Genomic DNA, 124,132 nt, shown 5'->3' on the forward strand with positions numbered 1-124,132 from the left:
CCCTTCCTCTAATAAAAAAAAAAATAAACGTATAATCCAATCATAATGCTGAAATTCAGAGACTGTTAGAAGATGCTATTCTTTTTATTACAGTTATCTATGTGTAGGTGGGTGCATGTATGTGTGGAGGCCAGAGGACTATTTCTTATGGCACAGAGTGTGTGTGTGGGGGTGACAGTCTGTCTCCCTCCTCCTCTCTCTGTAGACCTCCTGGCTGTCCTGGAACAACTTGATATGTAGATGCTCCCACACAAGACTCCTGCTCCTGGCGCCCTGCTCCCCCTACTGGAACGAAAGTAACAGGCCCCACAGAAAGCTGTTTTTCTACCAGGATATAGGAGGGTGGGGAAATTGTAAAACAAACAAACAAACAAACAAACTTTTAATCTCAAAATTAATCACCGAGGCTTCCTTTCCTTTTAACACGTCGCTGAGTCGGTAACAAATTTCAACCCCTAAGCCAAGAATCTGATTTTTAAAGATTTCTTTATTTTTATTTTGCGTGCAATGGCGGTTTGTCTGCAGGGATGTCTGTGAAGGTGCCAGAGCCCCCCTGGAATTGGAGGCAGGAGAGAGCTGCTGGGTGCTGGGAATTGAACCCAGGTCCTCTGGAAGGGCAGCTCAACGCTCTTGAAACAGTGAGCCACCTCTCCTGTGCCACAGAAGTCGATTTTTTTTTTTGGTTCTTTTTTTTTTTTTTTTTTGAGCTGGGGACCAAACCCATGGCCTTGCTTCCTAGGCAAGCGCTCTAACCACTGAGCTAAATCCCCAACCCCAACAGAAGTCGATTTTTAAGTAAGAATTTTAAAATTTATTTTGAGCCAGGGTTTCATATATCCCAGACTGGCCTGAGACTTAGATCCCCTGCCTCTGCCTTGGGAGTGCTGGGATCAAAAGCATGTGGACCAGCCCTAGCAGTGCGTGCGTGCGTGCGTGCGTGCGTGCGTGCGTGCGTGCGTGCGTGCGTGCGTGCGTGCGTCTATCCGTTGAGTGCAGGACCTATGGAGAACATTGGATCCTCTGTAACTGGAGTTACAGCCACCATGTAGGTGCCGAGAACCAAATCCATGGCCTCTGGAAGAGCAGTAAGTGCTCTCAACCACTGAGCCTCAAGTAAAAATTGAATTGGAGGGCTGGAGAGATGGCTCAGAGGTTAAGAGCACTGTCTGCTCTCCCAGAGGTCCTGAGTTCAATTCTCAGCAACCACATGGTGGCTCACAACCATCTGAGATGAAGTCTGGTGCCCTCTTCTGGCCTGCAGGCGTACATGCAGGCAGAAAGCTGTAAGACGTATTCATAATAAATAAATGTTTAAAAACAAAAATTGAATTGGAAAAACCAAGACAAAACTGCAAATGACCCAAGAACAACACCCTTTTGCTTTAAGGTATATCTTTTAATGTATCTACATAAGTAGTTTCTTCTTCTTCTTCTTCTTCTTCTTCTTCTTCTTCTTCTTCTTCTTCTTTCTTCTTCTTCTTCCTCCTCCTCCTCCTCCTCCCCCCCTCCTCCTCTTCTCCTCCTCCTTCTCCCCCACCCCCCCTCCTCTTCTTCCTTCTCCCTCACACTAGGCTTAAACCCATAGCTTCATTCATGCTAAGTGGCAGCTTAGCTCTACTGCTCAGCCCCTTTCCAGCCCTGGACACGTCTGTACACAGTCCCGTGCCAGGCTGCGTTGAAAGTGGTATTTAACCAGTCTGAGGCTCAGTGCCCATATGCCCCAGAGCGTGCAGCTCAGGCATCCAAATTATACACTAGTCAGGCATGCTGGCACACATCTCCGATCCCAGCACTGGGGAGGTGGAAGCGGGAGGATGTGGAGATCACTGCCATCCTCCGCTATAGAGACAGTTTTAGGCCAATGTGAGTTACCTGAGACCCAGTCTCCAGGCAGATACTAAGTACATTACTTAAGGCAAGGGAGACACTTCGTCAGAAATGGAGTGGTTGAGGCAGAACTCCCTCAAGTTCAAGGCCTACCTAGAATCCTGTCTAAAAAAAAAAAAAAAAAAAAAAATTACAAGGAGCTGGAGAGATGGCTCTGCAGTTAAGAGCTGCTCTTCCAGAGTGTTAGCTTACAGTTCCGCTAGGCTCCGCCCAATGGCTACCTAGCAACACCTTACATCATGTGATCGTTCAGAAGGCACCTCCGCAGGGTTCCTGGGCTACTCCACCCCAAGCTCCCCGCCCCCACGGCCACAATTATAGGCATTATACAGGGTAACAGAGGACAAAAGGGGTAAAGGGATCCACAGAACTCTGGTCTGGCTGGGAGGGAGTGAGTGTTACAGATCTTAGAAAGGGAATAAAGAGGGGCTGGAGAGATGGTACTGACTGCTCTTCCAGAGGTCCTGAGTTCAAATCCCAGCAACCACATGGTGGCTCACAACCATCTGTAATGAGATCTGATGCCCTCTTCTGGTGTGTCTGAAGACAGCCACAGTGTACTCATATACATTAAAGCAATCAATCAATCAATCAATCTATCTAAAAAGTCAGCACAAGTAACTAAAGAAACAGTCAAATGGAACTCAAATCAAAGCCAAAACTGTTAAGCTCAATAGAACTCCACGACTAAGTGGGAACTGTCCCTGACTCGGTTGCCTGCTTATGGGTCTTGTTCCCCTAACTAGTCTGCCTCCTCCGGCCTCAGTGGGAGAGGATGTGCCTAGTACTTGGTGTCCCAGTGTGGGTTGGTATATAGGGGGCCTCTCCCTTCTCAGAGAAGGGGACTGTTTGTGGAGGACTGTGAGGTAAGGAGGGGACCTGCAATCAGGATGTAAAGTGAATAAAGGGAAGCTCCAAGAGAGAAACAACACAGATGAATCAACGTGTGATCTGTATCCAAGTGGAATATTACTTAGCCATGAAAAAGGAGCAGACTACACATGAACACACGGATGTGACACCATGAGTGGATGTTGAAGATGCTGTGCTATGTGAAAGAACCCAGATAACTATTGTTTGATTCCACTTACATGAGCAGTGGGGGGGCTGGGAGGATGGACTTAGGAGCATGCTACATGAAAAAAGCCAGACTGGAAGGCTCCATTATATGAAATATCAAGAATAAGCAAGTCTATGAAGACAGAGAGTAGATTAGATTAGTCCAGAAGCTGGGGGGCAGGGAGGCTTATGAACAAAGGAGGAAAGCCACGGCTAAAGGCACATCTTTTGGGCTGATAACAGTGTTGTAGAATTAGATGTAGGTCATAGTTGTGAAACTGTACTTATATACTCACAACCACCAAACTTCATTATTTGAAAGGATATGATGGAGCCCGCAGTGGGGTTTAAGGCCTGCTTGGGAGACAAAATGAGCCACAGGTCAGCCTGGACTACACAGTGAGCCCAGCCTGGACTACATAGCAAGGCTGTCTCAAAAAGGACAAACCAAACCAAACCATAAAGAGAAAACCAAGCCCCACCCCTCAGTATACTACCCTTTCCCATAAAAGGTACAGTGTTGTTTACGCTTTTTCTCAAAAATGTTTTAATTCAATGTCTAACATAAGCAGCGACATTTATTACATATGAAGTACCAGCTTGAAATTCAAACCCGACACCCACCCTCCAAATTCTTGACCAAGAGCTTTCCCGGCAGACAGGCTCTCTCCTCTCGTGACACGTTAAGAACAAACACACAGGACTGTGTACACCTCAATGCGATGCTGCCCACGGTCCTCTCACTGCCCGGGCCCCGAAAGACTCTTGTTCATGAACTGTCTCTTCACAAAGCAAGTCCACCACTGTCAAAGGCACAACACAGAGCGTACTGAGGGTCAGGGCACAGTGCAGGTGTGGGGCAGGCCAGCATTCCAGTCACTTTATGACACATAACAGTGTAAACAGCGGGCGGGCACCTTCCACTAAACTCAAAGGTGACCCCCCACCCCCACCCAGAGCAGCGAAACATGTCCTCCTGGCCCTCCACAGGCGTGAGACTCGCATCCACCCGCCGGTAGGAAAGCGTGTGAGGCAGACATGGTAGCATGCCTGTGTACTGCAGAACTGGAGGCCGAGGTAGGAGGAGCTAAGGTCACTTGTGTCCCTACCCCTCCTCCCACAACCAAGGGGCCCTGGCACACACACACTGCTCCCTGTGGCTGTTCCCTACAACAACAGAGACACCATTTACATGGCATTTACAGTATCCTGCAGGTGTGGCTAACCTGGGGCATTTCAGAGCCCACAGAGGATGCATACAGGTCAAATACAAACGCAGTAGCATTTAACAGACTGGCTATATGGCTACCAAGGAAAGACTACCCATCCCATACATAAACTCTGCTCATGACTGAGAGGGAGACAGTGAACTCTGAGCTAGCCTTGTCTCCCAGGTTAAACACTCTTTTGATAGCAGACTTCAGGGGTTTAAAAGGCAATGGGGCAAAAGGCCAAGCTCTGATTAAACAGGCAGAAGGGAGCATCTCACCTTGCTGGGTTTATCATTCTGAGGGTCAAAAACTTTGTCACAAAGCCTCAGTCCGGTCTCCTGCCTCAGCTGCTGTAGGTATGCGCGCATCGTTTCTGTAATACGAGGAGATCTGTGTGTGAGGCGGGATCCTAAACGTGGGGCTGGTGTCTAGATACTGACCTCGGCAAAGTATCTGCACACATTCAGACAGCTTAGGGAAGAAAGGACCGGCTCCAGATGGTCCTCTTCTCTCTCTCTCTCTCTCTCTCTCTCTCTCTCTCTCTCTCTCTCTCTCTCTGTGTGTGTGTGTGTGTGTGTGTGTGTGTGTGACTGTCAGGCTGGCTGGGCAGTGGGGTGGCTTCACCAGCTGAACCACCTGCTGACTCAGGATGGTTTTCTTTTCTTCTTCTTTTTTTTTTTTTGTTCTTTTTTTCGGAGCTGGGGGCCGAACCCAGGGCCTTGCGCTTCCTAGGCAAGCGCTCTACCACTGAGCTAATGCCCCAACCCCTCAGGATGGTTTTCTAACTGCATCCATTTTGGTTCAACAGTCTCTGCAGGCTACACTTGTTAGCAAGCTCTCTTGTGAAAGGGAGGCAGCACACGCGTGCCAAGCACCCCGTTATACTCTGAGCTCCAGTCAGCCGGCTGGGGAGATGGTTCAGGGGAGAAAGAGGCTGCCACGCAGGAGAACCAGAGTTAGAATCGTCAGATCCACATAAAAGTAGAGCGGACTCAGTGGCTGGCCTTGCAGGACTGCCTGCAAATGGCTGCCTAAGGGGGACAGTTACAAAAGCTCAATACGTGAGCTCCAGGTTCAGTGAAGCGACGTGGACACTGATCAAAGGCCTGACATCAACCTCTGGCCTCGGAGCACACATGCACAGACGTGCACCTGCCCACAAGAGCATTCACACCCACTTGACTTGTTCATACCACAAACACACACAAAACACTAATACCAACACAGTCAAGAAAACGAGTGGGGAGAAAGTGAGTCGGAGAAACTGGACAGGACACGGTGGCAGAGCCTTGTAATCTCAGCACCTAGGGAGCTGGTGCAGGATGATCGTGAGTTCAAGACCAGTCTGGACTACAGAGAGAGAGATCATGTCTAAGAAAGGGCCAAAAAAAGCACACACCAATGCCAAGAGTAAGACAGAGAGACAGGATGGCTACACACGTGCACACATGCACACACACACTCTTGCACGCTCACAGTCCTGTTCTCACCATCCTCCTGTTTGCTGGCAGGTTTGGCGTAAATGGCATTGAGGGGAAAGCCAGGCTCGCCGGGAATGGGAAAGTTGGTGATTCCTAGCGTGTACATTTCTTTCTCGCCTTGGCTCCTGGAGTTGCACTAAAATCAAATGACACAGTTGGTAAGAAAATGTGAGCGTAATGCCGGAAATGCAATCTTTCACTGCAAGCAGCTGCCGGGAGTGTGCGGGGGATCTGTGAGCGCCCGTCTGCAGAGGGAGAACCTGCAGCCCTCTTTAGCTCTGCTCCAAGGACTAAGCCCAGACAGACTACCACAGCAGCCGGAATACAGTAGTTTAAATACTAAAAACCAAATGTCATACAGGTACACATCTCTCTTCATGAATGCACAGTGTCTTTTATTTATTTATTTTCTAGTTTTCTGAGACAGAGTCTTAGTACAGAACTTTTGCTGTCCTTGAACTGGTGATATAAACTAGGCTGGCCTCGAACTCAGAGATCTGCCTGCCTGAGGCTCCTGAGTGCTGGGATTGAAGGTGTGTGCTTCTTTTTTTTTTTTTTTTTTTCGGAGCTGGGGACCAAACCCAGGGCCTTTCGCTTCCTAGGCAAGCGCTCTACCACTGAGCTAAATCCCCAACCCAAGGTGTGTGCTTCTATCCTACAATAAGCTCTTCCTAGTTAAATTCTGAAGCTCGTGATGAGCACGGACATACATCAGAGTCAGCTCTGAAATGCCTGAGGCCTCTACATGGGGGAAGACTGGAACATGGCTGTGCTGCTGGCCACTCCACCCCCGATACAAGTGCTCGGCTGTCCTCACAGGATGAAGGAGACTCCCGTCTTCACATGTCCAACACCTCCCAGCCCTCTGCTCCATGTCAGTCTCCTCTGGGTTCAGACACCCCTAACAGAGAGACCTTTAGCTTGCCCTCAGGTCTTGGCAGACCTGGGTGGCTGCCAGGGGTAGCCTCTCGCTCTGTTGTCCTCGTATGAAAAAAGCCAAGTCTCGTTACCTTTTGGAGCTTCTTTAGACACTCAGAAATGTAGAGTGTGATGTAGATCAAGGTCCTGTCCGCTTCATTCTACAGGGAGAAGAGAACAACAGTACCCATGGGGGGTGGATCCTTCGAGCTTCTCAGCCTCCATTATCCACTGGCATCCCTAGGGTGCTCAGCTTCCCAACCCAGTCTTGTGGCTGCCCTGAGCCACAGGGGGGCTCATTTAAAAAACCCTTTCCCCTGAGTGTCTCTGAGAACAGACGCACCTCTTCCTTGGCAGAGGGAAAAGCCACTGCACATACAACAAGTTCTGGGGGAATTCAACAGGCCCAACATCATCCCCGACTGTAAGGACGGAAGACAGCCGGTGACCACTGATCACGTGTGGCCTGTTTTACAGTTACAGTCAGAAAAAGGTTACTCGTGCCTCCGCTCTCGGTTTGGTTCTGAGGTAGGGTGTCTGCTCCACAGCCTGGCTGGCCTCTCATTCTTGGACAACCTCTGGCTCCTCACAGGCGAGCCTCACATGGAGCCTGACCCTGTCACAAACACAGCACAGGCTGGCTGCAAGTGACAGAAACGCTGCTTGGCGCTGGATAGAGTGTCTGTCTCGTACCACCCGTTCCCTTTACAGCCAGGCCCTCTACTCTCCCTCCTCAGAGGGAGGGAAGGGAGGAAGCAGGCCCAGGAAGGCCCAGAGCACTCATCTTCCCTCACTTCCATCCCAGGTCCACAGCACAGCAGTGTGACCACCTGAAACGCTTGGTCCAGACGCCTGAGTGGTCTGGACGTGGGGCTATCTGCACAGACTTCACCAGCTAAACGCCCTGAATCAGAAACTCCCAAAGCCAGTCTGCAGTTTAGGACTCTGAAGGATTTCAGGTTTGTCTGACTTAAGAGTGGAGGAGGGAGGTCATTGTTTAAACTTTTCTGAAACACAATTTCAGCATGTAGCTCACAATTCTCCTGTCTCAGCTTCCCAAGTGCTGAGATGACAGCACTTCATTTCAATGTCCAACCTGCATCCAAGAAAGGAATGGGAGGCTGAGGCAGGAGATTTTCCCTAACTTCCAGACCAGCTCTGCCGATGTAACGAATTCCAGCCAGGGCTAATAGCAAAACCCTGTCTCAAATCAAACAAACAGCCCGTGAGACTTCTGATCTTCTGATCGTTTCCCCACGAACGTGGGTCTGGTTCGTCATGGTGCTTAATCAATACTGAATAAATAGAGATGCATCTAGACGGGAGCTTGGCAAACTCTGACGAGGCTGGATAATAAGCTGGTTAGGCTCTATGGCTAATGACCGGTTGTGACTGGTCGGCCACTGCTCAGTGTGAAAACAGACACTGCGAATGCGGAAACAAACAGGCACGGCTGCACTCAAAATACTGGGCACAGCTGTGCTCCAAAGAAGTTAATTTGCAAAAAGAGGCAGAGGGAGGGTCGTTCGGCGTGCATGGCAGTAAAGAGTGTAGAAGGGAAAGAATGAAAATGGACGAGGGGTGAGGTGAGGGCTCAGCAGTTCAGAGCGATTCCATTCGATGTGGACCTGGGTTTGCCCCAGAACACACATGGTAGCTTGTAGTCACTTCTAACTTGACTTACAGGGGATTTAACTCCCTCTTCTGGCCCCTAAAGGCACTGAACATAATGGAATAAACACATACATGTGCGAGAGCACACACATGCACGCACGCACGCACGCACGTACACGCACACAATACTATTTTTTTTTTCAAATTTTTTGTTTTGATTTTTGATTTTTCTAGACAGGGTTTCACTGTGTAGCCCTGGCTGTCCTGGAAATACCTCTGTAGACCAGGCTGGCCTCAAACTCACAGAGATCGACCTGCTTCTGCCTCCTGAGTGCTGGGATTAACGGTGTGTGCCACCATGCCCAGCCTACAATAAACAATATGAAATAAAGCAAGGAAGCAAGAAAGGAAGAAAGGAACGGAGAGAGGGAGTGAGGGAGGGATGAACAAGCATCCTCCTCAGGCTGTTCTCAAATTCTACACTCACCCTCACCACTTAGCCTTCACAGCAACCCTGACTCGAGGCAGATTTTTATCCCGTCTGAAAAGTAAGCACCCCCGGGAGTTACCTTAATTTCATAGTTCTTGAAGAAGACGTTGGCCTTGAAGTAATAGATGGCTTCATCTACAATATCCGTGTCTTTCGCTAAGCGGGAAACAAGAACGAAGGCAGAGACCGTTACCAAAGGTAAACTTCACACCCAGAGGCTGTGAGCATAGGTGCCCAAGCCTCATTATCACAAGATCTAGAGAGGGATAAAGGAAACCAAGGTTCTCTGCTGGGTTCAGTTCCTGGGGATCTGGCACCCTCTGCTGGGCTCCCAGGGCACCAAGCAGCACACGGTACATGCAGGCAAAACCCATATATGCTGGGCAGTGGCTGCGTGCACCTTTAATCCCAACACTCTTGAGGCGGAGGCAGGTGGGTCTCTTGGTTGGAGCCCCTGGTCTACAGAGAGAGTTCCAAGACAGCCAGAGCTACACAAGGAAACCCCGTCTTGAAAAACAAACCAAAGAGATGGAGAGATGGCTCAAGGGTTAAGGGCACTGACTGCTCTTCCACAGGTCCTGAGTTCAATTCCCAGCAACCACATGGTGGCTCACAACCATCTGTAATGGGACCCAATGCCCTCTTCTGGTGTGTCTGAAGACAGCTACAGTGTATGGTTTTTTTTTTCTTTTTTTTTTTTTTTTCTTTTTTTTTCCGGAGCTGGGGACCGAACCCAGGGCCTTGTGCTTGCTAGGCAAGTGCTCTACCACTGAGCTAAATCCCCAACCCCCAGCTACAGTGTATATGTATGTTTATATATGTGTGTGTATGTATGTATGTATGTATTTATGTATGTATGGCTTTTTTTTAAAAGGAAAACAAACCAAAACCAAACTAAACTGAAAACCCGAACCAAACGAAACCTTACACGTGTGCCACATGTGTGCAGATGCCCACAGAGGTCAGAAGAGGGCGTCAGGTCCCGTGGAGCTGGAGTTACAGGTGACTGACTGTGAGGCCGACGTAGGTGCTGAGAACAGAACTCTGTCCTCTGGAGGAGCAGGCAGTGCTCTTAGCCTCTGAGCCATTCCTTCAGCCGGAACACAGTGTAACGAAGTGTCCCATATGATGTTATTCGAACCCACACACTGTAGTTTCAGGAGAACTACTGAAGGTATTTAGGAACACTGGGGACATTTCCTTCCTTTTATGAAAACTGTGGCTTAAATCCAGCATGTTCTGAGTCGTCACAAACTGAGGGAAGCCAGAGCACTCTGTGACAGACACACAGCTCATTACATAATTTCTCTGGCAATCTGTTGTCTCTTTTTTCATTTTCAAAGGTCAGACTCCCCGGGTTTGACAAGCAGCAGCTGGCTGCATCAGCACCACCGGCATCCTTGGCTTGGGCTTCTGCCGTTCTCGCACAGCGCCCTGCACACCTCCCTTACAGCCTAGCTGGTGCCTCTGCCGAGGGTCTCCTCGGAACTTTTGACTCTAGCTTCCTGGTCTTGGCATCCTGCTCCTAAGAAAAGGAAACTTCTCCAGAGCAGCTAAGGAGATGGCAGAGGAGTGGAGACCTAGACAGAGCTTGGTACACAAGAGGCATGGAAAGATATCTGCACAGCAGAAAAGGATTCTTCTACAGCCGAGGCGTGACCCCAGGGCCTCACGCATGCTATACACAACTGTATCCTATCACACGGCGGTGCCTCTGTCAGACTTCAGCTCAGCTCAGCTCAGCTCAGCTCAGGACACAGGTATCTACTCCAACTGTTCCAGCCCCTGCGGGAAGAGAACAGTCACCCTCACGTGCTCAGTTTCTCACGGTCTCATTCTTCCTTGAGGACTCAGGAGTTTTTTGAAGGTGGTTAGGGTGTTCTCCACTCTGGGTTGGCTGGCTGTGTCTTCTAGTGCAATGTGTTATCTGTAGCCATGTGACAGAGGGCTCCGTGGCCAATGCTCTTTGTCTTTGGCCTGTAACTTTTTTTTTTTTTTTTTTCCCGGAGCTGGGGACCGAACCCAGGGCCTTGCGTTTGCTAGGCAAGCGGTCTACCAATGAGCCAAATCCCCAACCCCTGGCCTGTAACTCGTAAGCACTGCTGTTCTCCTCAAGGCTGCCGTTCCCCACCTGCTCCCTTTCCTCAGGATCAGGTGAGCACTGGGGCAACTTGCCAAATCCATTGAATTTACTTATATTTCAACCAGTGGTGCAGACAAGTCCGTTTAAGAGGAAGTCAAGGGGTTGGGGATTTAGCTCAGTGGTAGAGCGCTTGTCCCCAGCTCCGAAAAAAAGAAAAAAAAAAGTTAAGAGGAAGTCAAGTCAAATACTCTGGCAGAGGAAGGAAGGGCAACGGAGAAGAGGACACAGGTGGGAATTGTAACTGTGGGCTTGGAAACCGTGAACGGAACTCGGGCCAGACATTTGCAGGGTCAGGAACAACAGAAAGGACGTTGTTGGCGGAACATCTCAAGACATGTCAGCTTCGGGAACAGTGAAGTTACCTCAGGAACTGAATGGGGAATCCAGAGTGCAGCTGAGGGCGGAGTGGACATTGCCCACCCTGATGACTGCAAACATTTAACAACAGGTGGTAAAAGTGGGTAACCCCAAAATTCTCAGACCAGACTGGGAAACAAAGCTGTGATCTGCTGGAGGCAGAGGCAGGCAGTTTCTCTGTGGTTTGAGGGCAACCTGGTACAGTGTGAGTTCTAGGACAGTGAGGACTATACAGAGAAGCTCTGTCTTAAAACACACATACACAGGGTTGGGGATTTAGCTCAGTGGTAGAGCGCTTGCCTAGCAAGTGCAAGGCCCTGAGTTCGGTCCCCAGCTCCGAAAAAAAGAAAAGAAACACACACACACAACCAAAATGGACCAGTAAACAGACACTTTTCAAACTAAAACATGAATGGCCAGTAACTATCTTGAAAAGTGTTCAACACCCCTGGTCTCAGGGGTACACAAATTTAAACTGCTCTGAGTGAGACACTACCTCACCCCAGCCAGAAGCCGATCATTAGGAACTCTGACACCATGAGGTGCAGTGGCCAGCCATGGCAACACAGCAAGACCTTGTCTTTAAAAAAACAACAAAGTTGGGGCTCAAGACCCCATATGAACAACAATGCCAACCAACCAGAGCTTCCAGGGACTAAGCCACTATCCAAAGACTATACATGGATTGACCCTGGGCTCCAACCTCATAGGTAGCAATGAATAGCCTAGTAAGGGCACCAGTGGAAGGGGAAGCCCTTGGTCCTGCCAAGACTGAACCCCCAGTGAATGGGATTGTTGGGGGGATGGCGGTAATGGGGGGAGGATGGGGAGGGGAACACCCATATAGAAGGGGAGAGGGAGAGGTTAGGGGGATATTGGCCCGGAAACTGGGAAATGGAATAACAATTGAAATATAAATAAATACTCAAGTTAATAAAGATAAAAAAAAAGAAAACAAACAAACAAACAAACAAAAAAACCAAAGTTATGGGCTGGAGAGATGGCTCAGCGGTTAAAGGCACTGATTGCTTTTCAGAGGACCTGGGTTCTGTTCCCAGCAACCACATGATGGCTCACAACCATCTGTAATGGGATCTGATGCCCTCTTCTGGTGTATCTGAAAATAGCAACAGTGTACTCATATAAATAAAACAAATAAGTCTTAAAGGAAAAAAAAAGGCTGAAGTACGGGAGCACATGCCTGTTACCCCAGACCCGGGGAAGAAGGCAGGAGGGGACCACACGCCTGTTACCCCCGCCCCGATGAATCAGGCAGCAGGACCACCACAACTGAGGCTGGCTTGTTTGCCCTCCAGGCCCACCAGGGTTTCAGAGAGAGATTTTTCTTCTCACATATCCAAGCAAGGCTTAACACTGGGGTATGGTAAGAAACTGACAGAGGGCTGCAGAGATGGCTCAGTGGGTAAGAGGGCTTGCAGAGAAAGCTCGATCACCCGAGTTCGAATCCCCAGGACTCAGTGTAAAGTCAGACGTGGTTTTATTATCTTCTCACCTCCAGTTGTGGGCGGTGGCTCTCATGGGCCCTCACATACAAATCAGAATGAAAAGAAAATGACTACTTTTTTGTTTTTAAAGTTGACCAAAGAAATAATAGCTTTGGTGGAGAAAGGTTCATTTCCCTTCCATTTTTTGTAAATTTTATTTATTATTATTATTATTATTTTATTTTATATATATGTGGGCAGCCAAAGGAAGGCAAAGGAAACAAGTATTCCTGTTCACCAGAGACCTTGGGCATGCCTGGCTTTCTTCCAAGTTGCTACATCCCTGAGAGGGGCACACGGTCAGCCCTTTGGAGAGGGAATCACCTTGGACTTCCTTCCATTTTTGGAGACAGGTTTCGCCCTTGCTTAGGCAGGTCTTGAACTACCAGACTCCAACCACCTCCAACCTCAGCCTCCTAGGTACTGCCCATGCCCACGTAACGCTGTCTGTTGCTTATTTTGTCCAGCATGGTGACAGAAGAAGGCTGGGGACCTGCCATTCAGTCAGTCTGAAATGACTGACAGTGCCTGTGGGGACTGTGGCCAGAATTCAACACATTTCCTCTCTCTCTTTTTTTTTTTTTTTTTTTTTTGAGACAGAGTTTCACGTACCCCAAGTTGGCCTAGAACTTGCTGAGAACGACTTTGAACTTCTGATCTTCCTGCCGCCTCCTCCCAAGTGCTAGGATTATAGGTGTACGCCCCAACACCTGGCTCTCAGTGTACCGTAGACGGAACCCAGGCTCTCCTCCATGCCAAGCAAGGTCTCTACCAACCCGGCCACATTTCCTTTAAGCTCACGCAAACATTTTGAGATTTTGAGAAAGCAGCTTCCTGTGGAGTGGGTAAATGTGATGCCGCCCCGTAAAGTGTAACAGGAAGCTGAGTACAAGTGAATCAAACTAAGCTCGTTCCTGTTCTCAAGTGAGCAGTTCTGTCTTGACCCCAAACAAAAGGACAGCGAGACTTACTCTCTCGAGGGGCGGGTCCTTTGAACTGGCTTCGGATGGGCAACAGTGCCATGTTGCCAATGAGCTTGGTGTCGGGGTCCATGAGAGAAGAGTGGTAAGCCTGCGGAGGGAAGCCAGCAGGGGAGAAAGAGAGCAAGTGTCACTAGGAGACAAGGCTAGTCCTCCAAAGGAAAACACCCTCAGGACCAACTGTGGGAGGAGAGGGCTGGCGGCAGCTACGGGGAGCCAGCTCCTGACTTAAGAGAACGAACTGGTGGATTCTGAGACGTTCTGTCAGCTGGTTAGTGAGCATAGCCGTTCCCTAGACATGAAAACAAAGGTAGGTGGTCCTAAATCCTCATCGTTTAAAAGCAGATTACGCTTTACCACTGTCTTTTACTAGGTTTTACTAATGTTCTTGTTTTGTTTTGTCAAGATAGGGTCTCACTGTGCAGCCCTGGCTGTCCTGGAACTCACTCTGTAGACCAGGCTGGCCTGGATTTTGAGAGATCTACCTGCCTTTGCCTCCTGAGCGCCTCAATTAAAGGGATATGGCACTATGCATGTCTTTATTATTAATGTTCTTTTTAAATAATAATTTATTTGTTGTTTTGCTTGCACGCATGTCTGTGTTGAGGGTGTGGGATCCCTTGGAACACGGTGCTGGGAATTGAACCAAGGATCTCTGAAAGAGCAGCCAGTGCTCTTAACTGCTGTGCCGAGCCATCTCTCTAGTCTGTCTGTCTGTCTCTCTCTCTCTCTTTCACACACACACACACACACACACACACACACACACACACTTTGTGTTGTTGTTTTTTTGTGACCAGGCTCTTTTTTTCCTATGACTATCGTGTCTCTCTCTCTTTCTCTGTGTGTGTGTGTGTGTGTGTGTGTGTGTGTGTGTGTGTTCATGAATCTGGGTGCTCATGTGAAAATGTCAGAAGTCATCGTCAGGTGACTTCCTCAATTACTTCCCCACCATTATATTTAGGACAGGGGCTGTCATTGAACCTGAAGACAGACAGACGGCCAGCAAGCCCCAGAGATCCTCCTGTCTTTGCTTCCTCAGTACCAGGCTTACAGAAAGGCGCCACCAGCCCTGGCTACTTTTCCGAAGTCTGGGACTGAACTCGAGTCCTCAGGCTTGAGTGGCAAGTGTTCCCCCGACTGAACCTTCTCCCCGGCACCAGCCCTTTTTGAGACAGGGTCTCACTACGCAGCCCTGGCTGGCCTGGGACTCCCTAGGTAGACCGAGCTTACAGAGATCTGCCTGCCTGTGCCTCCTGGGGTTATAGTACCCTCAGGCGAGAGATGCAGGAAGAAGGGATGTGTTTCCCGTGACGTGACGTGACGAAAGCAGCTGGCAGGCACATTCCACTGCAGAGACCACACAAAACAGGCTTCCCACCCGCCAGCTAGCCAGGACCCAAGCCCTAGTTTTGAAATCTGCCACTTCCTGCCTTATGACCACAACATGACTCTTCCTTGAACTTGTTTTCCCACCCCCAGCCCCTTCAACCACGACACGTAGCCCAGGCTGGTGGTCTCTCACTCTCACTTATTATGTAGGTGAGGATGACTTTGAACGCCTTTAAAATTTATTTTATTTATATATTATATATATTATGTTAGTTATCTTCAGACACACCGGAAGAGGGCATCAGATCTCATTACGGATGATTGTAAGCTGCCATGTAGTTGCTGGGATTTGAACTCAGGACCTCTGGAAGAGCAGCCAGTGCTCCTAACCACTGAGCCATCTCTCCAGCCCTTAGGTGGTTTTTCATCTCACCACCTGGTAACACTTCTGTTATCCCGAGATGTGTCTGCATTGCTGCAACTCCAGGGCCTGAGGGGCCCACCCTTTCGCCCCGCCCTTCACGTCCTACGTGAAGATTCTCTTAAAACTTGCCGGCCATGAAAGACTGTGAGGCTAGACCCCAGCTAATGGAGAAGAGACAAGAACCGCACCGATTCCCAGGTCAGTGTGCTTGCGAGCCCAGTTTGGGTCCAGGTCATGGCGCCTTGTGCATGTGTTTCCAATAGCAGCAAGCTGAACCGTCTGTCCTGATATGAAGCTATATATACGATGTTTCCAGCTAACAGAGAAAGCAGACCAAATAAGCAATCACAGACTAAGTCTATTCGTTCTGTGCCCACCTGGCTTGCACACAGAGCTTTTCAGTTCTAGCTTTAACTTTGGCTTCACTACTCATGAGCAACACTGCTAGGTTGGGCGGGAGAGATGGCTCAGTGGTTAAGAGCACTGACTGCTCTTCCTGAGGTCCTGAGTTCAAATCCCGGCTACCACATGGTGGCTCACAACCATCTGTCATGGGGTCTGATGCCCTCTTTGGCATGTCTGAAGATAGCCACACTGTACCCATACAAATAAGTAAATAAGTAAATAAATAAATAAATCTTAAAAAAAAAACAAAAAACAAAAAACCCACAAAACATTGCCCAAGTCATTGAATTTTGCTGAGCCCCAAGTCCTTCAGCAGGATATTAATGCCATGGACATCTCTTTTACACTGTCATCCTGAGAGTTGGGGGCTCTTTGGACAATAACTCTGAGTTTTCACATGTACCTCAATAGTCAGAAACCGTAAAAATCATAAATCTTCCAAGGCTAAACATGGTGATGCCAGGCAGGCTTGTGATCCTAGCTGCATGGAAAACTGAGGCAGGAGGATGACAAATTCAAGGCCAGCCTGGGCAACTTTATGAGACCCCTTTACAAAAATAAGAAAGACATGGGAATCTAGCTCGGTGGTAGAGCATCTGTGTATGTAGCATGCCATGGGGCCCTGGGTTCAGTTCCCCACTGCTGCCCAAACACACACACACAGCTCAAAGTTATGCTTGCTCTAAGAAGCCTTACCTATCTATGCCATCCTCTTGCCCACATCCCCAGGTCCCTTGTTCCCCCAACCCGTCACCAGGCACTGGTTTGGTTTTACTTCTTGCACATGATCATGCATGCCCCTGTGTGTGTGTGGGTGTGTGTGTGTGTGTGTGTGCGCACGCGCGCGAGCATGCTGGTACGTATGTGTATGTCCACAGCTGGAGGCCACAGGTATCTTTCTTCACTGCTTTCCACTTTATTTTTGAGACTGGGAGCCTCAGGGATCTCTATACATCCCCAGCTCTGGAACTGCCCACAGGAGTTGCCTCCCCTGGCTGTTTTACTTGGGTGCTAGGCATCCAAACTCAGTCTTCACACTTGTGCCACTGAGACACCTCCTCAGTCCTACTATGTATTTTTGTGTGTGTGACAGTGTCTCTTACTGAACCCAGAACTTGCTGATTTTTGGCTAGGCTGGCTGGCCAATGAACTCGGAGGATCTGACTGTCCTTTGCCTCCACAGAGCTGGGGTCAGAAGCATGATCTGCTATACTCTGTACCCCACCTCCCGCACAACAAGCTCTTTCCCCAGCCTTTTTTTTTTTTTTTTTTTTTTTTTGCCTCTCTCCATTTCTTACAGCTATGTAACCCAGGCTGACCTAGAACTCACTACACAGTCCACTCTGATCTGAGATTTGCTATTCTCCTGCCTCTGCCTTCAAGTTTTTGGATGAAATATTTGCCACCATGGGAAGACTCGTTGCCATCTATCTATTTTCTTCACAGCGTTTGTTAAGATCTGAAGCTACTTCCTATTTATATTTACGCAGTTACTGTCTCCCTGTTAATGTATCCGCTCCCCGAGAGGGCCTTAGCCGCTGCTGTTAACAGTGCTGGCTTCCCAGTTAGAGTTCAGTAGTAACACTTGTCCAATGAAGGTAGACCTTATTCAAGCGTCCCTTTATAATGTGCAATCGGCATCAATTTCCTCCCACTCAGATGCACACGGAAAAGGAAACTCCTGGAAACTAGCGCTGACTCAGTGGTGGTCTGGGAGTTGGGTGGGAGTTACAGCAGGGAGGACGATGGAAGGGGTCCATCAGGGAAGTGAAGTCTGACAGGTGATTAGCAGCAGGCCGACTCACTCCCTGGGGCGGAGGAGGAAGTGGACATGACAAGAGGGGGGTAAAAAAGAGAAGCTGGACCCTAGGTTTAAAAATAAAAGCCATGGGGTTGGGGATTTAGCTCAGTGGTAGAGCGCTTGCCTAGCAAGCGCAAGGCCCTGGGTTCGGTCCCCAGCTCCGAAAAAAAAGAAAAAAGAAAAAAAAAAGCCATCATTTTTAGGTTTGAGGTTCTAGAGTGGGACCTGGGAACACTGCAGGACTGGGGGTTGGGGGTGGAAGCAGCGGGGCGAGAGAGCCGGTGCTGGAGGCAAAGGGCCGGGGTTAGAGAGCAGGGCGGTTTCCTCTCCCTCAGGCCTTTTGACGCAGGTTTCCCGCCTCCCCTCAGGCCCTCGCCCCGCTCGGCTCCCCGACCTTGGGGCTCGAAGACTTACCGGCATTTTGTCGATGTCCGGATTCGATCTAGAGATGCTGAACCCAGGTAAAGCGGAGCAGCGTTTCCGGCAAACTAGACTGGGTGGAGTGGGCGGAAGTAAGCCGGAAGAGGCGGGCGAAGCGAATAAACGCACTTCCGGACCCGCTTCCGCTGTTTGCTACGGCTGCACTGATCGCAATGAATGCCAGGGGGCGCGCCAGCATTAAGTTCTGAGTGTGGCGCATGCGTAAAACGCACTCAGAAAAAATGGATGGGCTTTAGAATTGAAGAATCCCTCTCAAGTGGTTAATAATCAACTCCCGCTTTTTCCTTATTCCCTGGCTTCAGCTTCAAAGCCAATTACACTCAGTTCCCCGATTTACCCTTCTGCCATGTCTACTTTTTTTTTTTTTTTTTTATTTAACCACAGTGCAAGTGGGGGAAATGGGGGAAGTGAGATCTGACTTCCCATTATGAGACTCTCGGGATAAACTGTTTTCAGAAACTCTTGCACACTAAGCAGACTTGGCGGCCATTATTTTTATTTTTCAATGTTTATGTTGTTAAGAGTCACAAGAAGTCGAGGCTGGCATATACATATATATGAACATGAACTTATCTGTCTCCACTTGTGTTCAGGAATTACAGATGTGTGCTCCACTACTCCTGTTATTTTATTTTGCTGTTTTATAATGCCTACGGTGGTATCTCTGTCTCCCTACCCCTTGACCTGCCATCCACAAAATGTGTATCATATATCATCCCTACTTTTTTTAAAAAAATATTTATCTATTTATTTCATGTATGAATACCCTGTAGCTATCTTCAGACACAGCAGAAGAGGGCATCAGATCCCATGACAGATGGTTGTGAGTCCCCATGTGGTTGCTGGGAATTGAACTCAGACCTCTAGAAGAGCAGTCAGTGCTCTTAAACACTGAGCCATCTCTCCTGCCCCATCCCTACTCTTTCAACACGGTATGGTGTTAGGTCTTTCCTGATCGCGGTAAGGACTAGGTGGGCAAGAAACCAAGTATTATAAGGGCCCAGGTGATGCCACATGTCTGAAAGGGTGGAAACAGACCTACCACTGACCCCATCATATATACATCTAAGTATTTTGAGAGTCTCGCTGTGTAGCCCTGGCTAGCCTAGAACTTGCTTTGTAGTCAGTTACATTTTAAATCCCTTGTTGTGTGCAAACTTGTCCTGAGGTCAGAAGGCAACTTTTGTGAATGGGCTTTCCTTCCACCACACAGGCCCCAGGGATGGAGTTTGGGTTATCAGGCGTGGCAACAGGACCTGACCAGCCATCTTGCCCACCATATACCTGGAACATAATGAACTCATTATTACCAAGCACCTTCCTCAGAACGCAGTGCATTGCTGTCTCCTAGTCCTTTCTTACGGCAGTCCCTCAGACTGGAATACCCATGTCTGCTTCCTCAGAACGCAGTGCATTGCTATCTCCCTCAGACTGGAATACCCATGTCTGCTTCTAGACCCACAGCACCTTTCAGACGTTTGCTCTGATCGAGACTAAGGCAGCCCCCACTTTGTCACTCCTGCACTTCCTTTGCAGTGTGGCCAGCGTGTGTGTGAGGACCTCTGCTCTACAGAAGCCATCTGTATGGTTATGTCCGCCTCCAGTGAGGTGGACAAATCTCTGAAGTCAAGTTCTTTAGAGGCCAGAGGTCCAACGAGGACACCAGCCCCTAGCACACACACTTCTGAGACTGAAACCAAGGAGATGGGAATTACAAACCCTGACAACCCTCCCTCCCACAGGGGATGGACAGGTCCTGAGAACCTGTTCAATGGGAGTCCAGAGACCAGGATGTTTTCAATCCTCTCACACTCCTAGGCCAAATAAAGCCACTGGCAGCTCAGCCCATTCGCATACCAGGGCCCTGCACACAGCCAAACCAGTCAAGATACAGACACTTGCCTCTTCCCAAGCCTTGGCCTCCAGGCGCAGGCGACTGATTCAGAGAGTCTGGCTTGGCTTTACTGACAATGGATCAAATGCAGCACTGCAGGCCGACAGGACAACATCTGACTTGAGTTACACTTCTATGAGGGCTGAATTAGGGTCACCAGGTAGAATGGTCACCAAATAACTTGAGGGGCCTTAGTGCATGGGTTCAGTGAAAGAAATCATGGGAAATGCTCTGGGAATGTCACGTCTAACTGGACTGATGAGATCCGGCCTCACTGTGCCAGAGCCTGGCCTTTGAGGGATGCGGGAGCCTTCAGCTGGCTGCCTGCTCCCCAACACCTGCACACACACCTGCTCCCCAACACCTGCACACACACCTGCTCCCCATGACCTGCACACACACCTGCTCCCCAACACCTGCACACACACCTGCTCCCCAACACCTGCACACACACCTGCTCCCCATGACCTGCACACACACCTGCTCCCCATGACCTGCACACACACCTGCTCCCCATGACCTGCACACACACCTGCTCCCCAACACCTGCACACACACCTGCTCCCCAACACCTGCACACACACACCTGCTGCCACTGGACTCTGAAGAGCTGAACTCATTCAGTGTAAGTGAAAACTCTTTCTTCTGCTTTAGGGTATGCAGTATTCCAGGAAAATCTAAGCTTTTAAATTCTCAGAGACTACAAACAAGCCAATTTTTTTTTTTTTGCTTGTTTTTCTCATTTTTGAAATATGGACTCACTCTGTAGCCCAGACTGGCATTGGTCTCATGATAATCCTACCTCAACCGCCCAAAACCTGGGACTACAGTCACGAGTCACCGTACTCACACAGACACACACTAGATTTCTAAACAGTCACTGCCAACATTTCGACCCCTGGGGAAAGTAGCCTGTTTTAAGAGGTTTTCTGGAATGTGTAATTCACAGTCTGCTGGAAACCAAGAATGTAAAGAGGACCTGTTTCTTTCCTATACATACATCCATATATGCAAATCTCAAACACCGTTTTCATTTTTAATTATATAAATAATACATGTTTCATTTTGGAAAATAAGATTTATGTATAGCCTTCCAATTTTTTTGGTTTGATGTAGATCTATAATTTTTGTCACAATAATTTGAACCTCTCCAGAAACAAACAAGTAAATCAAAAGAAGACCCCCTCAAAAAATAAAAATCCAATTGTAATAATGATTTTACATCGGGTATAATTGTGCACACAAGTGCACACGCCTTTTCGCACACACGCACACACACACACACACACACACACACACACACACACACACACACACACACACACACACGCACACATGGGCGATGTATATCTGTGACTAGGTTGATTTATATCATATACAAGTCTTTGTGCATTAATTTCTAATTTGACTTTTTGACTCCTGAAGGAGCAGCAGCTGCAGAGCTCATGCACAGGCCAGACTCGCTCACTCAGTCGCTTACTCACTGGCTCACCCCCAGAGCCCAGCGTTCCTTACAGACACCGGCAGCAGCCTCCCATGTTACATCCTCCAGGGGAAGAGCACTTCGTGACGCGGCCACAACAGGATAGGAGCTTCGTGGTCAACCTCACTCATTCTGCCGTTCTTGAAAATACTCATCAAACATGGAGGAAGACTCTTCTTCATGCTCCTGACACAAAGGAAACACAGAAGAGACAATGCATTCCCTGCGCTCGGGACACCTCATCAGAGTCCACGCATTGAAGCCTAGGTTACCTTGGGCTCCTTAAACTCCAAGTCCTCCCCATACTGAATGGCGAAGTCGATGTGCTGGAGCACGATGTTCATGCTCTCCTCATCTGACTGATCGTACGGCAGAAACCGAACCATGCTGTAGTCATCAACCTACGGGCGCGGGTGTGGAGAAAGCAGGCGCTCTGACAGTGCAGAGTTTGATTCCCTGGCAGGTCTGTTTTATAATCATTTATACTTCTCCTTAAAGGTTCATATGCCAGCCGGCAGGCAGGATGGCTGGGGGTAAGGTGTTTGCTGCCAAGCCTGACAACCTGGGTCTGCTCCTCAAAATGCACATGATAGACAGAGAGTCAACTCCTGCAGACTGTCTTCCTGGCACACGTGCACACATGCATACCTGCACGCATGCACAGTTGCATGCTTGCACACACACACACACACACACACACACACACACACACACACACACACACACACAAATAAACATTCACATGCACTGGGCTGGGAAAAGGAGCCCTGGAGACAGACAGCACTAATGGCTGACCTTTCTGACTCTGACCTGCTAGCACTGAGCTGTCCCACTGCTACCTGTCTAACTGCCTGAACTAACCATCACGTCCTGGTTCCCCCAACACTCCCTTAAGGGGTAGCACTGGGCTGTGCTGCCCACACAGGTGGACACTGACTGGCCAGGGGCATCACTAGAGGAGGCCTAAAGGTACCACTGCAAGGCTTACCAGACCACACACGGCCTTTGTCAACTTCTTGAATTTCTGGCTTCTTAAGTCACCTGTTGAATCTTCTAGCAGAGAGTACATGTCTGGATCTAGAAACCTTTAAAGTGAGAGGGAGACAGGGAAGGAGGAGTACACGAGGGAAGAGACCACGCCAGAGCCTGTCTCAGGGCAGAAGGCTCATCACCCCCACAGAGCTCTGCTGGGGACAGAGGGCCCTGAACTCACTTCTCAATTTCCTTCTTGGCTTTCTTGCTCAGCAGGTCCATCTTCGTCATGATGTTAACCTGAGGGATTTCCAGGGAGATCATGGCACTCAAGGCTGCCAGGATGCCAGAGATAAACTGGGGAAGGAGAGAGAACAGACAGACCAGTTACTGCCAACGAGGGCCTCCTGCTCAGTGGAAGGGAACCCAAGACACTGATCTCACAGGGAAAGACACTGGCTCAGAAGGTGGCGGAGGCCTGGCCTTGAAGGAGAGGAGAGGGGACATCATCTATGTGAGCAGAGGTGTGGCAGGCCTTTACCCCAGCTGTGCAGATGAAGATCCAGTTCTGGGCCAGTCTTTGCTACACAAAAGACTGTCCCAAACCCATCAATGAGTCACTGGATCTACCTTGATTTCTTCTCTGGATTTTGACCGGGATATTGGCCTTCTTTCTCACTGACACCCCTCACGACTACTAATGAGAACATGGAGTCTATATTTTCTAAATGGGGCTAAAGGTCCTTAGAAATTAAAAGCAGGGGTTGGGGATTTAGCTCAGTGGTAGAGTGCTTGCCTAGGAAGCGCAAGGCCCGGGGTTAGATCCCAAGCCCCGAAAAAAAAAACCAAAAAAAAAAAAAAAAAAAAAAAAGAAATTAAAAGCAGATTTTTCAGCTTGTCTCACTCTGTAGCCCAGGCTAGCCTTGAACTTGCAGCAACACTCTTGCCTCAGGCTCCTGAGTGCTATGATTGCAGGCATGAACCACACACCCAGCTCAGTATTTTTAAACACACTCTCTAACGATGCCCATCTGCCTCAGTTCTTATTTCTTAAGCAGGTCCCCAATCTATTTTCCTTCTTATTTTCTTGAGGCAGGGAACTCTGGCTAGCTTGAAACTTGATTTGTAGACAAGGCCGGTCCTGAACTCAGATTCTTCTGAGTCTGCCTCCTGAGTGCTAGGAATAAAGTCCCCACACCCAGCTAAATCTATCTTAGGTAAACATACATTCACATAGTCATTTGACAACGGGAGACACTAAATAAATGGAAGAGCCAATGAAACGTGGAGACTCACATAGAATGGGCAGAGCAGTCAGTAGCTTTCTACCCAGGACTGAAAAATCTACAAGAGATTCACCCTCAGACCTTGAACGACTCCACCATGAACTGAGAATCAACCAGGAACACCCCGCACACTCGGAACTCCCACTGTTCAAGCTGCTGGACCAGCTGCTTCATGACGGGCAGGTGGGTGTAGAGCTCAATCTGACCTGCAGGGGGAGCACAGGACAGCAGTCAGATCAGGTCACAGTCAGCACCTGCACACAGATGCTACAGAGATGGAGGAAAAGCGGGAAGGGCACAGCGGCCGCATGCCTACAGTGTGTGCAGCCCTCGGTTCAAGCCCCGGTACTGAAAGAGAAGGACGCCAGATCCTGCTACACATCCAGGTGTTTCGCTTTGTCGTCTGTGGTGCTGCGGACTGAACTGCAGCTTGTACCTGCTCGGCAAGTCTGCGTGACTCTCCATTCCCTCAGACTGTGCAGTGTGCAGCTCTTCCTCATTTCTGTGGGGATTTGCATTGTTCCTGAGCTTCGTTGTTTTGATTTATGTATCTGTATGTCATGTGTTTGCAGGTGCCGATGGAGACCAGAACAGGGTGGCAGAGCTGAAGTTACAGAAGTTGCTGGGATTTGAACTCGGGTCCTCTGGAAGAGCAGCAGTGCTCTTAACCTCTGAGCCACCACCACATGTACTCAGCTGTCACGGGGACATTACGGGCTCCCAGGACAATCATGGAACCTGAGGAACAGCTACCACAGGGACATCACAGGCTCTCAGGACAATCACAGAACCTGAGGAAAAGCCACCACAGGGACAGCAAGCCGACTTTATATTTTTCCCCAGTGCTGGGGCTGGGATGTGACCCTGTGGCAGACTGCCTCCCTGACATGAACTAGCCCAGGACTCAACCCTCAGCACAGAAAGACAGTAACCCGCACAAAGAGGCAGCTTGGGAATATTCACACCCATAACGCATGCATGAACGAACGAACCCATGCACACACTTGAGCATGCTTGCTTCTGAGGGAGTTCACTAATTACGAGTAAGAGAAAGAAAGCAAGTGAAGCCCCCCACACACATACATACAAGTGAGGTTGGCTAGGCTCCAGTCCACAGCTCACACGTCACCTGTCCCTTCCCAGTTTCATCTCACAGCACCTCTGCTCACCCAGTCATCCCCATAGCTTCCTGTCTGAGGCCCTTTGCCTGCACAGCTGTCTCTATTTTGTCCTATGGCCTAGTTTAAAGGACAATTGCCCAGTTGCCTCTGGAACCCTTCTCCTGTAGGACAGTTTGTGTTCCTTCTGTGGGTCACCTGACAAAGACATTAATCATGGGGTGACTGTTCATCCCGCTTGCTTGCCACTGGACCCTGAGCTCCACAGCCCTGGCCCTGGCTCTGGCTCCTTCGCTCTTCCAGTTGTCTCCAGTAAGCACCTGATAAACCCAAGGGATAAACTGGGGCCAACTGGGTTCTGCAGTGTAGCTGCTCACCACTGTCCCCAGGAGGACACAATGTCACAGCTTCAGGGCAGACTGTACATTCAAGCTGGGGATGTACCTGGACAGTCAAATAGGATGTAGTCGTCCTCGACGTGGCCCAGACAGTTCTCCAGCCAGTCAAAGTTATTGGCAAAGTACTCCATGCAGAACACCAACCCTCCGTTGGGACCAAACCGCAGAGAATCGTCCTCCATCACGTCGTCCACCTCAATCAGTTCCCGGATGTCTGGAGAGTCAGGCAGGGACCACAGTGAGTGTCCACTTGGAGAACTTAAATCAACAGACATATAAGAAACTCACACTCAGGGCTGGGATGACGGCTCAGTGCTTGGTGCACGAGCGTGAGGACCAGAGTGTGAGCCTCGGGCACCCATGTAAGAAGCTGGGCATAGGGGTTGGGGATTTAGCTCAGTGGTAGAGCACTTGCCTAGCAAGCACAAGGCCCTGGGTTGGTCCCCAGCTCAAAAAAAAAAAAAAAAAAAAAAAAAAAAAAAAAAGAAGCTGGGCATAGCTGCACATCTGTAACTGCAGTGCTGTGGGCAGAGACAGGAGTGTTGCTGGGGATTGTGTCCAAGGTCAGTTAGAGATCATGCCTCAAAGGTGGAGAGCGAGAGAGACCAAGCCAGCTGACTGAACACACTGCAGGGATAGCACACAGTAAAACTTATGTAGCCATAAGAGGGGCGCTGTTTTGTGTGTTTGGTTTTTTGTTGTTGTTGTTGTTGTTTTGTGTGTTTGGTTTGTTTGTGTTTTTGAGACAAGGTATTAGACCAGGCTGTCCTAGAACTCACAGAGATAGATCTGCCTGTCCCTGCCTCATGAGTGCTGGGATTAAAGGCGTTCACTGCCACACCCGGCTTGGAGGAGAAGCTCTTTAAGCTCTGCTACAGAATAAACTCCCAGGAGTATCAGTAAGTGAAAAACTTAAGGCACAGAACTTCCTGTAAGAATTGATCGGGTGTACTGAGAGAAAAACTGGCTGTGATGGCCCCACACCTCCAGTCTCAGCTCTTGGGAGAGAGAGGAGGGAGGTCTAGAGAGCTGGGTCCTGTTTCAAGGCAAAAACCAAAACCAAACACAACAAAATACACAAGTCCACTGCACACACTTTATAAACCCTCAGGCTGGACTTCAGAGGCACAAGTTGCTTATGGAGGAACACATCAGAAACCGGCAACACTGGCTATGGAGCAGGCTTGACTGCTGGGCCACACACGACTCAGGATTTTTCCCGTGTGGCTTACAGTTTGGACCATTTGGCTATGTAGTACCTACATCAAGAAGTAAGCTAAAATGAGGCCAACTGCTACCTCTTAACTTGATGACCAAGAAGCCAGTTAACTCCTAAGCCTGTGTGACTGACCTCTAGAAAGGTATCAATCTAAATAGAACAGGAAGTCGCCCTCTGTGAGGTCCCCAGGTCCTTCAAACATCTTTCTGCTTAAGGAAGCTGAGTGCCTTTGCTGACAGGATCCCAAGCAACAGCCTGCCTTTCTCTCTCAAGAGAAAGACAAGAAGATGGTTTCCACTTCCTCTTCAGCCTGCTCCCCCACTCCCCCTGCTACAGGGCTACACTATCAAGAACACACTCCTGCCTCACATCTGTGATCCCAGCCGTCACAGGTAAAGGCAGGAAGTTTAAAAGTACACGGCCATCCTTGGCTACAAAAGGTGTCTGAGGACAGCTCTGGCTACGTGAGACTATTTCAAAACTCGGAATAAATAAAAACATTCTGTGGCAGCGTCCACACTGCAGAACCTTCTCCCCCACCCTCCATCCCCTCCTGCTAGCTGTCAGCCCCACCGTCCCACTGCTAACTCTGGTCAAAGCTGCCAATGTCACTATGGTCCCACATCTGTGGCCATTTTACAGCTCAGGTGGACCTATGTAGTCTTTCTTGAAAAATTCCCTCTTGTTCTTTCTGAAGCTTACTGATACACCGCCTCTAAGAGCCTCCAGAGAACATACAGCTTCAGGACTCAGATTCTGTCCCTCTTCTATAAGGAAACTCCCTCTGAACATGAGGTCATCCATCCTGGAACTCAATGTGCTGAGATTTTATTTATTTTGCTGCTGGCTCAAATATTTGCACCTTCCATCTATCTAAGTGAGCAGCTTCTGTTTAATTGAGGTCTACTGTTTTTAAGTTTTTTTTAATTGCTTTGTTTTGTTTCACTGAGCGCCGAGGTTACCAGCATGCACCTCACTTGGTGTTATGGGGTGCTGAGGGTAAAACCCAGGGCTTCATGGACCGTAGGGAAGCACTCCAGTACCAGGCCACACCCCAGCCCTGAGCCTCACCTTTCTAAGCCAGCACAGGTGCTGTTTACTGCAGACAAACCATCTTACCAAAGTAAGCAACAAAGGAACAAGACAGAAAGACAGGGAGGCAGGAACCCAATCACCTTGGAGTCTTCCAGCAAAGACCAGAAAAGGAGGCCATTGTCCCCACACCCACAAACACCACCACCACCAAATGCCCTTGGCCTCACCTCGCTCACCATGAAACCAGGGGTGAGTACGTGAGTTGACTGAGCATCAGTTTCTGGGCTGAGCAGTCAGCTCCCAGTGCCTTCTGAGCTTTACTGTGCCTGAAGAAGGCGGCCCTGCCAGGACTTACCAGCCATCACGGGATAGTTGAAGTGTTCTGCCGCTGGGTCCAGGTTGACCACCTGGACAGATCGGTTGAGGGCTTCGCAGTGCTGAACCATGGTGGAACAGTAGGTGCTCTGTAAGGTTACAAGGTAGGGAGTTAGCACCCAAGGCAGTATGGTGCCACCCTTCACACTGTCAGACACCTCTCCCCTCTCTGAGCCAGTGTCCACCCAGACCAAACTACATCTCCAGGGAAAACCCTAGGAAGGGGCAAAATCAGAGCTGCAGATCAAGATGCAGGGCTTGGGCTCAGCAAACTTTTTAAACACAGTGCACAAATTAACTTAGATTATAGACATGACCTCTGCCTTGCACACCTTTAATCCCGGCAGGCGGATCTTTGTGAGTTTGAGGCCAGCCTGGTCTACAGAGTGAGTTCCAGGACAGCCAGGACTACATAGAGAGAAACCTTGTCTCAAAGAGGGGAAAAAAGCAGAATCTAGTGGAGCACACCTTTAATCCCAGCACTTGAGGAGACAGAGGTGGGCAGATGACAGGCTAGATAGCACCATGTACACAGTGAGTACCAGGCCACTTAAGAACTAGTTAAGACTCTGCTTCACAAAGAACAATGAGGGGTTGGGGATTTAGCTCAGTGGTAGAGCGCTTGCCTAGCAAGTGCAAGGCCCTGGGTTCGGTCCCCAGCTCCGGGAAAAAAAAAAAGAAAAAAAAAGAAGAACACAAAGAACAATGAAAAGACCAAACCTAACCCCTCAGCCTTCCACACACACACACACAAGGAAAGAAAGTCTGCTATAATCATTCTTTGGGAACTGGAGAGATGGCTGAAAACTTAAGAGCACTTGCTGCTCTTACAGAAGACCTGGGTTTTCTGCAAGTGACTGCCTCTTCTGGTCTCTTTGGGCAGTGCCCACAAATGGTGCATATATACACACATATACACGTATCAGAAACCCATACCCCAACTTTACCCCCAGCTCCTGGTGTTGGAATGGAATCCAAGGTCTAAACTTCTGAGAAACAGAGAAGACGAGACCCCATTCTGGGTGTGTGGCAGAAGGCCTGTTCTGGAGTTAAGACAAAAACAGACTCTGATTCTGGACATAACTAAGCGTATGATTCTGGGGGGAAAAAAAAACCCTTTCTGTGTCTGGGTATTCTACAGATTACAGATCAAGCACATGGAGACGTTATGAAAACCTGGAACGACAGTGTCTGGAGCAAAAGTATCCTACTACCATTATTTTAAAGGTATGTGTCCTGCGTTAGTACGTGACCATGTGTGCACTCTGTTCGAGGAGGCCTGAGGTTACAGCTCTGTATGGATGCTGGGATTGAACTCAGGTCTTCTGGAAGGTCAGAACAAGCTCTTAAGCGCTCAGCCACCTCTCCATCCGCCCCATAGCTATTAAAGATGCTATTACTCCCAAACAAAAACCAAGGTACGAGCAGAAAGCGGAAGCGAATTACCCAGGGTTCCCCGCGGCCCAACCGCCCACGAGCCGCAGGTCCTCCAGCCTCACCTTCCCGCTGCCCGCGGGGCCCATGACAAGCTGCGCATACCGAGGCATGCCGGCTCTCCGGGTTCTCACAGCGATCTGCCACACTCCCTTCAGCCTTCGCGCGACGGCCACTGAGTTCCGGGAGCGTGGGTAGAAGCCAATCGCAACCCAGATCTCTTGTCCATCACTGGTATTTACTACACCTAGGACTACGGAGCGTCCCAAGGGCCAAGTGCCCTGTGAAACGCGTACCGAGGAAAACGAAGAGGCGGAGACAGGAGTTCACGCGTGCGCAGAGAAGAGAAAGCGCTGCGAGCCGTTGTCGGTTGGCCAACAGGCGAAGACGGTTGCCTGGGTGATAGCGGATCGTGAATAACGCTCCGCGCCCCGGGGCCGGAGCACTGATTCCTTGGCTTTGACTCCTAGGGTGACAACCCAAGGTTTGCAGATCCTCTGAGGGTCTAGAATACTGAGGTGGAAGACACCTTTTGCTTTAGGGTGCGTGTGTATGGATTTGCCCTGACGCGTCCTGGTCACGGAGAGATGTCAAGGCGCAGGAGCCTGGTTACCTGAGGTCTCCTCCGCCTCGGGTCTAGTTTCAGGATCTCGGGTCGTCCTCCGCACCATCCGGGAGTCGTTTGAGCAGGGTCGGAGGGTAGAGCCGGAGGCCGCAGGCTCACCGCGGAGTGACGCACGCGTGTGGACAGGATGCCGAGCCGTTGTCCCGGGGTCGCGGGGCCGCCTGCCTTGGCCCGGACGGAAGGCAGCGAAGGGTGAGGCCTGGGAACCCCTGCTGAGGAGGCGCGAGCCGGGGAGAAGGCTCTAGTGAGGCCAGGGGCTGGCGAGGCGGCCTCGAAGCCGGACAGAGACTGCGGCGCGCTCGCGTTTTCTGCCCCTAACCTAGGGGCGAGTCTAGGGCCCAGCCGCCCTGGACCTGGGAAGGTTTTAACTATTCCCTAAGATGATTGAGGACAGTTGACTTCTGATGTCACAGCTCCCCTGTTCCCCCCCTTTTCCCCTTTCCTTAAAATCAAGAGCAGGATGACTGGGATCCAAACAGGCCCACGACCATGGCTCTTGTTGAATCTGAATCCATGGCCATGAAATAAATATATATTTATGTTTATTAAATATATACTATTATTAAATGTACATTTTATTGTACATATATATTTGGTACTAAGACTTATTAAACATGCGACGGGGTTCCCGTTTGCTTCCCTGTTTCATAATGCTTGTCAGGGTGCTGGCTCAGTGGTCCCACAGTCACTGAGAAACTGCAGGAAGCAATTTAACTTTTTGGGAAAAGTAAAAAGAACGGATACAAGATTGGAAACACTACAAACCGACGAACTAGTTACAGCACAACATAATTACTCGTTTCAGTACAGCAATTACTTTTATTAAAGAACAAGGAAGATACCATGTGAATATACGTACAGGAACCAAACTCACTACACGCTTGATCTCACTGTAGAATTAGACTAGGAAGCTATGAAACCAAATTTAACCAAGTCCTTTCTGGTAAAGTAAGAATTGGACTGGGGATACAGCTCAGTGTTAATAGAGCACTTGTGTAGTGTTGGTTAGCCCTGGGTTCTATCTCCTAGTGGCACATACACTCAGACTTTCATCCTAGTAAGATAAAAATCTGACAGCTCACTTAGAAAAAGCTTTATTCATTCATTTCTGTAGCCTAATTAGAGGGAAAAATTTGCAAGACATTGATGAAAACAGGAGAAAGTAAGGAGCACGTGAATCTGTCATTAGACATTGAGTGACTGTCAGGCTGCCTGATTACGTATAATATGTGTTCTTTCCTGACAGGTCAGCTGGACAGTCTTATCACCAGAATTCCAAAGGCACTGGTGAGCAGCATAAAGCAGGTAATACATGTGGATTACAGATTTGAGAGAAACCAGGTTACCTGTAACTAAGTACACAATGGAGGGTTTTTTGTTGTTGTTGTTTTGTTTTAAAGATTTATTTACTTATTTATTATGAGTACACTGTAGCTGTCTCCAGACACACCAGAAGAGGGCATCGAATCTCATTACAGGTGGTTGTGAGCCACTATGTGGTTGGTTGGAATTTGAACTCAGGACCTCTGGAAGAGCAGTCAATGTTCTTAACTGCTGAGCCATCTCTCCAGCCCCACAATGGAGTTTTAACAATAGGCTCAAAGGGCTGTCAAGATGGTGGGAGCAGCTGCTAAGGGCACTTGCAGTCAAGCTGGACTACTGAGTTTACTTCCCCCAGAACCCACAGGGAGGGGAGAACTTTTTTTTTTTTTTTGAGTTGTACTCTTAAAAAGAGTTTCAAAGATGAGAGATGAGCTCTTTACCTTTTGTTACTGTATAACACTTTTTTAAAAATACCAGTGACAGGGGTTGGGGATTTAGCTCAGTGGTAAAGTGCTTGAGGCCCTGGGTTCGGTCCTCAGCTCAGGGGAAAAAAAAAACCAAAAACCAATGACTTGTAAAATATGTTGAGAATTAGCAATGGTTGGAACGCACAGGGCAGACCTGTTGTTTACATGTGGACGAAAGGGAAGAATCCTGCATGAGCAGCTTCAAAAACCATAAACTATTTCACAGGGAGCTCTTTCAAAATACCTCTTTTTCTGATGAAGTTAAGAGAAAAAAAAAAGTCCCTAAAGGCCTTTTGCAAGTTAAGGGATAGGGGGGTTAGAGTGCCCTGGCCTTGGAGACATAGGTGTGTGTGCAGGGGATGTTCGAGGACAACTCTGTAGAGTCATTCTCTCCTTCTGTTTGACAGTCCAGGGACTGACCTCAGACAGCCAGACATGCTGGGCAAATCCTTTACCATCGTCAGGCCTGTACCTCATGTTACTTGCACTGAACTGGGGTGATGCCGAGCATCTTTTTATGTGAGACACATGGATTCCAGATGTTTGTGTGTTCTAAAAATAAAGGGCATATTATATATTGTCTCAATATTTAACTCTGCTTCACGGTAATCGTTGGTAGTCATAAATAAGTATTATTAATAATCTTTGCCTCAGGAAGTCATACGATGTCTTTGCCCACAGAGAGAATCAAGGAGGGACACAGAATGTCCTCACACACTGCCAAACTGCAGGAGTTATGGAGAACTACTCAAATCCAAACAATTCACATCCCTAAATCAATGACAGATGCGTCTTTTCTAAAGGTAAGACAGATTTCTAAGTGTTAACTACGGTGTGTGTGGAGGTCAGAGGAAAACTCATGAGAACCAGTTCTCTCCTTCCACCCTGTGCGTGCAGAGGTCAGACTCAGGCTGCCAGGCTTGGCAGCAAGCGCTTTTGCCAGCCCTGAGATGTTTCTGGGGGACGCCTACTACTAGGCCCAGGGCCTCCCACATCCTAACAAGCTCAGCTCCTGAGCTATAAGGCCAGAACTTGGGTCTGAAGATAAACTGCTCAGGTAGAATCTAAGGTACTACAGACCACATGGTACACACCTAACAGACCGTCAGTGAGTCCGTGAAGGGAGCTTTCTGCAGAGATGTGGTAATCTAACACTGGGGAGCCTGTCTGCTTCCTTTTTTCTTCTAGCTCTTTCCTTTGGATGCTGGCCAAAGCTAAGCATGCTTCCGCTGCCACTCTAGTTCCTCACTGCATCTCTGACCTTCATACCTAGCTTGAAAGGCATGGCTTTTTCTCCACTTCTCTCCTCCTGGCAGCTGCGGGCATTTTCAGTTTGCCTGGCTTATTATATTTCCTCTCAAAATTAAAAAAAAAATTGTCCTCAGTCTTCAAAAACCAAACAAAAAAGAGTAGGACTAGGCCTTACCCCAGCACTGGAAAAACAGAAACAAGCGGATCTCTCTAAGTCTAAGGTCAGCCTGGTCTACATAGGAAGTTTGAAGCCAGCCAGGACTACATAGTGAAATCCTGTTTCAAAAAACAAATAAAAAACCCAAAACTAAAACCCACCCACCCCCAAAACAGAATCATTCATTAAATATGTTGGATAAATTCATGAGTGACTTCAAGGATTATAAGTTAAGAGTCGGGTTGGGGATTTAGCTCAGTGGTAGAGCGCTTGCCTAGCAAGCGCAAGGCCCTGGGTTGGTCCCCAGCTCCGAAAAAAAAAAAAAAAAAAAAAAAAAAAAGAAAATAAGTTAAGAGTCACAAGGGTTCTTTGCAGGAACTTCAGAGCTAATACGTTTCTATTAGGAAGATCCAAGTGCCATTCACCAAGACACTCCAGCGATAAAGCCCAAATTCAGAGCCTTCACTCAAGGACTACAAAATTAGAAGCAAGCAGTAGAGAAAATGGCAACGAGGGTTTTACAGCTATGGACGTGTGTTCTCCCTGGGTCACAGTGGAGAGCTAAGCATGGTGGCATGGACCCGTACGTAGCTCCTGCTACTGGGGAGGCTGAGGCAGAAGGGTGGCTCAAGCCCAGAAGTCAAGACAAGCCACAGTAACACAGTGACACCTTGTTCAAACAAATAGATCAAAAATCTAAGGAGTAATGGCTCAGCTCATGGCTGTCATCCCAGCCCTTGGAAGGTACACAAGAAGATGGGGAGTTGAGGCCAGCCTAGGCATTAGAAGACTTTGTCTCATATAAACAAGAAAACTTCCCATAGCTGGTTAGAGTCTCATTTCTAAAGTATTGTAGTTAGTAAAGAGTTATTTAGACTAGTAGTTTCTTTTGCCCAAAATTCCTACTCTAGGTGAACGACCTATTCAATAATGTACATTTTATGCCTACATATACATACATGAGTCTTGCATCTCTCTTTTTTTTTTCTTTTCTTTTCTTTTTTTCGGAGCTGGGGACCAAACCCAGGGCCTTGCGCTTGCTAGGCAAGTGCTCTACCACTGAGCTAAATCCCCAACCCCTGAGTCTTGCATCTTAAGGAAGGAAATATTTTTTTAAAAAAAGGACGTACAGGGGCTGGGGATTTAGCTCAGCGGTAGAGCGCTTACCTAGGAAGCGCAAGGCCCTGGGTTCGGTCCCCAGCTCAAAAAAAAGAACCAAAAAAAAAAAAAAAAAAAAGGGCGTACATTCAGTCACAATTTGATTAAAGAAACCTAGTATGGGACACACACTTATATTCCCAGTGTTCAGATGGAGGCAGGAGGACCAGAAGTTCAAGGTATATAGCAAATTCAAGGCCAGCCTGGGCTATATAAGAGCCTGCTTCAGGGGCTGAGGAGATGGCTCAGTGGTTAGAGCACTGACTGCTCTTCCAGAGGCCCTGAGTTCAATTCCCAGCAACCACATGGTGGCTCACAGCTGCCTTGAACTCCAGCTCCAGGGGTTGGTTGGACACCCTGTGCATCATCTGTACTTGTGTACATACCCACAGATAGACACACAAGTTTTTAAAATGTAGGTTGGAAACTGACAGTATGTTTCACAGACACTAGCAGGTATTTTTCTGCTCTGGAAAAGGTGTTTCTTTAGTTGAGACAGTAAACTAAGGTGCTTTCAGGTACCACCATCCTATACCTTAAACATCAGAGTGAAAGGCAGGGGCAGGGCAGATGGCTCTCAGCTGGGGAAGCTGTTGGACACCAAGCCTGAACCTGCATTGGATCCCTGAGATCACACAGTGGAAGAAGACAACCAAAAGCTGCAAGTTAGGCATACCCAGACACACACACACACGCTCACACACACATACATGCTCACACACATACATGCACACACACAACATGCTCACACACACATACATGCACACACACAACATGCTCACACACATGCTCACGAACACATGCACACACATGTTCACACACATACACACACATGCTCACACGCTCACACACACACATACACATGCTCACACGCTCACACACACACGCTCACACACACACACTCACACATAGCTCACACACACATGCACACAAAGTAAATCAAGCAAGATGTCCAACTTGAGAAGGTAGATGGGAGCTAAAGCTTGTGGACAGAGAGCTGAGCCCCTCTTTGGTTCTCAAAGCTCAAAAGATAACATGAATTATTGTAGGTGGCAGCTACAGCCATTTGCATGTTTTAATAAACTGTCATTTCCTTTTCCTCTGGGCAAGTTGAGATAACTGAATTTGCTTGTGAGAACCATAAAGATGAGGTGGGACAGCCCTCAACATCCATCCTTTTAGTAAGAAGACTACTGCCTTGTGTTGTACAGTGTCATGGGTCTTCGCAACCACCAAGGGCAGCATTATGTCACTCTGTGAAAGATAAGGCCATTCAGCTCACCACAACTCAGTAGTTGGTGTTGGCTCAACTTGAGTCTTACCTCCAGTAGCTTATTTCAGGCATCTGTAAGCACAGCCCAATTTGGGAAAAGGTTTCCTGGTGATAAAGAATCCAACCCCATGTACATAGCAAAGTTTAAGACATGGCCACATGAAGACTCTTGGTAAAGTAGACAATAGGTACTGTAGATTACCTGAGGAGAGAGGCTCACAGGTCTTTCTTTGACAAGGGTGTGGAGGAGCAACACAGGTAACCCAGTGATCTCTAGGCTATTAAACGCAGGTTAAATATCCACATCTCTCCCTTAGAAGAGAGGACCCTTTATATTTGACATTCCCAGCTCTCCCAGTGTCTCTCTGTGAACGTAGGACCTACATGCCTCCTACACTCTAGCAGTCAAGAGCCCCCATTCTGTCTTTCAGCATCCAGAACTCACCTCGGGCCAGAAGCGCTACCTGTGCAGCATTGCTAAGATCTGCAACTCCAGCTACCTGAGGACCTTAATGAAGAGGCAGTACATGCATCTGTTTCATCACGGGTTACAAAAGCCAGGCAGGTGTCCCCCACTTGGTTTCTTGTCAGTTTAGAAGTGAGAGCATCTTCTAAGAGGTGATTTGTGTTCCAGGTGTCCTCACTCATCATAGAAGCCATATCAGCTCTCGATACTCACAGAAACAGCATTCCCCCTGCACTACATGGAGACACCATCTGGAGAGAGAAGACTCTCTGGGCATTGCAGCGGAAGCACCTGAAATGATCATACATTCCCTTTGGAGACCCCTGAGACACAAAGAAGGGTCTGTCTGGTTCTTGAGTTTAAGAAAGAAAAACCACCCAGTTCTGTGTACAGAATCTGGGGAGCCTCCCGAGATTAAAACTCCCATTTCCTACAATCACTCCCCTAAACTCAGATGAGGGAGGCCACTTCCTCTTCCTTGAAGTGAGTGGGATATGACATTAAGGGCGTCTGAGTTTCGGTGACAGGATGTATAGCCCAGGTATACCTCAAATGCAGGGTAATCTCTTGCCTCAGCTTCCCACATGCTAGCATTGTGGGCGTGCCACCACACCAGGTGTTCCACTTTCCCACACGTATAATCCGGATGTATAAGCATTTCTTGATCAGGACAAGAAGGTTCAGCAAGTAAAAGTATTTGCTATGCACGCCCAACAACCTGTGTTTGATCCCTAGAACCCAGGGTAGAATCTGGTAGAGCAGATTCCCCAAAACTATCCTCTAACCTCCATACATGAATCACATGAACCATAGCACATCCACCCGTATTTAAACACAGAATAAATAATAATAAAAAAAAATTCGGGGTTGGGGATTTAGCTCAGCGGTAGAGCGCTTGCCTAGCGAGCGCAAGGCCCTGGGTTTGGTCCCCAGCTCCGAAAAAAAAAAAGAAAAAAAAAAATTCTGGATCACCTAGAGCTAGACTGCACTTCCCATTCAAATTCCAAATAATACAGATTCCTCCAGAAACATGTAGTGCTCCTGCAGAGGGGAGTACTATACGGCCAGGAGGAGGAACAACAGCAGCTCTCAGCAGGTGTGGTGGCATAAGCCTGTAGGCTCAGTACTTGGGGGGATCAGAAGGTTACTTAATGAGTTTGAGGCATGTTTGGATTACATGAGATTGTGGTTCAGAAAATAACCCACAGCTTACACCACAAACGTGTCAGTCTCCAAACTGTGATGGCAGTGCTGTACTTCAGGGTTAGCGGATCACAGGATAATCTGGGGGATGGGGGTCTTTGGTAATCCCAGCAGCTAGTAAAAAGAACCTTATTTTATGTTTGAGACTGACAGCACTGTTCACTTTACTGTCTCCAATTAAAATATTTCCCTTTTCACAGGTTAAAAATTGGATATGCATCTAAAACAAGATGCAAGTCCCTGAAGATTTTTAGAAGACCAGGCAGACTGTTCTTGCTACCAGGTAACACACCACACACACACACACACACACACACACACACACACACACACACACACAGAATTAGGGATTTTTGTTTTTGAAACAAGGTCTCAGAACCAATCCTCCTGTCCCTACTTCTGAGCACTAAGATTATAGGTGAGCAGGGTTGCCATGTCTGCCTTGCACTTTTGAACACTTTGCTTAAAAAACACTAAACCAAATACAGTCGTTCTAATTAAGTCTTGACTAAATATTTTAAGTGTGATGAGTTCTGACCATGGTGGCACATGACATAGGTCCCAGGGCAGAAGCAGTGAATCTGAGCTCCAAAGCAGCTTGACAAGTCCAATCAGAGCTGCTCAAGAATACCCTATGTCAAACCCAAAACTAAACATGAAGCAGCTTATGCCTCCATTCAGAATTCACTACTCAAGGGAGTGAGATTCAGTCTTTTTCTCCTGTGCTAGGCGTGTGCTCTGCACACAGACTTTCACCCCAAGTCCTTCAGGGTCTGTTGTTGTTGGTTTTGTTTTAGGCAGGGTCTCTCTCTGTCTCTGTCTCTGTCTCTGTCTCTGTCTCTCTCTCTAGCACAGAGTGACTGATAACCAAGTGCTGGGACTATAGACTTTGCCAGTATACCCAGTATCACATGTATTTTGTAGGTGCTGGCTAAGCATGTGCAGTCCTGTCCCAAGAGTCCAGTCCAAAAAGGCCAAGGATAGATACCCTGGCAGAGGACACATTGCCAAGGTCCTCAAACCATGAAAGAAAAACTAAAGGATATGGAGACACTGAAAACATAACTGAGTGCTACGAGTTCTAATTCTCTCACTGAAAGGCTTTGAAAATCAGTGGGAATAGTGTATACTATACTATGCGTAGCACACTTAGGGTGCTGTGACTACCGTAAAAGAGATTGGAGGAAGTGAAAGGTAACTAAGTTGAAAACAGTAGGGGATTTGTTTTTGCAAAAGCTTTGTAAGCCGGGCCACTTGAAGTGGTGTTTAGAAGTTCATTCCCAGGCTTGTGTGTTGGTGCACACCTTTAAAAGCAGGTGGCCCTCTTGTGCAGTCTGTGGGCACCAGGCACACACACAGTACATAGACAAACATGCAGGCAAAATACCGATACACATAAAATGACAGTAATAAAACTGGAGAACTTTATTTCAGAACACATTATAAACGCTTATCTTCCCTTTAGTTTCTTCTAAGGATTATCAGCCATGCATGAACGATGAGACAAAGGAAGAGGATCTACTGAATGAGTGCATGCAGTCCATGTCCATTCAGGAACAAGGCTCATCTCATGCCAGCCTGACAGTCTCGTGTCCCACACCAAGTTCAGCCATCCCCTAATACCCACATGTTGAGCCTGAGGGGACAGTGAAGAGTTGGAACCATGTATGGGATAGTGCTAGTAGCTGCTGGTATGTTATTTTGGTTATTGAGAAATTTATAATAGCCTTCTTCGTCTAATATATTTCCGTGTTATATCTGTAATGTATGCTTGTTTCTAGCTAGAACAATTAAAATTTTACTTGCCAAATAAAACTGAATTTTAAATTATGTTTATTTTCTGTGCATTGGTGTTTTGCCTGTCTGTGTGAAGGTGTTGGAACTCATGAAGCTGGAGTTCTAGACAGTGTAGGCTGCCCTGTGGTTGCTGGGAATTGAACCCCAGTCCTGGAAGAGCAGCCAGTGCTCTTAAACTGCCACTGAGCCATCTCTCCAGCCCCCTGAATTTTTTCAATCTGACAAATGTTATTTTTTTCTTTTAGTTTATAAATTTGTAGTTTATAAGTTTATAAATGTGTGTGTGTGTGTGTGTGTGTGTGTGTGTGTGTGTAATTGTTGGTTATTCCATAAAGCTTTTCTTGATTAAACAAAAATATTGACACAGAACAGTATTTGCAGACCTCACCTTGAAAAGCAGATTGGTCAAATAAAATTCAATAACCTATGGATAAGACAGCCATGGTGATGTATACCTTTAATCCTAGTGCTTGGGAGGCAGACAGACACAGATTTCTGTGAGTTCCAGGCCAGCCTAATCTACACTGATTCCAGTAAGCCAAGGCTATATGGTGACTCTCTCAAAAACAAACTGTTAAGTCCAGATAAACACTCGTGCAACAAGGCTTAAGAATCACTGTAGAGAGGGTTGGGGATTTAGCTCAGTGGTAGAGCGCTTGCCTAGGAAGCGCAAGGCCCTGGGTTCGGTCCCCAGCTCAAAAAAAAAAAAAAAAAAAGAATCACTGTAGAGCTGGGCAGGGGTAGCCACACCTTTAATCCAGCACTTAGGAGCAGAGGTTTTTAGTGTAGCCCTGGCCGGAACTTACTCTGTAGACCAGGCTGGCTTTGAGCTCAATAGATCTACCTGCCTCTGCCTCCCTAGTACTGGGATTAAAGGATGTGCCACCACCGCCCGACTAATAGCTGTTCTCTAATGGTCTCAGGTGACCCCTAAAAAAGGGTCATTAGACCCCAAAAGGGTCTTGACCCACAGGTTCAAAACTGCTCTAACACATCCGCAGCTGTGTGTTCCTTCACTCTAGCACATCGGCAGCTGTGTGCCCTCCACTCTAGCACATCTGCTGTTGTGTGTTTCTTCAGTCTAGCACATCTGCTGTTGTGTGTTTCTTCAGTCTAGAGCATGCAGTTGTATTTGGCTTCTCATTTTTATGTTCTTGTGTTTTTGGTTTTATTTTTTAAAGATTTATTTATTGTATTTACCTGAGTACACTGTAGCTGTCTTCAGACCCACCAGAAGACAGCATTGGATCCTGTCACAGATGGTTGTGGGCCACCATGTGGTTGCTGGGAATTGAACTCAGCACCTTCGGAAGACTCCTGTTTTGGTTTTCTTGAGACAGGGTCTCCTGTGTAGTTTTGGCTGGCCTAGCATTAACAATGTAGACCAAACTGGCAAAAAATGCTGAAGAGATCCAACCGCCTCTGCCTCTTGAGTGCTGAGATTTCACGTTTGCTTTTTAAATTAAACACAGGCTTTCAAGAACGTCTAAATGGAAGGTACACATTTATTACCAGAGAAGAGAAAACACACACAAAGCCTGGATCCTTTCTCCTCATGCACTAGTTTTCTATGCAGTCCAAAACCAACTGGGAAGCTATTTACAAGGACAAACTTCCTAATATGGTCCTGGACTGTGGGGTGGGCTGCTTCTTATAGAAGCCATATACTGCAAACTAAATATATTCTTAGAGTTTACAAGAAGCTTTAGAGCAACTGTATCAACAGAGAAGACTTTTTAGTGCAAAATATTATAAAAGTGATACAACTGTGTGCCTCTTAAGTGTTTAATTATCTGATTTGAACAAGGAAATGAGAAAAAAATAAGTGGTGGAGACCGGCCTGGCTTTATGACTTTTTATACTCAATCCGTTCTACTTTCACGTCATCTCCGATTAGCTGATAGACGTAAGTGACCACGGTAGAAGCCTGGATGTCCATCAGCACAAATGATGGAATAATATTTCTGGAAGAAAAATAAACAACGTCAGAGTTTTATACTAAAGCAGCAGCACTGTAAATTTCAATTCAAGGTACTGAACACAGGAGGAGTCTGACTGTTACCTGCACACTGAAAAGAATTAATAGGTGGGCAGTGGGTGGCACACGGGAGGCAGAGGCAAGATTTATGTGAGTTCAAGGCCAGCCTGGTCCACATAATGAGCTCCAGGAGAGCCAGGGCTACACAGAGAAACCCTGTCTCCAAAAGGAAAGAAAAAAGGTTGATAAGAACTTATTTACCTTTACCCTTTTTTTTTTCAGAGCTGGGGACCGAACCCAGGGCCTTGCGCTCGCTAGGCAAGTGCTCTACCGCTGAGCTAAATCCCCAACCCCTTCCTTTACCCTTTCAGTGTGTTATTTGAGACAGGACCTCACTATGTTGCTCTGGCTGGCATTGAACACAAAGAGATCTGCCTGCCTCTACCTCTGGATGGCTGGGACTGAATTTGTGCACCACCATACCAGCTTTTTTTTTAGCTGGGGACCGAATCCAGGGCCTTGCGCTTGCTAGGCAAGCGCTCTACCACTGAGCTAAATAAATCCCCAACCCCACCACACCAGCTCTTACTTAATCCCATTTCTCTCTATGAAACGTCATCCATGTAAAGGTCCCCACGTAATCACTCCCTTTTCTAAAGCTCTGAATGCCTACGTTGTGGTACTTACGTTTCCAAGGCATTATAGGCCCCAGTGGCAGAACCTGGGTTAATGTAGAATTTATTTTCATGCTCAAATGCTTCGAATTTGTGTGTGTGTCCTGAGATAAGAATGTCCACATCAAACTGCCTCTGCAGCAGGGCTAAGCTAGCCATGTCTCCCCACGGAATAACCTGGTGGCCGTGGATCAGACCGATCTTGAACTGCCCCACAGTCACAACCTTCTGTTCTGGGTAATTCAGACTCTAATACAGAAAAGAGACATAAAACACAAGGAAACTTACTCGGTTTGTTTAAATATTCAACCTCACGTAGGTATCTTAAGACAGCACCCTATAAAAAATACACTTGGGGTTGGGGATTTAGCTCAGTGGTAGAGCGCTTGCCTAGCAAGCGCAAGGCCCTGGGTTTGGTGTCCAGCTCCAAAAAAAAAGAAAAGGAAAAAAAAATACACTTAAAGTTTCTCATCAACCCGTGATACTGCAATGGTCCTTAGAACAACTCAGCTGACACTGGAAGCTGTCACACTGCTTTACCGAGTTATCTCTATAAGGGTTCTTTAGGGCAAGCTTTAAACAAGTAATTAACCCTAGGCTGGTGAGATGGCTCATCAGGTAAAGGTGCTTACCAACAAGCCTGGAATCTATCACTGGATCCCACATCATGGAAAGAGGGAACCTATTTCCACAAGCTGTTGTCCTTTGACCTTCACACAAGCACTGTGGCACACGTGGACAAGGATGTACAAATTCTGTAATAATCCCCTACACTTGTGATTTTTACAACTTAAGGTACACAATCTATAAGCTGGGGTTTATTTAAATTTTCTTCCAGGCTTTAATAGTCATGATACCCATTTTATGGATGTGGAAACTAAGACACAAAGAAGCTGATATAACTTGCCCAAGGTTATATGCCAATATGTGGTTGAGGTGAGATCCAAACCCTCGTCACATGGCTCTAGAGATTATGTATTTAGCAAACTAGAAATGAATTTTAGCCTGTTAAACTGTTTTTTTTTTTTTAAAACACAAATAGCCTTAATGTATTTTTTTAATAAACTAAACCTACATTCTAATTAACAAGTAGTTTGTCAATGGGCAGTGGTGGTGCATGCCTTTAATCCCAACACTCAGGAGGCAAAGGCAGGTGGATCTGGGACTTCTAGGCCAGCCTGCTCTACAGTGAGTTCCAGGACAGCCAAGAGTAGACAAAGAAACTCTCAAAAAACACAAAGAACAAAACCAAGTAGGCTGTCCTTTTCTGTCTCCCTAGTCTTCCATCACTGTACTTTACCCCAAATCTTCTGTATCTGCTAAAGAAGAACACTGCATGTTCATTTTGTGTGGTATAAAGAAACTCTGGGGTTTTTTTTTGTTTTAGTTTTTAATTTTTATTTTGTGTGTCAGCTGATGTGTGCGCCTGTGCCAATGTACACACCTGGTGGTCACAGGACAACCCGGTGTCAGTTCTCCTCTTCTGCCATGTGGGTTGTGTGATCAGGCCATCAGGCTTGGGGGGAAGCCCTTTACCCACTAAGATGCCTCAATGGCTCTAACCCGGTTGAAAGCAGCAACCAAATTAAATAATTTTTTTTTTTTTTTTTTTTTTTGGAGCTGGGGACCGAACCCAGGGCCTTGCGCTTCCTAGGCAAGCGCTCTACCACTGAGCTAAATCCCCAACCCCTTAAATAATTTTTGAAAAGCTTAAGATCCCTAGAGGACAAAGTAATTTTTTCATGTTGGAATCAGGTTTATTCTTGTGAATTATGCAATTCCAATCATATTTGTTGAGGGTCAGAAGAAACTTGTCAAGAATCGCATTTAGAAACTAATGGGCAAAACTTAAATTTAAGAACTATTTCTTGGGCTGGAGAGGTGGCTCAGTGGTTAAGAACACTGACTGCTCTTCCAGAGGTCCTGAGTTCAATTCCCAGCAACCCCATGGTGGCTCACAACCATCTGAAATAAAGTCTGATACCCTCCTCTGGTGTGTCTGAAGACAGCTACAGTGTATCCATATACGTTAAATAAATAAGTCTTAAAAAAAAAAAAACTATTTCTTTCCCCATATCTTATTTCACAGACCCAGCTTGACTGGAATCCATGGTGTACCTTCGGGCTATGCATATGAGGTATATAGGAATGAAACAAAAATGAATTTAATGTTCAGATCTGGCTCTTATCCCCAATAACTCATTACATGTGTGCCCAAGTCTGAGAACACCCGAGTCCAGAACACTTCTCACTGCAAACTAATGGATAATTCACCCTAATTCTATACTTGAGAGACATAATTGTGATGCTGAGGACTGAGCCCAGGCACTGCGTATGCTTCGACAAGTGTTCCGCATCCTAGTTCCTAGGATGAGTTTTCAAGGGGCGGGGGAGGAAGAATGGAAAAGCTCAAGTCTAAAGGATAAAGTTTACACAAAGGGAAGAAAGGGGCACAGACGGAAGGGGAAGGAACACGGCACCTCATCGAAGTCTCCTCTTACGATGTGGACATCACCAGCCAGAGTCTTGAGATAGTCATAGCTCTCCTTGGTGCAAAGGTTTCCAGTGCAGAGAATGTGCTGGATTTTTCCTGGCACCAGGAGTTTTTTAAATTTGGCCGGCAGGCTGTTGCACCGGTGTGGAATGTGCAGATCTCCTAATACCAACACCAACTTTCAGGGGTCAGAGTGAGAAAACACAATTAGACACGATGCCAACCGGCACGATCCTCCCATCACCACCCCTTTAAACAGAGATCCAGAACAGAGCAGAAGTCATTCCTACAGGTCCTACTGTGGGTCAACAAACACTTGGTACCATATCTGGTCTAAGCAAATATCATCTTAGATATCAAAATTTATATTATTTACCAATAAAAAACAGGATAAAATCAAGTATTCTAAAATGATTCATTAGCCAGGTTTGAAAGCAAGCATCTATAATCCTAGTAAAGAGAGAGAGGGAGGAAGGGAGGGGTGGAGGGAGAGAGAGGGGGAGAGAGAGGGGGGGGAGGGGGGGCAAAAGGACCACTGCAAGTTCAAGGCCTTCCTCTCTCAGAAAAGTAAAAAATAACAAAAAAACTTGATTTAGAAACCTATAAATTATATTGAAGAAAATGAAAACTGCAAGATGAATAACATACTGCTGGAATCTATAACATTTGGTAGTTTTGAAGAATGACAGTAATTCTTGTTTCTGCAACTATATAATATAAAACCTATTTAATGGATTATTGGAAATGAAATAATGTGGGCCTAGAGAGATGGTTCAGATGTTAAGAGACCTGGCTGCTCTTCCTGAGGTCCCAGGTTCGGTTCCCAGGACCCACAAGGCAGCTCCGGAACCATAGGGCTGGGGGTGGTGGCTCAAGCCTTTCGTCCCACACTCAGGAAGCAGAGGCAGGCCGACCTCATGAATTAATGACAACTTAGTCTATAAAGAACTGCAGGCTAGCTATAGATAACACAGTGAGACCCTGTCTCAAAAAGGAGGAAGAGGGAGAGAGAGGAAGAGAGGAGAGGGGAAACGAGGGGAGAGGAACGGGAAGTGTGTGTGTGTGTGGGGGGGGGATTGATTATGTAGGGTATGACGGTTCATGCTTGTAAAGCCAACACTCAGGAAGCTAAGTCAGGAAGATTACTACTGCAAGGCCAACCTGGGCCACATTGCAAGCAAGTTCTTGTTCTAGGCCAGCCAATGCTGCAAAGTGAATCTATCACACACACAAAATATATACATATACATATGTGTGTGTGTATAAATAATACAAATGAAATAGAAAGAAATGAAATAGTAGGGAAAAGGTTAATTTTATAGTTTATGCTAAGAACTCCTTGGAGAACATTAGCCAAAAATAACTCAATTTGTTACTTCAAACTCTCAGCAGTGTGTTACAGGGCACCAATGCCTACGCTTAGAGTGGATTAGATGCATATGTACGTCTGACTTTAAGTTTTACTGTCTTTGCTTTCTTTCACTGTCATATTTGTATAACTTGGATAGAACAGCTTCTTCCGCCCACTCAGTATAGCGGTAACTTAAAAACAACACTCTCACAGTCACCTATGTGCATCAGAGAGGTAAAACAAATGGAGTGAGGAGTGTAGCAGGTGGCAGTGGGGAGCTGCCACAAATATTATCTGCTCTGCATATCAAAAATTAGAAAGCCAACCCCAAGACAAGCATGGTGGTATACACCTTTGACCCCAGCACTAAGGGGGAAGAACCAGGCAGATCTCTGTGAGTTCAGGACCAGCCCAGGCTTCAAAGCAAGTTCCAGGCAAGCCAAAGCTACACAGTGTCCAAAGGGGGCACGGGGGACAGTCCTATGAAACTTTAAAAAACTTCAAGATTGAACAAAACAGACAGAGAAATGTTTAAAAATTCACCTAAGGATAAGACACGTCTCCCTGAGAGGGACAGAAACCTTTCCCTGTGGATTAGTATGAGCACCCCTTCCAGGACTTCCTCATACAGACTTTGCAGGCCTTAATTCACATATTCTTTCTTTGCTGTTCAAGGCATGGCTATCTTTGAACGGTATCAAAGAAAGCATTACATGTTTAATAGTTTTGCCACCAGAATGTTAAAATTAATCTAAAATAGTTAATGTGGCAGCTGGGGAGTGGTTCTATGGTTAAAAGAGCTGACTGCTCTTCCAGAGAATCCAGATTCCCAGCACATGGTGGCTCACAACTGTCTGTAACTCCAGTTCCAAGGGACCTGACACCTTCTTAGCTGGCCTTGGAGGGTACCAGGCACACAGACAGGCATGCAGGCAAACACAGCCAACATAAAATAACTAAATACAATTTTTAATTAATTAAAATTTTAATTCAATCAAAAACTGGGCAATGGTGGTATACACTTTTAATCCCAGCACTCAAGAGGCAGAGGCAGGTGGATCTGAGTTCCAGAATAGCCAGGAAAGGGGTACACAGAGAAACCGTGTCTTGAAAAACCAAAAACCAAAAACCAAAACAAACAAAACAAAAAATGTGTGAAATGAGAATGATAACAAAAGCAAACTTGATTCCTCTCACAACAAAACCAAAAGGAACAGTTATCAGGACACAGAGTAGCTGAAGTATCAGGTGGGAGATCACAAAATGAGCAAGCCTTTGAAAGCTGAATCTACCAGAAAGTATCCACCTTCAATCAAGAGACATGTGCCTTGACAGACACCATCTTCATTTGGGGGGGAGGGGGAGGCTTCAGATTTGGATTGAAGGACAGAGTTACTGTGGGATGCTGACATTTGAGGAAAAGTGGAAGGGAAAAAAAAAATCTGTATTTAAAAGAATTCTGAACTCATAAGAAGGTGTATGTCTAAAATAGTTCAAAATCTCCAGAACTAAAAATGAATTGTTCAGTTAGAATGTACCAGAAAGAACATAGGTGAGACACACACTGTTATCCTGACTGAAGATGTCAACTCTCTAAGGTGCCACAGTATCCTTGGCAATTAGTGTGAAAACTGGATGAAGGGCCATCCAGGCAGCACCCGGGATCCACAGGAAGATAGAATCCTAGGGTTTTCTGCTGGTGACCAAGCTATGGGAAACAGTTACAAGACACATGTCAATAGTGCCCTTGCCTAAATCCCACAATGACAAATCAGGTCAGACAGACAGTAGAGGCAGGAAAGGATCTGGAAACCAAAGACTTGTCAAGTCCATATACAAGAAACACCGGAAACAGAACATGGGGATGTGGTGACTCCCTATTTGACAGAGCCGAAAAGGGTGAGAAGCCCAGTCAATTATCAGCCACCCAACCACCATTGTTAGTAGGAGCGGAGAAAAACTTACTCTGTGCCCAGCCTTAGTGGAATGAAGAAGTTGATTGCAGACAGGGGAATGGAAAAAAAAAGGGGGGGTGAAACATGACCAATGTTAAAAGAAAGCAACAAAAGCTAAAAGAAAAAAACAAAAGATAAAAAAGCAAAAACCCATACCAAATATGCAAAAATTGTTAATGATTTCTGAATGTTATAGAAGGAAATGTTAAAAAATCAGCTGTGCTGGAAATAATTCTGAAAGAACTACTCATTTTCTTTTTAAACATAGAACAAACACCCACACGCGGCAAACTGTCGATGTCGTTCTGTATTTCCTAATCCTGCTTTCCACACTGACTCCTGTCCCTTTATTTCTCATTCTGTCTACTCTTTATAAGATTCCATAGTTATAATTTGAAGAATTCATCAGGAAGAGGTTAAGGTTAGTATTTTCTTGTTCCTGGAATCTTGTTATCTCTAGATATACTGGAGATATATATATATATCATATATAATATATATGTGTGTTTTTTTGAGGTTCTAGTACTGAAAAAAACATGTTCCAGGGTAAGTTGATTGCTACTAGCATGAGTTCTTTATCGTGTGACGAAACTGTCAAGGAAAGATCAAGACAATAAAAACAAACACACGTCAGTGTGGTGGCACACTCCTTTGGTGCCCGCACTCGGGAGACAGAGGCAGGCAGATCTCTGAATTCCAGGCCAGCCAGGGCTACATCATAATAACAGGACTTAGGCTGGAAGAGATAGCTCAGAAATTAAAAGCACTTGCTAATCTTACAAAGGACATGGATTGGGTTCCCATTACCCTCACGGCACCTCACAACTGCCTGTAACTCCAGTTCCAGGGGACCCCAAGCCCTCTGGTCTCCAGCGGCACTTGTTTGGCTCTCATAAACTCGTATAGACACATACACAAAAATTAAAAATAAAATTTTAAAACAAACGTGATGGACAGCAGAGCAACCGCCTTAAAACGTAAGCATTCACCTCTCAAAATGACTTCAGAGACATGAACCATCCCAGCAAATTCTTCTTCCTTGCAAGTGTCTCCAGACTGCTAACAATGAACTTATCTACTTTAAACTGAAGACTAAAGCAAAAAATTCGCTTTGTAGAAGCCAAAATCCAGCGATTTTAAACATATTTTTGGAGCGCTGATAAAGCCACCCTTTTAAAGGTTGTCTGCCCAAGAATAATCTGTGAAAACGCAACGCGTGCCATCAGCCTGAGAGGTGCCTTCACTTTAACCTACATCAGCACAAACAGTAAACCCCCCCCCCCAAACTTTAGAGAGTGCCTTCGAAAATCTGGTTACAGGGACGTGTCTGCTCCCCAGATTTCACCCAGAAACGTCGTAAGGGCTGCAATCTATTGGGGGTAAAGGCTTGATGCAGACTGGGGAAGCTACTGCTCTCCAAATAACACGCGCATCTCTGCAGACCTCAAACGATCCCCACGAGTTCGCTCTATGGGGTTGCAGGGGCCACAAGAGACCAGCAGCCCCTTTCCGGGTCCCCGTCCGGAGTGGCCAGTGCAGCGGCTACTTCGCGCTCTGCACCGAGGCCGGCTGACCCCAAGCCGGGGCAGCACAGGAAGGAGACGTGTGGCCACACCGAAGGCGGGAGGCCTCCCGCGGCCGCAGCAAGCCGATCTCGTGACAGGACGGGCGGCCGGGTCCGCCTCGCACGCCCTCTGGCCGCTGGGGCGAGGGGGGACGCCAGGCCGAGCCACACCCTCGGCCAGCCGCAGTCCTCCCGTTCCTCCTCCGCGGCCTCCCAGATCCCCCTCGCCCCCCAACCGGACGCCGCAGCATCCCAGCCCGACCCGGGTCGCCACCACCGCGGGGCTCACCATCCTGTCACCCGGGTTCCGTTCAGTCACCACGAACGCCGCCGCCCTCTTCCTCAGGCACCTCGCTGACCCGCCCACTTCTTCCACCGCCAATGAAACGCCGAGTTTGCGAGAGACTGTCCTACGGCGGCCCGTAAGGGTCCTTCCCCGTCAGAAAAAAAAAAAAACCGGTGCTGTGAGAAATTCCTCGCGGGTGGGGCAAGGTAGAAGCCGAGCGGGCGGAAAGTGAGAGCAACATCCGGGCACCTGCGTCTGGAGCGCTTCTGCCCGCCATGCCTCCTTTTCCCGTAGCCATGCTGAAGTGCGGGATGACGGGTGGTCAGGTGAAAGGTGGAGCGGCCGTTCTTGCTTTGCTACTTAGAAGAAGGAAAGTCTAATGCCTGTGAAGGGTCTCCATCGTCCTCTTAGGCTTCCTCTGCCATTCTTCGCCACGACTGACACCGCGAAGCCGGGCCTTAGCGCGCCCCTCACGAGGGCTCTGTTGGGCTTCGAATAGCATGCCAGTCCTGTTCCTTTTATTTATGCATAGTATTTAATTTGGCGTCCAAGAAACGAATTGTGCCATTGGGCCTTAAGCTCGGATTGCCGAGGGCTAATGTGGGGAGATGTGGAGGGGAAAAATAATACTTGACCAGCGAAAGTAGTTTTGAGCTGAGGGAAAAAAAACTTGCTCTTTATCTGAGATTCTTTATCCGAAGACATTTTTTAATATATGGTCCCGAACAAGCCTCTATGTCACTCTGTCGAAGAATGAGACTAATATTAACACCTTCGTTGATAAAGGTTGTTAGAGGAATGAACTAAAAGTCCATGTAATGAATGAGCTGAACAATTAGGACTATGTGGAGAACTCTTGGACTGGGAACGGGGTTTGTGGGTAGACAGACAATTTGCTTGGCCCTGTCTTCCATCCCTCTGCAGAGGTTAGGAGAACTCAAAAGAGCAAAATAAATGAGAGTATTAGCATGGAAATTGGCTGGCAGGAAAAATAATTTTGTTGAATTTTATATCGATTCATATTTTATTTGAGTTCTTGCTATGTATGTAGGTAAGGGTATACAGTGTTTCCTAATGTAAATTAGTCCATAAAATGCTGTGTGGATCGGCTGAATAATTTAACTCTCAGGCGTATCTTGAGCTCGTTCTACCCTAAGAGTTAAATGTAATCATTTAACGGGAAATTGCTGAGATATATTCAGGAAAAGGGATTTCAAACCACTGTTTCCAGCTCTGTGGCACAACAAACATTTGGACACTCTGTGGTGAATTCCTGTCGTGGTAATTCCTCTCATGGTGATGAACTTGATGCTGGGACTTGACATGGCATGTTGGAAGGCAAGATGCTGAAGGTTGTTATAGTGTATAGAGCCCATGAATCAAAGGAAGTGGTAACCAGTTAGTTTCCAGCCTTTAGCTCAGAGTGATTGGTAGAGCCAAGATGAAGTGGGTTAGTCAGAATAGTTGAAGGATGGTTGCCAACAATTCCAGATAACTAGTGTTTTGGTTGAGGAGTAGTCTCGTCTCTGCAATACCAGAATCCCCCGTTTCCATCTCTGGCATTCTGACCTTCGGGTCAGTTATAGAGCTCAACAGAAGACTCAGTTGGTTTTGACAGGCATGATTAAGTTAGTCAGTTGACCCCACCGCCCTTTCCAGTTTTCACTTGAGTCCTGTGAGAGCAGAAGTAGTCTTGTGATTTGTCTTTACTGCTTGGGAAGAATGTGAACGGCGCCTTTCTCTTCCTCCATAGTGTTTGGGAAAGCAATTCAAACTCTATCACGAGTGAGCGATGAACTGTGGCTAGACCCGTCTGAAAAAGGTGTAAGTAAGTCAAGTTAAAAAGCCAGGAGTGTGGTGACTAGAGAGGTGGTTCAGCAGTTAAGAGCAGTGACTGCTCTTACAGAGGTCCTGAGTTCAATTCCCAGCAACCGCATGGTGGCTCACAACCATCTGTAATGGAATCCAATGCCCTCTGGTGTCTGAAGACAGCAACAGTGTACTCATATACATAAAATAAATAAATCTTTTAAAAAAAACAACAACCCCAGGTGTGCCTCAAATCCCAGCACTCATGAGGGAGGCAGAGGCAGGGGGATCTCTGTGTTTGAGGCCAACCTGGTTTACAGAGTGTGTCTCAGGACAGCCAAGGCCACACAGAGAAACACTCCCCTCCCCATAAAAACAAAAAGCCTAGGTATGATGGCACAGGCCTATAATCCCAGCACCAGGGAGGCAGGGGTCAGCAAGATATATATGAACTGTGAGACCAGTTTGAACTATGAGAACCTATCTTGCAAGCCAAAATAAATCAAATTTAAAAGAATGTTAAGCGATCAATCATACATAGCAAGAGAAAATGTTTTAAAAGTGCTAAGTCCAAGCAAGGTGTGGTGGGTACAATCTCCAGCACTTAAAAATTCCGAAACCTGACAGTTGCAAGCATGCATTCCCAGGACGGCTGAATTAGGTGACAGCTTCTCCCCTAGGGCCAGGTCTGAGGTCAGACAATCAGGGCTCTTCCCTGTCACTCTCTGCCGCTCCCATGCATTAGCATTCTGGTCACTGTGGACATTTACAGTTTATATATATAGATTTTGTATATGTAAGTCCAATATGGATGCATACATACCTGTAGGAACCATATGCAAATTCAGTGCACACAGTTTTATTTGAATGTATTTGTGACGTCATGCTCACAATAGGATGGCCTAGGGAGAGGAGTTGTTTTCCTCTGAAATAGTTAACTTCTTTTTTTTTCCAGCTTGCTCTGAGATCTGTGAATTCTTGTCATTCCACATATGGCTACGTCCTGTTCTCGTCCGTGTTTTTTCAACATTATCAATGGTCCCCCTCAGCCACGATGACAGACAGTGACATACCACTGAATTTAAATTGCAAACTGGCAATAAAGGTAAAAACAGTTGGTTTTCTCTTATATGGGAGAAAGAGTCCTTTTGCAGGACTTAACTGTTATGTTAGAATCGCACCTGGCTTCCAGACAGACCGCACCAGGCCAGTGCAGTTCCACGTGACAGAGGTTTATTGGGGGGGGGGGGGGGACAGAGGGCTGCGGAGACAAAGGGGAAAAAGAGAAGGGGCGAAGGTCAAGAAGGGTCTGCCTTTTATTTAGGCTGTGAAGTAACCACTCACAGGTAAGGGTGGGAGGTAAACCAAATGGACGCTGGGAGTTATGGCCATTGCCATGGCAACAGATGTGTGAGTTCCTGTCGCCTATGGGTAACATCACCATCATCACTGGCTTCGGAGGCATAAAGCCGGTTCCTGATACCAACATTAACAGCTTAATAGACTTAATCACTTTGTTACCATTTACGAATACACAGCCTTTCATCTGCTGGCTTTTAAAAAGTTGGTGGGACAGTCATACTAAGTGCTTGTTTGATGTTTACAATGTATCTGTGTTGCAGTCAATCCTGCCAATCTTTAGATGTCTGAATTACCTTGAAAGAAGCATAGAGAAGTGTACAATGGTCGCCAGATCGGACAGATGCAGAGTCGTCATCCAGTTCTTCGGCAGGCATGGTAGGTGGGGCGGAGAGCAGTGCACTTCTTAGAGTTCCTGTACACACAATCTGCAGACTGCTGTGAAGTGGGCTGTCTACAGGGGTGGAGTGTGGCAGGTGCGGCACCTGTCTTTGCCCGTGAAGAGTAAGGTGGCCACCATCATTTCCTCAGGACTAAGTGGCACAAGCTCTTCTGCATGCACAAACAACAACAACAACAACAACCCAGCTTTTTCAAATGTCCAACCCGGGAGGCGTGGATCAGTCAGTCTAGCAAGCAAATGATCTGAAATCACGATCAGAACCATGTAAAAAATGTAGGTGTGGTGGCACGTGCTGGTGGTCCTGTGCTACAGAGGCAGAGGCAGGCAGGTTCCTGGGGCTCACTGTCCCGTTAGCCTAGCTTGCTTTGATAAGCTTCAGAGCAGTGAGGGGCACCATTAAGGAATAATGATCCTAAATGGTAGACAGGTCCCAATGATACCTGAGACTGACCTCTGGTCTTAAGTCTCTCTTACACACACACACACAGGCACACACACACTACACATGCTCCCTACACACATGTTCAATTGAACCTGAACTGGTTTTTCTAGCTGGACACAAGGGCACACATCTCTGAACCTAGCACTGAAGTGGCTAAGGTAATAGGGTCATGGGTTTGAGGCCAGCATAGCAATATCGCTAGTTGTAGGCTCTCACCTATGGAGTGAAATCCTGACTCAGAGAAATAATTCATACTTACAGCATTGGTCCAAATCTTCTGTGTTCAGGATTGGTCGTTTGGAAGGTGGTGACCTTCTATTCACCCCCATACAACTGTAAGAATCATATTTCTTCATTTTGACTTACACTTATCTTAATATATTTTTACTTCAGTGTGTGTTTATAGCCCTTAGATTTTTCTCTCTATACTAATGGTGTAGTAATATTTCTCCCTTCTTTGAATCTAAATCCATGTAGTAGCCAACCACATAAGGAGTGTACGTAAAAATATGCAAGGCTGATTTTCACACAATGTAGCTGTGAGTTCTGTTCCACGGCTTGTTAGCTTTGTGCGAGCACATAAGCTTCAGGAGCCCTCCCTTTCTGCTGTGTACACTGGGGGTAGCTTTGCCCCCATGCCACAGGCCGGGTGGGGAGAAAGCGAGGTCTTACAGGGACAGGCCTGGGCACAGAACCTTTGCAGAGTGAGTGTTTATCAGCCGTGACTCCCAGGTGGAGTTCAGAGAGCCATTGTTCAGTATCTGAATTGTCTCAAACGTGGCACTGTGAGAACTAGTCCCAGAAAATATTTCTGTCCTGGGCCTAGTGGTAATAACATTGCTCAGGTGGGGGTGAAAGTTTGAAGTTACACTACAGGCACGGTTCTGTCCCTGCTGCCCCTGCTGCTGCTGCTTCTGTTTCTCATGCCTTCTCTCCCTTCTCTCCCCTCTTCTTTTTTTTCTTCCTCCTTTCCTTCTCATTCTTTCCTTCCTTTTCTTCCTCCCTCCTCCTCTCCTTGCTCCTCCTCTCATCCCTTCTCTTCTTCTTCCTCTTCTTCCTTCTTGTCCTTCCATTCCTCCCTCCCTCACCGTATTTTTCACTCATAGGGTTTGGTTCACAGCACACAACACCAGTAAACCCACAACAAAACTCAGAACAAAGTGACTTCCTCGGCATCAGGGACTAGATGCTTCTTCCACACCAAGAGCTTCCTAAAATTTACCTTGTACATCCCCTGACACAATGCTTGACTCTGCTGTGACTAGACCAACCTGGACTCCACCTGGTCACCTGGGGGCAGTGTTGCATCCATTTGGCTAATTGCTGTCTGTATCTGGACCACTTTCTACTATAAGGTTTTGCCATGGAGTCCTGGAGCTGGAAGGGAGGGAGGACCAAAGGCAGGACTGTGGCATAGATGCTGCCGGGTCCGGGGCTAGTTCTGTCCAGGGCTGCAGATGTTTGCAGTGTATGCTTGCAGCCTTATGTCAGTCAGCTGGTGGACAAGCACTCACCAGGGTCAGCTGAGTCGAGTCTCCTGAGAAGATACTCAGCTGGCTGCTAGAAATACAGATTGGGACTTTGGGGGGAAATTAACAGTCAGTGAAGTCAGCTTAGTTCTTTTGCTAGTAGAAAACAACTGCCCAGACCTGAGCTGCCACAGTAAACGAGTCACCTTGACTCAAACCGTAAACAGCCTGCAGAAGGGCAGTTGCCAGACATCTGCTGAAGGAAAAGACGGAAGTCTCCTAAAGATCCGTCCACCTGTTCAAGCTCCTCCCTTTGCACTGGCCACAGAGTCGCTCTGTGCCGATTCTGCAGAGTCCCTGAAGAGTGTGCTCATCACGTAAGTTCTGGACTAGCTCGAGAGACAGGCCTGCACAGAGGGGCTTCTAAAATGCTCTGTGAGTCTGGACAGAATGAAGCTCTGATTCACGCACATGTAGCCAGGAAAGTGGATTGGAGTTGGTGAGGTTTTGTTGCAACCTATAGGTATGCTAATGATTTCCTGTTGGCTTTAAAAAAGAACACTGAAAAGCCAAGCCACTTCTGAAGGTGTCCCTGCCTTTGAAAGCACAGCTCCGCAGATAAAGTAGCTGTGTAAAAACTCAGCTCCTTAGCTTAACTGTTTTGGTGTCTGAAGAGTTCTCTGGAGCCTCTGAGAGACGGTCTGAACTTTGTGGAGACGAACCTGAGCACAGCTCCCAAGGACCATAACAAGAGCAGCGGCTCCTATGGAATTCTTCCCCCATTGCACCAGGACTTAGCTCAGCACAAGTGACACAGGTGTATTTTTATAGCAGGGATTTGTCAACTTTTGAACTTAGTGTTTTCCCAAAACAGCAGCCCTGGTGCTTTCTTTAAAATAGGTGAAATGAGGCATGGTGTCTTTAACGCGAGCTCTCAGGAGGAGAGGCAGGTGGGACTCTGAATTGTAGGTTAGCCTGATCTACATAATGAGTTCCAGTTCCAGGATAGTCAGGGCTACATAGTGAGGGCTTGTCTCAAAAAGAAAAACAAACAAACAAACAAAAAAAAACCCAAAAAACCCAAGTCCTACTGTTGAGTGCAGGTGATGGCACATACAGTTAGCCCTTAAAAGGCTGAAGCAGAGGACTTTAAGTTTGAGGCAGCCTGGCCTACATAGTGAGTACTAGGGAAGCCAAGGCTAAATATCAAAAACCCTGTCACACTCAGAGAGAAAGAGTCAAAGGACAGATTACATCATCCCAGAGCTCAAAACTCTGAAACATCTTCTCATTTACCCAGAGACACGGGAGTGACCCGCAAATGCCCTGTACCCTCATCCAGGGGCCCGGAGGTATAGATGTTTCCTAGTATGAATGCTCAGCGCCACAGACCATTGCTTTACAAAACAGAACAACAACAGAACATCTGTCTGTTCTGTAAGGCGTGAAGGGCCAGTGTGGCTTAGCAAGGAAAGGTTCTTGCTGCCAAGTCTGATAACCTGAGTTCAGTCTCTGGAACTACATGGTGGAAGGAGTGAACTGACTCTAAAAGTTATCACTTGACCCCCACACACATGCCATAGCATGTGTACTTCCCCTCATACAAAACAAACAAGAACAAATACTGAGGAAGATTTAGCAGCCACAGAGATGGCATAGTGGTTAAGAGCATTGGCTGGTTTTGCAGTGGGTTAGAGTCCACATCCCTGCACCCACACTGGGCAGCGCAACACCTGTTAGAGAAGCTCCAGGCCATCTAATGCCCTCTTCTAACCTTGGGCACCTCCTTGGACATGCACATACATATGCATACATACAAACATACATATATACATACACACATGCATATAAATAACTATTTTTTAAATAAAAAAGGTCTGAGAACACAGATTTTATCTGATTTGCTCTCTGCTGGTGTTACAGATTAACTTGCCTTCCCAGTGAGAAATCATGTCAGCACTTGATAAAGGAAAAATCTTAATAATAGCAGGCGACTGGTTCTGGCTGATATACAAAAGGGAACAAGCACTGAACAGAAATCCCATCAGCTTACGCAGTTTCATGGTCCCAAGTTACACTTTGCACAATAAACATGGTTCTCATAGCTATTAGGACAAATGGAGAGGCTTAGACTTACAATGTAAAATATTGTCATAGCTATCTTGGGGCAAACCAGGGCTGCTCTTCCAGGGCTGTAGTTACCCAAGGCCATCCTGCCTGGGTGGTATGAATTATGCTATTTCGGCTAAAAGAACCTGGACTTAATGAAGGGTCAGGACTTAATGGCAGCCCTGACCCACAGCTGCCCACTTTGAACTGCTCTATAGAAACATGCTCTTTGATACGGGAGTGAGTCTAATGGCCAGCGGTGTCCTAGGATGAGTGTCTCCTTTTGTTATGGGTATAGGACCTAATTGAAGGCAATCTTAGTGAACACATCTTAATAAAAACACTCAGCAAACCTACCCTTCTTCAAGACCAACTCTTTCTTCCCTGCAGTTTCTACAGAGCATCCTTGAGCACTGCTTTAACTAAATTCTACTTTGTGTAACTTAGTATTTCCCCAACAACCTTACTAGATCCCCTATAACCTCAACTTACCATCCAGTTTCTGCTATATCACAAGGTCAAGATCCTAAAACCATCCCACTGTGGTCGCCATCAAAAGTTGCTCTATCATCTGTAGCCCCTCACTTCACAGTCGGAGTCTGTCTCCCCACTTTGAATCTCAGTGGGCTTTTTTGTTTGTTTGTTTTTGTTACTGTTTTGTTTTAATGTATACAGACATTTTGCTTACATAGATGTCTGTGTACCATATATCTATGCAGTGCTTGAGGAGACCAGAAGAAGGCATCAGCCATCTATCTGGAACTGGAATTGTGAATGGTTGTTGGCATCAAGTGGATTCAACCCCTGTCCTCCGGGAGTCCAGTCAGTGCTCTCAGTGACTGAGCTGCCTCTCCCGCTCCAGCTTACTGTGGTCTCATTTGATGCCAGCAGTGGTTTGCCTAGGTTCCTAGCCTGGGCCTCCCAAGGCTGTCATCATCAACGCTGCCCTGGAGCTCCTCTATCAGCCAGAGGAGAAGCCAGGGATACACATCTGGGATAGACCCTGTCTCAGTTAGGGTTTCCTGCTGTGAAGAGACACCATGACCAAGGCAACTCTTTTTTTTTTTTTTTTTTGGTTCTTTTTTTCGGAGCTGGGGACCGAACCCAGGGCCTTGCGCTTCCCTAGGTAAGCGCTCTACCGCTGAGCTAAATCCCCAGCCCAAGGCAACTCTTATAAGGACAACGTTTAACTGGGGCTGGCTTACAGGTTCAGAGGTTCAGTCCATTATTATCAAGGTGGGAGCATGGCAGCATCCAGGCAGGCATGGTGCAGGAGGAGCTGAGAGTCCTACATCTTCATCTGAAGGCTGCTAGGGTGAGGGTCTTAAAGCCACACCTACTCCAATGGGACCACACCTTCTAACAGTGCCACTCCCTGGGCTGAGCATATACAAACCATCACACAATATGTCCTCAGCCACCCTTGTTGCTCCCACTGAGGCCAGAGACAGACCGTGAACTCACCCCAGATGATCCTACATTAGACCTCAAGAACCACGTGGTAAAATCATGAGAGCTAAATAACAGGTGCTTGCTGTTCCAAGAAACTCGATTCCAGAGTGGTTGGCTATGCAGCCAAGTGAACAAAATTTGATAATACATAAATGTGCATGTTTATTAAGTTGGTAATTGTTGGGTTCAGTAGTGCACACTCAGCACTCAGGCAAAGGCAGGTTTACTAATGCTTGAGGCCAGCCTGGTCTACATAGTGAGTTTCTGGCCACATCAGTCAGTCAGTCCTGTTATTCAGCAAAACAAAAGAGCAAAGAATTTCACCAAACGTATAACCTGAGAAATGTGTCATTTTATTTACTTGAGACCAGGCCTGATTAGCTCTGCTGGCCCTAGAACACACTCTGTAGATCTGTAGACCAGGCCAGGCTGGTCTTGAACTCACAGAGACCTGTCTCCTGAGTGCTGGGATTAAAGGTGTGTGCCATGGCGTCTGGCATTGTCTTTTTAAAGAATTTTTAAACTTAAAAAAATAGTGTGTGTGTGTGTGTGTGAAAGAGAGAGAGAGAGAGAGAGAGAGAGAGAGAGAGAGAACATGCGGTGTGGTTTAAAGTCATCAGTCTTCTCAGTATTGGTGGCATCTTCTCATCCTGGTTAGGTCTTCAGTTTGCCCTGCAGCACTGTGCTGCCGCAGTCTAGCTGTACGATTAGTCCCTCCCTCCCCTGAAGGGCTGCAGGGAGGAGAGAAGATACACGTAAAATGCATACAAGTGTCTGGCACACAGAGCAAGCACCCTGATCTGAAAGTGTGAATCTAACCCCCCCACACACACAATCTGATTTTCAGATTAGGGATATTCAACTCATAAAGTCTTTAGAAATATTCCCCCAACCCTTTCAAGTCAGAACACTTTTAAAAATACTTTGATTTCATTTTATGTATGTGACTATTGCCTTTATTTATGTCTGTGCACTGCCTGTGTGCCCAGTGCTCTCGGAGGCAGGAAGACACCCCGGAACTGGAGTTACAAACAGTTGTCAGCTCTGTGAGGGTACTGGGAACTGAATCTTAGTCTAGCAACTGCTCTTAACCATAGTTCCAGCTCTCCAGCCCCTGAAACACCAAGCATTTAGGACAGGAACACTCCACCTGTATTGCTGATTCTCCTACAGTAAAAAGAAATCACTGACCAGATTTAGAGGTCTAACTGCCGGTAGTCCTATAAAGAAAGACTAGTCCTGAATAAAATATTCAAAAAGAGCCTTATGGATCCATGACCTGTAGTACAGTTACTGACTTATGTATGTTCAAGACGTCTCTTTTCAGGGCTGAGTTTTCTGAGTGCTTGCTTATCATGCAAGAAGGCCTGGGCTTGACTTGCAGTCCTTGAGCATGATGGTACGTGCCTGTTACCCCAGCACTTGGGAAGTAAAGGCAGGAGCTTCAGGAGTTCAAGGTTATCCTTGGCTACCTATCAAGTTTGAGACCACTGGGCTGGGTGAGACCTAATTTGCTGAGATGTGACATGTTGCTCCCTGTCCACTAGGGGGCGACAATACGTTTCTTAATTAGGGCCACATTCCATGGCAGGCCGTGTGCGCCTGCCACGTGAGACATTAATTTTTATTGCTTTAGTTTAGCTGTGAAAGGCAGGCTTTTAAAGCCTGTTCATTTTGCACTTAGAGTTATTAAGAGGCTGCTTTGTTCTCTTTAAGGTATTAAAAGAACTCACAATGTGTATTTCCAAGACTGCCAGCCCTTGAAAATTCTCTTTGAAAAGAGCTTGTGTGCGAACATCCTGATGATTAAACCAAGGTAAAGGGTCTCCTGACGGCTCTTTCTCTTCTGAACACAGCGTCCCCGTGCACTAACAACTCACCCTGGAGCGTTCCTTTCCTTTTGAGATTATTTTTAAGTCAGCACACAAAAATGTCGGGGTTCTGTGTGACATTTCATGCTGTGTACATTGTACTTTGGCCACACTTACCCCGGTACCCTGCCTTACCCCACTTCCTCCTAGAGCTTCCTAGCCAGTTACACTTTTAAAAAGGCTAACACGTGACTTAGAACAATCACTGACACTGTCAGGAAGAGACTTTAGAAAGGCAGGTGACAAGCCGCTTAAAAGCAGCAGGTTAGTAGCCAGGAGCTCTGAAATACCCCACCCATGCCTGGCTTCACACTTCAGTGCAGCCAAAGAGGCTGTGATCCTTCACCACTACAAGCTTCCCTTTGAGCCCCAGGACACACAGCCTGAGGACTTTGGAACATTTTTATGCAAATTTATTTTCTCATTCTATTGTTTTCTAAGTAATGGAGTGAGCCATATTGTCCAGGAAAGGACGTCATTCATTCAATTGTCCAGGAAAGGACATCATTCATTCAGTTCAGTTGCAGCATTGACTGTTAATTATCATTCAGTTCAGTTGTCCAGGAAAGGACGTTATTCATTCAGTTCTGTTGACCAGAAAGGACGTCATTCATTCAGTTCTGTTGACCAGAAAGGACGTCATTCAGTTCAGTTGTCCAGGAAAGGACATCATTCAGTTCAGTTGCAGCACTGACTGTTAATTATCATGAGTCTCGAGGAAAGCACATTCTATCCCACTGCTTTTCTAAATTACAAAAGCAACCCTTGTTACCTGCAGCACTCACACTGAAGAATGCAAGGAACCGTGAGCCTCGCTCCTCTGCCGTCCTCTGTAGCTCACGTGGCGGGGTAGCTCGTTAGCAGCCTGGTGACTCTCCCTACCACCCAGGTTGTGTGCGAATGCACATGCTACTGTGCACATGTGGAGGTCAGAGGACGACGTGCAGGAGTCAGTTCTCTCCTGCACACGGGTCCTGGGTCATCAGGCTTGGGAAGCAAGTGCCTGGACCTGCTGGGCTACGTCTCTGACCCTAGACTTGCCTTTGAGACTTAAGCTATGGGAGCAGCTTGGCACCAGTTCACTTACACCGATCTTATTCTTCTTTACGTTGCGTGTCTGAGCTACACTTTCCTGCTGATGACCTTACAGGGGAACATTTTTGGTATCAGAAACGATATAGTATACAGATTAGTATCTGTTATCTATTCCCCCAAATCAGGCATTTATTGATCTGTTGAAATAGCTGGGTCTCGCCGGTTGTGGTGGCGCACGCTGGTAGGATTTGCTGAAGGAGGCAGAGGCAGGAGGATCACGAAATAGCTGGGTCTCACCCGGATGTTCCTGAATCAAGGTCTCCTGAGTTTGAGGAAGGGCCACTTGGATTACAGTGTCACTTGCCATGGGGAGGCACTGCTGAACTCACTGCCTGGCTCTGGAAGCGCAGGAAAATCCATTCCAAACTTGCGGATTGCTACTGAGAGTCCTCACAAACACCAGACAATGAGTGAGCTCCCAGGACAGGGTCTCAGGGCTCCTCCACTCTCCTGTCGGAACTGCTACCCCGAAGCTCCTGCTGTTTTCCTCTGAGTGAGTTTAGGTCCAGCTCACACTCCAGGGAAGGGAGGGACCAAGGACAGGGAAGTGAGGCTCCTTAGGGCCCTGGTACAGGGTGCCCAACAGAGTCGTTAAATGGAGTTAGTGGGTCAAAGGCTGATAAACTTTAAACTCCTGTGTGCTCTGACAACTGTCACCATCTGAACAGTTTGTCACTTCACACTCTGACCAGTGCAGAGTCCTTCTAAGTGGAGGACATAACAAATCTTTACAATTTCTGACAGCCTGATAGGTAAAATTGATGCATTTTCATTCTTTTCTTTAAAGGTTTATTTATTTATTTATTTATTTATTTATTTATTTATTTATTTATTTATTTGTTTGTTGATTTATTTATTCATTCATTATATATAAGCACACTGTCACCGTCTTCAGACACACCAGAAGAAGGCATCGGATCTCATTACAGATGGTTGTGAGCCACCATGTGGTTGCTGGAACTGAACTCAGGACCTCTGGAAGAGCAGTCAGTGCTCTTAACCCCTGAGCCATCCCTCCAGCCCAGCATTTCCATTGTTAATAGTCTGAAAACTATATATTTATTCACAGTTTATATTTTCTGGATTTTTCAAAAAGGCGCTTGAGACAGGGTCTCCTACCTGAAATGAGCCCAGAACTTAAAAGTCCTTATGCTTCTGCTTCCAAGTGTTAGGACTCTAGGTGTGTACCGCCATGCTTGGCGATTTCTTCTCCTTTTAAAGTCAGGTTTGTTTGGTGTCATGTTGTCTGGGCGTAACAAAGCAGTAGAGCAAACCCTTGCTTGACGTGTGGTGTACAAGTCTCTTCTTTTTTTGTTCCTTAAACACAAAAGGAAAAAGTGGCTTGAGCCCCAGTGGGGGAAAGCTGAGGCAAAAGAAGCATCTGCTCAAGTCCAGCCTGGGCTACAAAGCTCAAGTCCAGCCTGGGCTACAAAGCCGGGCTCAGGCTCAGAACAGACGTATTTAGCATTTGTTTAACACCTCCCGGTTAAACAAGGGAGAAGTCCCCAGATGAGCCTGAGGTTGCTCCTGGCTTTCTGGCCTGGATACACTGCTAACTAATGTCTAGCATCAGCCTAACAACTCAGACTGCATAAATCCTAAGAACGTGCTTTTATCCCACCACACCTCAAGTTGGAGAGGACGACAGAACTTGCAGTTCCTATTTGTCCTGTTAAAATGCAACTTTATTTTATTTTAATTTAAAACATGCTATTTTTATACATGGATGTTTTGTCTGTGTGTATGTCTGTACACCATGTGCATATCTGCCCTCAGAGGACAGAAGAGGGTATTGATCCCCTGAAACTGGAGTTACAGATGGTTGTGAGCAGAGATGTGGAGGTTAGGACTAGAACTTGGGTCCTCCACAAGATCAGGCAGTGCTCTTAACTGCTGAGCTGTGTCTCCAGCAGTCCAACTAGGAATGGTCAGAGAAGACCTGAGCGTGCACAGAGAGCACAGGAAGGTGCTCAATGTCATGGTCACTAGGAGAGCAAAAGGCCAACCTCAAGCCTGTGGGTCCCACCTTGAGTTCTCCCTAAATGCATGTGTTATTCAAAAGGGAGCATAATTAAACCAGGCATGGCAGCTCTCACCTGCAACCCCCTCAGGAGGCTGAGGCAAGAGGATCACCTTGAGTGCCAGACCAGACTAGACCACAGTGAGGAGACCTTGTCTCAGAAGAAAACAAAAGAAGAAAACAACCCAAAGAGGATCTATAATAAAAGGGCATTTGGATGTCAGGAGAACCCTGAAGTGACTAATTAGTCTAGGAGAGTAACAGAAGTCCAGGCCACAGGCCGAGTGAGAACCTCTGCCTGTCATGTGGATTAGTCACTTTGCAGTTCTTGGGACAAAGCACCATGACCAGAGCAGTTTATCAAAGAAGGTTGCACTGGGCATGGTGGCACACACCTTGAATCCCAGCACTCAGGAGGCAGAAGCAGGAGGATCTCGGTGAGTTCCAAGCTAGGGTTGTCAACACAATGAGTTAAGTTCCAGGACTCCATAGGTATACCCTGTCTCAAATAAATAAACAAAAATAAAACGTAACTGGGCATACACATTCAGAGGGGCAGAGTCCACTGTGGCAGCAGGACAGCTGAGATCTCATACATGAGAACTGTAAGTAGGAGGCGGAGAGAACCAAGTGCCTGTGGCACTGTCTTTTGAAACCTTATAGCCCACCCCCAGTGTCACACCTCCTCCTGCAAGGCCACACCTCCTATCCCTTCCCAAACAGTTCCATCAACTGGGACCAAGTATTCAGACACCCAAGACTTACAGGGACCATCTCATTTCAAACCACCACACGGGTGTCTGGCTTAGTTTACCTCAGCTGTATTTGAGCAGCTCCATCTGCTGCTGTCCCCTTTATGGCATGGAACCAGAATGGAGGGTGCCGTCCCTGCATTCTGCTCACACAGCAGCCTCTGCATGCTCTCCCAAGGTAGTACCAACATCTCACATGCCCAGGTTTCTAAGCTCTCTTAGTTGGCCTGCAAACGAAGGTCCAATTTAAAACATACAGTAAGAAGGTAGACCTTTGTAGGAAGTCTCCTAAATAACCAGCAGGCCTGTTTATTTCCAGATTCAAGACTTGAATTCCAGTAAGGTCTTAGCTGTTGCTCAAATGACATCGATACTTTTCATCACATTTTACAGACTGCTGGCTGAGGCCATTGCTCTTCTAACATCGAATCAAGAGGAAGTCACCTTCTCCGTTACCCCAGAGAATTTCTGCCTCAAGAGCTCGAGTGGGGAATCACTGGGTAAGGCTGATGTCTGCGATGGGATAGGATGGGATGGGATGGGATGGGATGGGATGGGATGGGATGGGATGGGATGGGATGGGATGGGATGGGACGGGACGTATGGATGTACTTCCTGGCTCCACACCGAGTGCTGTCGCTAGTGTGGTAGTAGCTGCCGTCTGAGAAGCAGCTAGAGAGAGAAAAGTGGAAAACTGATGGGCGGTCTGGGAGATTTACAATTCACAAAGTATATGGCTTTGAATTTTCAGGTTACTTTAAAGTGAAGAGTGGTTATTAAAATCATATATTTTCATGTCAGAAATAACTTCCTGTTGTTCTCCCTCCTAACTAGCTCAGGTTGGCTTGGAACTTGCACTTTTGCCTCAGCCTCCCAAGTAGCTGGGATTGCAGGCTCTTTCCTTCTTTCTTTCTTTTTTTTTATTAACTTGAGTATTTCTTATTTACATTTCGAATGTTATTCCCTTTCCCGGTTTCCGGGCCAACATCCCCCTAACCCTGCTCCCTCCCCTTCTATATGGGTGTTCCCCTCCCCATCATCCCCCCATTATCGCCCTGCCCCCAACAGTCACGTTCACTGGGGGTTCAGTCTTAGCAGGACCAAGGGCTTCCCTTTCCACTGGTGATCTTACTAGGCTATTCATTGCTACCTATGAGGTCAGAGTCCAGGGTCAGTCCATGCATAGTCTTTGGGTAGTGGCTTAGTCCCTGGAAGCTCTGGTTGCAGGCTCTTTCTAACATGCCCAGTTTTGGTCAAGGTTTCTAGGCCTGTGTCTCATGGTTTACTGCCCTAAGAGCCAGCAATCTAACTGAGACTACACACTGAGAGAAAGAGTTAGAACCTTACAGTATCTCAGACGGCAAGCACACAGGGCAACATGTGCACTCCCTAAGTCTAAGTCAGTCCCCCCAAGACCGTGTAGAAGGGAATTCTGGTGATGAGCCTGGACTTGCTCTATGCAGTGCCTGCTCTAGGGATCTTCCGTTCCTCACGGCTTTGGGAGAAGTGGAAGGAAAAGCCGTGTGCTTAGCTTGCTGCATTGCAGAATTGTTATGGGCCTCACGCCCATGCCTCTGTGCACGCACACTAGGTGGGCGTTCCGCTGCTGAGGCACGTGCTAAGTCAGGAGCTGTGGTATTTAAGGTGAAGGGCTTACAGTGGGTCCAGCCATGGTTGTGTGTACGTAGTGTACGTCAGGGGTCATTTGGTCTGTGAGGTAGGTGTAGTTACTGATATGAATAAAGGAAGCAAAAAGAGCCATGTGGCCTGCCTGGGTCACGCTCCATAGGTAGTCACCGTGAGCCTACCGTGTAGATAGGTGAGCTTCAGGGGATGGCTCCTGACCTGTGACTTTGTAATGGCTTCCCTGCATGGCTCGTAAGGATCTTCCTGAGTGGAGGTGGCTGCTCAGCAGCTCTAAGCCCTGCCCCAGAGGAGCTTTCTAATGAGTGACTGCAGCTATTGTTGCCTGACCACTGTCTGACTTGTTACTGAGATTCTCTGCTACAACACTAACTGTGGAATGAGCCTTTGCTGAGGGAGCCGTAAGGCACCTTCCATACTTGAGACTGCAGTGCATTGCAGCCCTAAGCCATGTTAAAAGGAGTCTCCTCTGTGTGAATCTGCTTCTCTCCCCAGAGCCTCTGTTATGTGTATTGACCAGTCTTTTCCTTTCTTTGAGACAGGGCCTGTCTGGCCTAGAAGTTTCTGAGTAGACCAGGCTAGCCTTGAACTCACAGAGATCCACCAGCTTCTGCCTCCCAAGGGCTGGGGATTAAAGGTTGAGCCACCACATTCAGCCAACCAAAGCAGCTTTGTAAAGAAAAGCTCAAAACACCAACATATATACAAATTATTATAAAAGAAATGTATTGCTACAGGCAATGTTGTCAGGAACTGACAACAAATGTTAGCAGGGATGTGGAGAAAGAGAAACCTTATTCTCTGCTGGTGGGAGTGCTCACCAGTATGGCCATACAGAGACCAGCTTAATTTATTTTTTAAAAAATTTTTGAGAGGTTTTAAAGTTTTAGTATTTTAAAACAGCATAGGACATATAGTTCATCAGTAAAGCATAACATAATTTCACGTGTAAACTGTAAATAGTCCCTTTTAGCATTAGTTAGCTTTAGCTGTGTGTGATGACCCAGGCCTGTAATGTCAGCAACTGGGAGGCAGAGACTAGGGGATTAGGAATGCAAGGCCACCTTTGGCTACATAGCAATTGTGAGGTGAATCTGAGCTACATGAGACCCTGTTTCACTAAAAACTTGACAGATAGACAGACAGACACATGCGTGCGCACACATACATACAAATAAATAAGTAAATAAGTGTTGTTGTAAAAATATAAAAAATAGGGGTTGGGGATTTGGCTCAGTGGTAGAGCGCTTGCCTAGGAAGCGCAAGGTCCTGGGTTCGGTCCCCAGCCCCGAAAAAAAGAGAAAAAAAAAATATATATATATATAAAAAATAAAATGCCGTCTTTTACCCACTCTAGGTAGGTCTGGCACTTCAGCATCCCAAGAATATCTGCTTGATATCGTAGTTCTCAGTCAGCAAAGCCTCTCACCCGCTTTGCTCTATCCCATATCACACTGCCGAAGGCCTCTCTCTGAGCCTGGCAGCAATCTCTCTGCCTACCTAGTTCCCAAGGCAGGCTGCCACCATGCCAGAAACACACATCCCAATTCCATGACCCAGTGTCTCCAGCCACCACACACTTTCCTACACTCAAACCGTCACATAAAAGAACACACAACACAATAACCTTTGGCCCAATTGATAAGATATAATTGCCCACCTAAACATACAAAGCCCAGTACACATCCATCCCTTAAGAACATTAATAACAACCTGTAAATACACAGAGTGGAATCTTAACATCAGCTTCCATTTTCTCTCTGCCATGGCTACCCTCTCTGTCCCTCCTGTCTCTTCTTCTTTCCGTTCTTGTCTCCTCCTCTTCCTTCAAACTTCTCTCCCACCCATCCTTCCTTCTCCTCCAATGACAGGCCTGCTTCTATCCTGTACCTGCCCTCACCTGTACTTTACAAAATCAATGGGGAGGTGGTTCTGGTGAAGTCACCTGAGTCCTGAGTACAAGACTAGGCAACCATCCTTAGGGCAGTGGAATTAGCATCAAAATACAGATAACTCCAGGGCAAACCACAACAGATAAGTCATTCCAAAAACAAAGTAGCTGGGGCGGTCCTTTGTACCCCTCCGGACTCTGCAGTCTCCCCACTCCGATGGGGTGGTTGTCACTTGGAGTCTCACCAGCTGTGGTCAGGCAATGATGACCTAGAAGCACCAAAGGTCGGAAGGCAGTACCTGGGGCATGCTGGCCGCTGAGACAAGTTGGGCACGGTCGTGGCCTTGCTTAGCCTTTTCCTGCTGATTAGAGCCATCACAGGGCTACCCAGCTCAAGGGGTGGAGCGTCCCTTAAACCCCACCTTCAAGGCTCTCCTCTATGATTAACTCATGGTTACATGCTTGTGCTGAATGCTAGCACATGCCTCATTTTAATCTTCATTTTCCTACATGGAACAGATTTAACCAGCTCTGTGTACAGTGAGATGTCTTTTGGCCCGGAAGAGTTTGACTTCTTTCAGGTTGGATTTGATACCGAGATAACCTTTTGCTTTAAAGAACTGAAGGTAAGCAAATACCAGTGTCAGAGTCGAAGTCACTTTCCTGAGTGCTTTTAAAGCAATGATCTCCACCTTCTGCTCCTCTCCCTGCAGGGGATCCTCACCTTCTCAGAAGTGATGCATGCACCCATTGCCATCTACTTTGACTTTCCTGGAAAGTATGTCCCTGAGAACTCTGGGTTGGTCTCTTCCCTTTTGTTCCCATAACTAAACCCTTGGGAGGTTGGTGAAGTTGATGTTATACTCCAGGACCTTTTAACTTTATTAGCAACATTTATCAAACTGAAAGTTTGAAAGATGCCATAGCATGGTGCTTTAGAATTGGTCATTTGGGGAAAGAGAGATGGCTCGGTGGTTAAGAGCACTGACTGCTCTTCCAGAGGTCCTGAGTTCAAATCCCAACAATCACATGATAGTTATAACCATATTTAATAAGATCTGGTGCCCTTTTCTGGTGAAGACAGCTACAGCATACTCATAAAATAAATCTTAAAAAAAAAAACAAGAAGAGGGGATTGGGGATTTAGCTCAGTGGTAGAGTGCTTGCCTAGCAAACGCAAGGCCCCGGGGTCGGGCCTCAGCTCCCAAAAAAAAAAAAAAAAAAAAAAAAAAAAAAAGCAAGAAGAATTGGTCATTTGGCCAAACGTGACAGCACATGTCTGCAGTCCTGGCACATGGGGTTGAGGCAGCAGGTTCAGAAGTTCAAAGCTAGCTTTGGCCGCACAGTGTGTTTGAGGTGAGCAAGTGCTACTAGACCTTGTCTCAAAAACGCAAAAGCAGTCGTGTGCCCCAGGCAGTGGTGCTGCACACCTTTAATCCCAGTACTCGGGAGCCAGAGGCAGGCAGATCTCTGAGTTCTTGGCCGGCCTGCTCGATAGGGCGAGTTTCAGGATAGCCAAGATGGCACAGAGAAAAGTTGTTTTGAAAAGAAATAATAATAGTAGTAGTAATAATAACGATAAATAATTTGGTACTTTGACTAAGAAAGATAATTCTTCTGCAATGGAAACATTTGACTGGCTCCTGACACAATTGTCTAATCAGGGATTGTCTAGTTATGCCTGGCCTAAGCATGGAGACTCTGTGTGTGTGAACCTTTAATGTGCTTTAGAACTACAGCTGAATCAGATGGGCTTCCCGTGGTTGCTAAGGGCTTCCCAGCTCTTAGGACTGTCAACCTGAGGAATTACTGAAGGAGCACCTGCTGACGCTGTTTCTTCGTTGCTGAGTTGGTGGTACTTGCTGATGTGTTCCTCACACGGGACAGAAATGAGCATGGTTTGTGCTGATTGTCCTCCTAGACCCGTTGTTCTGAGTGTGGAAGACATGCTGTTGGAGGCGAGCTTTATCCTGGCCACCTTAGTGGACTATCCAAGTAGAACATCTTCACCACAGTCACTGCGCCTTTCCCAGGCACGAAGGTGAGTCTTTTTCCTTAACACTGGGGGATGGCACGGGCTGCCATCCATCCGTGAGGTCAAAGGACAGCCCCAGGTATTAGTTCTTGCCTTCTGCCTTGCTTGACAGACGGTATCCTGCCCTTCACAGTTGCACATGGCTAGTTAGTCTGTGAACTGGGAATTCTCCTGTCTCTGAACACTGAGATCATCGATGCGCATTACTGAATCCAGCTTTAAATAGATGCACGTTCAGGTCCTCATGTGTGTATAGTGAGTGCTTTCCCCTCTGTGTTGAAGCAACTGAATGAGATACTAGATCAGTGCTACCACAACTGGCTCACACTTATCTTCTTAAAGATCAGGGTCATGGGGTTGGGGATTTAGCTCAGTGGTAGAGCGCTTGCCTAGGAAGCGCAAGGCCCTGGGTTCGGTCCCCAGCTCCGAAAAAAAAAACAAAAAAAAAAAAAAAAAAAAATCAGGGTCATGTTATATTCTGCTCTCTCCATGACGTACATATTGCAGGCATGTTCTAATGTCATGATTTATGACTTGAAAACATGCATTCTCATGACCTCATAACACTTGATCCATAGGCCAGCACATGGGACAGTGGGTAAAGACACTGCCACTGGGGTTGGGGATTTAGCTCAGTGGTAGAGTGCTTGCCTAGGAAGCGCAAGTCCCTGGGTTCGGTCCCCAGCTCCGAAAAAAAGAAAAAAAAAAAAAAAAAAAAAGACACTGCCACTAAGCTTGATACTTGGGACTCACATGATGGAAGGAAAAAAATCCACTCTTGAAAGTTGTCCTCTGATGTCCACACACAATATGTCTGAGTATGTGTGTGTGTGCATGCCTGCTATGGCACACATGCAGTCAGGATCACAGGGTCAAATTCAGGTCACAGGGTTGGCAGCAAGTGCTGTCCCCTACTGAGCCCTCTTGTGGGTCCACAGCTGGACTTGTTTCATGAGATCCTATCTTAGTTACTTTTCTATTGCTGTGTAAAACAACATGGCTAAGACAACTCATAACAGAAAGTTTAATTGGGCTCATGGTTCCAGAGGGTCAGAGTCCATGATGGCGGAGCAAAGGCACAGCAGCAGGAGCAGCTAAGAGCTCACATGCTGGTCCACAGACAGGAACAGAGAGCACACTGGGGACGTGGGAGGCTTCTGAAGTCTCCAAGTCCATCACTTTGACACACTCCCCCAACAGGGCCACACCTTCTGATCCTTCCCAAACAGTTCCACCAACTGAGGACCAAGCACTCAAACACATGAGCCTATGGGGCTGTTGTCATTCAAACCAGCAGGGATCCTGTGGACATAATCCATGTCTGATGGGTGCTGGGCTGCTGAGCCCAAGTCTGTCTGGGCGTTTCCAGATGGCCGTGTGCATTCATTCATCTTAACTCTCGGCAAGTACTTCTGTTCACCGACTTCTCAGTCCACAGCTCTCATCGCCGTCACACCGCTCTCTGAGTTACAGGAAAGGTATTTCCCAGTAAAGAGCTCTATCTAATCCCTCTTAATGCGCCAGGTCAGACCCCACACAGTCCGGTGCCCAGGAGGGTAAAAGCCGAGTCAGCCAGACCCCAGAGAGCATCTCTCGAGCAGCGCCCAAAAGGCTGTTTCCCAAGGATCCTCCTGACAGCAGCTCTGCAGCAGAGACCAGGAGAGCCAGCGCCAGCCAGGATGACATCTCCGAGGTGCCTGAGAGTGTTGTCAGTGACATGGAGGAAGGGCCAAGTCCTTCACCCCTCAGAAAGGTAGGAGAGCTGTGCTGAGGTTGGCCAGGGCAGCCCAGCTCGTAAGCATCCACCTTGCTGTAGGCCTGGCCAGGCCACCGTGTTTCACGATGCCTACTCTCTTCAAGTATAGTACATCCTATGAGCAAATTCATCCCTGCCCCTTCGCTTCCTCCGCCGTCCTCTTCCTCCCCCTCCTCCCTGCTCCCTCCTGCTGGCCTCCTTTCTTCCACCCTCTGCCTTCACGCTTGTCTACATGTGTGTCATATGTATTGTTATGTGTCGATGTATGATCCACGAGTGAGTGAAAACATGCCACGCTTAGTTTACCAAGAAGGCCTCCATTTATACTCAGTCTAGCAAATGACAGCGTTCAGTTTTCTTTATGACTAGATAGAATTCCCTTTTTAATAATTTGTTAGTTGTAAGCATCAGTGTTTTGTTTGCATGTATGTCTGTGGGAGTGTCAGGTCTTGGAGTTACAGGCAGTCGTGAGCATGTGGTTGCTGGGAACTGGACCCAGATCCTCCAGAAGGGCATTCAGTGCTCTTAACCACTGAGCCACCCCTCCCAGTCCCCCAGATAAGATCCCATTGCACAGATACACATAGGTTCTTTGTCCACTTACCTGTTGATGGACAGATAGTGCGGCTACGGCGAGAGTGCTATGACAGTGGGCGTGCAGGCCTCTCGGGTTTGGTAAAAGTCCTGTAGCTGTACAGTCACAAGTATCCCGAAGCGATACAGCAGGGCACTGATAGGGTGAGAGACATTTCTAGGGCTTGTTTTTTTGGAGAGTCTCACGTAGCCCAGGTTGTAACCAAGGATGGGCTTACATTCACCATACTTTTGTCTCTCCCTCCCAAGTGCTGGGATTACAGGCATGTGCCACCACACCTGACTGTTTTTGTGTTCAGACAGCATCTCTTGTAGTCCACACTGGCCTTGAACTATGCAGCCAAAGATGACCTTGAAGTCCTGATCCTCCTCACTTGCTTCCCAAGTGCTAATCGCAAGTGTGCCACCATGCTAGCATATATTCATACTTCTGAGAAGCACGGTGCTGATCACCACGGGGCCTGGATTACTTCACGTTCCTACCAGCAGTGTACAGTGGTTCCTATTTCTCACCACCATTGCTGGCGTTTGTTGTGAGTTTTCTTTTTGTTTTAGGGGTGTGGGGGGGGGGGCATGTGCAGGCTTGGCAGAAAGCACCATTACCTGATGGACCATCCTGCCAGTCCCCTTGATTGGGTTTTGGATATTTTTTTGAGTTTATACATTGTATATTGATCCTGTCTGATGCAGATCTGTAGGCTACCCTAATCTACAGGCTGTCTGTTCATTGAGTCTTGCTTGCTTCGCTATGCAAAGGTTTCCCATTCACACAATGCCAGCAGTCAGCTCTTACCTGAACTGCTGGAGTCCCTTCTACAAAGCCCTTGGCTGTTCCTGTAATTGAAGTGTTTATCTGTATTCTCTTCCAATTTCGGCTTCTGTTGATATTAAAGTCTTAAAGTTTGTGTGTGTGCACATGCCACGGCACAGAGTAGTGGTCTGGGAGCAAGTTGCTGAAATCAGTTCTCTCCTCTCACTCTGTGGGTCCCTGGGATTGAGTCTGGGTCATCAGCTTGACACAAGTGAGCTTACCAATTATAAAAAATGGTATTGTGTACGTATGGCATCATATGTGTTGTGTGATATACACACCTGTGCTTGTGCTTACACATGTGGGCACATGGAGGCTCCAGGTCAATTCTGGGTGGCTTTTTTTTTTAATTTAAAATATATTTGTGGGGCGGAAGAGATGGCTAAGTGGTTACATAAGCTTGATGCTCTTGTGAAGAACCAGAGTTCGCTTCCAAGCACTCAAGTTGGGCAGCTCACAATCGCCTGAAACTCCAACTCCAGGGGATGCTACACTGTCTTCTGGCCCCTGCATGAATGAGAACTTTTATCTGCTCTCTCTCTCTCTCTCTCTCTCTCTCTCTCTCTCTCTCTCTCTCTCTCTCTCTCTCTCTCTCTCTCTCTCTCTCAGGAGAGTCAGGAACTTTGGAGTTAATTTGTGTGTGTGCAGGCCCATGCTGAGGCCTGGGATCCAGGCTTGGCCTGCTAAGCTGTTTCACTGCCCTCCATCTTTACTTTTTGAGACAGGGTCTCAGTGAACCTGAAGTTCATTCCTTCAGTTAGGTTGGCTGACCAGTGAGCTCCAGGGTTTGGCCTGTCTCCACCCCAGCCCTCGGTAACAGACAGACAGTGCCCAGATTCCTACCCAGAGTGGGATCCAGACTCAGTTCTCAGGCTTGCACACTACACATTTCTCCCTTGATCATTCCCGTGGCAAATGAGCAGCTGCACACATCCTCACACGGACTGTCTTCCGCTGCTCTCCGCACTTGCACAGGCTGGGAAACACTGCCTTCCACACTCCGAGTGACTGTCTGTGTCCACAGTCTCTGCAATTACTAAAGTGTCACAAGCACTCGGGAGGCAAAGGCGGGAGGATCTCTGAGTTCAGGGCCAGCCTGGTCTATGTAGTGAGTTCCAGGACAACAGAAGTGTTTTGTGAAACCTTGTCTTAAAACTATTAAAAGCTCCAAGTACAAACTGGGTCACACATGCATCTCCAACAGTTAGAAGTGTGCCCATAAGGTAGATTCCTCCTAAGAGTGTGAGAGCTGAGCCAAGTGTGTGCACACAGAGGTCCTGCCAGTGTGTGCTCACCGCAGCCGTGAAGGGGAGAGACAAGTTTCCCAAGTCTGCAACCAGTAGGAGCCTACTGCCAAACTCGCAAAAACAACCACTGCCAAATTTATTTTTGGAGAAATTTTGTTTCCTTTTAAAATATTTTTATTTTATGTATATGTGTTTGCCTTCGTGTGTGTGTGTGTGTGTGACGTGTGACGTGTGTACCTGATGCACACAAAGGTAAGAGTTAGATGTCTTTGAGCTGGAGTCACTGATGGTTCTAAGCCCCTATGTAATTGCTGGGAACCAAACCTGGATCCTCTGTGAGAGCAGCCCTTGCTCTCAACTACAGAGTGGGCTGTCCTAGAACTCACTGTGTAGTCCAGGCTGGCCTCAAACTCACAGATCCACCTGCTCTCCTTAGTTTTTGGATTCAGAGTATTTTGCTTTTATGTGTGTATGTCTGCCACATGTATGCAGTACCCAGAAATCAGGAGGCAGATCTCCTGGAACTGGAGTTACAGGCGATGGTGAGCCATCCATCTTGGGCAGTGGGAACCAAACTCAGGTTGCAAGAGCTTGTAACTGCTGGGGCTTGTCTCCTCTCTCCTCATCATGGCCTTAATCTGCACTCTCTGATTGTGAGTGAAGTGGAATAGCTTCTGGGAGGCAAACTTGGGCCTTATGGACCAACAAGCACCTGCCCAGCTGCAGTCTACAGCCCTGGCCCTGCATGGCTCACTGGGTACAGGCTTCTTAGCCACTGTCTGTGATGCTTGAGGACCTGACCACATAGCTTATATTGCACTTCTTTTGTTGTTGGGTTTTTTGTTTGTTTTGTATTTTTTGTTTTTTGTTGTTGTTTTTTTGTTTTCTTTTTGCCACACAGCCCTTTTCCTTAAAAAATAGTTAATTTTTTTAAAAATTTCAAATGACTTTTGAGCTAATTAGAAAGCTTTTCCTACTCGGGTTAAGAAATCCACGCCTCTCCTCTTGTTTACTCGCTGTGCCATCTGGAGTCTCTCCATGCGTGCTGTAAATTACGGGTCTAACTTTGTCTTTGCAGCTTCCCCAGAAGCCTTTAAAACTACAGTCTGCCTTTGCCCAGGGCTCTGGCGTCTCCTTTGCATGTTATACACTGGTGCACTTGTGCCAGTCTCTGGACTTGCTGTGCTTGACCCGTTAGTGCCTTCCTTATCCTCTGCCCCTTCATCAGTGGCTTTTAGTTTGGTGGAATAGTGGCTTTTGGCAGCCTTCTCTTTCTGCTGGGAACACTGACTGGTAACCAGACTTTAGTAGCTCACCCATCTCCCTAAAGTGTCTGCTGGGATCTGAGGAACACTTCCCTTCACTTACTCAGAGCGCTGCTATTCTGTCCGCCATCCACCTGTAACCAGGCGACGTTTCTCTTTAAGCCCATTTGTGCCTTTCAGGACTGTTTTAGAATTCTGACTTAAAACATTGTTAAGCCAGGGTCTCATGTTGACCAGGTTTATCTCAAAGTCCCTTTGCAGTTGAAGATGGACCCATGGCCTCTGTCTCTCAGGGGCTGGAATGCATCACCACACCCAGCTTTTCCGTGTGGGAGGTGGGGCAGTGAAGACATCTGTGTAGCCCAGATGGAAACTCCCAGTCCTGCCTCAGCCGTCCGAGTGCCAGGACTGAAGCAGGCAGCACCACATTAGCTTCTTCATAGGGGTCTGAGTGTCTCTGTCAAGTGTGTCCCTGGCTGGGCTGGGGCACATGCTAGGAATTACAGCACTTGTGAGGGTGAGGCCAGATCATGGGTTCCAGGACAACTCGCCAACTTTAGAGATTCTGTCTCTAAATAAAAAGTAAAGAGGCTTGGGAGGCTGGGGCTTTATCTTAGTTGACAGAAGGCTTGCCTGGGATGCCCAGGGCTCTGGGTTGAGTCCCCAGGACTTCATGATCAGGTGCAGTGGCACACGTAGTGAGTCTGAGGCCAGCTTGGCTACAAGTCCGTTCCTGCTGTAGATACTTGTCTCCATCCTCTGTGTGCACAGCTGTTCTGTGTGTAGATGTATGTCTCTCTGCTGAATTGTCTGTCCTTTTTTCTTTCTTTCTTTGAGACAGGGTTTCTCTCTGTAGATCAGGCTGGACTGAAACTCAAGAGATCCACCTGCCTCTGCCTCCAGAGGGCTGGGACTGAAGGTTGTGCCACCACTGCCCGGCTGCCGAGTTGTCTTGGTCTTGGTGGGTTCCCCCAGCACAGTCACCCCTGTGTAGAAGTGTGCAGAGGTCGTCTGCTTTCTCCCTCAGTGCCAGTAACTGAGTTCCCATGTCCACTGATCCTAAGTTACAGCCGGAGTCGGGTGTCCTGCTTCACCCTTGTCTTAGCAGGAAGGTGTGGTGACATATTGCTTTCTAATGTGTGTGTCTGTGAGTACTGCACCCACGGAGGCCAGGGTCCTGCATAGCAGCAGCCAGAGTCCATAGGTAGCTGTGAGTGCATCCACATAGGTTCTAGGAACTGAATTCAGGTCCTACAGAAGAACATCAAACACTTGACGGTTTGGGCAACTCAGCCTCTTGTGTTGTTTTGTTCTTGCTGAGCCTCACAGCTCTGTGATCGGGGCCAGCATCTACCTTCCTTTGCCTTGTGCTGCTGGAGACAGCAGCCGGCTCTCGGGCACATTAGCGGAGTGCGCCACATTGCGCTCCAGCTCAGCGTTCTTCCCTTGCGTGTGTGCATGGCTCCTGCTTTAGCATAGGAAGGGCTGTTAGCCAGCCACACATTTTAAGTTCAGGTAGACAACAGGAACAAGGGTAGGTGGCAAATAGCACTCACCCCAAAGTCAGGCAATGCTCAAATACCAAAATATTTTAGCCTGAATGCTGCAGCTTCCGAGGATGCCGTGAAAATTAATTCCCGAGAGCGACTGCTCGGCCAGACGCCTGGACAGAGGGGGCTGCGCAGTCGTCTCAGCTTCAGGACCCTGACCTTGCTCAAGGCCAGACTTAAGAAGCAAGGGACTGATTCCAGGTGACCGGGCTGGAGAGATGGCTCAGAGGTTAGGAGCACCGACTGCTCTTCCAGAGTTCCTGAGTTCAAATCCCAGCAACCACATGGTGGCTCACAACCATCTGTAATGGGATCCAATGCCCTCTTCTGGTGTGTCTGAAGGCAGCTGCAGTGTGCTCATATACATTAACTTATTAAACTTATTAAAAACAAACAAACAAACAAAACAACAGGTGACCACAGATTTTACTGCAGGAATAGCACAAATGTGCTCTCTGGTTGCAGAGGTCAGAGTATGAAATGCCTCTCAGGGCTATCAGAGTGCCACTTAGCCTGTGCCTTTCAGTTTACTCCATGGCCAAAAGAAGAAACCGGATCCCATCACTACCTACCTGTGTATGTGACGGGGGTTCTAGGGTTCCGTCCATGTGGTGGCTGTCATTCGCCTTACTGCAGCTAAGCTGGGGTCAACTGCAGTAAGGGATCAGCCGCTGCACAAGGTATCTTCTCTCCAACCTAGACCATGTCTTCTGCTACAGGAGACTGCTTCAGGCACAGGCAAGTGCTGCTGAGGTCAAAAGCTTAAGGCAGGGTAGGAAGGAGGATGAGAAGAGTCTCTCAGTACAGTTACTTCTCTGTGACAGAGAAGAGGCAGCAGCTGGAGAGGGCGGAGGATGGGACATCTAAGCGCCAGCAACACTAAGGCTCCCCCAAAACACAGCAGCAGGTTGGGATTGGGGGTTGTTGATTAGCTTCAGCCTCCGAGGACAGGTACGGGCCCTCTGCCTCTGTCAGTCCTGGTGGACATTTCTGAAGCTCCAGGAGAGGTCACAGTACACTACCATTCACAAAGGTCCTGTCTTGGGCTGGTGATGGCCGAAGAGGCTCTGGCCCTAGATGTGTTCAGCAGGTAATGGTGTCCACGATTCATCACCATCAAAGACAGTGGCAGTACATGGGTGGCCACATTCTTTTTTTTTTTTTTTTTTTTTTCCTTTTTTTTTTTTCGGAGCTTTTTTTCGAACCCAGGGCCTTTTTTTTTTTTTTTTTTTTCTGCTTCTGCTGCTGAGCTAAATCCCTAACCTCTCCTTTTTTTTTCTTAAGATGTATTTATTTCATGTATGTGAGTACACTGTAGCTGTCCTCAGACACAGCAGAAGAGGGCATCAGATCCCATTACAGATGGCTGTGAGCCACCATGTGGTTGCTGGGGATTGAACTCGGGACTCAGGAAGAGCAGTCAGTGCCCTTAACCGCTGAGCCATCCCTCCAGCCCACATGGCCATTCTGAAACATACCAGCTGGAGCCTTGCGTGTGCAGGCTCTGTCTGCAGAATGAACTAGAGTCTTCTGTTTTCCTTTCTAGTTTTCCTGCATGTTCTTTGGAGCAGTATCTTGTGAACAGCAAGAGCATGCCAACCACCCCTTGGGCAGTCTGGCAGTAGCAAGTGACAGTGAACAGGACTCGAGTGGATGAACGTCCACGCTAAGGCTCAGTGATAGCCACACCGGGCGCTTGGCTCCCTGAAGGCCAAGGGGAAACTGAGCAAACTGTCCCAGGATGCCCTGGAGACAGTGTCTCTGCTCTTGCCAGGATCACTGTGCACTAAAATCTGTGCCACTTGGGGCACAGGGCTGGCCGCACAAGGATGAGCCATCGGGGTTAGATGCCACTGTTTACCCTGCAGCCTTGGCACGTCCCCTGTGGGTCCCTAAGGCAGACTTCCCTCAGCATCGGGGTGAGGTGGAGCTTCTGTACCTGACAGCAGCCTTCCAGCTTATGTGAGACCTGACAGGCTTTGTTCAGTGTTGTTTTTCAGAGTAGAGAAAAGGTGGTGAATAAAAGACATACAGTTAACTTCACTTTGTGGTCATTTTATATATTACACGATTTTATTTCCCGGCCCTCAGCTGCTCTGGTTCCTGTCTGCTATGCAGTGGGATGCAGAGAGCATGCAGTGAAGTCGGTGTGAGTCACCGGCACACACAGCGGCCGCTGAGCTCAGCCTGGAGTGGAACAAGGTAAGGGGGCGGGGGACAAATGCCTGTCCACTGCTCCTCTCAGGTCTAGCACAGATTAAAAACCTGGCACAAAACACACTGATGTAACTTATGATGCTGTAGGACTCTCTCCCAAACCAGTGTACAGTGGTTGCAGGCTACAGGAGCCTTCGGAACATCTTATTGCTAAGTCCTTGGAAACCATCAGACCGTAAGGAAATGTCAAGCAGCAGGCCACCGTACTTCACACTCCGTGCTGCCTACGTGGATCAGATGCTGCAGAAGTGTGAGCAGAGCTGTAGCTGAAACAGTGACTGGGTTCTTGTAGCTTAGCAATGACTCACAGCTGCCCACAGTAACCTAATAAAAACCCAACTTCACCAACTTCATCCCAAAATGTCCCTCTGTGAATGAAAATGGGCTTTCAAGAAGCTTTTTGTGGAAACTGGCAGTGCCCACCTATCTCAGCCTTGTCCTCTGTTGTAGGCTGAAGGTTTATGAATCTCATGTTTACACTGATCACTGGATTGCAGACATTCCTGCCCAGCACAGATGCCTGCAGAGCAGCTCTGTGGGTCTCCTGCTGAGAACGGCCTGGGCGCACCCTGATGCAGCTTCCCAAGCACCTTGGCCAGCGCAGCCTGGCTATGGCACTAATCTGCACAAGATGGTGACACTGTGACACTGTGCGTGTGTGTTCATGTGATGGAATCTAGGCCCTTGCACATCCCAGGTCAGTGCTCTGCTACCGAGCTCCCCGCCCCTCACAGCAGCCTTTCTGGTGGCTCTGTCACTCAGTACTGTCTGGTGGCTCCGTCACCCAGTACTGTCTGGAAGGACACTGATGGCTCCAGCTGTAAACCCTCTGTTTTACACTCAACTGTCGTCCATTTTGGTGAACTTCTGAGGACGGTAAGGAGCTGCTGATGACAGGCCATGCCGCTCTGGCTCAGATGGTAAAGCACGAAGGACACAGCTCTGCGGTGCTGGCTACTGTCAGGCAGACCAAGAAGCTTGGATTGGGATGTGACGGAGACAATCTGAGCGTCGGTGCTTTAGCCCCTGACCTTCACACCAAAGGAGTGGCACGTAGTATAAATACTGTATTTATTAAATATCCTTACAGTTTATTTAAATGTATTTACAGAACTATTCCTGCATAAGTTATATTTCAGACATCGATCAGGTCATTGCCTCTGGTAGGACACACATAGTCTCGACAGAACACGCAGCTCATTAGCACAGACTCAGATTTGCTCGTCCTTACTATATTTGCCACCAACTTCCTGCTAACAGTCACATTTTGACATGGACACTGCTCTATCGAGAAGTTCAATTTTGTGATAATTTACTTTTTTCAAAGAAATAGAATCCAAATTCTTGTTTCATATTTTGTTTTATAAGCAGATTTTTGCAAATTTTTTAAATGTAAAACTGTGACAGTCTCCAGAGAAACTGAGTGTTACAACTTGGCCAGAGAGAGCTGCTGTACAGTGACAAGAAGCCATGAACCTACTCTAAAGTACAAACACGCACAGCCTCAGCCAGCCTGCCAGTGCCTCCAAGACACTCCTGGGGCGGGCAGCGCTGGGACGCTTCCGTCTGCTGGCTACTCTACCCAGAGCAAGGGCACTCTCCTGCCTCGGAACGCTGGTGCCAGTCTCTGCCGCAGACACACACCTGGAATGGACTCTGAGCGAGTAGCCTGTCGACCAAGCACACAGCGACTCAGGATACAGAACTTGTCCCCTCCTTTCTCTCCGCTGTTAGAGCCTAGGGACGCCAGCTACTTCATCTCCACTTGATAATTTAATATTTTTTGTGCGCAGGCAGCTTAAGTTCATAGGAAGAAATAAGGTTCTGATATGTTTAGAGTGCACATTTTTAAAACAGAACAAAATAAAAATTTCAAGCATGTGATAAAAATAGTGATTTTTATAATACAGTATTGCTTTATAAATATAGATGGAAAAGCTATAAACTTTACTGGTCTTTGGTGCATCCAGAGGGATAAATAATTTGCCATTTGTAAATTAAAACCCAAATTTTCTCTTTTGTTATAAAAGTTCACTCTGTGAGACAAACATGAGTGCTTACACTGCTTGATTTAAAATACAGTGCATGTGCACACCAGGTTGCAGAGCAGCCCTGGCGAGGGGTGCGTGACAGAGCCCTGGCCACAGTGCGTGTGAGCAGGGCTTGCTCTGCCTGACCTCGGACAGTTAGAAAACCGAGTGTGTGACAAACGGACAGGGAGAAGCAGATGGAACACGCGATGTCACTAGTCCATGCGCCAGGCCCCAAGTAATTTCACTGAAGCCTGACGCCTGCCCTATGGCTTTCTGTTTACTAGAACAGCCCTATTGCCTGTCCATTTCTAACGATGACTGCTCAGAAAAGTGAGTTGACTAAAAAGAAGTTGTCTACAACAAACCAATCCACTTTTACAAACATTGGTTGATGGGCTAAAATGAGAGCAGAAAAAAAAGCCAGCGACTTGACCAGCTCTGCTCTTAGCAGGAATTAAATGTCGGCATTGGAAAATTAATGCAAAATATATCCAGATTGTAAGGCTACAACACCTCTGACCAAAAACTAATGACAAACCACACGGAAGAGCTGAAGCTCAGTCCTAGAGTCACACACCCCATCTGGATGCAACCTCACCGTTTTACACACAGACACTGCAAAGAGTTTGTGCAAAATAAATACCCACCACGTGCCCCTCGTGCCCCGGGATCAACAGAACGCGGCGCGTCTCCTTAGTCCAGTCTCCCTGCATCCCGGCCGCTGTATCTCCTCACCAGAGAGCTCAGTGTTGTCAGGTTAGGGTAGTTAAGGCATTCTGACGTGTAATTAAAGGTGATTCAATACAGGAATCTAACATTATGCCAATTTAGGAATAGTAGATAAATTACTGAACAGCTTACAAATGAGTAACTCATTCTTATAAATGAAATGCCTGTTACAAGCATGATGCACTGAGAGCACTGACATGTACATGGTACATGGTAAACAATTTAAATAAAACGAGACAGCTACTCAAATATACAGACACACAGACAAAACCTTTAAAAACAAGTTGAGGTAACCTCACACACAAGTTCAATGCAATACCCGGGGAGCCAGTGTCTCCTGCAGAGGACGGGCTGTGCAGCTGCTCACACCATCTTCGCGCCAGCATCATCTGACTCGCACAGAAAACACGGCTTTAACTTAAGGGTTTCTAAGTATATATGGTTTTTCTACCACCACGTTAATGAAGGAAAAGAACGGACCCAAAAATATATATATATATATCTTTACAGCAGTCAATTGTACATAAACCTTAAAAACAAGTCTGCGCTCGCAGGTACTGGGGAATTCTGGGAAGGAGCGTCACCTACTGCGATGGCTATTGGGACTGTAAACAGTAAGCCGGACTCAGGGCCCCACACTCAGCTGTGATGTCACTGTGAATGTCAGGTACCACTGGCTTTCCTGTGGGCTCTGGGAGATGCAGCCACCGGCCACCAGGCCATCATCACCTTGAGGACACAACGCAGGTGGGGCATGGGAGGGTGGGCGGCTCCTGAGGGGAGGAGCAAGGCTGTCCACAGCCAGCCCCATTCCGAGCTGCAGCTGCGTACTCTACCCTAGGAAAGCCCGGGGCATCCTTACAGGCAGCGCGGACAACCTCAGCTACAGCATTGATTCCCAGGCTTTGAGGAGTTCTGAAATTTTGCGTAGTATTTCCTTTACTAGATTTCCCTGTCCCTCTCCTGCCTCTAGCCTGTGACCTGGACAAATCAACAGACTGCCACAGCTGCAGTCACAGGAGCACAATTAAGCATCTTTTAAAAAGCACAAAACATCTGCATCCACAGAACAAAAATTTCCTTCCAATTTGTAACCCAAGCCATCCGCCCCTGGGGTTGAGCGCCCAGCACAGGGTTAGGGCAGGGCTGTGGGCTCCTGAAATCAGGAGTTTATACAGAAGACACAAACCACACCGGTCCTAGCAGAGACTGCACCTGTGGGACACAGGGCTGGTTCTCCTGGGACGACCATGTGTGCTCTGTAGAGCTGTCACTATTCACTATTTGTCAACTGTTAACATCCCTTTAACACACTGAAATTCTGAGTTCACTTTACCAACATTACTTATTTTCAAAACTTCAACTGCTTTTGAAAAGTAAAAGGCTTTGAAAACCTCCGGGAGAAGGGAGAGGTGGCCTCGCTTCTCTCAGAGGGTCGCCAGCAGGTCCGGGCTAGCGGATGACAGTAGTGGTTCTCAGCAAGGATCTCCATGGGTCTCAAACGTGGGCCAGAGCATCCATCCGTGGCCACAGATCAGTGGCAAAGAAATGTGGTCCTGCCAGCAGGATCAGCACACGTGGCAGGGAAACGTTGGGGACAAGGGAAAGGCAGGAGTCACCAGTGTGGCCAGTCAGTCCGTGTACTCAGCCACTATTGAGAGGAGCACGGTGATGTCATCTGGTTTTCCACCTGAAACACAGATGAAGTTTATCAGTGTGCCTGAAGGAACAGTCAACTGAAGACATGGCTCCTGTAAGCACTGGAGACAGTGCTCTGTCTGTGGGTCTGATCTGCCGACGCCCCAGACTGGAGAGTCAGAGCCACAAGCTCCAGTTTTGGGGAGGTCAGGAGTTCAAACCCACCTATGTCACCCGATGCCTCTCCCACAGCTACAGCAAACGAGGCAGTTATGCAGCACCCAGGCCGGGGCACAGGGGTGCACCCTATAATCTTCGTACTTGATGGGCTGAGGCAGGAGGATCACCACATACTAGAGGCCAGCTTGAGCTGTCTACGACCTTGTTTCAGAGGCGCACAAACACAGCGGTGGCTTGACTGAAGCCTGAACCCACCCCGCTGCTCTCCCGCTCGCCCACAGCATCACATGAGTGCAGCGGGGGTTGACAGGACAGCTGCAGCCCAGCACTCACATACCACGCTGCCCTAATTTGGACAAACATGTCCAGTGTTTGGAGACTCGGAATAGCCTGTGTTCTAATCTGCCGAGTAGCTGCGGCATGTGCTTTTCTCTAGTTTAACGTTTCCTCAGCTCAGATGTGCTTTAGCACGTCACAGTATCACACCAGCAAAAGCTGGGCAGCTCCACACAGCTCTGACACCAACGTCATCCAGCTAGGACTGGCCTAATTCCCGGTCGGCAGCATCACGATGTAGATAAAAGACAGGACAATCAAGAGCAGTGTCGTGCAGCTCCCCTCTGCAGACTGCTGCAGCGGTCTGGAGTCAGCTACTCGGGAGGCCGGACGTTAAGCTGCCGGGAATGTGGCCCGGGGTAAGCAGGGCAGTGGTGGATGAAGGCTTCAGGTTCCACCGCTCTCTCCTCCAGTCAAGGTCGGTTCTCAAGGGCACCTCAGGGAAATGAGCTGCCACCCTCCCGACCTTGCAGAGAGAGGACGCACACCTACACATCCCGCCCAGAGCTCAGAACCTTCCAGAGAACGCTTACCTCTCACATTTAATCCGTTGTCACATGCGAACTGTGCGAAAGGTGACATGTAATTTGGGTCATAGGCCAGCTCGTGGGCTTGCTCAGCGATGCTCCTTGCAGTCCGCTGTATGCTCTCATAATTTGAATTCTAAAGTGAAGGACAGAGTTATTTTTACACGCGGCCTCGTGTGAGTTCTGCATGAGAACACTGTGTGCAGAGAGCTCACCTGCACATTCCCCCAGCACCTATGTTTACTCCGGTTAGACAAGACATGGAGACAGGGCCACAGGGAACAAGCCTCAGAAGTCCCCGTGTTTGGGACTAGCTGGCCGTATTTGCTTTTTACAAGGAAGAGGTGCCCGGGTGCTGGCCCTGCTGAGAATGGCTTCCAGTCTTTGCACCCTGTAGAAGACTCTAGCTTTGCTGTGAGCTCTTTGGCCATGCCCTGTCCTAGCCGCTTCCACTTCCTCATCTACGAAGTGAGTGCGAGGACAAGCGTCCCCTCAGCCCTGACTTCGAAGGCTCTAAACTGTTCAGTCTAAATGTCACCCAGCGAGGGCTAGGGCAGCTGGAGACATGGCTGCAGAGATTAACATACTGGCTGCTCTCGCAGAGGACCCAGGTTTGGTTCCTAGCCCACATGACCATTCACATGGGTTCTGGATCCAAAACTCTTCTCCTTGTTACTCAGATGCATAAGATTTAAAAAAAAAACAACCCAAAGTTCATAAAGAAAACGAAAGCCAGCAGGTCTGTAAGGCCACCTCCTTACAGGAGCCTTCCCTAGCCAATGTAAGACAGGGGTCCCCTTTATTTCCAACCCTTTTCGCTTGCCACCGGCCTATACCGTGTACCCATCTCCTTCCAGCCACTCCTCTGGACTGGAAGCCCCGGAGGGCAGGCCCGAGTGCTTCCTGCTGTCAGCACACAGTGCTCCAGTACAGGACACCACAGGGCAGGCCCGGTGTTAGGACTCCCTTGCCACCCTGAAGGATAAGACTTTCCTTCTTCCCAAATCACAGACAAGGAGGTACTGCTTGGACAGTAGAAGAAACCCTAAGCCGGAATGGAGAGGAGCTAGACAAGGCCAGTGTCTGCCAGCCAGTACTTTCACTGGGCTAAGAGAATACAGAGAGCCCAGCTACTGGCCCTGCCACTTTTGTGGGAGAAGGCAGACTCTCCCTCAGCGGCAGCTCTGCTCAACACCCACACTCTTGCTGCCCGGTCTCACTCCTGACCTCCCAGCCTCAGCAGCTGCAGGGTGTGTGGTAACAGTGAAAGGAGGAGGGAGAAGCAAGTGCATAAAACACGAGAAAGACACAAATCCCTCCCCGACTCCCCCTGAACCACCCTACGGAGGAGGGGCTTAGCCCAGGGCTTCCCCCCAGTCCTCCTCTAATGTCCCCATTTATAACCGCCTGGAATATTACATCCATTATTTCCTGAAGCTCAAAAATAGTCCTTCCCCACCAACAAAGGGACGGTGTGATGGGCTCAATAAAACTCTGGCTGTGCAGAGAACATGGCTCCAAGGGCCTCCCTGCTCGCCAGCCTCCGGTCTGTTACCTTCAGTTTTTTCAGCTCCTGAAGGATCATATAATCAGGCATGTTGTCAAAGAGCCCATCTGTCGCTGTCAGGATGATGTCTCCTAACTGGACATCGAAAGACGTGCTATCAGCAGCATCGGGGCTGTGGCAAGGACAGAGAGGAACAGCAAGGTGACGGCAGGTATGTGTCAGAGGTCCTGCTACCCACGCTTTACAGCTGATGAGGCTCCCAGTACGGCGTCAGCTAAAGAAGCGGGGCTGGAGAGACGGGCCGCAGGCAAGGGCGAAGGCCTTCAAGTCTGCTGACTTCAGTTCTCCATCCTAAGAGCCCACATGTCCAAGCGAGAGAACTGATGCCACCGGTGTCCGGTGACCTCTACACCTCCACTGGGGCATTAACCTCGCTCACAACACAAAGCCATACTCACATGTCAATCCTGAGAGAACAACATACAACAGCAGCATCTGTATGTTTCAGAGGCTTAACCAAAGCCGCCATGTAAATTGAGTCCAGGCCGTGAGACCAGTCACGGCTCAAGAGGACAGCTCTCTCCTGAGGCAGGTCTAACCTCCGCTATGTGGAAGGGAGTGTTCCTGTCCAGTCTGCAGCCTCAGATCCCAGCCTCTCCCATCCACACCACTGCACCCCTTCCAGCTCTCGGGAGGCTAGTCACCCACAGACGACGTGTCCCCTGTAGGATGACAGCTCGGGGACACCCAGAGAGGCCTGAGCACATACTGTGTGCCTCCTACCTTCACGTGTGCCTGACATGTAAAAAGTCAAGAAACATGTTAAACGACATACTGCATACACTGAATAACCCTGAGTTGAGAGAAGATCTTTAATGTTAAATAGAAAGGGTGGAAGTCTGTGCTAGATACGACTACTTCTGTGAGGAGGAGGGACACTCAGAGACTAAGCTTAGAGCGTCAGTCTGGACAGGAGCCAGCCCCACAGCCTCCCGGAGAATGTGTGGCCGCACCAGGGGCAGGAGGGCGATTGCTTGTCTTGGGGGTCTTGGCACAGCTTTTCCGTTTGATTTGGAGGGAAGGTCTCGACCTGTAGCTCAGTTTCGCCTTGAACTCAATTCTCCTGCCTCAGCCTCCGAGGTGCAGGAATGATATTATGCCTGAGCTAATAGATCTGACGCTGGGGGACAGGCAGGCAGAGCCCCCTGGGTTGGCTATCAGTCTCTCCTGAAGGCCGCCTTTACTATTCCCAGCCTCAAAGGTCACCTTTCTCACCGTGGCGAGAAATAACAGAAGGAAGACTTAGACACTGACCAAGAGTGGGGCCATGGCCAAAGCGCCCCAGGCTTAATAGAAACCCCACACTTGTCTAGTAAGAGCGGAGACAGGAAACCCATGGAGAGAAAACACCGAGTAGGCCTTGTACATGCCTGAGGACCAATCCACACAGTGCCCAGAGCAGACCCCAAGCGGGGCAGGAGGCTGCACACAGCTGAAGATAAGAGGGACGACCAAGGACGGCAGCAGGAAGTTCCTGTCGTACTGGTGGGAACTGGGTTAGCTCCTTCTGCAAGTCAGGTCGGCGAGCCAGTCTCTGGCCTGCTGTCTCTGGAGCGCACCGGGCTCTCCAAGTGCAGATTAATGACCAGGTTGGCACCGGGGCTCTGTTTTATGCTGAGGTTTTGCTTTCCCCACGAGCGGCCTTTGCCATTCTGCTTGTGAGAGCCTCCCTCCCATTGGACAGTCTGTGCTCTGCTAACACTCCCACCCACGAGCTTGGTGTTCCGCCAGCTGCAGCTCTGTCCATTCTGACTGGACACACTGTGCCACTGGAAACTCTCACCACACGGAAACACGAGCCGCAGTCACATGCTGCTGAGCCGGGCTCCACGGGCGGCTGCCTCCACCTCCCTTCAGGGCAGCGACCTCTGCTGCTAAGCCTGCCTGTCCCAAATCTTGCTTGGGGATCTGGTACTCGGAGGCCAAAACAGCCCGTGAGGAAAAGGAAGTACGGTGGCCCAGAAGCTGTCATCTGAGGCCTTTACTCCAAATGGCTATGTCTACAGCCATTACATACATGTATTACAGCACACTCAGTGACACAAGCGAGCTGGGTCACTGAGATGCTCAGGGATGGCACCTATGGCCAACCTGACACCTGAGACTGATCCGGGAACACACATGCTGGGAGAGAACTGACCTGCATACCTGTGCCATGACACACACACTACCTCTCCCAAATACACAAAATAAATAAGCATTTTAACAACACAGTAAGTGTCTAATCAGATGCCCTTCCGTCAGAGCAATCAGCAGACCCGAAAGCTCAAAGTACTTCCCTCTCTCAGCAGCAACGCTCTTGAGTGTTTTAAGACTGGGTCTTGCTATATATAGCCCAGGCTGGCCTCAAACTGGTAATCCTCCTGCCTTAGCCTCCCGAATACCAGGATTACAGGTGCAACCCCCATGCCTACCTAGCGAGCAGATTATTTGAGTGGACAACACCAAATACCTAATTATATAATGTCCTTGGTCCAGAACCAAAGTTGTTTTGTGTTAGTCTGGCCTTGCGATCTGGTTCACGGGGAGGTAATAGGTAGAAAAGCAGAAGCAGAAAGAGCATTTGCTCGGAGCCTCTTAACGAAGAGCCCCACTCGGGGGCTGCCAGTCAGCACGTGCAGCCCCTGCAAGGTGACTGAAGAAAGGGTGGTGCGAGCCCGAACCTTACCACCGTCTAAGAAAAGAACAAACTAGAAATGAAGTTTAAAGTGTCCCACTTGTTTTGAAAGGTTCCTGGAAGTTTAAAAATAAACTAAGAGGCATTAGCAATCATCAAGAAAAAGAGAACACCCCAGTGACCCCATTAGGGACGGAGGCAGGCCTGGCCACTTCTCCTCCGTTGGGTGTGTGTGTGGGGAGGACGTCTGAGTAGGAAGTTATTCTGACAGGTAAGACGGCGTCTCCCAATGTGCTGCTACATGAAAATGTGACTGCCGAAGTGCGGCTGGCCTGTTCACCGCGTGCAGTGAGGGTGTTCAGAGCACCTTGGCTTGCCTGGGATGCCCACTCTAAAGCAAACCCCTTGCCAAGGCCCCACCACCTGGTCCTGTGGACGGGAGTTCTCGGGAAGGAGGACGGGAGGGCAGTGTGGGCAGCCTGATTACCTGTCGCTCAGGACGACTCCCTCAGCTTCCGGGGGAGCGATGGAGAGCTGGAATGGAGTGTTGAAGTAATGCTGCTGCTCATCAGACCGGTGCACGACCTCGCCGCCCCGGACCACCAGGAAGCCCGAGTCACCCAGGTTCGCTGTGTGCAGACGGTGGCTACTTCTGTCCAGCACCACGATGCAGGCTGTGCTGCTACCTAAAACAACACGGATGTCCACTCACGGTCTCCCCGGGCTGCTGCCCATCAGCACAGGGGCAGCTGTGATGGCAATCTCTGTTTACATAGGACCTTCCCCGTGTGCCCCACCCCAGAGAACCCTGAGGGGGGCTGAGGTGCTGCAGACAAGGGGTGTGGTGGACACTCTTCCTCCTGTAGACTTGGGGGGCGGGGAGGTCCCATAGCAAGCTACTGTGTTTTAATACTTAATTGCTGGAACAAGGTAACTGCAGCTAGCCCTTCTTTAGTTATGGCAGCGTAACTTCACTAAACTTACTGACGTTTAAGACAGGGACATAACCAGCCTCCTAACCCAGGCTGCCCTCCGCTGAGGTTCCGAAGCACTTTCTGGAGACTGATGACTCACTGAGGTCACAGGACCAATTTTCCCAAGTGGCTTGAAGATCAACCTGTTCACTTTCCAGAGGCTGGTGCCCAGGAGGACAAGCCCCACCTCGCCAGCAGCCAGCAGGCACCCGTGCAACCACTGCTGAACAAGGCCCAGGCTCTGGCCTGGCTGCCTGCAGCAAAAACTGTACCTGTCTCCACCAGAAGATAATGCAGCTCGCCAAGAAACAAATGGAGCACGCCTGTGTGGGTGGGCTGCTGGCAGCCAGTTCTCTGAGAATAACACAAGGGGCTGGAGAGATGGCTCAGTGGTTAGAGCACTGACTGCTCTTCCAGAGGTCTTGAGTTCAAATCCCAGCAACCACATGGTGGCTCACAACCATCTGTAATGGGATCTGATGCCCTCTTCTGGTGTGTCTGAAGACAGCCACAGTGTACTCACATATATGAAATAAATGTTTAGAAAAGAAGAAGAAGGAGGAGGAGGAGGAGGAAGAGGAGGAAGAAGAGGAAGAAGAGGAGGAAGAGGAAGCACAGGGCTGGGCAGAGTGCAGGGAGCCTGCTCACTCTCAGTCTGGGGAGGCACTGGGTAACTAATCTTTCTGAGAGTCACAGAGCCCTGAAAGCACGCATGTCCTTCATGCAGCAGGGCTCCCTGAAAGCACGCATTTCCTTCCTGCAGCAGGGCTCCCTGAGAGAAGCCATGGAAGGGGACCCTGAGAGACGAGAGTCGCACTGAAAGGTAAAAGCACTGGTCAGGAGCCAGAGACCCCGGAGAGCTACGCCTCTCCTCCTGCGCCACTGGAGCAGGCTGGCAGCCGTGTGGCAGACGCTTTCTAGCACGAGCCCGGTCCTGCCTCACACACTCAGCAGCGTGACCTGAACCGCAGGGGCTCCGCCACTTCCAAGCTCTACTGTCAGCTCTGGGCTCAGCTTCCTCAGTCACAGAAACAGGGCTGCGAGTAAATCCCTGGGGGGGCGGGCATGAGGACAAACCAGTTACGTTGTGGCAAACACCTACAGTGGGCTATCCAGTGAGAGCCACTAGGGAAGTGTGTCAGAGAATCCACTAGGAAAGGGAAGATGAATGAATTAAGAGATTAAAGCTAGTCCTGGGGGACTGGAGAGGTGGCTCAGTGGTTAAGAACACTAGCTGCTCTTCCAGAGGACCCAAGTTCAATTCCTACTGACCACATGGTGGCTCACAACCATCTCTAACTCCAGTTCCAGGGGACCCATCCCATACCCTCTTCTGGCCTCTGTGGACATACACACACTCAGGCACACATGAATATGCATAGGGTAAATAGATCGATTTAATTTTATAAAAGTGTTGACTTGAGACGTCCGTCATTGAGCTGCCCGAGTGCCCTCTGAGCATGCACCACGTCCTGCGCTCATTCATCAGATCACAACTGTGACCCCAGGCCTCAGGCCATGAAGGCAGGAGGCTGAGACACTCAAGGTCATCCTCAGCCACACTGAGTCCGAGGCCAGCCTGGGCTGTCTGAGCAGACTGTGGACACCCAGTTAGCCCCAGGGCACTGCTGTCCAGTTGCGCACGGCGAGCAGGCCCCTCGGCCTCTCTAGGCCTGTTCCTTCTAGCCAGCTGTGGAGAGCGCTCTGTGCACCGGCCTCGCCCTGTGTGTAAGCAGAGCACACTCAAAACCACAAGGGACAAGCAGAAGCTCAGCAACTACAGCCATCTGCTTCTCCGTGGGATTCCGATAGTTGTCCCAGTGCAAAGACCTAATTTAATGTATGCATCTTCCATCATTAATGTCCAGCAATTCGGCTCCCTTGTACTCTGCAGTAGACTGACTAAAAGTGACTTTGACACCCCTTTGGTGCCTACGAAAGGGACAATGTGGGCGCTGTGCCAGCCAGGGTGCTGTCAGAACCTGCTCTATGGCTTGCGGTGCCGTCAGCTTTCCTTCCTAAAAACCTCCAGCTACTCAACGTTACAAAACGGCCACACAGAACATCTGGGAGCTGATGAAATTAAATCGAGAGAGTGAGAAACGACCGCCTTGGAGCTGCTCCTTAGGAAACACCCGATGACTCACTGTGAAAACCTCAAGCCACCATTTCATGCCCCTGTGGAATCAAAATGGTCCTTGTGAGTCTTGGGGCTTTCACAGCCAGAGCAGGAACAATGAAGGAAGGCCCACACTGCCTGGCAGCTCACTCTCCTCCCCTCCTCAAGTGACCCAGCTCGCATGTGAAGATGAGGGTTGGATGCTCAGAGACTGACCCACATCGGCAGGTGCCCGGGCAAATCTCTCAGGTTAAAGTGGAATTATTTTTAGCACTCGGCCAACAACCGTATTAGGTCTGACACCTCAGCTTTCTTTCTTGTGTGGCGCTGGCGACTGAAGGGCGGCGTTGTGCATGCTGGATCCCTGCTCTAAACCGTGCTGGAGCGCTGGTCTCAAACTCAGATCCCCCTGCCTCCACTGCCCAAAGGCTGGGATTAAAGGTTCCACGGCAGCAACTCCTTGGACTCCTAAGAACTTAGGATTCGTCTCCAGCACCCACGCAGTGGCTCCCAACACCTGTGCAACTCTGGTTCCGAGGGACCCAGCACCCTCCCAGCCTCCACGAGCACGCACATATGACATTCACTAAAGGTAAGAAAGACTCTTCAAATAAAAGCACGCTCTAAGCACTACGTGTAGTTACACCCAGCACGGCTCTGCAGATTCACAGTCCTATTTAGCTGCCAACGCTGTGGAGGTGTGTGGGTTAGGTCAGGGAGCTGTGTGTGTGACAAACATGGCCACAAAGGATCATCTCAGTGGGTTTCAGAAGCGACAGTAATCCCAGCATTCTAAGTAAACCTCGGTTATGTCCTTAAACTTACTATCTCTAAGTTACCTTGGGAGAAGGTAAGAAAATGTACAGAAAACACACACACACACACACACACACACACACACACACACACACACGCACACGCACCCACCCCTCAAATCTTTTAGGCAGCAAAAAAAGGGACATTCTGTGCGGTAACTGGCCGCTCTAGGCCCAAGTAAACGCTGAGTGAGGTAGGAGAACTGGTGCCCACAGAAGGTGCTGGAAACTGTCTGGGAGACCGCTTTCCACTCACAGGTTAAGTGATTTGCCCACAGTCACAGCTCTGACAGAGGTACTAGGGCAGAACCTAGGATGTCCCACTGACCCGAGATGTCCTCTCACTACATTTAGAGAAGCAGGGAGCTGGCCCATCAGCCTGCACCCTACCTCCAGGACCAAGTACTGCAGAGACAGCCTACGCCGGGACGCTGCCCTCTGGCCTCCACACTGTGCGGTAGCACACGTGACCCCACACACAAAATAAACAAATGAAATATATTAATAAAAAGCGGCCAGGGGACTGCGAGCTGGCTCAGCAGGTAAAGTGTTTGGTGCCAAGGTGTGACCACCTGAGTCTGATGTACGACGGAAAGGAAATGATGGACTCCCGCCCGAGTCCTCCTCTGACCTCCATATCCACGCATTCATGCACAGACACGACTACTTCTAACAGGAAGAAAGGCAGTACCAAGCTGGATTCCAGGGGAGCTCTCAGTGGGAGGAAGACAGAAGTAGGCAGTAAGAAAAGAGCCTTTGCAGAGAAGAACTCAAGGGACACCTCATGTCACTGAGGAGAAGCTCACTTTAAACAGAGGTATGGGCCAGGGAGGCCCTTGTAACCAGAGAGGTTCTGGCGATTAGGACCCTGGGCAGGATGGCGCACACCTTTAGTCCTAGCACTCAGGAGGCAGACGGCAGCTCTCTGAGTTCGGGGCTAGCCTGGACTACGGGTAAAATCTGGCTTGTGTAGCTATCAGTGGGTGCTGTAAGGAGGGACACAGACGTCTACTCACCCAGCAAGGGTACTTTGTTTTGCAGCAACTCACAGTAGCTCGTGGTGAGAATCCCAACAGGATTGCTGGGGACAAAGCGTCCTTCTTTTACTAACCGCTCACATGTTCGCATTAAAGTCCCTGAGAACTGAGACGGGTCCACTCCATAGTCTCTCCACCCTCCAACGCCATCCGCAACTCCTGAAAGAGAAAAAGGGCTCTTAAGACCTTGATCATTGACTGAGAACTCGGCTCGGCGACAGAGCTCCTCCCTCCCACGCGCAAGGCCCTACGTTCAGTCCCTAGTGTTGCCCAAAAACAAGAAACCACAGTCATTTACTTCCCAGAAACCTTACCCCGCCCCTCCCTACCAGCTCACCGGTGCACACTGGTGTTTGTACTCGCGCAGCCTCAGTTAGGAGCATCACCGCACAAACTAACATCTTTGTTCACGCCGCCAAATCAAATGCTTACGACGTGGTCTTTTGACTATTCATGGATAAACGGTAGCACTTGGGAGGCAGAGTCAGGTGGATCTCTGTGAGCTTGAGGCCTGCCTGGTCTACAGAGCGAGCTCCAGCAATAACTACAAAATAACGAGACCCGGGGATAGAAAGCGCTGGGGATTACTTATGTGAGGGTTGTACTGACATCATGGGCCTGCTGCCTGGAGAGGGCAGAAGACGACATTGGCTCCTCCCCAAGCTGCTATGTGGACGCCAGGCACTGAATTCAGATCCTCCACAAGAACGGCCAGTGCTCTTGACTACCGAGCCACCTCTCCGGGCCCTCCCTTTTTTTTTTTCTTAAGTACCGATGTTACTGATGATAACTTTTGGGCCAGGGCTGGCAATCGGTACAAGAAAGAAGGGCAGAGCCGGGACATGTACTCACGCACACGGAATCAGATCCCAGAAGCAAGAAACACACACAGAGATAACGAAATGTCAAGAAATGAACAAAATGGAAACCAGATTCCATCCCTTTCCTCTTCCTTCAGAAAACAACGCTGCCCTGCCGAGCCGGCCAGCCCATGTGTGCTGAGGGGCCCTGGGAAAGGCTGCTTCACACTGAGCTTTGCTGAGTGGACTGTGAAAACTTAGAAGGGAGGCGGGAGAGTGTTCTCACTGTTTTACACTGACTAGAGATTCCGAGAGCACTTTGGGAGCTAGGCCTGGTAGGATAGGGCCATAATCCAAGCTACCCAGGAAGACTGTAAGTGTAGGCCAGGCCGGACAATTTCCTGATTCTGTCTCAGTAAGTCAGAAAGGGGCTAGGACATAGCTCAGGGGTAGGGCTCCTGCCTGACATTCACAAGACGCAGTGCCTCAAACCAATAGCATTTTGGTAGAAATCACTAGAGAGATTGGTTTCAGATTTTCCTTTTTCTTTCTTTCCCTTCTTTTCTTTTCTTTTTGAGACAAGGTATCTCTGTATAGCCCTAGCTGTCCTGGAACTTATGCTGCAGAGTGGGTTGGCCTCGAACGCAGAGATCTACACGCCTCTGACTCACGAATATTGGGACTAAAGGTGTCGCTACCAGTGCCTGGCTTCGCTTTTTCGTAAGGTATTTAAAATCACGTGTGTGGCTCATGGTCTGTTCTGCTGGGTGATACCAGTGCACGCTTCCACAGGTCCATGGGGCTGCCGGTGAGTGCAGAATCTGCTCTACGCTCCCTTTAGCAACAGGAAGGAGTGTTCAGTCAATAGACCCTGGACGTCACTGTTGTACTGTCTCCCATCGCACCCCTTGCAAAACAACGTGCTTTTCAACTCTTTCCAAAGTTAAAATCAATTCCTGCCTACTGGCTTTAAAGAAACAGAGAAGTGCCACACACATACACATTAGTAAGGCTTTCTACGGCTTTCCTGGAAGGATCTATAAGAAATGCGAACAATGGTTGTTTTAGAAATAAGGGACTGATTCTAAATGTCTAGGGCAGTGGTTCTCAACCTGTGGGCTGTGACCCCCTTTTGGGGTCAAACAACCCTTTCACAGGGGTCACCTGAGACCACCAGAAAAGATACTTACATTATGAGTCATGATAGTAGCAAAATTTCAGTTCTGAAGTAGCAAGAGAAGGATTTTACAATTGGGGGTCACCATAGCACAAAGAACTGTATTAAAAGGCCCACAGCATTACGAAGGTTGAAAACCACTGCTCTAGGGTTGACTGGAGTTACAGCCCAGCGGGACAAATACATGCCTGGAATGTGTGAACACTGTAACATATCATTTGGTTTTATTTTTATCTTTACCAAAAGCATGTGCCACGGCTTGGTCTTTGTGTGTGTGTGTGTGTGTGTGTGTGTGTGTGTGTGTGTGTGTGTACATGCCGTGTGAGGTCAAGGAACACACTCGCTGGGGTGAGCTTCTCCATCCACCTTGTGTGGCTCCTGGGACTTCAGGTCACCAGGCTTGCACAGGAAGCAGCTTGCCTGACCCACTGAGCCACCTTGCTGGCCTCCATACCTCATCTTCTGAGGCGATGTCTCCCTGAACCTTGAGCTCGCTGACTGGGTAGAGCAGCCCTCCTCGCCAGCGCTGTGATTACGGTACACGCTGCTACCTTGTCCTTTTATGTCATCATGCTCATGCAGTGGGCACTCTGCCGACAATCAATGCACTCATCTCCCTATTCCCCAGATTTTGTTTTTAAATTTGGGGGGAGGAGTGGACAAGAAGGCTGAGTTATAATAGCCAAGCAGAATTTATTTTTAATTAATTAAGTAAACAACTAAATGTGGGAATAAAAAGGCGGAGTATGGTGGCTGATGCCAGTAATCCCAACACTCGGGAGGTGGAAGCCAAGAGCTCAAGGCCAACTGTGCCGAGTTAGCAAGTTGGAGGCCAGGCTGAGCCACACACAGGTGTACATGCACACACACACACACACACACACACACACACACACACACACACAGGTGCACATACACACAGATGCACACCCATAGGCACAGACACATGCACATACATCAAAAATAAGAAAAACATAGGTCTGCTTGTTTTATGCTTTATTTATTTATTTGTATTGTAAGGCTCAAGCACTACCTAGCTACGTCCCTGAGTCAAATCTAGCACCTTCTGAGTATGAGACAGCCCTCCCATACAACATTTTTTTTTTCTTTTTCTATTTTTCGGAGCTGGGGACCGAACCCAGGGCCTTGTGCTTGCTAGGCAAGCGCTCTACCACTGAGCTAAATCCCCAACTCCCCCATACAACATTTATATTTGTGTTCATTCATCTGTCACAGGCATCTTCAAAGAACGTATGTGACAGCACTGGCTTGACATGATGAACACAGGAAACTCTCTGGTGAGCTCATAAGAAACAGAAGGAAGACAATGGAGGAGGAGACAATAGCAGCAGCTTCCTCCGTGTTATGTGACCACCAGCAAGCCAGGCCTCCCTTTGGAGCAATTCCAAACCAGCTGATGGGATGGGATGAAGCCTGGCGTCTGTTTCAAAATAACTGGGGGTGGAGGAGGGGGCGACAGAGGAGAGCCGGGTCAAGCCTGGTCGTGAATGGAGTGTTATTGAAACTGAATGAGAGCTGTGCTCGCCTCTACCTTGACCGACTGGAAACTTCCCACAATACCGAGTTTAAGTACAATGATGGCGACACTAACAATGTCAAAGAAAAATCACTCTTGTGCCTGCTTCGTGAGCTGCCAGGTGAGGTTTGCAGTCATGGGGGCCTATGAACTTAGCAGCAGGCTGGGGGTACAGGCAAGAGCCACAGGAGACACCCCACAGGAGCCAATAGCGAATTCTACCCTAATCTTCAAGCAGGTGTAGACAGGGCAGAACAAAGAAGGGGCGAATGCTTACTGTCATGCTTCTGAGGAACCCTTACTTCACAGGGCTTATGTAACGATTTATGTTAAAACACAGAATCAGAGATTCCAGTCCTGGGCACACCATCTGATGATGAATCACGCATTCTCTACTGCATGCACAGGGAAAGAATTTGCTCTTAAGCAGGCCCTGGTCCAACAGCCACATTAACTTAAATTACAAATCAGGGGGCTGAGTGGCTGGACAGTCCTTCTGACCAGCCATCTCGTGGAGCAGCACCACCTTTCAGATACCTGTTGCCTTTAGCAGACGAATCCTGGGCAAAATGCCACGGGCTCAATCATTGAGGGGAAAAAGAAACTCAACATTACTTCAGCTTTCCAAAAAAGCTAAAAAGGGAAATTTACATCTGGAGAGTGCTTACTAATCTACCAGGGAAAGAGGTGGGCGGAGCCAGACTCAAGCAAGGGCCAGAGTAACCTACGCCACATGAGTTTATGACACGCAGACCACAAGGAAGAGGCGAACCAAGCCTGAATAAAGCTGTTAGTCAAAATGCATATGTAAAGGACAAAACCCCCAAACTGCTGAAACTGTGACCGGGAAGATTCCTAAAGACACCACAGAAGTCAGCACAGTGTTTCCCAGCAGCAGCAGCCGGGGTCACCGTGTGTAGCAGTGCCGTGTGCCTGCATTAGGAACTCAAGTCCTAGCATGAATGGAAAATGTTTACAGGCCACTGAGGGAAGAAAGCAGACCTTCTTTGCAATGGCATTTGGCTGTCCCTAGGGGGTCCTCTAATTTTCAGACAGAGAAGGGCACGGGAAGGGACCTGTCTAACGGGGAGCTGATCCTCCATGTGACTACCAAGTGTGCACAGATCTGCTTGCTATGAAACGTAAGACGGCCTGGATTACAAAACACTCAGTGCCAGCAACAAGAACACGGCCTAGCAGCCTTCAGAGTTTGCTACTGAACACACAGAAAGAAAAGGTCTTTGGGTCTAATGTATTAATTAAATGTATTAAATAAAATTAACTGCATTCCATTGATCTAAATTTTATTACATTTTTAATTGGGGGTGGGGGGGTCATGGCATGTTAAAGTACATGTGTGTCAGTCACAGGATATTATGTGGGAGTCCAGAGTTCTCCTTGCCTGCTGTGTCCCAGGGATCAAGCTCAGGCCATCAGACTTGATGGTAGTGCCTCTGCCTTCTGAACTGTTTTTCTGGCTCCCTGTCTCCACTGTTTTCCCCCAAGGCCTGATCATGCATTTGTGACTTTACTTATTTTGGACTGGACTCAGTAGAAGCGCTCGGCAAACACGGCCTACATCTCCTGGTAATCGGTTCCTGGCGGTTTTCCTTGGCTTCCTTCATTCTCTTGGCCAAACGTTTACTCTGCAGTCTCCTCCTTTTCCTTACTGCGTCGGTCTTCAGGGCAATAGGTCTATGCTGTGGAACCCGTGTAATAAGATGCTCGATCCCGGGGGCGCTGCTCCTGGCCTCTGGGCTTCTTTATATAAGGGCGTCTGATGACACTTGGTGGAAATGATCTCCTTGAGAGATTAAAAAGCTTCTGGATTCTGCTGGCTCTTTTGGGCTCCAACTGCTAGGAAACAGTATCTGTCCGTCCAGGAAGAGACTGCTAGGAAACAGTAGTATCTGTCCGTCCAGGAAGATCCTCCTCCCTGTCTTCGGTTTTACAGTGGCCAAGCTGAGAACACTCAGCTTGGCTCCCACAGTGCATCTGCAAACAGATTCATGCTTCCTCTCTCTAGTTCTCCTTGGTCCATAACAAAAACCTCCCCTCACTGAACAGCACGAGCACTCACCCCTGGGTCAGGACAGCTTGCTTCGTGGGAAAACTGTCACCCCCACCCCGCAGCCCCCCATCCCCACCATTGCTTTGGACCACAAGGCCTTCCACTCTTCACCCAGAGTATCAGCGGCGATTGGCGGCGACTTCCTGGCTACGTCCATGTGGAACTTGGGTAGCTTCTCCCCTTGTAGATTAGTGACCGATGTAGATGTACGCTAAGCGTTTTCCCTCTGTGGCTTTACTGGAAAGCTGAAGTGCTGTTTGAGGTTTTTTCCTCCTCAAGAGATTGAGCTGGTGGCATTTTGCTTGGGATCCTCGTTCGATAAAGGCATCAGGTACCTAAAAGGTGGTGAGCCGCCTGGCTGATGTGGAAGGGCTGTCACCTCAGACCGCACTCTCTCTCCTGCATGAAGCTTCTGTCACATCAGTGAGTTTCTGACAGCAGTGTCTGGGAAGGAGATGTTCAGCTTCATCTTGACACAGCCGATGGCCTAGGAGGTGTCCAGCCCACCCCAGCCCATCCTGCCCCAGCTCACCCCCAGACCTGGTTTCTCTATGCAGCCCTGGCTGTCCTGGAATTCACTCTGTAGCCGAGGCTGGTCTTGAACTCACAAAGACCCGCCCACTTGCCTCTTCTGGGATTAAAGGCTTGGCCACCACAGCCTAGTGACCTCCCTGTTTTTGAAACAGATTTATACCAGTTGCCAGGCCAGTCTCAAAATCCCCAGCTCAAGCCATACTCCTGCCTCAGGCTCGGCAGCGGGTGGGGCTATAGTCCCTTAACTCTGAATGTCAAGAACTCCAGACTGCACAACAGAGGCCGCCAAGGCTCCCGAGGAGGAAAGACAGAAGCAGAGCTACAGTTTGTAAGAACGGTCCTCGGAGCAGGTGCAAAGAATGGTCTGGCGGCAGAAGAAAGGGAGGGCTGAGTAGGAAAGGTAAGGCCTGGGGCTAGAACAGGCAATTGCTGAAATAACTAGAAAGGGACTCCTGTTTCTGAGACAGGGTCTCTCTGTAGTCCCCGCTGTCCTAGCACTTGCTATGTAGGCCAAGGCCAACAGGCGCCATTGCACAAGTGTCTGCATGAAACCAGGAACTGAGCTGGATGGGACCTGACACCACAGTGGTGGGTGAGAGGCTAAGGGAAGAGTAAGGAATTGCAGGGTATGTGCTCGAAGTGATTTGACTTTGAATGAGAATCCTGGCAAACAGCCAACCTGTTTTACATCTTATGTACTGTCTTACATCAGACAACAAGTGACTGAGATCCAGGAAGACCCATGTGCCCAGCCTGTGATCAGCAGGTTATAGTGAACTGGCCCTTCCTGCCACCTGAGGCAGCTGCAGAAGCTACCGTTAACTCACTGTGGCTATCTTATGTCTCCAGGAGTAATGTTACAGGAACACTGCATACATACAGTAGCTCAAACCCAATTACAACTCTTATTAGATTAAGATAGCGGTTACGGATCCGAAGGGCTGAGCAAAAGCCTGAGAGGAGACCAGAGAGCACGAAGCCCTCTAGTTCTACCAATATGTCCTGAGTAGGAAATGATCAACTACAAACTACTTACATCATTAGACTTGTGTTTTGGCTTTTGAGACAAGGTCTCTCTGTCACCTGAGGCTGTCCTTGAACCAGAAGCAATCCTCCTTTCTGGCCTGACCTCCTGAATGCCAGAGATTGCAGGCAGGAGCCATTTATAAGATGCAGATCTTAGGATGCAGAGTTTTAAAAAACACAGTGTTAAGTTTTTCATGCACTGATTTCCTAAGCAAAGAAATGCAAATGAAGCAAAGCCAGCTCTGCCGGCCTCCCTTTACCTGACGGTGTCCGCTGCCAACACTGTCTCCCTGGAGCCCCTCCTGCCCTCATGGCTTTCTTTCTCACCTTTCCTTAACAAATTATTCTTCGTTCTGTTCTAATTACTTTTTAAAAAAGATTTATTTATTTATACATGTACACTGTAGCTGTCTTCAGACACACCAGAACAGGGCACCGGATCCCATGACAGATGGTTGTGAGCCACCATGTGGTTGCTGGGAATTGAACTCAGGACCTCTGGAAGAGCAGTAGAGCAGTCAGTGCTCTAACCACTGAGCCATCGCTCCAGCCCCTCTAATTACTTTATAAATAGAATTCTAAGTAACGATTTCTCATTTTTAAAATTAGAATCCTTTTACCTTTACCAGTTACAACCATACAAAAATGGCGCTGCAGGGCTGGGCTGGAGTCTGGGCAGCGAAGCTTCAGCACGCCTTTGCCCTGGGCTCAATCCTCTGCTCCACTGACAGACGACGCTTTGCACTAACTTCCCGTGATAGTTTTGTTCCACTGGGCAAAAGCCCATGGAATATATGTTTGGTCAATAAACTCAAACTATGGATGGCACCTTAAAACTCTATCTCCCCAGCTGCCTGCTGTGACCCTGCAGGAAGCAGAGGGACCCGGGAAGCCTCTCAACTAAGCTGCCATTAGCATAGATGCCTCCAATGGCCCACTACACTCCCAGCCACAGTGGGTCCATGCTGAGACTGCTTTTCTTTTAAGGTGTGTGTGTGTGTGTGTGTGTGTGTGTGTGTGTGTGTGTGAGTGTGTGTACAATGCTACATGTGTACAGGTCCTGAAAAGTGCAGAAGAGGGTGTAGGTTCCCTTGGAGCTAGAGTTATAGGTGGTGGTAAGAAACTCAACTTGGTGCTGGGAACCAAACACGGGCCTCTTGCAAGAGTGACGCTCGATTTTAACGGCAGAGCGGTCTCTGCAGCCTCTTCTGTATCCCCACTCACACACACCTCCCAGACTGACCTTCGATTATTCATAAGATCACTCTGGACAATGACACCTAGAGAACACTGCATTCCACTTCTAATATAAACACCAGTGAAGGACACATGGCAGGTCACCTTTTATTACAACATACTTAACACAGACGGAGGCAAAACTGCAAATAGTCCGTAGCATCACCCAAGGGAGCGTGTCTCATCGACACGGGAGCCTTAGGCTCCAGCAAAGCAAGCTGCTTCTCAGGGGTTGGTTTTCTGTCAGAAAAACACCTCTCATGTGGCTTGGATGGGAGTATCTGCTGTGAAGGGAAACTCCAGGACAGAAACCTATGACTCAAGCTGGAGCTAAGAGTAACAGATGAGCCACTCACAGCCAGGGCACAGCCACTGAGACAGCGCTCAGCTGTTTCTCCACCCCTGTAGAGATGGAGTCTCTCAGCCAAGCCAGGGCTTCCCTGCAACCCTGGCATCACAACAGGAAGACCAGGATCAGATGAAAATGAGATGAGCACCCAGCTGCCTCGGTATCAATAGGAACAGGTCATATTTACACCAACATTTCTGAAGCTTCAACTCTGGGACATCGGGGAACACTCCCCTGTGACTCAGGACTGAGAAATGTGTCTGCAAAGGAATGAAAGGGGCAAGGTACTGAAGAGTACACTTGCCCACCACGCGGCTGCACAGTCCTCAGTCCTCTGGAGGAGAAATCACAGGGGCCGCAATGTTCCGCTGGCCTTAACAGGCCAGGAATTCCCTCTGCACAAAGCTTCCTCAAAGCAACCTCTGCATCAAGCACAGAGACCTGCGCCTTTCCACTCCAGAGACTGAGTTTCCATCAAACGCTAGATCTCTAAGGAGAACAGCTAAGATCAGGCTCAAGGACAGAGGGGAAGAAAGGGTCCACCCTGTAGAAACCCAGACTCTGTCAAAGAAATGGACGCCCAGGACAACAGTCAAGAGACCCAAGCAGGAGCAAATGGCCTATTTTAGAGGTTTCAGAATTAGAGCAAAACAAAAACAGCCACTTATTCCTTAGCTCAATAAGCAAGAAGACTACTCAGTAATCAAACTAAAAGAGTGTGCACACAGACACACACACACCCCTACACACACACACCCACACTACACACACATAGGCACAACACACACACAGGCACACCACACACACACACACACACACACCACACACACACACACACAGGCACACCACACACACACAGGCACACCACACACACACACACACACACACACACACACACACACACCCCACACACACACACACACACACACACACACACACCACACACACACACACACACACACACACACACACACACACACACCCAACCCATCTTCGTTGTCTTGATCAGTTGCTTTGTCTTTAAAAGCAGTAAGAAGCCCTGGAATGAGGGAGGGTAAGGAAGCAAGAGAGTGAAGAGAAACTTGAAATAACATGTGTGTGTGGGTAAGGGCTTGAGATTGATGTAGCGTGCGCCTTCCTCTGAACTCTCTGCCTTAGTTCTTGTCACAGGGCGTCACGTTTGTTCTCTAACTTTAGCTCCCCATAACCAACAACTCAAGCTCCAGCAGGATCTGACTTCTCTGGCCTCAGAGAGCACCTGTACTCTCTCATGCACGCGCTCTCTCCTCACCCACTCTGCTACACACACAGACACACAGACACACACACAGACACACACAGACACACAGACACAGACACAGACACACACACACACACACACACACACACACACACACACACACACCAAAATAAAGAAACAAATCTTCAAAGAAAAAAGAAAAAGCACCTAGGTGCGGTGGTGCACACCCTTAATCCCAGTACTTGCGAGACAGAGATAGGTGGGTCTCTGTGACCAGACCTGGATGGAGGCCAGCCTGGTCTACACAGTAAGTTCCAGGATAGCCAGAGTTACAGAGTAAAGCCCCCTGTCTTTTTTGTTTGTTTGTTTGTTTTAAAGGCAAACACTGAGGAATCATCTACTCTAGCTCAACTGCCAACTGCCATTTGGGGAACTGGCTGGTAACTTACAGATTTAATATGAATCTCTGGCCAGTCAGACTCCCTCCGGACACTACAGAGAGGCAGGCTGTCTCTCTGAAGCCACTTCATTCCTTTCTGACCTCCAACACCATCTTCCCCAAATGTCGAGTGTTGTTAGCTCTGCTCTCTGGTCTGGGAGACGCAGCCAACAGATCACCACCTGGGAGGAGAGGTCTCTGCCTGGATCATGCCTATGGCCAGTGCTGGAACTGAGTGTGCAGAGTTGAGGGCCTCTGCAGGAGCTGTCCATTGGGTACTTCTCTGTGTGGCATTTGTTGGTCTACACTGGCCCCTTAGGATGAGAGAAGGGTTGTTCTCCTCTTTTTAATTGATAAGATTAGATCTAGGGCTGGGGAGATAGCTCAGCGGTTAAGAGCACTGACTGCTCTTCCAGAGGTCCTGAGTTCAAATCCCAGCAACCACATAGTGGCTCACAACCATCTGTAATGAGATCTGATGCCCTCTTCTGGTGTGTCTGAAGAGAGCAACAGTGTCCTCACATATATAAAATAAATAAATCTTTTTAAAAAAAAGAAAAAGAAAGAAAGATTAGATCTAGACCATTGGCCCTAAGGGTTAACCTAATATTTCTAACAACTGAGTGCACCCTTCCCTCCTTTCTACCCCTTCCACCAAAGTCTGACAGTCTGGCCCTAAATTCCTAAGCTCATTCAATCCTCCTGCCTCACCTCTCCAATATAATAAGTGGAAAACGGGATACCTCAAAAAGACTATGTATGTTTAACCTGATCCCGGTATTGCCCGCTTTTTTCACCCCTCTGTAAAGTAAACAGCAACCCCTGAGAGAGGCTGGGTGCCCCGGTCAGGCCTTGTAGTGCTCCCCTCAAAGACCCGTCCTCTGGGCTGGAGACACGGACCAGCAGTTAAGAGCACTGGCTGCTCTTCCAGAGGTCCTAAGTTCAATTCCCATTAACCACATGGTGGCTCACAGCCATCTGTAATCAGATCTAGTGCCCTATTCTAGCCCGTGGGCATATATGCAGGCAGAATACTGTATACATAATAAATAAATAAATCTTTACCAAGAAAAAAAAGAAAATGCTTCCACAGAAGCCAAACATGCAGGGGTGCTCAGGGAGCAGAGGCAGGCAGATCTCTGAGTTTGAGGTTAACCTGGTCTACAGAGTGAGTTCCAGGACAGCCAGGGATACACAGAGAAACCCTATCTAAAAAAAAGAAAAGAAAAAAGAAAAAGAAAGAAAAGAGAAGACCTCCATAAGATCTAGTCATAGGGCATTTTTGAAAATGAGTGATTGATGTGGGAGGGTTGCAGGCAGCTATTGTGGGTGGAGCCATCCCTGGGCTGGTGGTCTTGGATGGTATAAGAAAGCAGGCTGAGCAAGCCATGGGGATCAAGCCAGTAAGCAGCACCCTCCATGGCCTCTGCCTCAGCCTCTGCCTCCAGGTTCCTGCCCTGCCTGAGTTCCTGTCCTGACTCCCTTCAGTGATGAACAGTGGGGAAGTGTAAGCCGAATAAACCCTTTCCTCCCCAAGTGGTTTTGGCCAGGGTGTTTATCACAGCCACAGTAACCCAATTAAGACACCATCTCACGGATCCAGGTCAGTTTATTAATTCACTCTGTGTGTTGTGTGCATGTGTGGGGGAGAATGCCACAGCTCCATGGAGGCCAGAGGACAAGGCGTGGGACTCAGTGCTCCCCTTCCACCTCTACGTGAAGTCCGAGGATAGGACTCAGGCTGTCAGGCTTGGCAGCAAGCTCCCTGCTTGCTGAGCCCTGGCGAATTCATTTTTATCCTTTATGTCCTATACTTTCAAGATTTTTTTTCTTTTTTTTTTTTTTTTTTTTTTTTTTTTCCGGGGGTGGGGACCGCACCCAGGGCCTTGCGCTTGCTAGGCAAGCGCTCTACCCGTGGGCTAAATCCCCAACCCCACTTTCAAGATTTTTAATAAGAATACCAATACATTTTGATAACAAAAAACGATGTAGACCCAGTTAAAGTGCATCCAGCACTTATCCTCAACATTGGAGCCATTCAGCACGGTTATTAGCATCCACTACCTGCAAGGCACTGCTGCAAAAGACAGCCACAGGGATTCAGACTTCTAAGCGTTCCTGCCCATGGGACGCACGGTGAGGCAATTACAGTTACGGTGGAGAGCAAAGAGGTTTTGGATAAGTTACTATGATACGACAAAGTAGACATAAACCAGTACGACATTATAAGGTAATCTAAACGGTAACTCCGCCAGCAGGAGGCAGCACTAGAGGCGCACGGAGTGAGTGGAAGTAGGAAGAGCTAAGGCTAACCTGGGCTACGTGAGAACCTGTCTGTCCCTTTTTGAAGGAAACATAAAAAGCAAAACTAAAACTAAATCCTAAACAGATTGAGTATCCACAGGAAGGGATGGGAAAGTGTCGGAACGGTGAGCAGGAAGGAGAATGACGCCTTCCTGCCATTTTCACCAAGAAGGATAAAGTACAAGTTAGGAAGGCTCAGGGAGAAGGAGTCCCATGTGGAGAAACCTGGCCTCGGGTAAATACCTCCTGAACCCAGGCCAAGAACCTCACACCATTAGCAGTCCCAACAGTGCAGCACGGGAGCCAGGGCACTCAGGAGATCCCCTGGAGGGAAAGGCAGACCAGGCGCCACCAAAGTCAACACTGGGCTCCTATTTGCCTCAGTGAAGGGCTTTGTCTTACTATTGGCTTAGGGAGAGCTGACACCTGCGCGGTATTCTGACTCAGCAAAAACGGCCTCCAGGAGAGAAGTAGCACCAGTCTCCCTTACGCGGCAGTGCACTGGACCAGGGTCCGCTCTGAGGCAGATCTGGGCGACTCCAGCTAAGTCTTAGACTAAGACGAGTGTCTGCTTCACGCATGTGTGAGAGGCTCATACCATGACCCTCTGAGGACAGCAGTGTAACTCCACTCACCTGTGAGAGTGCAGGTGCATGGAAGCCTGTGTACAGGTCACAGTGTGCTGCCCACAACTGGCTGTGAGAAAAGCCAGCTGCTGCGAACCATGGTGCACACTAGTAATCCGAGCACTTGAGGGGAAAGAGGAAGAAGGACCATGCACTCAAGGTCATTCTTGGCTTCATAGAGTTCAAGACCAGCCTGGAATATGTCAGATCCTATCTCAAGCAAGCACAGGCGCGCGCGCGCACACACACACACACACACACACACACACACACAAATCACAGAGGTAGGGAATGGATGAAGCTCAGAGGTAGATCACCGTGAAGCGTGCCAAGGCTTGGGGCCCACAGCACAGACAAAATAAAAGGTTTTTAAAAAGGAACAGACAGAGGGTTGGGGATTTAGCTCAGTGGTAGAGTGCTTGCCTAGGAAGCGCAAGGCCCTGGGTTCGGTCCCCAGCTCCGGAAAAAAAAACAAAAAACAAAAAAAAAACCTGTGCCGACCAAAAAGGAACAGACAAGACTCTTCCAGAGAACCAGATTTGATCTACAGCCTCCACATGGGGCTCACGACTCTAAATCCAGCCCCCGAGGATCTCCTGGCCTCAAGGGCAGCAGATACAGGCGTACACACAGGAAATATCCACATACGTAAATTAGGAATAAAGATTTTTTTTAAGGGAGCAGTACAGAGGCTGTGCAGTCTACAGCGAGCAGGGGAGTGCTTGGGGCTTCTCTGATTCCCATTCAGAAGTCGCCAGCTCTCCAGACACTGGTCTGCGGTCACAACCAAAAGACCATGTCCACTTACAGATAATGTATAAAAGATGAGTGAGAGGATCTTTCGGGTCTCCAGTCAACTCCCCAAGCCTGTCATTCAATAGCTCATTAAATATTCAACAGTGACATTTGCAAGTACTAAGGAAGAAGCATTTATTTGTCTGTAAAAAAACACAAAGGAACAGAAAGATGCACCTGCACTCTGAAGCAACGTCATTTACCAAGCATCTCTGGCACACGCTGCCTGCTGGAGGGCCTGCTTTAAGTGGGAATTCTAGACAATGAGCACTACACAAAGGGCTACCCATTTTCTTCAGTCATTGTGATAACCTCACTGGCTGCCAACATCTTCTCACCCCCAGCCTGGCCAACACCTGGCCCAGCAGCTCCCAAGCCCTCACTACAGGCTGAGATGTCCCTCCGAGCCCTGGCCCTCGAGGTCTGCAAAGCACAGGTGACTCTCATAGGTGTTACTGTCCCAGCACTCAGCAAGCCACAGGCCCAGAGATTCTGCCTCCAAAAGCCACTAAGCAATCCTTCCTTTCACCCCCAAACTTGGTCAGTCCTCTTGCTGGTCCCAGCCTGTCACAAGCAGCCCTTTAGCCTGCACTTCCAGGGTAGAAATCCTGAGAATCTGCTGGGTGCAAACCCAGTTCCCAACCCTCCCTCCCTCCCGTGTCCTGTGTCACTAAGTTCTCCTGACCCTGTCTGCACTGCCTAGAGCCCAGCTCCTTTCAACTGCCCTGGACGCAGCCCCGTGGAGCTCAGCTCTTCAGCAGCTGCTGTTTTATTCCAAAGCATCTGTCTGTCCGCTGTTAGCTCACCGCCATGTCCGCATGCCCCTTCCGTGTATAGGCCGCCCTTGCTTGCTCGTAGATGGGAAAAGTATTCTTTAGGACACAAGGCACTAATGATGCTGCTTGCCTCTGGAGAGAGGGGCTTCCAAGAGGAGGCGGGAAGAGGGGCTGACTCTGGCTCCAAATCACGCTGCCTGGATAAGGAGTCCGTTTGGAAACTCCTGAGAAGGCGAGAGGTGAGCGCGCCCGGCCATCTGTCTCACACACAGCTTTACATTTACTGCACGAACTAGTCTGAGGCGAAGGCTCCGTTTTCAGCTCCCTTTCTCTTGGCCTTGTCACAGGGCCATGTGCGTATTTTCAGAGAAGTGTCAACAAAGACTCAAGAGAGTAAAAACTTTTTGGTGACTTAGCTAAAATGTTGAAAAGCTTTTTTTTACAATGATCAGTTTTGAATTTGAAGTCACACAGTACCTCGTGAAGAAAGACTCAGGACCCTGGAGGACATCCCCCATGAGATCTCATTTCACAGGAAAACTCGGAGACCTATTCCCCACTAGTGGCCAAAGCTCAGGTCCAGCTCTCAGGGAACAGCTCGAGCCTGACCTGGCCGGGAGCTGCTGTCCAACACTGAAGTGAGAATACAAGCGCTTTTGTTTGCCTCATTCTGTGCAGCCAACCTTTGGCAGCTCTGATTCTGAGAAGCCAGAAAACAAAAACGTGCTAGGTGATGGTAGTCTTGAAAGGTCAAAACAGGCGGTCAATAAAACAGTCTGCACATCCCCGGACCTGCCACAGCACATTTGTGGGAAGTCATTTTGTGGACCCTGGCAAAACGGCAGTCTCTTAGTGGTCTGTGATTCACACCAAGAGCAGATATAAACTGTGGACAGCCTGCTAAGTACACACGTGTTAAATGTGACACTCCAGGGGCTGACAAGAAGCTTACTGGAGAAACTGATCCACAGCGTCTGGATCAGCATCAAGCTTGAAACCTTTCTGGAGAGTTCTGGGGTGCTATGTGCAACAGGGCCTTGTGCAGAGTTCCTCAGTCAGCCCTAAGGAGCTATTCCAAGGGAAGAGAGGCTCGCCTCACCGTGACTTTAGGCAGGGAACTGAGTACAGCCTAAATAATAAACGTAGAGGGCCAACTGCAGGAGATGTGATGAACTCTGCTCCTCAGTAGAGACACATCCACACTAAGACATGTATGTGGAATGTAAGCTAGCACACTGCTCGATAGTGTGGAAAGTCCAGTGCTGATTACAGCCAAGGTATGTGCCACAGGAGTCTTACTCACGACCCGTTATGAGCAGGTGCTCTTTTATAAGCACAAAGCTGAGCACTAGAAAATGCAATGGAATCCTAGGTTCGAGTCTCACTTCAACATTAACTGCACCAAAACTGCCCACTCCTAAACTTTACGGATGAAGAAACACAGCAGGTGACAGGTCGGGTGCAGCTGTGTCTGGAGCTGCACGGTTTTCAAGAGCCACAGAACTGTTCTGCTGTCTTCAGTGCTGCTGTCAGGGGAGGCGGCTGACTCCTGGAGTCAGGTATGCAACATGGCTTAGAGGAAAGAAAGGGAGGTCTTCCCTCCTTTCACAGAGGACCTGTCTGCTCCTCCAGTCCACCCCCCAGTCGCCACTTGGTATCTTATCGAAGCACCTGGCCCCTCTTTTCTTCCCTAACGATCTAAAACTAAACTGAAAGAGCTGTGCCAAAGGCCAGCTCAAGTCCTAATGACCAGTGACTGCCTGTTAGCAGCGCCACCCTCTGTGGCCTTTGCTGGGGCTCTGGCCTTAGGGTTGATTTTATGAACTTTTAGCAACAGCAAGAATACGAAGCTCGCATTCATAAGTGTTCGTAACAGCAGCCGTGCACTAGAGGCCAAACTCCGATTCTCAAAGGGATGGGAGTTAACACGTATTTTGAGAGATAAACTCACAGGCATATTATTTTCAATGGGCTAAATAAAGTATAATTTCTTTAGAAATAAGATTCAAAAAATACAAAACATTTTCCTGAGAAGTCTGAGGGCCTAGGCAGAACCGTAGAAAAGACACGGGGAACTACATAAAGGAAGTTGACATTTAGCCTCCAGTTGACGAGTGTTTGATCTGCCAGAGGACGTGGTTGTAGGTCACATTCTGACCTGGTGTAGTGTTCCTGGAGCCACACACCAGCACCAAGTCCACCTGGATGCTGCTGCAGCCATTCAGCTTACATGCCGCCTGCCCAGTTTAGTGATACCTCAGCACCCCAAATCCCTCCCCAGCCGGAGCCCATCTGCACCCTACCTTCCCCAGAGATTGAACAAGTCTTTTATCTAAAGTATAAGCACTGTGCTTCTAAAATCCAATGGCTTACTCTACAGAAAGATCCACCCAGAGCCCTCTAGAGATTATTAACGCCTTGAGGGAAAAGCTGAAAGTCAGGACAATGTCAAGTTGAGCCCAAAGTCTCCAAATTATGATCTGGTGGCCAGGAAAGGTCGATGAAGGTAATGGGTGAAAGTGAAGGTGTCTCATCAGCACCTCACAGTCTAACTCGCCCACACAGCAGGGCGGGGAGCTGCAGAGCTCAACAGCAGACACCCTCCCCACCAGCCCTGTCAGCGGCCAACGGGATCTGAAAGCCACACAGTCCTCAGCAGCCCTGTCCGTAAGTCCAGACTTCTCCCCTTTCTCAATAGTGCATCTTTTCTTATTTTCTTTTTCCTTTTGTCTTTTCTTTTGTTGAGGTAGGGTCTCACTATGTAGCCCTGGCTATCCTAAAACTCACTATGTAGCCTAGGCTGGCCTCAGACTAACAGAGGTAGGCCTGCCTCTACCTCTCGAGTGCTGGGATTAGAGGCCTATATTACTAAGCCTGGTGACACTGAAAACACATATATCTATTATGTGACATCAGGCAAATTTAAGGAACTGATTAATCTCAGAACTTACATATTTAATTACTGCAAATTAAAAGTTAATTTACTATACCAATTTACCAGATGTCCAAGTAATTCCACTCCCAGTTTTACACCTGAAAAGGTTAAAATTACATGTGCATAGCTGAGTGTGGTGGCATGTGCCTACAATCCCAGCACTTAAAGGAGAACTGCTGAGATTCAAAGCCAGCCTATGTAGTGAATGCCCATACACACTCCAAAATAATATACACTCCTGTGCACACGAAAGCTTATATACAAATATGCCAAACATTACTCACAATAAGATGTGAAAATACAGACTGATACCAATGGATGAGCACATCAACAGAATGCAGTATATACCCCTGAAACGGAATATTATGTGGCCATGATAAAGGACGAAGGGTTGACACTCTCCAACCTCAACTTCGAAAACAGGTAAAGCTAAAGAAAACAGCATGGAAGACTACATGTTCTAGGATTCCAATTACACACACTGCCCAGAACAGGGAAACTCAGAGAACCGAGCTGCTACCAAGGTTGGGAAACACCCACAAGTGGCGAACAACTACAAGTAGACAGAAGGCTTGGGGTTTTGTTGGGTTTTTTTTTGGGGGGGGGTGGCAGATTCTGGACTCAGGAAAACTGTACAACCTTGTGAATACTGAATATTCATTTTTAAAAGGTGCCGTGTCATCTCATGTGACTTTGCAATTCAGTTTTGACATATTTTTTTTTTTTGACCTGTATTGTGGGGCTAATGGTCAGAGGGCAGAGGTCAGAGGGCAGCTTGAGGGAGGCGGTTTTCTCCTCTGGCCACACAGGTCCTGGGGCTCAAACTCAGGTCATTAGGCCTGGTGGCACCCTCACCAGCTGAGCCATGATCCAAGCACTGCAGCTCAGCTTAAAACAACAAAGACTCAAGGTCATCAACAGATAGGCTTGACTTTAAAAAAATCCTCACTACGAGAAGAGGCCAGTGTTCTGACAGGACCTGAGATTCCAGAGAGGGCTTCTTGAAATGCCAGTGTCAGTGCACTGTCTGGTGACGACATATGTAAAAGTGCAGTGCAGATACAAGTGTTTATCAAGACTGGAAATATCAAACTGGACCTACCCTATGTACCCAATGCGGCTCCACATGTCCCTTACCTGAGCCTGATACATCAACCTTCAGAAGCTGGGCATGGTGGTGCTCGCCTTTAATCTGACCACTCAGAAGGCAGAGGCTGGCAGATCTGTTAGGAATCTGAGGCCAGCCTGGTCTACACAGTGAGTTCTAGGTCAGCTTCAGCTGCATATAGTGAGGCTGTCTCACAAACAAAACCGGAGCTAGAAAGATCATGATTCCGCAGCCAAGTGCACTGGAGGCCCTTCCAGAGGACCTGGGTTTGACTCCCAGTATTCACATGGCAGTGCACAGCCATTCAGAATCACAGTTCCAGGGAAGCCAGTGTCCACCAAGGACAGTCATGCATATGGTACACACACACAGGCAAAACACCCACACACACAAAACAAATATTCTTAAAAATTAAAACACCCACACACACAGAACACCACCACCACCACCACCCCCAACCACAACCACCCCCACCCCCACCAAAGCGTATTTTTAAGATTGGCAAGACTCACAGAAACACTTCAGAATCTTGGCCCAGTAAAAACTCAAAACCGAAGGCTGAGTAGAGAACTGTTTTATTTTCATGTTTAGGTTCCAAGCTAAACCAAGCTTAAACAAACACCCCTCGGCTTTTAAGAGCGGCTTCACAGCTCAGTCTTTAGAGGCCAGAATTTATACTGCACAGCCCATGCCTGCCATTTTCAAATAAGTGGTTTTCTGTAAGCTGTTCATCATGCAGGAGAGTTCTGTTGCTTTTCAGTTATGAGTCAGAGAGAATAAAGTGGTTACATTATAAACACATCCATATGCCCTCCCTCCCTCCCTCCCTCTCTGACTCTTCCCCTCCCTTCACCCCTCCAAGTGTGACAGAGAAAGACCCCTCTGCCGAGAACTAGCAGTGCTTTGGAGTTACCTAAGCATTTGAAAGCCTCTGCCACTCATCATCAAAACACGGAAGAAATGAACCTCAAGGCTGTGAAGTGTTAAGTGCTCAACAGCCTTGTGGTGCTGCTGTGGCTGGGGACATCAGGTGGCCTCAGGGTTCTGTGTACCTAGGCACAGCATGTAAAGTACCAGAGCTCAGGGCTAAGCTATAGGGAAGGAACAAGAGAAGCCCACAGAACTTGTGCCATGTGGGCTTACTCCTGCTGGCCCAACCAAGAGTGAGCCCCTGCCAATTTTCCATGGGATGGGAGTGGTGCTCGGTCTCACCACACCCTCTACAGCCAATTTTTCCTAAAAGAAATCCAATGGGGACAATACAGTGTGAGGTATCTCTTCATCATGACTAATAGGATAATTCAGTCCCAATTTTATTCAGCCAGCCAGCCAGCCATCATCCATCTATGTATCTAACTATGTATGTCTCTAACTATCGACAGATTCTCTGTGTAGCCCTGGCTGTCCTGGAATTCACTGTGTAGACCAGGCTGGCCTTCAACTCAGAGACCTGCCTGCCTCTGCCTCCCAAGTGATGGAATTAAAGACATGAGCCACTGTGACCTGTCAATTTCAATTTTTAAAAAATTAAAATAATAATTTATTGGGCTGGAGAGATGTCTCAGGGGTTAAGAGAATTGACTGTTCTTCCAGAGGTCCTGAGTTCAATTCCCAGCACCCACATGGTGGCTCACAACCACCTGTAATGGGATCTGATGTCCTCTTCTGGTGAGTCTGAAGACAATGACAGTGTACTCATATAAATAAAATAAATCTCTAACTAAAAACATTAATTTCGTACTCTAGTTTTCACTCCTACAGTTGAGGAGAAGCCCACAGTGAGTGACCAAACTGCTGAGATACTTAGTGAGAAAGTCTCAACTGAGAGACAAGTTCTCTTTATGCAGACCAAGCTAGCCTTGAACTCACATAGATTACCTTCCCGTGATTCATCAGCTTATAACTCCTATCAGTTCAGCCTGTGATAGATGGTGTCAATAAAGTGGAAGGCACCATCTGGTGAACTGGTTCATGGCTGCCAAGGATCAAATGACGCCAACTTAGAAAGTTGTTTCAGGTGACTCCCAGGATGGCTTTCCGGAAGAGCTCCTCCACAACAGGACGGTCCTGGAGAACCTGTTCCTCACTGTTCCCATGCCCACTCCCCCATTTGCAGGTGTGTGTGTGTGTGTGTGTGTGTGTGTGTGTGTGTGTGTGTGTGTGTGTGTGTGTGTGTGTGTGTGTGTACGCAAGATCTTTGTCAAATCTGACTGGCTCCTTCTATAAGCAGCCATGTGTGTGGCTCTTCTGTGGCACTCCTTCCAAGACAAAGAGCTGGGGATCTCCAGGACACTCAAGCAGGTGCCTTCAGTGTCACAGGGGAGGCTACCTGCAAGAGTGCAGGCTGGAGAGTCTGCCAGCCTGCCTCTGTGCTCTCCTCTCCAGAGTGGTCCCTTCCACAGCCAAGGATCCTTCAGCCAGGAAACCAATGTAATTTAAGATCTGAGTGCTCAATGCTAGATACAAAAGAGAACAAAGGTGTCTGTGGCTGTTCAAGGGACAACAGGAAAATGTGACTGTCTAGCCAGAGCCTCCACATTAAGTCTGACAGCCCACTCCTTTCATCTTCTCCAGATAAGGAAGGGCAGACTCAGAGAATCCACCCAAGACCACAAATCACAGAGCTATTAAGTTGCGAAGCTTAACCTCAAACTAGGCATGGTTTCTGACGGAATGCCAGAGCGTGAAATTACCTTTGTGCCTTTTTAGAAGGGGCCTGACCAGTACCTGCCATATCCTTGTAAACATGCATGGCAGCATGTTAAAACTCAGCATAGGGACTTCATACACTCAGATACAGCAGTCCCCTTTCCTCTTGAGGGATACATTCAAGGCCCTACTGGATGCCTTAACCTCAGAGAGTACTGAACCCTCTAAGTACTTTTCCAAATACATATACAGCTATGGTAAAGAATAGTTTATAAATTTATAAAGTATAACTTATAAATTAGGCACACTAATATAGTAATAATATTTGTTAATATTAAAACATATTTCAGGGCTGGAGAGATGGCTCAGTGGTTAAGAGCACTGACTGCTCTTCCAGAAGTCCTGAGTTCAATTCCCAGCAAACACATGGTGGCTCGCAACCATCTGTAATGGGATCTGATGCCTTCTTCTAGTGTGTCTGAAGACAGCTACAGTATATTCATATAAAGAAAGCTTCTAAAAAAATATTTCAGTAAAAATTATACAAATTAGTACCCTACATCTTCAGGTGATCTGTTAACAAGATGGCTTCTTGGTGACTAGTGGAGGAAGGAGAGTGGACACAACTAATAATGAAAATACCTCGCCTGTAGACCTAACACTACTAGGACTCAGGAGACCTAGGCAAGACGGTTTCTTGAAGCCAGGAGTTCATGACCATCCTGGGCAATATAGCAAGAACCTGTCTCAAAACAAAACAGTAACAAGACTTCTGGGTAGATGTGCAAGATTCTGTCTCACTATTCAGAATGGCATGCAATTTAAAACCTAAGAGTGATTTACTCCTGGTACTTTTCAATTTAATACTCTCAGACCTCAGGTCTAGAAAGTACTATTCTGCCAATCAATCAGACCACAGGTTTCTCACAAAAATAAAAACAAACCAGAAAAACTATGCTATGGTCAGCGTTATAACATGAACTTTACCGGCTCCACTGTTTGCATGACTGCAGCTCCTGACACCCCTTTGGTGGTGTTGAGCCTTCAACAAAGGCCTCATGCATGGGTGGCAAGGGAGCAGCCTACATTGGCCTACCCACTGTAGGGTAACTTCAGAAGCAGCACAGATCCTAAGCTCCCTAAGAGAAGGGCTGCTTTGGTGACTTGCAGAAGCAGTTCCTGGCAGCCTCTCAAAAATGACCCTGAGTCTAGACAGACTTCATGGTGAAATTGCATACTTCCAAACCTAGGGAAGCTCTCTCTGAAAGCTTGGTGTCCTAGTGCTGTCTAAATACTAAAAGATTTTTCTCAAAAATGGATAATGGGGTTATTCATCAATAAAAATAAAGGAGGCTGGCGAGACGGCTCAGTGGTTGAGAGCACCCACTGCTCTTCCAGAGGTCCTGAGTTCAAATCCCAGCAACCACATGGTGGCTCACGACCATCTGTAAGGGGATCTGATGCCTTCTTCTGGTGTGTCTGAAGACAGCTACAGTGTACGTGTATACATTAAATAAGTAATATTTAAAAATTGAAAAAAGAAAAATGAGAACCACCTTCTCAGTATCATGCTCACAAACACTGCAGGTGACAAAACCAAAACTTACAAGGTTACTCTGGTATCTGATTTTAAAATGTCATGAGCTGGGAGTTACGGTCCACACCTGTATCCTCAGCACTTGGGAGGTGGAAGCAGGAGCTGAAGGTCAGCCTCCCTGAACAGCAAGTGGGCTACAAAACACTGTTCTCAAGGAAAAAAAAAAGGAAAAAAAGAAAGAAAACCCACCAAACAATTACTGTCACAAAAACGATTATTTGCTCCAATGCTATATTTTGTCTAAGCGTATGAAGCTTCAAGTAACCAAAAAACTCAGTGTCACTGGAGAAGTGAAACCAAGCGTGTGACATTTGAACCTAGGAGCCAATGACAGTATGTCCTTCAATATCAAAGGAAGAGCTTCAGGATCTGAAAGACCTTTAGAGGCATGCACAAACTCTCCAAGGGCATACACTAGGTAAAGTTTCTGACAGCTTGTGCATTGTTGGGCTTGGGACAGCTCTCTGTCTTCTCTTCCCAAAGGAGTAACTGGGATAGATCTTAGGAAGCACCTGTGGCCTAAAAAGCTGTGACCGAGTGAGTCTCAAAGCCTTTTTGGCTGCAGTCTACAAGCAGGTCCAGCCATTCTATTTTGGGTCAAGGAGACCTTCTGCCACCCCAAGTGACCTCAAGTACACAAGTTTCGTTTGAGAGAAAGCACTGCTAGAATTTCTAACCCCATGGCCCTTCCTGAAAAGGGTGGAAATCCGGGGACGGTCCAGGCAGCGGGAAGGGGAAAACCCACGACGGGGCTGTGGGCTCCCGCCGGCCGTCTTCGGATCTGCTCTGGATCCCGCAGCTAGGGCCGGGCCGTGGAGTCATGAGCACGCAAAGAAGCAGGGATTCCCGGGGCGCGCAGAGGGAGGAGGGAGCGAGGCAAAGCGAGGTTAGCAGCCTGCAGGTGTCGCCGAGCGAGGAGGACGAGGTCGCGTGGGGGCTGTGACTAAGAAGAGTGCGGTTCTGCACCGGGACAGACTGGACACATTCCCAAGGCGGTGGTGACCTTGGGCACATGGCTCCACCGCTCTGCCCCTCAGTTTCCCCATTTCTAAAGTGTGGGGGGGATGGTGAGGCAGAAAACGCGTCTCGGGGTGCTTGGCAGGGCGCTGCGCTCAGCGGAGGAAGCAGGGAAGCCTCGCACTCCGGAGTCCCCAGGAGGCGGACCTGGGGCCGGGGGACTCACCCAGCACGTCGGCCGAGCGGTGGCGGGCCACGAAACACGCGTCGTCCCCGTAGCACGCGCCCTTCTTGAGCAGGCCCTTACGGAAGTCCTTGCCGAAGCCGCAGCCCGCCGTCACCAGCCCGTAGTCGCCGCTGCCGCCGCCTCCGCCGCCGCCCGCCCTGGGGTCGGTCTGCGACAGGCCGCCGAGCACAGCGCGGGCCACCAGCCGCCCGTACGACAAGACCGAGAACATCGCCGCCGCCGCCCCCCCGAGGAGGCGCGGGGCCCAGGGCGCCGGAGGACGCCGAGGCCCGGAGCCCGCTCTCTCCTCAGCCGCAGCAGCGCCGCCGGGGCGTTCCTCAGGGCGGCGCGCACTGGCCACTGCCGCCCCTGCCCGCCGCACGGGGCCTCGCACACGCTCTACCGCACGCACTGGAGCCAGAGCGAGGTCAGAGCCGGCGGCTCCTCCGCCTCAACCAAACTGGGGTCCCGGCTGCAGCCGCCGCCGCCGCCGCCATCTTCCGCTCCACTAGCGTGTTCCGGGCCGCGCCGGCAGCGCCGCCCCTTCTTCAGCACCGCCCCGGCCCCGCCCCTATTCGCGGCTCAGGTCCAAGCCCCGCCCCTTCGGACTCGCAGCCCTCTGTAGTCACTGGAATCGAGCGTGCGCAAAGGGTGTGGGCGCAGTTTCTCTTGGAAGTCGTAGTTCAGCAGTTGTAGTCGCTTTGGACTTGGCTACCTGTGATCCAGGAGTTAGATTTCCCAGAGGACTGTAAATTATTGAAAATGACGGCTAGCTTGGGTTTTTTGGGGAGGGGTGTTTTTCTATTTTTTCCCTCTCACCGTGTCTCTGTTTTTTTTTTTCCACTTTTCTGATTTTTTTGAGATAGAGTTTCATAGAACACAGGCTGACCTCAGACTCACTCTGTTACCAAGGGGTTGGCCTTGAATTCCTTCTGATCTTGCCTACTGCTTCCCAAGTTCAAGGATTACAAATTATGTGCCACTATATCCTGTTTAACTCTTTCTTTCATACACACACACCACACATAACAATAACACCACACACACACACACACACCCCACATACACACACACACACACACACACACACACACACACACACACACACACACACTATTCCTTTACATAACTGTAAGAAACCAAGATTGGGATTCTACACCGTCTAGTATACTCAGTGAGAAACGTCAATCCTAACAATCCTAACATATCCATAATTCATGTATCTTGAAAGCCCCAGGTCTAAAAACGGTCTATGAGGAAGAGAGCATGAGAGAAGGAAGAAGGAAGGAAGGAGGGGCACTTCCATTTTATTTTTTCTAAAGCTCTTGGCCTACCTTGAACAAAGATATCAAACAAACAGCCTTCCCCAAATATTAACTATTGTAAGTTATTTCCTTCGAAAATTATTTCAGTTGAATAACAGCTAATAGCTAGGATTATTATTATTATTATTATTATTATTATTATTATTATTATTATTATTCAGGGAACCTTTAGTACTTATTTTTATTTTATACATTTTGTCTACATGTGTGTCCCGTGTCATGTGTGCAGTGCCCAGGGGGGGCAGAAGAGAGCATTAGATCTCTCAAAACTGCAGTTGCAGACAGTTGTGAACAGCCTTGTAGGGAATGGGAATCTAACCCAGTCCTCTAGAGCAGTCAGTGCTCTTAACTCTAGTAATTTTAAAGCCAGGATCTCCTATAACTTAGGCTGACCTTGAACTCACTCCCATTCTTCCTCCTCCTGTAGGCAGGCACTTCCTTAGAGGCACACATTAGCATGCCCAGTTTAGCTCATATATAACGTTGGTATGTATGCATGAATAATACACATTTTTTTTCTTTTCTTTTTTTCGGAGCTGGGGACCGAACCCAGGGCCTTGCGCTTGCTAGGCAAGCGCTCTACCACTGAGCTAAATCCCCAACCCCAATAATACACATTTAAGTTCCACACCCTAACCAGTGGGGGTGGCATATACATGATCCAGGATCCAAATACTTTTCCTACCTATTTGGTGTTTCGTTGCTGACTGGCCTCCTGCCAAGCACACGGCTGACCCAATACCTTTGTCCGTATTCTTCCTTCTACCAGTTAGGATGGAATTCCATATCTGAGAGTCCTGCGTTTTCTGTTGTGTTCTCAGACCAGGGGGATTTCACGGTAGTCCGGGTTCCTCAAGGGTGGGGGTAAACTGGTATCATATTGTCAGGGTTTAATCTAAAGCCTGGCACACAGGCGGAGAGTTTGCAAATGTCTGTTCCGTTTGGTAAGAGGAAGAACGGTGGACTGGGGTGGGAGGAAATGTTTGGAAAGGTGGAATTCACAAGCAATAGAATTGGCCTCCAGGGATCCAGTGTGAAATAATTTTTAGTTTAATTTATTATTGTGTACAAGTGCACAAGTGTGTGTGTGTGTGTGTGTGTACATGCACACTTGCATATCCAACGTATAGGGATTGGGGACATGCCATATATAGGCAAGACAGAGGTCAAAGGGCACCTATCGGGAGGCAGTTATCTGTTTCCACCTTTACACGGGTTCTAGGGATCAAACTCAGGTTTCCAGGGCTGCACCACCGTAAGTACCTGAGCCTGTGGAGGAGCTCTCTCACACCCCATAAAACTGTAACATAAAAAAAAAAAAAAAAAAAAAAGGGGGGGGGGGGGGGAAGAAAAAGGGGCAAGCGCTGGGTAGGGACACCAAAAAAAAAAAAAAAAAAAAAAAAAAAACCTCATCCAGGAGTATTTGCTTTTTTCTAGATTCCCTTCAAACAGGACTCCAGCTACTCTGGAGATTCCCATTTAATGTTCCTTTTTTTTTTTTTTTAATGTTTTGTTTTTTTTTTTTTTTTTTTTTCTTTTTTTCTTTTTTTTTTTCCACGGCAAAAATAACTTCCCTAACAGCACCCAAAGAGACATCTGTAAAGCAACCAAGGAATCAAATGGATGAAATGATTCACAAGGCATGCACCCCATTCATTCCTTTACGTCCTATTCCCCCCCCCTTCCCTGTTTTTTTTTTTTTTTAAATACACCTCAAGTCCTGCCAACCAAACACACATGACTAGGTTACCTAATTACTCTCGTCCTTAAACACTTGTGCAGTTCACAGTGTGCCTAGACCAAGCTTCTGTAACTCAGAGGTTTCCATCAGAGTTGAGCCCGATAAATCCCTTCCTATGACGAATGGCATGTGGCCGGATATACAAATAAAACAGAAGTTCACTTTTGGGATAAAAAAGAAAGCATTCACGCCTTGCTTTGTGTGTGTGTGTGTGTGTTTGTGTGTGTGTGTGTGTGTGTGTGTGTGTGTGTGTGTATTACAAAATATATGTGTGTGTATTACAACATATATATATGTGTGTGTGCGTGTGTGTGTGTTACAATACAACAATTGGCACATGGCCAAAAGAGGGGGCAGCGCCTCTCTGGAATCTTCTGCTTGGCATTTCAGTCTCTGCCAACTGAGCTAAAGGTTGCTCTTTAAACCACACGCGCCACCAGCCAGTCCCAACCAGACTGTCAGGTAATCCTACCCCAAGGACAAGCTTTTTTTAAGATGGTATGCCAATCCGTTCCTTGCCCTGTCCGACTCCCGCAGACCAATCAAACTGATTTCCAAGGCATGTATAATTACCCAATTCCCGTGCCAGTCATGAGAACCAGTTGGATCGGGCCAGTGGGAACGCAGGTGGTTCACTTGCCTGGCATTTGCCACGACCCCTGACCCCAGAAAGTCTGCTCCGGTGACTTTGGGTGTCACGTGCCTTGAGTTTCCAGCCGCTGAGATTTCTGCCGACTGGTTGCTCTCTGGGGCATGTGGCAAACAGTCCTTTCTCAAGGCGCCTGCGTGCTCCCCCGCCCCTGCATTTGTGTGTGGGGTGGGGGACACAGGTTGAGGGGCGTGTGTGCGAGAAGAGGTTCCCTGGAATCATTGGTTCCAGAGCCAACTCTGAAGTTTCATCAGAGAAGCCAGGGGAAAGGACTTTGCAAAACACCTCTCGCTGCCCTCCTCTAGGGGGACAACTCAGATTTGACATTTTGCTGGACTGGAGAAACCTTGAGTTTTCCTCCTTAGGCGAGTTCGTTACATTCCTAGCACTTCAAGGATTCCTGGGAGGTCAGTTGCTGCTCTCAGAGGCCAAGACGTGGAGGAAATACCATCCAGGCTCTTGGAGCACCTCTGTGGCAATAGGAAAGAGCTTTGCACAGGGATTGCCACGGCCTCAGCTACTAAAGGAAGAGAGAGAAAAGAGGCATGTATTTTCTAAGGATGACTTCCGGTCAGGCCAACGATCTCTTCTGACTTCTTTTTCGCTAGCTTAAGGAAAAGGGACACTGGCTGTTCATTAGTGGTAGGCTTTCTCAACACTGATACTGTTGACATTTGGGACAGGGTATGCCCTTGACAGAGAGGCTATCCTCCCCACCAGAGGGGACTTGGTAGCATCCCTGCCTTCCACCCACTAGATGCTGGTAGCACCCTGCTGCTCGCTCCCAAAGGGATAAGTAGAAAATGTCTGAGCTGTTTTCAGCTATCCCCCCGGAGGGTACAATCACTGCTGGTTTAGCACTAGCAAGTTATGGCTACACAAGGCAAGTGAACAGGCAATTGTCAAGCACTCATTCGGTTTAAAAACCGGTCACCAAGTCTAGAATGGGAAGAGGTTAACACTGAGCGAGTGGAGAGAGAAAGGAACTGCTGCCAAGTACAGGAAGTGGAGTTAGGAAGGGGAAGTGTGCCCAAAGGGTGGGGAACGCCAGGTCAGATGAAGAGGTGGCATTCTAGGGGCTGGGGCTCGGCAGATAGACAGGGTGCTCACCTACTGCACACAAGCCCCTGGTTTGATTCTGAGCACCGCATAAATCAAGTATAGATAAACACTCGGAACTCAGGAGGTGGGACCCGGAGCATCAGGAGTTCAAGGCCATCCCCTGGTATAGAATGAGTTCCGGATCAGCATGGGCTGCTTAAGACCCTTTCAGAAAGAAGAAGAAAGCAAGAGGACAAACTGATGTCCCAAAAGGAAGGCAGAATGTACCTGAGGAAGGACAAGCAGTCTAGCCTGGCTTCAAATTAAGCACAGGTTTTAAAAAGAGGACCAGTGACCTAGACTGACATAGTCAGGATGTACCCCATAGTCATGAATACATACATACATACCACACATACATACATACATACATACATACATACATACATACATACAACGAGGATGAACTTCAGAAACCATGTAGTGAAAGAAGCCAAGGGCTTTCAAGATGGCTCCGTGGGTAAAGGTGCTTGTGGCTATTCCAGACCATGTTTCAGTCCCTGGAATCCAAATGGTAGAGTGAAGGAATCCATTCCTGAAGGTGGTCTTCCAACTTCTACATGTGTGCCAAGGCACACTCCCATTCATACACACCATAGACAAGTAATAAACAGAAACCTTAAGAAAAGAAAGACAAGAACTAGAGAGATGGCTCAGGGGGTTAAGAGCACTGACTGCTCTTCCAGAGGTCCTGAGTTCAAATCCCAGCAACCACATGGTGGTTCACAACCATCCGTAATGGGATCCGGTGCCCTCTTCTGGTGTGTCCGAAGACAGCTATAGAGTAAATAAAATATAAATATATAAATAAAATAAATCTTTATAAAAAGAGAAAGGTGAAGACTCATAGAGGGTGGTCCTTGCCTTTAATTCTAGCACTCAGGAGGCAGAGGCAGATCTGAGTTCCAGGACAGCCAGGGCTACCTAGAGAAACCCTGTCTCTCAGAGAGAGAGAGAGAGAGAGAGAGAGAGAGAGAGAGAGAGAGAGAGAGAGAGACTGACCAAAGGGCGGCATGTCCCTTATCATGTTCAGAACGGGCCTGTCCATCCAGTGAGAAAGTGTTTTAGTGTTGTCAAAACGGAGAGGAAGACTGCAAGTAATGGGTATGAGGTTGCTCTGGGGGACTTCAGAGTCAGGATCCACACAGGGACAATGTGGCACAGTCTTACACAGTCTATAACAGCCACTGACTACTAGACTGTAAAGAGGAGAATTTTATGGAGTGTGAATCATGTCTCAATTAAAAAAGCCCTACAGAGGGTGCCACCCATTCCAGTCGGGGTGGG

At 48.2% G+C, this 124,132-nt stretch overlaps 6 protein-coding genes and 1 non-coding gene across 9 annotated transcripts; 2 read left to right on the top strand and 5 right to left on the bottom strand.

Moving 5' to 3' along the window:
• Window positions 1–3,469: 3,469 nt before the first annotated feature.
• On the bottom strand, window positions 3,470–18,153 carry Arpc3 (actin related protein 2/3 complex subunit 3). The gene is made up of 7 exons (XM_032886822.1): window positions 18,022–18,153; window positions 13,637–13,736; window positions 8,740–8,816; window positions 6,649–6,717; window positions 5,648–5,774; window positions 4,436–4,530; window positions 3,470–3,749 (listed from the first exon to the last, which is right to left on the bottom strand). Exons 1-7 carry the CDS (start codon window positions 18,025–18,027, stop codon window positions 3,687–3,689), a joined length of 537 nt encoding a protein of 178 aa, XP_032742713.1. The 5' UTR covers window positions 18,028–18,153; the 3' UTR covers window positions 3,470–3,686.
• Window positions 12,855–12,996, bottom strand: LOC116885996. The gene has a single exon (XR_004386068.1). It is a non-coding gene; the product is annotated as a small nucleolar RNA SNORA67 (small nucleolar RNA).
• A 2,806-nt stretch (window positions 18,154–20,959) lies between the features above and the next one.
• On the bottom strand, window positions 20,960–29,524 carry Gpn3 (GPN-loop GTPase 3). 2 transcript variants are annotated; one of them, XM_032886678.1, is made up of 8 exons: window positions 29,328–29,524; window positions 27,809–27,917; window positions 25,246–25,413; window positions 23,765–23,889; window positions 22,639–22,754; window positions 22,414–22,510; window positions 21,698–21,826; window positions 20,960–21,611 (listed from the first exon to the last, which is right to left on the bottom strand). In XM_032886678.1, exons 1-8 carry the CDS (start codon window positions 29,373–29,375, stop codon window positions 21,549–21,551), a joined length of 855 nt encoding a protein of 284 aa, XP_032742569.1. In that variant the 5' UTR covers window positions 29,376–29,524; the 3' UTR covers window positions 20,960–21,548. The 2 variants fall into 2 exon arrangements, with proteins under 2 accessions (XP_032742569.1, XP_032742570.1); XM_032886679.1 differs by having other exon boundaries at window positions 29,368–29,509.
• Window positions 29,525–29,610: 86 nt separating this feature from the next.
• On the top strand, window positions 29,611–39,015 carry Fam216a (family with sequence similarity 216 member A). The gene is made up of 7 exons (XM_032886680.1): window positions 29,611–30,079; window positions 31,134–31,192; window positions 32,359–32,480; window positions 35,948–36,077; window positions 36,151–36,322; window positions 37,386–37,468; window positions 38,651–39,015. Exons 1-7 carry the CDS (start codon window positions 30,015–30,017, stop codon window positions 38,803–38,805), a joined length of 786 nt encoding a protein of 261 aa, XP_032742571.1. The 5' UTR covers window positions 29,611–30,014; the 3' UTR covers window positions 38,806–39,015.
• A 1,452-nt stretch (window positions 39,016–40,467) lies between these two features.
• Vps29 (VPS29 retromer complex component) lies at window positions 40,468–49,369 on the bottom strand. Of its 2 annotated transcripts, XM_032887140.1 has the most exons (5): window positions 49,288–49,369; window positions 47,445–47,456; window positions 44,115–44,306; window positions 41,648–41,883; window positions 40,468–40,946 (listed from the first exon to the last, which is right to left on the bottom strand). In XM_032887140.1, exons 1-5 carry the CDS (start codon window positions 49,288–49,290, stop codon window positions 40,829–40,831), a joined length of 561 nt encoding a protein of 186 aa, XP_032743031.1. In that variant the 5' UTR covers window positions 49,291–49,369; the 3' UTR covers window positions 40,468–40,828. The 2 variants fall into 2 exon arrangements, with proteins under 2 accessions (XP_032743031.1, XP_032743032.1); XM_032887141.1 differs by lacking the exon at window positions 47,445–47,456 and having other exon boundaries at window positions 49,288–49,366.
• A 70-nt stretch (window positions 49,370–49,439) lies between these two features.
• Rad9b (RAD9 checkpoint clamp component B) lies at window positions 49,440–78,901 on the top strand. The gene is made up of 11 exons (XM_032887142.1): window positions 49,440–49,617; window positions 51,038–51,108; window positions 52,049–52,198; window positions 52,716–52,830; window positions 60,044–60,143; window positions 64,459–64,565; window positions 68,120–68,226; window positions 68,314–68,378; window positions 69,522–69,641; window positions 71,160–71,388; window positions 78,405–78,901. Exons 1-11 carry the CDS (start codon window positions 49,560–49,562, stop codon window positions 78,513–78,515), a joined length of 1,233 nt encoding a protein of 410 aa, XP_032743033.1. The 5' UTR covers window positions 49,440–49,559; the 3' UTR covers window positions 78,516–78,901.
• Window positions 78,902–80,129: 1,228 nt separating this feature from the next.
• Pptc7 (protein phosphatase targeting COQ7) lies at window positions 80,130–118,571 on the bottom strand. The gene is made up of 6 exons (XM_032887139.1): window positions 118,030–118,571; window positions 93,627–93,806; window positions 89,190–89,388; window positions 86,074–86,197; window positions 84,525–84,654; window positions 80,130–83,527 (listed from the first exon to the last, which is right to left on the bottom strand). Exons 1-6 carry the CDS (start codon window positions 118,259–118,261, stop codon window positions 83,469–83,471), a joined length of 924 nt encoding a protein of 307 aa, XP_032743030.1. The 5' UTR covers window positions 118,262–118,571; the 3' UTR covers window positions 80,130–83,468.
• Window positions 118,572–124,132: the final 5,561 nt, after the last annotated feature.

This window comes from Rattus rattus, chromosome 16, assembly GCF_011064425.1.
Source record: "Rattus rattus isolate New Zealand chromosome 16, Rrattus_CSIRO_v1, whole genome shotgun sequence".
Lineage (NCBI taxonomy): Eukaryota > Metazoa > Chordata > Mammalia > Rodentia > Muridae > Rattus > Rattus rattus.

Coding starts and splice junctions, on each gene's coding strand:
- Arpc3 (XM_032886822.1), bottom strand. Junction 8,817..13,636: donor AGGACCCGCCCCTCGAGAGA/GTAAGTCTCGCT, acceptor TTTCCCGCTTAG/CGAAAGACACGGATATTGTA. Junction 3,750..4,435: donor AGAATGATAAACCCAGCAAG/GTGAGATGCTCC, acceptor TGCCTTTGACAG/TGGTGGACTTGCTTTGTGAA.
- Gpn3 (XM_032886678.1), bottom strand. CDS start 29,375: ATGCCTCGGTATGCGCAGCTTGTCATGGGCCCCGCGGGCAGCGGGAAG. Junction 22,755..23,764: donor TCATGGTGGAGTCGTTCAAG/GTCTGAGGGTGA, acceptor CTCCTTCCCCAG/TTTATCTCTGGCATCCTGGC. Junction 21,827..22,413: donor CAAAGGCCGTGTGTGGTCTG/GTAAGCCTTGCA, acceptor CCGCGCCCGTAG/GTTGATGACTACAGCATGGT.
- Fam216a (XM_032886680.1), top strand. CDS start 30,015: ATGCCGAGCCGTTGTCCCGGGGTCGCGGGGCCGCCTGCCTTGGCCCGG. Junction 31,193..32,358: donor TGGTGAGCAGCATAAAGCAG/GTAATACATGTG, acceptor CTTTGCCCACAG/AGAGAATCAAGGAGGGACAC. Junction 36,323..37,385: donor CCCCTGAGACACAAAGAAGG/GTCTGTCTGGTT, acceptor CCCTTTTCACAG/GTTAAAAATTGGATATGCAT.
- Vps29 (XM_032887140.1), bottom strand. Junction 41,884..44,114: donor TAAGAGGAGACTTCGATGAG/GTGCCGTGTTCC, acceptor TTTCTGTATTAG/AGTCTGAATTACCCAGAACA. Junction 40,947..41,647: donor GCCTATAATGCCTTGGAAAC/GTAAGTACCACA, acceptor TTTTTCTTCCAG/AAATATTATTCCATCATTTG.
- Rad9b (XM_032887142.1), top strand. CDS start 49,560: ATGCCTCCTTTTCCCGTAGCCATGCTGAAGTGCGGGATGACGGGTGGT. Junction 52,199..52,715: donor ATTGCAAACTGGCAATAAAG/GTAAAAACAGTT, acceptor TCTGTGTTGCAG/TCAATCCTGCCAATCTTTAG. Junction 52,831..60,043: donor CCAGTTCTTCGGCAGGCATG/GTAGGTGGGGCG, acceptor GTTCTCTTTAAG/GTATTAAAAGAACTCACAAT.
- Pptc7 (XM_032887139.1), bottom strand. CDS start 118,261: ATGTTCTCGGTCTTGTCGTACGGGCGGCTGGTGGCCCGCGCTGTGCTC. Junction 86,198..89,189: donor GGAGTCGTCCTGAGCGACAG/GTAATCAGGCTG, acceptor TCCTTGCCACAG/CCCCGATGCTGCTGATAGCA. Junction 83,528..84,524: donor CAACGGATTAAATGTGAGAG/GTAAGCGTTCTC, acceptor TCTGTGTTTCAG/GTGGAAAACCAGATGACATC.